Consider the following 144,179-nt stretch of genomic DNA (forward strand, 5'->3'; position numbering starts at 1 on the left):
ATCGAGTTATCAAACAATTAGTAAATGTTTTATAACTAACTTAACTAATCATGAATTACAGCAGGAATTTGTGTTAATAAACCATTTATTAACACATTGAGTAACTGTTACTATATGTCTGAATAATAAGATATATAAATGTGCATTCAAAGAGTTTATTAATCATTTACTAATACTTTCTAAATGATCTCATGAACCACTGACAACTCCCAACTAACTGGTTTGTAAGTAATGTAATCCTTAATTTAGAAGTGATGAATTTATCCTTAATAAAGCATGAAATTTGATTATTAAGCATATTATATACATGCTTATAAATCAAGAATAACGTATTTATAGCTGTATTTATAAACTGCTTACTAATGTCTATTAATATGGGGCAAATGCTTCATAAATGATCAATTAACTATTTACTGATGCTTAACTAATGATTCATAGCGTGCAGTTATTATAAAGTGTTACCTTATGGGCGCTACTTTATGTAAAGTGTTGCTAGATAAGATAACATGTGACTATTTAGGCATAGCCTACTGATGTTGGAAGGTATGAGAAAAAGACGGGCGCAAGAAGCGTACCTTTTTAATGGTTTTGCACTGCTTGAAGGCATTTTTGCCATCCTCACACCATGGCTTGTTTATTGTAAAAGCAGACAGAAACTTACCGGTGGATGACATAATTACAGCTAGAGCGCTTTGAAAGCACATGAATCCGCTATTTTCATGTCATACTCCAGCCGGTTTGCAGAGTGCCGCACAAAGACAAATAGACTTACTGTGCCGTGATGCTTATATTTATCAAGCGGTTAAAATGCTAGTTCGCGCTTCGAAAACAAGGCGTCTGTGGATGAGCGTCTGAAACAAGGACTGGTGGGAAATATTTGTGCAGCACCACTTCATAAACGATGAGCGACATCTCAACTGTGAGATTGGTAGTCGAATCAGGCTCCTCCTATCTAAGCATCGAATCTTCGACTATTCGGGGAAGAGAATGAGCAGTATGTGTTTCTCTAGTCTAACTGGTAAGACATGTATCTTGCAATGCCAACGTCATGGGTTTGATTCATAGGGAAATAGTTTTGCTTGTTAAACATTGTTATGGTTATTTACCAGCTAGTCCAGCACCAAACAAGCACACGGCCAGCAAACACATCCTCTGAATGTGCATCAAGAAATCCTCATGTATGACATCTGGATGAGTAACAGCAAAACAACAGCATCTGGTTCTCCAGCTTCCCCAGTATGACAAGTTCTGCATTAACTTCGCTATAGGATCCAAGGATGGCATGTGTGGAGTATGATTACAATGGACATCCTGGATTTTCCCACTCTTACACCTCATTACCATTCAAAAATCTGCAGCATGTCCTCCTCTGCCGTCAGAGGCAATGTCCTCCACAGGTGTCGGGAAGACATGGTGCGTATGCATTTATGTGGGCAACATTCGCAACTGGCAACTCAGAAATGAACACCTGCGTCAACCAAAGAAAGCAAGGAGGTGCCCGGCCATCAAGAGAAAGACAGACACGGCAGAAAGGAATGATGAAAATAAAGATGTTTCGTTCAAGTATGGCAGGTTGACGCTCCTGGCAAACAGGAGGCATAATTAAACTATCAGAAGTAATTAAGGATAGTTTCCCTGCCTAAAACGCATTTAAAATCTCCTGCATGTATCTGCTCCACAGCCCCACGCAAACACTCAATCAAATCAGCTCATTTTAAACTGATTATAATTTGGCTAGTTTTGACAGTTTTGCAATGTCTTACAAGGCCATGTTTAAAAAGCGTATAAATGTATTTCATTGTAATCCGACGCGGGGCCGCTTTATGAAACTCATCTAATTTTGTTCTTGTCTTTGAGTAGTTGAATATGTGAATACAGATTTTAAGTGCATCTTTTACTTGCCACTGAGGTGATAATGGGTGTATTGGGTAACAAACTCAGATATCCTTTAGCATATAAAAGTTGAGAATAGGCAAAGAATGAAAACAGCAGCACTCGCATTAATGATGCCCATTGGGTGCGTGAAGTTTTCATAGCTTTAAGTAACCTTCACCTTTTGTTTTTGGCTGATAGACCCTTCTTGTTCAGGAGACAAGACCTTTCCTTGTCTCCTTTCCACGTGCACACTCTTTCTGAATAAATGTTTCTCAGTCCTGCTCTCTAGTTGGAGACACATTTTAAAAGAGTGTTATCTTTCAAGGAGACACTCCTGTTTGTGGTTATTCAAGGGTAGGTAAGGTTTTGTCCAGGTCAGGGTGATATTATTCGGTTTGAAGAGCATTTCAATAGTGAATGGTTTTCTTGAAGGTGGATGCATACAGAGGTCTTCCATCTTAATCAATTAGTATAACATTCAGAAAGTTCTGCGTTTCCTACTCAACCCAAACCCCTATCTCTATGATCCCCTTTTGATAAAGAAAAATGTTTTTCTTTTTCAAGGGCCCTTGTTTGGAAATAGAACAGCTTTAAGACCAGGCAGAAGCTTTTGCCACCCGTTTGTTTGTCATTGATCGAACGCTAAATGGTAATTTGTCACAAAAACATATGGCGGTCCTAGTTGATGAAGTTGCGTCAACATCCATGTTAATGAACTTTACAAATATTTTCTATTTTTGAAAGAAGTAGGTCATTGCACTATAGTACCATGTGTATTCTCTATGTAAAGTCTAAACTTAGCCCGTTTATTTGTGGCTTGGGAATTTATCCGGCAAGTGCTATCAAAGTGCATGTCCTAAATCTGAAATTATAGGGAGCATAAAATGACCCAAACCATTCTTGCTTGCCAATGACTTATAGCACTTTACTCCACCCAAAAACGAATTACTTACCAAGTAGTTGTTCCAAACGTGTATACACTACCATAGTAGGAACATTTTAAATGGTAGTCAAAGATGCCCCAGAACTGTTTGTTTTCCTACATCTCTCAAAATATCTTCTTTTGTGTTCAACAGAACCAAAAAATTACCAAAAATGTTCTCCTGCTATGGCAGTCAGGGGTGCTTCAGAACTATTGGTTGCTAACATTATTCCAAAATATCTCTCTCTGTGTTCAACTGAACAAAGAAATATAAACATGTTTGGAACAACTAGAGGGTGAGTTATTCATGACGGAATTTAAATTTTTGGGTGGCGAATCCCTTTAACACGTATTCTCTGAAAATAGACAGACAAGCTGATATTGATCTGATGGTTCTTAAACTCATGTGTATAGAAAAACAGAACATTGGATTTACTGAACTTTTTTTTGTTGATTTGATATGATTAGGTTGACTAGACAGACTACGTTTGACTTTCAATGTTGTGCTGTTTTATCTAGCACCATTCAATTTCTTCATTTCGTTCTCTTTCTAATATAAGAAGAGTTACTGAGTTGGCACTCATTGTGGTTAGCAGGTGTAAGTGAGCTGTGTATTTCTGCTTTACCTCATTATCGTGGCAGCTGAGAGCTCCGTTCTTAATTTATTTTTCTGCGCTAAAGCAGACCCTCTACTGCACATCTGAGATTATTGTATTAAGTACTCTTCTCTATGCCATTTTTTCAAATCTGTTTACCATGCCGAGCACTGGCAATCGCAGAGAAAATGAGCTGATGTCAAAGTAGCTCTTCCATAAGAAATTGCATTGATAGTGAGTTTGGAACAAGGAACGCATATAAAAAAGTACTGTAATAGTACTCTACTAAAGTGGTGGTATCAGGTGATAATACTATATTACTGAATGATTATGGCTAATATTAAAGTTTCAGCATGCAATTTTCACTGCTAGCGATTGCATAACAAAGGTATGTAGCTTGATCATGTGAAGGGGCGTGGAATGATGGAAGTTGTCATCTTCACCTCCACAACAACAACAGAGTGGCATGCAAGACACCACAACTACTACAACTACGCATTTTTCTGTTTTGCCATCAATTGGGTATGACATCAATGTATATATACTTTAATACAGTCATCTAGAAAGTGTTGTGGTCATATACATTTAACCCAATTGGTTAAAATATTGGTTGAATTAAATGAAAAATTGTGGTCTTATAAATGTACACTTGTTATTTTTAACCCAGCATTGGGTAAAAAGGGACGGACCCAACCGTTGGGTTAAATTGACCCTGCATATGGTTTATATTTGCCCAACAAAGGTTAAAACTGCCCAGCATTTCGGGTTGAAACAATCCAGCATATGTTAATTTACAACCCAGCGGTTGGGTTCTTCCTTTTTTGTCCCAACACTGGTGTGTAATATACTTCCTTCATAACCTGATATAATAAAATGAAAAAAGATCAATATATATCCAAGGTTATTTATGATGGTAATTGTAAAATAGCTAAATACAGGTGTGACTGATCTGTCTGTTGCAACTTTATGGTATTACTATATTCAGTGGAAGACTACATTTCACCAGTTCTAAGGTACATTTATTCATTTATTATGCTCCAGCAGCCTCGATTGAAGTATTATATGAAGGCATTTGTTCAGTTTAAATTGTCACCGATGATACTGCAATCGGGAGCTTGACCACATCTAAAATGTTTGTTTTACAAAATAAATAGCATTTTCACACTATACTGAAATATAAGGGCCAGACTAAATAATGATTGGGATTAAAGATCATTACAGCCACAACATTGCTGAGTGTTTATTGTGTATACAGGCCATTGCTATGGGAACAGATGCACCCATGGGAACTGAGCCATTATGCCTTAAAAGTGAAGGGAGCCTCAATCAATCAATCAAGAACTATCTGACCTCAGATCACAGATTGGAAGGCTTTTTGTGAAACACCTTCCCATGTGACACCTTCTCATTGTTTAAGTCTGGTTCAAAGGTCATTCGTTCTGTTTATTTAGAACTGTTGTCCCCAAGAGGGCAGTATTATGCACTGTGTAAGCTGCCAACAGTGTGCAACAAATGATCAAACAAGGGATCCTGCCTGGTCCTTGCCAGCTAGTGATATGCAAGATTTGATGTTTCCCTTTTGTTTTAGCCTTTGAATGATCCATCATATTCAGCCCCGTGAGCTGAAGAGATATGGCAGATAAGCCCAGTGTGGCATGAGATAATGACGGCTTCAGTTGTGAAATATCCCCACCCTGGATCAATACGCTTACATTTATGTGGCACACTTGCACGTGGGTTGCCGTCATCCTCGCATCTTCTCCTTCGCCAGTTGGCTGAATCTCAATTTTTCCCATCAGGGAGCTGAGTGTAAACCGTCATCTTCCAACCCTACAAGACATGCAGTCATGTCACACCGTATGAGATTCAACACACGTCTGATTAAATAAAAAGAAAAAGACCCGTCTCCCTGTAAAGCTTTGTTGTTTAGAGACGGCGGCTTAACGCGGGTAATCATTAAGCTTTGACTCTGTTTGCACTGGGTTTGATTTCCTGCCTGGTTGCCTGTGTAAGCAGACACTTCCTGTTCCATCAATATTATCTTTTACACTTTATCTTACAAACTTACGGGCATTTAAAGATGGCTCTCTCAAGAGGGATGCTGTATTTGTGCTGTATTACAATAAACCTTGAAGAATATACAAAATTTCTCCATCGCTCTGCTTTGCCATGATTCAACACAGTTACAAGTCCTTCCGTGCTTCTTATGGTTTTATTTGCAGAGTTCTGAAACATCAGCAGCCTCAGACAGAATTTGCAGAATGTATGGATTTAATCGAAGGTCATCATACTACAGGCTTATTGACAGCAGAATGTATAATCAAATTAGACATAATATTTAATAAACAAGCACATAAGGGGCAGGGGATTGTGGGGAACATTAAATGCCAGGTGTTTGCATTCTGCCGAAATCTTTGGACCTTTCTATGGAACTGGGCACATGCAGATTCGGTGTTAGCCTGGTCATGGGATAGTATTTAAAGGAATATGAAACCCAAATATGAAAGGTCTCTCATAATTGATTAGCCCTTGTGTCATTTCAGTATATTACTTCCTTTCTTTAGTTGAACATGAATAATTTTATATGAAAATGCTTTGTGCAAGTTTCCTGATTTCAGACTCCTCAGTCCTTAATTGACACGTTTCCTCTAATTGCAAGGTTGTACTACAGGTCGTGTTCTAATATTGCTCGATTTTGTGAGTATGCACATGAAACGAGAAACCTGACCTGTATGTGTGTGTGTGTTCAGCAGCTGTCTGAGTGGATGTCATTAATGGCCAACAGCTTATTCTATTGCTGAGAGGCTTTTGCTAATGTAAACTGTCAGATTGAACATATTGCTGCCTGCAGCACGCACGCACTATGGAAAAATGAACCGTCACAGCGTGAGCGAGGTTTTAGACAGTGCGTGAACAAGAGACGGCAAGAAAATGAGGTCAGGAGGAAGAGAGAAACGAAGAGAGAGAGCTGGAGCCTTGATAGCTCACAAGGAGTGCGATCCCGATACTTTGCGCATCTAACCTTAGTGCTCTGAAGTGTGTAAGGTGAGCGAAGCAAGATCGCATTCGGACCGCATAACCCCGCCCCCTTTCTCTTATCCGCGTTTGCAGACGTGCAGTGCTGAGTGTTTCTTACCAAACAGCATGACCTTGTGGAGCATTCAAACCACGATCTTTCCAGTCTCCCCCACTCAGAGATGCCAAAAAGCACGATACCCATAATAGCACCCAAAAAGTATACAAATCAGCTGATTTAGAAAATGACTATGTTTAAAAACTCATTATTAGCATTAGTGCTGTACTAGATTGCTTTGTCAGGGAGCTGAGCTCAAGCTGTGTTTATTATTGTGGCTGTAGTCCCTTTAGGCCAATGGTCGGCCCCCCATGACCCACCATCCACCCCTCCTGTGCTGAGCATTTGCACCAGGGGAGGGGCCATGCTGCTGCTCCGGGCTCACGGTGCATTTGCATACACTTTCTTAGGGAATGCCCTTGACTGACTCTTGAAGGGGATGTGGGCTGCATCTACAGTATAGAGAGAAAGCGCAGGGAAATGTGGCAGCCAAAGGGCGCTGTTCATTCACAACGTGTTGTTGTAATTGCACGTTTTTAGGCATAAAAGCTCCCTTACACAATATTAGCTCTTCTATATAATTATATATAGTATTATAAGCTTCTCCTTATGTAATTATGCTTATCCCACCCCAGAATGTGAAAGAGCAAAGGGGTTCGGTAGTACAGTATATGTACATGTGCAAAGTGTGCAAAATTTCTGTATAGATGGAATATCCAGTTGAGGAATTACATTTGTTGAAATATACAGAATACAATGTAACACATGCTTTTGTTGAGAATTGAGATTGTGTTGAGGTAACGCGACGTGTTCAGCGTTAATTGTAAAGGGCTATTGCAGCATTACGGATGTGACATAAACTCTCACAATTTGTTACTAGTGTATTGAACCATCTGTTTATATTTGACTAAACACCTGTTTATAACGTGTAAGCATCAGAAAAATACCAGACTGGTATGTTTTAAGAGTGGGAAATAAACATGCGTTTTCGATGTGAGAAAAAAGATTACATGCATTGTAGGATTCCAGAATTGTTTTTAAATACACAAACCTTAAGCATACTTAACAAATGGAGACGGGATGGCACTTTATCAAAATAAAAAAGTTTGATGTGCCTATTCATGTAATATGGACCGTTACGGACGTGACAATTCTGAATTGCCACTTACCTGACTATAGAAAATCAGGCTTTAAGAAATCCTTTAAAATAAAAGTGAGCAATAATTCAATTCAATTTTATTTATATAGCGTTTTTTTACAATGCGCATTGTTCCAATTTAGCAATACTCATTTATTACAATGTGCAGTTTTTGATTAAGCGTAACCTGCTATTCCATTCTGGAATACTGTATTCCACAATGCACCATGCATGACTCCATCGTAAATTTAACTCAAAAGTTACAAGCATGCCTTATATTGTTATTTTTCAACGAGATTAAATGTTACATTTGTATACAATGAATGCTTCCCATTGTTCAATAAATTGTACGCTGGAATTCCGCTCTGGTCTTAACCTTAGATATGTCAAATATGGGTGTTTGTGCGTGCTCTTCCCTGTCTGTGAAATGCAGAAAGCAGAGGATATAGAGTAAATAGAGAGCATGGCTGAATGTATATACAAAAGAGTGCATGTGTCACAGGCATTGAGAACGAGTGAGAGAGAATCGGTGTGTGCGCATGTGTGACGGGAGAGAATGACAGAGTGTGTGCGTGTGTGAAAAAAGATGGGAAAGGGAGGGAGTTGGGGTAGGTGGGCGGGCGGGCAAAAGAGTAGAACAAGGCTGAGAGAGAGAGAGAGAGAGAGAGAGAGAGAGAGAGAGAGGGAGGGATTCAGTGCCGTGTGTCAGTCGTGGATGCTCGTGTGCGTAAGAGAGAGAGAGAGAGAGAGAGAGAGAGAGAGAGAGCGTGCGCATAAGGGCATCTGTATTTCGGCTGGATCAACTCAATTCTATTTCAGCTTCCACATCCTGATTTCCCTGTCCTGCTCTGAGCAAAAACCCAGGAGTGACTTCAGACCGCCAGGTAGGGACCCATGCTTACCTGTAACCCCTCCCTAGCCCACTATACTCAACTGTTTCAAGAGATTTTGTGTTGTTAATGAGGGTTTGCCGGTCTTACTGTAGGTTGTACGGATTTGTGTTGGATCTGTTGGTAATGTTGTCTAGATAACGGTATACAGTGTGCAAGTGGATTTTCTTCTATTTATGTTTTTGTGGGGGTGTATGCACAGCCATGTGTGCGCTTAGATAAAAGCTTTGTATTTTAATTGCTGAGTAAAAACAGTTCATAATAGCACTCACTCAGAAGAGCGTAAGATAGATACTGCTAACCACCACCACTGGCTCGTGACTGCCTTATTCCAAGAGGAATAACTTAAGTTGTGTACCTGCCATGTACATCCACTCTTACTCACACTGGCAAAAGAGAGGTCATTCTCTCTCTCTCACTTGCTTATTTTTACTCTACTCTTTTAGTTCCAGCTTATGGGGCAAATGGGGCGTGTTTTTTAAACTTTCTCTGTCTTTCTTTGACTGCTGTTTACGTGGTGCATTTGAGAGGACAGAGTATCGTCTGTCTCAAAATGTAAGAGTGGATGCTGTACACGCACAGAAATGTGGACTGTGTTTTGGGCTTTGTGATGAGAACCTACACCCCCTCCCCCACATGCCACCCCCTACACTCACAGCTCTCGTATATCATTCCTACTGATTATCTTACCAGCGGAGGACGCGAGTAGCATCCTTGCTCCATAGTTAATAACCCCTCAAACATCAAGGCACTATGAGAAGTCAGGTGTTTTATTTTTAGTCTCTCTGCATGTTGTCACATAATATATTACTTTCGCGCAATTATATTTCCTGCCTGTATCTCTTGTTTCCGTAATGTAAACCCACACCAAATTTATGGATCTCTTCCGATTTCACTATTTTCAGCCCCGCTGTTCACGTAAAAAACGTTCGTTCCATTAGCCTGTGATTTATAAAGGGAACAAAGGGGCTGCTAGATTGTGGTTAACATGTTGAGTTGTTCCATCATTTTGAAACATGAAAGAGGGAAAGAATGGCTTATTGCGGAGCTTCAAACAACTTCGCTCCATTTTATTCCATTGTCCTGTCTGCAGTAATTCTCAGAAAGCCAATGCGGGCCATCCACCATCCTCCTCTTTTAAAATAGATTTACTAATCAAACCAAACTTCAATGTGAGTTCAATTCCTTTTCTATTTCCCCAGATGGATGTCATATTCCCTGCTTTTAAATATGAATTTGTACTTTCAACGGAGGTCAGAGTGGTACAGAATGAACAATGAACAGAGATGTTGTTTGTTCGAAGTTTCCCATTAAGATTATTCAGAGACGCACATTTCTGTTTAGCTATTGGCTGTTAATAGCGCCGTAGGAGTTTAAACTGCTCGCCCTCTTGTGTGGTCCAGTACCATGGAGACTGTTTTGAATTGAGTCCATTGTCAATGAGCGTAGAAATAAACAATCTGCGTGCATGTGTGTGTGTGTGTGTGTATCCAGCTGTGGCGCCAGATCTCACACAACATCAATAACTAATGAGTGAAGCTAGCAAAGGTTGGATTGATACATCTGTTTTTGTTTTCCTAATGGTCACATAATTTATAAACATTCATACAGAATTCAAAGACAGCAAGAAAAGTGTCCATATTCAAATTAGGTTAATAAGGGAACATTGAATCAAATAAATGACGATATTTAGATTGTTGACCAGTGTTTTTTATAATTATTTTATTTGGTCCACCACCTGTTCGACCGACATGTGTGGTTGCATCCTTGTCTGAACAAATCAATGACATTGAGCTGTGACATTTGGCAAGGACAAAAGATTTTTGCACACTTAAAAAGCATCATGCTGAAACTAAATATGGCGTAAATCTAGTGTATAACATTGCTTTCAGATGCACATACACTTAATAATGATGGATGCATGTGTTTAGGAATGTTTTACCCTTTTCTTTCCATATTGCTGTTTCTCCTTGTCCTTGCGAGCTGAGCTTTGGGATTGGTCGTCTCTCTTACACTCCACAGGAAGAAATGACAGAGGAATTAAGGTCACATGATCAGTGATGTGGGATTCTGCGCTCGCAATCTCCTCTCTTTAATCTTCCTTAGAATGACTGTCTCTCTATCTACATCTCTTGCTGTTGTGGATTTGGATCATCTAACAGGTTTATCCTGCTGTCAAAAATTAGCTGTATGATTGTCTGCATTAGTGTATATACGCTTACCGAGCAGCTCTTTCGTGCATACATCCTAATATAAATAAATAAGTACAGAGAAAAATAATCTGCTTTGCAGATGGCCATATTGGAGCACAACACTGCTTGTTCAACGATACTTTTTACAGCACTGAATATGAAGGAAATTTACTATTTATTTACAGTCTAAAAGCTCTATCGACTAGTTGGACATTTTAAGGACTCACTATGGATATTGTAATGCCGAAAAACAGCAAGACGGAGCACAACGGAATTACACTCTAGTCAAAATCGTGTAAAGGATTCATACTGAAATATTTTACATAATTTGGAACAAATAAATCATAAAAATGATTCTAAAAGGAAGTCCTGTATAAATTATGGTCAAGATTCAAACCAGAACCACTTTTGGGAGTCTTACCAATATTAGAAGCATCTCTTAAGTTTCTTTTTACCTTGACATGTCATTTTTCAAGTACAGTGGTAATGGTGCAAAATAAACAGCGAGACATGGTGCAGCTGGCAAAGAGGTGCAGCTGGCAAAGAGGTCCATCTGACCGCGTGCACATAGATTCAGTCAATTTAAAATTGGAGCAGATGAAACGCAGGAACACTTCATGTGTGAACGGCCCATCAGGTGCCGAGGAGACCGTTGACAGCTCTCAACAAGCGAGCCTTGCAGCCGCCCACGGAGAGTCCACACTCTTCAACACAACATGCAAGCTTTCAGCACCTCTTGCATTTGGACAGCGTCACCTGCCTCGGTTGTTATGGGAGGCTTTGACTTTCAGCACCGGACAGCGACGTGCTTCAGCGCTTGGAATGAGCCGGCTGCTTTCAGCACAGTGTCAACAAGCTTTTTCTCATTATATACTCTTCCGCTCTTACCTTATTTATTTTTGTGCACTATTCTACGTTTTTCTGTCATGCCAAAGCAGGATTAAAATCTCTCTATGCCGTCCATGTACTGTAGTGCATATATTTAGCATGTTAGCTAAATCGTGTTAGTACTGCATATGTGTGATGCTAACATCATGCTTAATTATAAAATGCTCCCGTGTATGATAAGTTTGCTGTGCACATGGAGCTAAACCGCTTTCTGTCTCTTTTAAGCCAGCATGGTGTATTTCACGGGCAGAATCGATGGAATTAATCCGGCCTGGGTTGTACTGAATATGATATATTACTCACCAAGCCTCTGTCAATTCACCCTATTCATTTTAATTTCAAATTTTTTACATTACCAAATACGTGCTAAACATGAAAGCCAAGCAATTATCTAGAACGGTGATTCAGATTTATCACACAGTTTAGTTTCCACGAACGTGTACATGACGGCAACAATATTTTATTGCATGTTGAGTTCCAATTATTTTAAAATTTCATTGTGGAGTTTGATTCACATTGCCCAGAACTGCTCTGCTTGAGCCAAACACTGCTCATAAAGATCTTCGAAATGAATAATAGAGGAATTGGCACATGACAATGGCTTATTCATACAGTTTCTGACCTTTCACAATTAAATACCTTGAACCCCTCAAAAGCTGCACTTGCAGTAGGCGGTGTATTATTGTGGGAATAGCTGCAAAAAGCAGCAATGCTGGACTGATTTCAGCCACTGCTCTGAAACTGTAAACATAACATGTGAAGATGCACGTCCGCAGTCTCCCACATGTGGGACCAACGCATGCTACACACGCAAACTCTTCTGCTCCGTCTGCCTGTCAAACCGCCCCCGCTGATGTCTAGTGATGATAATCACAGGTCAAATTCCGTTCGGTTGTGCTGTTGTAATCTGGCCCCGTCTCCAAAACTAACCCGTCACCTAATTGAAACAGCATAGTGTTGCGGACCACGGTCATTTGCTTGTGTACATTAGCATAATTAAATGGGCATGAGTTAAGTGCGTTGCAGCAGGCTGTTAATAGCATGGCCCCCGCGCCATCAGATACGTTTGCTCTCACCCATACTACCTCAAAGAAAACACAACCATCCGTTTGTTCGACGAGTCATTTGCTCTCCGCTATCCACTGTTTGCGAGCTTGATAATACTGAGGTCAGTTTTCTCTCCCCTGAGGGAGTCTAATTCTTTATGTGTTATCCACAATCCAGCCGTCCATTTTGACCTCACTTATTGGAGGAGCTCTGCAGGGCTGGACCAACACCGTCCACAGTGAGGTGTCGAAGGCAAGTAACACTGGATTTTATCTAACAAAATCATTTGACTATTTTAGCGACTGCTCTCTGGCAAAGGGGAGAATGTCTGTCGTAAGGTCCAGGTGAGTGTTCAGTGGATATGTTGCACGGATGAGACCGAAAAGCAAGAGTGAAGAACAGAGATAAAGGGAGAAACGATGGGAGGAAATTAATTATTTATGTCTTTTGCTCCAGCTGTTGTTTTTTGCAATGAGGCATGCAAACAGGGCACTGACTGTGAGAACATGGAGACTGGCGTGTTTTTTTACTTTTTGTTTTCTACAAGTGTACCAAGTTCTGTTTAATAGGCTTTAAACAACTAATTATATTTATTGTCGTCTGTAAATTTTCAGATGTTTTTCTTTTAAGTAAAAACTGTTCCATAGTACATACTGAAGTATACTAGCCTACTAATGTAGTATAATATACAGTACTCATTTTTATGAGTAAGTGAAACAAAAGGCATTATTCTACATTGAAGTTGCGCACAGTAGTCTGCTGCGTTGGTGGCGTAGGTGGATGTTGCAGTTTTATTATTATAAATTCAAAGAATGCATAGTTTAGTATGTTTTTTGCAAACGGAGCCTGTTGCACATTGTTAATCTTAAAAACAAAATGTGTGCCTTATGCAGGACGTGTTATTTGGTGCTATGCATTTTTACCATCTGCATTGTTTAATTGGATTTTAAAACTAATGCCTTCAGTATGCAAGACATCTATTCCTATGTCGGCAGATTAATTTATGCATTGTTAGAAATGTAAGGCGTTGTTTTTCCCCATTTGTAATGCCGTAAATTATGCATTTACATCACATGTGGCAAAGGTTAATTATTGAGTATTGACTCGATTATGTATCAAACTCTCACCTAAATAAATGATAACATGTCATATATATGTCACTGAGCTGAGTCTCTCTCTCTGTTCTATGCTGTAGACGAGTCCTTCACATAAGTACCTCGCAGCCTCTAAATAACATTGATGACCTTCCAGTCGTAAGACCTCTAATCTCTGACCCCTTCGGTGTCCGATAGCTTTTATAGCTTGTGCATTTACAATGGGTCAGTTGTCGCATGTCAAATAAGTAAAGATCCTCCAGCCTCTGTGCCTTAATTAAAGGCAAGGAAGTGCTTTCTTAAGAGGATGGTGATGGATTGAAATCTTAAGAGTCATGACTGTATCGATGTTGGGAAAGGAGCCCTTCTTATCTCTAAATGTTCTCTTTTTCCTTCCTCTGCTCACAAGCATGCTTCTTCTTGCCGACAATGACATGTTCGCTGGGGAGAAAGATTATGCCAGAGTGGAGAGTAATTACGGCTGTAAGACAGCCATTTGCGTGGACTTATCCGTCAAATGATCGCCGGGGTCCGGTGTGGATGACATAAAAGGCATTTCCTAAATATATGTTTGCTGCGTAACCCATTTTCCGTCTTATCTTATGTTTATTGTACTGTCTGATCAATTTTCAAAAAGAAGACATTAGATGTATCATTAAAAAAGACAAGAGCTTTTAGGTTTGCTTTTGCATTGATGGACGGATCTTAACAATTGAAATAAAACATTGAGTGCATATTACGGGTTGGAGGAAAAGTAAGGGTTTTATCATTTTTCCTTAAACTGGATAGTCACAGAGGATTCATTCTTCGGTTTCCTTTTCCGCTGTTGGTCTCTAGTTAGATTCTTTTGGCCGTTGTATTGCCTTTTTTACCCGCATCCCACATGCCTGAAAGCATTTTTTCACACTGCTTTGTCCCTAACAGACTGACGAAGCCCAGAACCTAGGAGACATTAAAGGGGTTTCCTGCCTGATCTCATAGAAATATGTAAATAGGGATCAGGAATAAGCACCCTGAAAATACACCCCTTCAGATACAGTATAGCTTAACCTAATAGTGTTTGTGATTTTATTCCGTAAAACTAACAATTAGTTAATGTAAATTGGAGTTAGTATGCTTATAAACCAGCCATATGTCCAGTTTTCTTTGTTTTGACCAACTAGCTATTTTAATGCGAGAACGCATACATAATTACCCTAAAGCAGTCATTTAAGAAAGGCTTACACTGGATGTTTATGAATTGGATATGAAGCCGCTTGGCAGGTGTCAATATTAAATTCAAAAGCAATCAGATCCTTTTCACCTCTCTAAAGACCTTGGCATCTGCCGTCTCTTAAAAATGAGTAAAAAGAGAAGAGTAAATGAGGAAAAAAACACAACCGTACATCTCTCTCTCCTATCTTTTTCTCTCATCGCACCATAATTAACGGTTGTTGATAAATTCCATGCATTATTCATACACTCTGCCACCTTCACCTGCCGAGTGGGGCCTGATTTTCAGGTGCCGCTTTGTTCCTAAAAAACTTCAGCCACGACGTCAGTTTGATAAAATCAGCTCGCTCAGAGCGAGTGTTCTCACTCATTTTGCTCTTACCGGCAGGGTAAGCAAGCTCTGGATCTGCCCCTGAGCCCTTTTGCATCCGAAAAGATAACAAAATAGAAACTGCAGCTTTACGTGTATCGGTCATGGGCTTTTATTATTTAGATGCATTTCTGGACTCACGTTGTACAGTATATAAATGCCAGCACTATTAATTTTGTGTGATTTAATTTATATACTTGAGTAAACATATTTTCTGAAATCTGTTATTCTTGGTTATTAAGTACTTTTGTATGTCAAACAGTAAAACAGTTTTATTTTTAAACATGCCATGTTATCCACCGCTCGTAATGTTGAGTCTTTGTTTGGCGTGACTGTCAGTGTAAATCATTCACTAGTCCACTGAGATGATAAAGCCCTGGGAGAAATGAATTACCCAGAATGCACTGGGAGTGCCAGGCACAGACCGGATGAGATAGTGGCTAATGGTACCCACCTACCCATTCTGCAATCTCTGGTTTTGCCCAGCGTGAAAAGAGGCAGCAGCGCGGTCAATGATGATAAAATACGAGGGGCGTGTATAGCAGCACAATAATATATGCTGTGAAAAACCTTGGGCTGAACTGGCACAGATGAGTGCCCAGCCTTACCTTTTAATGGAGCCCTTGATAGAAATTTGCATTAGTGCTGCAGGCGTCCCGTTCTGTGTACTATGCATAATGCAGCCTTTTTGGAACACACATACGCACGCATGGTTGCGCTCATAACAGTCGCAAAAATCTGCCATTTAGCCAAGCACACTGCGGATGCATTATTAATAGGGTCCGTCTAGGCATTTCACCTTACAAATAGTAAAAAGCACTGATTATTGAAAGAAAATACAGTTTATATATATGAATCTCCATGAAAGAAAGTCCAGAGCTACTTTGTATTAGTGTCCCTTATTATTTTACATAATATGGTTTACTATTTCACCTTGTCAGTAATTGTGACACTTTTTTTGTCACGGGGGCCAATCATGGATCCCAAATTAATACGGTGGCCTTTTGCAACTCTAAGCCACGCCCCACATCCCCAGTCGCCCAAGGCTATGCACGCAGCTACATATCTGAGGTGATCTGGAGGTTGAGGACAATGGCTACTCAGGCTTAAATTTTATTGGATCGCTATAGAAAAGTGTTTCATACACCACACGTATGAAACACTTACATTGATTTGTGTTGTCCATTGAAAGAATCAGTATTGACTTACACATTTCAAAGGCATTGAGCATATGGTTGGAAATGATTATCGTTTATTCTATACTAGAAAATGAATAAGCAATGCAAGGCTGTATGGTCATTTTATCATTGTAAATGAGTGATTTTATTCAACAAACAAGATTTACGATATCTTGCTATAACAAAAAAAGTAAATGATGTGCTAAACATCTCTATATACAGATTCATAGATTAATATATAGAGAGAGTGAATAAGGAGAAAAGTTGAAGAAATGTTTTACATCGCAGTGTAATATAGAATTAATTTGGCATATAAGTTATGTGAAACTAATAAATAAAAAATCGAGTCCGTATTTACCTCTCTAGCCCAGTGAGATTTGTTTAGCCACATGTGTGTGTTCATGGTCACTGAAGCATGCTGGGAGACATGAGGCTGCAGGCTGCACAGTTGAGCAGGCAGGCGGATGGAAGGGGGAAGTGACCTCGTGTCACGTTTCACTGCACACGACACGGGGCGGACCGGGAGTATCGGAACGCCCAATCAGGAGAGAGTAACTAATAAACATGAGTCACCGCTAGAGCTTGTGCGCTCTTCAGCTGTCCAGACAGGTCAAACCTGGAGTTATAATGTGTGAGATGTTTAAGCAAAATTGAGAAAGTTCTATCTTTTTGCTTTTAAAATGTCAGATATTTTATTTTATATATCGTTGACTGTTAATGTAAACGCTTATATTATCAGCAATACTAATGTAAAAATAAGTCTGTGTTTGAAAAAAACTCACCTCAAGTGCTCAGTTATCGTAAAAAATCATAGGAAGGGAAGGAGGACATAAGTAGGGAAGTAACGAAGAAGAAGAGAACAGAAAATATAAGTATTTAATGTCGGTACACAGATGGTCATGTACTTCATTTATCTCTTTCAGGGACTTTTTCTATTCCTGTCTCTCTATTGCTGTCTGAAGTTTACATCCTTTCTCCGTTAGAGCTTCTCCTCTTCGTTTGGGGTGGGCATCCTGCTGCCAGCGCCGCTACTGGCTTATCTCATTTTGTTGTTTACAGATTTTGTTTTTCTGTGTGAATAATTCGACACTTCAGAATCACGACTTTTGCACTTCTTGTTTCTAACAACATGTCACTTTACTTGCATTTATCGTGCCTGGGGAGTCGCGCATATCAAACTTATTTATTACCTCATCACATTAAGAATTATGAATGTGCATGCGTTTTCCTATATTTGTGGTCTTTACAATGAAGATCTTGTGTTGCCATGGCAACAACAATATCTGCACAAGATTGTGGTAACTGGTTACTAGTTGATGCTTGGAATTGCGTATTGATTCACCTCAAGGAATTTCACTTGTAGACTACAGACAAACGCGCACACGCGGGAGAGAAAAGATGCACTTTGTAGTTGTGCTGACCTATAAAGGCAGTGCAGCCTCGGTTTATTTATAGGAGGAGGAAAATGTCATTGATGTAGCACTGATGTAGAAAATCTATAAATACACACTCATTCTTCTTGCAATTCTCCACCCTGATGCTGAGCAGACAAGCTCAATTTCCAGCGGAGAACATCCATGCCTTAATGGAAGAAGGACGTGCTTTCAAAACGAATTAGATCATGTTTTGTTTGAGGAAGCCCACAAGCTACCTAATCGAATCTAATGTTGCTACAGTTTCCTCAACAGAATGATTTGATGGCAGCGAACTTGCCCTCCAAAATACAACTCCATCTGAAACATTTGGCTTGCCATGTGTCATTACACGACAGGAGGGCAGCATCCTAGCAGCACCATGAGTGCTGAAGCAATCATTTATTCAGTTTGATCCTGTCTTTTCTCCATAGAAATGAGCCAGCCAGGGTGGAGCTGCAGCCTTCTGGCTATATTCATAGCATTTCTGCTGTTTCATTCCATCCCCTCTATGTGAAATATGACGTTATTGCTTTTTAGAAGCTCTTTTAGCCGCAAATGCATGCTGATTTTGTGCTGAAAGAAAGAACGCACTCGGTGCCAAGCAGGACATTTTCAGCCAAGTGTAGCTTGTATATGTCACATTCATCTTCAGGGCTATATGACACCTAACGGCCGCTACCTCCGGCACAAGACAAATGATCTTATTATTGGAAAGAGCCATTCAAAATGGGGTCAGGCAGAGCATAGCAGAGGACCTGTGACTTGAAGTGTGGAGAGGTCACTATATCGCAAATCACAAGCTGCCGGGTGCACTGAAATACTGTGGGTTTATTCTGTAAACCAATAAAAATCATGTTTATTTACACTATATTAAAGGGATACTTCACTCAAAAATTACAATTCTGTCATCATTTACTCACCTTCGATTTGTTCTAAATGTGTATAAATGTCTTTATTCTTATGAACGCAGAGAAAGATATTTTGAAGAATGATTATAATCAGACAGATTTTGCCCCCCTTTGACTCCCATAGTAGGAAAAAATACAATGGCAGTCAAAAGTGCCCCAGAACAGTTTGCTGTCCTACATTCTTCAAAATGAATAACAAAATATTTCCTATGGGAGTCAATGGGGGGAAAGATCTGTTTGGTTATAAGCATTCTACAAATATACAGTATTTCTCTGTGTTTATCAAAATAAATAAATATATACAGATCTGGACCAACACGAAGGTGAGTAAATGATGACAGAAATGTCATTTTAACTTTTTTAACACTTTAACACCGTAGAAACGATAAAGTTATGTGGACTTAGATCTATATTTCAGATTTGAGCTTAAATAAATAAGCAAAAGAATATATATACAGTATATATATTTCTTCAAAATATGTATTTAATGTTTCTGTAATGATTATTCCACCAGTATTTCTAATGCTAAAATGTAGTTATTGTTGAATTTATTGTTTATTATTGTTACTTTTTATTTTAATATTGTTGTTTACACGAGTAGTAAAGTACTTGATTTTTATTCAAGAAAGGTTGAATGCATTATTAGGTTTATGTAATATTAGGTTAATCTATTGGGTGAAATGTTCTGTATTTTGTGGGACTATTTCAATGCAATACATCTTATTGCATGAGAGATAATTTATAGTGAGCTTTTCTTAGAGTTTGAGTAGAAATATTATTTTGAAGCATACTGCATTAGGAGTACACGTGATATTTTGACATTTTGCAGCCATTTTAGTTCAGTATTTACTCCTATATATCCTTACCGTTTCATACAATAGAATTATTAGAAATCCCATTGCACAACCTCAAACATTCTCTGAATCACTACAGCTAGCATGCTTGTTAAACAAGCTAGGCCAATATTTCATAGTTTGTTTGCAGATGTCCTGTGATTGTCGAGTGTAGTAAATAAACAGTAAGACAACAGGAAAAGAGAGAGAGAGGGATGAGCCAGGCACACTGTGTTCTCCCCTGCTGGGAAATTAGTGTCCATGTGCATAATTATGGGATTAACTAGATGAGGAGTGATTACTTTCTGTTTTGTGTATGAGAGCCAAACAGCATTGTGTGCCCTCCCCTGCAATATCTCTGCATTGACCGTCCACAAACAGCCTCCGTTTCAAATTCGATTACACCAGTAAACACACTGGTCTGTGTCCCAAAAGCAAATAGAGGATGTTACGGAGTGGAATTTACGCAGGTTACACTTCGGGATGACCCAGGAGGGAGAAAGCGTAGTAAAAGATATGCATTCTGTTGGCGCTATTGGAATATATTCATGAGATTTGTAAAGTAAAATGTTTAATAAGTCCATAAAAGATCATTCTGTCATTATAAATTGTTCATTAAAACTCAAAACATGAGAGAAATATGACATAAATCGCTGTCTGTTTCTTTGTTCATTCATTTTGGAAAATAACTCGGTTATTAGTGCGCTTGTTGCCCATGAGCTATTTTAATAAAGAAAAAGAGGAGTTCCACTTGACCTCTTAAAGTGTTTCTTTCACTCAGGTCCAAAAATACACTGGCACGTGAGTCGTCCAGCCCTGGCAACAGCTGTGAAATATACAGCTCATTTCCGTTGCGCCGTTGTTTTCCTTTTACGCTGAGCTTGTCCATGGCCTTCAGGTCAGGGAGCTTTTCACAGTGTGTTTATGCAGACTGTCAGCACCTGAGTTCCGATGAGCTGACCACTACGGGCTCTTGCACCAAGCACCAGCTAGCCGGACTAGAATGTTGCGACAAGGTCAGTGCGGAGCTCTCATCGTGGACCTCCGAAGTCGGATTGATATTTACATAGACTGGTGTACCATGTGAACATGTCTAGAGAGATGGTGGTGGTGACATCTAGAGCAGGATTCATGATTTCATGATGTAACGAATACAAACAATACATATGAGGGGCGGGGTGCAAACGCTTTAGAGCTGCTGATTGCGGGATCGGCATGGCTGGTGGACTTTGGTGGCATGAGTAAAAGATGCGACATGTCACAGCGTGACACAGATGCACGCTGATGGAAGCAAGACTGACAAGCTTGCAGGCACATGGGGACTTGAAATGGCAGATTGCTCCTTGTTGAGAAAGGTCTATTTTTGGGGCTATGCAGACACCCACTCCACGGGTGACGAATGCAGCTGACTACATTCACACCTTACAGATGTCAGTGAATTATACATGAATTTGAACTCATTCTGTTAGTGTTCACAGAAACTATTCAAACATTTCGGTATTGAAATCAAATAAAATAGATCAAACAAAAGTAACGGAATTTTTAAAGGAAATTAAATAGGGGCACTTTTAGCTCTGTGAGTTTGAGGACTTTGTTTTGTAAAATTCTCAGTGTTCATTAGTTTTAGTTTGTCAGCTAACAGTGTCCAACATTGAAAAACTTTTGTATTTTGTCTAGAAATGATAACATTGTGTAGTTAAGATTTGGAAATTAAATTGTGATTTTTATTTAAATACGATGGCTGACTCCTTGCAGAAATGACAAAATACAGCCATGGAAATAAAGTATTTAGTGACTCCCCTTAATTGTTTCCTCAAATGTTAAAGCATCATATTTTATAGGAAGCATGCTCTTCATTGACACCGTTGCCTCCAAGGTAAACAACTACAGTACACCAGTACTTCCAAACAAGGATATGTAAATCTTTAATATGTCATAAGCTCAAAATATTTGTTTTGCATTCTACACACTTGCACAGCTTTTCACACCGTGTGTTTGATGCTCTCGTCCGCACAAACAGGAGTCAAAGTCCTTTCAAAGAAGGCTGCTCTGTTCTAACCTTCCATCCTCCCTTGACCGGAAACAATTCTGTGAATACTTTTTCCGCTCAGCAGTCTTCAAAGGGCCCCGGACAGTGCTAGGCTTTAAAAAAACCTGCGGTGAGTGTGTTGGGAGGAGTGATCATCTCTGGTCCCGTGTACCCTTCTCCCGAGGCGACTAGAGGCTATACCCTCCTGGAAATACTTGCTTATTAGTATGCAGATTTAGACCACCCTCTCCTGATAACACTTCTGGAGCTATCGAGTTGATTTTTCAATTTTGCGCTGCTTATCCCCTGTTTCCCTGCCCATAATAGAAATTTCCATCTTGACTATTATGGAGAGCATGCACGAGTAAGCCGTACGGCTAATAACTACCTTTCTCTGAGCGACACCCTCTCTAACAAAGGTATGCAATCATTTCTTTTTCTAGCGTTGATTGCGAGACGTCGGTAGAGCTTGGAGTTGTTCTGTTGTCATAGAGTAAATTGCAACAGAAGCAAAGCAAATTCAATTTACTTGAGCAGCTAAAATTTTCTATAAAGGACCATGGCCAATTGGTTTTGAGTGACAAAATGTTAGATTTGGCCTTTCCGTTCAAAGAGCCAATTAAACTATAACACGCGGTCCAGAGCGCTACGATTGGTCGCAGATATCACAATCAATCCGATGCAATACGACGGCACAATTGTGAGCGTGATACTGCACAAAAATCAGTTAATAGTTCTTTAAATGCAAGAAACCCGAATACAGGTCATCTAGAGCAAGATATTTTTTATTAATAATTTCAGCATGCATATTTGACATCATTACATGGTAGTGCATTTTCTTTTTGTTATTTGAAAGCAATCACTTGCAATAAGAGTGATCTTTAGAGGATGCATACACGAACTGAAGAAGCCATTTTAAAGCATGGCTGATTTCTCTCAACTCCCTCTTGGGCTGACTAACAGCTTGTTAAGTCAAGGGTTATCAGCTGCAGATGGTTTCAGACAATAAACATGATCAAATACGGGGGCGGTTTTGCCAAAGCGCCCTGGCTGAAGCACGGTTCCGACGCTTTCTGGTCGCTATACATTCGGCTTCGCCCTTCCATTCATATTCTATATTAACCTAATAACCTTCTGGAGTTTTCAAACTTCTGGATCAAATCGTGTCATTAGGTGATTTATCCTGACATCAAGAGATGCTCCGATAAAAGAACACAGCTAAACTAAATGGATAACGTCTCGGTTACGTATGTAACCTCTGTTCCCTGATGGAGGGAACAAGACGTTGTGTCGAAGCCGACAGATGGGGTTCGCCCTTGAGAACCAATCGTCTCTGACTATTTTGAAAAGGCCAATGAAAATTGGCGAATGAAATTTGCATGCCGGGCTCCGCCCCCGGAAATCCGGGTATAAAAGGGGAGCCGGCGTGCCCATTCATTCACCTCTTGTGCTGAGGAGCCTGAGAGCATCTCGTGACTGCTGCAGCGGACGGCTATTGTCGTGGCAAGGAGGACACAACGTCTTGTTCCCTCCATCAGGGAACAGAGGTTACATACGTAACCGAGACGTTCCCTTTCTGTCGGTCTCTCGACGTTGTGTCGAAGCCGACAGATGGGGTTCCTATGGAAAACGCCACGGCACTAGCCGCGTCACAATCTCTAGCGAAGCGACGTTGACCGGCCTGGGCGAGCCACACGTGAGCGCTATCGCGAAATTTGTAACCTTCCAGTGGGCAGGCAGGGGCTCCCAGAGCTTTTGGCAAAGATGAGTAGCCCCTGCCCTCTGCCAACTCAGACGGCCCCATTGGCAAGGGCCATCCAGTCGTAGGGCTACTGGGTAAGCGCTGTTCCTTCAATGAGGACGTGCGCTACGGAGACCACTTCCCACCCTAGGGGGGGAATACAGTGGAGACACCAACATGGTCTCACCAAATAGGGGAGAACTCATGGGAGGTATGTGCGGAATGCCGCAAGGTGGATGTCCACCTGGGGGAGGTCATGGGTTGCCACGTGGGGAACCATCTCATGACGACATCTCAGACGGAACCACCCTAGTGGGGGGTTACTACGTGTGGGGCACTAGGTCCGGTTAGAGCTATATGTAATAACTCAGCTTGATACCCGGCCATAGGCGGCAGGGCTGCTCCGCCGAGCCCGCCGCCCTGAGTGCTTATTGATGGAAGGACGGACTGCCTATTCTTCACCCTTGGGGAAAGAAGGGAGGCAGCCCATAGCGCACTGATCCACCTAAGAAGGGGAAAGGCGCTATGCGCAGGCGTACGCCCCACGACTGCTGGTCTCACCTGTTGGCAAGACTCGAGCTGCCGACTCCCCACGGAGGTTTGCAAGCCTCTGCGAGGTATAGCGTAGCCCAACCCGCAACTCTACAGATGTCTGCCAGAGAGGCGCACTTAGCCGATGCCCACGAGGAGGCCACACCCCGAGCGGAGTGTACCGTCACTTAAATGGGCATGGGGCTAGGATCGGCACACCGTAGTGACGGCGTGTGCGATCCGGCGCGACAACTCTCCTCGGAGACAGCACTCCCGTTGCTGACCTCCAAAACAGACAAGAGCTGCTCAGGGCCTTGAAGCCCTCTGTGTGGTTCAAGTAGAGGCGCAATGCGCTTACTGGACACCCCACGTACAGGTTGGGTCTTTCTCCCGGTGTGGGAGCGCCTGCAAGTTCACCACCTAGTTCCCAAAAGGGGGGCGGCGGAACTTTGGGCACGTAAGTTGGCCGGGGTCTCAGGATCACGTGAGAGTCACCGGGCCTGAATTTTGGCAGTCGGTGGACACGGAATGCTTGCAGGTGCCTCACCCTCTGGATGGACTCGAGCCCCAGCAGGAGAGCCAACCCCCCTCGCAGAACGAGGAAGGGGCTCTCGGCAGGGCCCGAAAAAAGGGGACCCACAGGTCCACCTTAAGGTCCCAAGAGGGTACGGGGCGCGGACGAGGCGTTAGCCCCTCGCGCCCTAGAGGAACCTAATAATCAGGTCATGCCGCCCCAGAGGCTCACCAGCAACTGGTACGTGATAGCCGCGACAGCGGGTACCCACGTTCCAATGTGGAAGGGGAGATTACTCCCCAGCCTCTCCTGCAATAGGACAGCACGTTCCTGAGCGAGCAATTCCGCGGGTCTTCTCCTCGAGAAGAGCACCAGGACGAGAAGGGGCGCCACTTAAAGGCATCCAGCCTTGTGGGCATGGCCCTTGCCTGAGTGACAGTCTCCACCACTGAGGGGGGTAGGTCATCCAGGAACTCCTCGTCCCATCCAGGAGCCAGACCCAGAGGTCCGGCTCGAACGCCACAACGTGTCCATCCCCTGCGAGTAGCCCTTCGTCAGGGGATTTGGCCAGGGGGAGTTGTCGTCAGGAGTATCAGCTCCGAGGACCAAGTGTAGTTGGGCCCGTAAGGCGCAACTAGCAGCACTTGATACTCCCTTCCCAGACCTTGCACAGGACCTGCGCAATGAAGCTCACTGGGGGGAAGCGTAGTTCCGCTTGTCCCGCGGCCAGCTGCGCGCTAGGGCCTCCGTGTCGAGGGGGGAGCCTCGACCAGGGAGTGCCCAGCGGCACTGGGGGGTGTTCAGGGAGGCAACAGGTCCACCTGTGCCCGCCCAAACCACACCCAAGCCGGCCGCAGTGGTGGAGTCGTCACTTCGCACGAGGTGTCAACTGATGAGAGAGCGCTTGGCTGTCTGGTTCAGGACACCCGGTGGTTATGTGACCTGCAGGGGCTTTGCCACCTGCTGTCTCCACTGGAGGCTGCGCGCTAGGGCCTCCGTGTCGAGGGGGTCCTCGTCCAAGGAATGCCCAGCGGTACTGGGTGGTGTTCAGGGAGGCGACAGGTCCCCCTGTGCCCGCCCAAACCACACCCAGGCCAGCCCGCAGGGGTGGAGTCATCACTTCCCACGGGGTGTCAACTGACGAGAGAGCGCTTGGCTGTCTGGTTCAGGACACCCGGTGGGCCTGTGACCTGCAGGGGCTTTGCCACCTGCTGTCTCCACGGGAGGAGGCGTTTTGGGCGAGTTGCGATGACTGCAGCGAGCGAGTGCCACCCTGAGGTTTAGTACGCTACGCCGGTCGTGCTGTCCGGGCCAGTATGCTGGCTCTGCACGAGAGGCCGGAGCCTCATCAGTGCAAGCAGGACAGCTAGCAACTTGAAGGCAGTGATCTGCCGACGCAGGCGGGGGCCCGTCCAGCGACCCGACACTGCGCGCCCATTGCACACCGCACCCGCACCCCGTAGGGAGGCGTCTGTCGTTCCACGACCGGCCTCAAGACCTGCTCGGGGTTAGGATGCGACGGCAGCAGGCGTAATGACGATACGCCTACTGCCAGTGCGCCACGCTCTCCAGGGAACTCATCTCTGTAGTCAGTGCTGTCGCGGTCCCATGTGCGTCAACCCGAGGGGGACAGGCCACCCCCGAGGACACCATGCCCAGGAGCCTCTGAAACTGATTTCAGGGGACCGCTGGCTGCTGCCTGAAAGTTCAAGCAGCTCAGCACTGACTGTGCGTGCTCGTGAGCGAGCACACCGTCATGGAGACAGTGTTGAGTTCTCTACCAGGAAAAGGGGGAGCTCCGCGCCAGGGAGAGCTGCTCTCTTTTTCCCGGCTGACCCGTTACTGACATGCCAGCCCCTCGACAGTGCCGAGGGAAACTGTACATGAGAGTATGTGGTCAGTTGTCATGAACCACTCCTGGCGTCTGACAGACACCAGGACGCGCTTCTGCGCCTCCCGAACGGCACCCTTGCAAGGTGCTGCTCAAGGTATGCAGCGACCCCTGGTTTTGGGGATGATGAAGTGCGGCTGTCGAAGCCACTGGACATCTCGGCCGAGGGGACGGTTCGATCGCCTTCGCCAGAGGGGTGGCAGCCCCGGCCTGGAGCACAGGAACATCCCTGCCTCTGCTGAGGTAAGAGGATGCCTGAAGTCCGGCGGAGGTCTGGCGAGCTGGATCGAATGCCGAGACGGACCACACTCCCAGCCACCGTGATGGTTTGAAATGCTAACCAAGCACCCAGAGACCTCACAGGGGGGGCTGCGATCTACTTCATCAACCCGCGGGGGTTGGTTCAATGACTAGCAGTGCTGTTCTCCCCGGGGGGAACGGCTCCGCTAAATCACCTGCCAGGCGATGGCGCAGCTCGACGCACCGAAGCGAGAGTGCTGAGGGCTGCTTTATACTCGTCATTGCGTGCCGCCACGACGCAACGTCGAGTTGCCGAACACCATCTTTCAGAGGGTGAGAGCGGCTGCAAGTGGGACCCAGAGAGAGACCTCTCCTTGTGAGAAGGCGGGCACTAGGCCCCCGAAGGGGCCCAGAAGGTGTTTGGGACGCGGCAGGGACCGCCCCAGTCCGACCATCCAGCAACCCAGGCTGGGTCGGGCCCGATGGTTCAATCTCTCTAGGTGGTCCTCCTCTCAATGTCTTCCTCCGGGGGGCCACCTGCGGGGGCACCAGAACCGGAGTCGACGCTGGAGAAGGCCAGGGCTGCTGGGGGCAGACCATGTGCGAGACCTCGACGGCCGAAAGGCGGCCGGGTCACAGCAGGCCGGTCTGTTTCTACACTGTCAAAAGGCTGCTGGAGCAGTCCTTGACAGCGCCACCAATCAGCCGACCTTGCGAGAGGGGAGTCGGGAAAGTGGCCTTTCTCGACATCGCCCCCCTGCGCAAGATTGGGTCCGAGGCATCTTTCCGGGCCACTGATGTGGACATCGTCCGACCCAGCCTGCGCTGCCACCGCGGTCCCCGGAGGGCCAGTCGGCGGCGGCACTACTTGGGTCGGTCTTACCCCGTGGGGCTCTCTTTAGCGCCCTGGCCTGCAGGAAGGCCATGCGTAAGAGTGGAGGCAGCTTGGTCCACGGCACTGCCAGCCTCAACACCAGAGATGTTGAGACCTTACATGCCCTGGACGGTGAGTCTAGGTCAAGCCCCCCAGGTGGCCGCCGTCTGCGGATACCCGCGACTGCATGCTCCACCCAGGGTGCATTGACATAGTCCCTAGCTGCCTCCCCGCCCCGAGGGAAGAGAGGGCGATAGAGTCAGCTAGACGGAAGCGCGCCGAAAGGGACGCTCCAGGTCTTACTGAACTCCTTATGCAGCTCGGTAAAACTTGGCACTTGAGCCGGGCCCAATGTGCGAGTACCCAGCCGCGAGCACCAGGGCTGCACCGCAACCCGACGCTCACGGCGGTCCGAGCGAGCATGGCTGACATCTTGACGTCTGCTCTCACCTGTGCTCGACCTCCCGAGGGAGGGAGCTTCAGGGAATCGCCAGAGTCTGATGCCAGCAGGTCGCGCTCCGATGTTGCAAGAGACACCTCATCTCCACGGCTCGTGTCCGAGCGCGTGGCTGAGGAATAAGATGGCTTAGGACCATCCTTGGGGACCTGCTAAACAAGCGAGACGGGGCGCGAGCGGTCCGCGAGCCGACCGGCTGACGGATTAACGCTCACGATAATCCCCACATCACCCTCGCTGCTCGCCGCCGCTGACGGCAGGGCCGTAGCCGCTGCGGTCACAGAACGGGAAGCAAACGAGGTGGTGGCTTGCTCTTGACAGAACGTAGCCAACATGACGCAACGTCTGAATAGCCGTCCGCCCGCAGTGACGCAACGTCTGACTAGCCATCCGCGCGCAGTGACGCAACGTCTGAATAGCCATCCGCGCGCCGTGCGGGCAGGACGAATCCACGAGGCTGCCACAGCGATCGGACCCCCGAACACTTGCGGCAACCACCGTGTCCGTCCCCGTCCTCGATGAGTGTACTGCACCCAAGAGATCAGCGGGCAATGCCACGCTGAGGAAATTGCTCTTTTAGAAAAATACCTCAGGAACTGCCAGGACGCCCAGGGGAATCTCCGCTGCACCGCGTCGTAGAAATCGGCAATTCGAAGAATGTCATCAGATGCGAAGGCTCCGAAGAACAAAAGGTGAATGAATGGGCACGCCGGCTCCCCTTTTATACCCGGATTTCCGGGGGCGGAGCCCGGCATGCAAATTTCATTCGCCAATTTTCATTGGCCTTTTCAAAATAGTCAGAGACGATTGGTTCTCAAGGGCGAACCCCATCTGTCGGCTTCGACACAACGTCGAGAGACCGACAGAAAGGGAACTATTGTTTGTTGAATTGTTTATCTTAAACTAAAAAGTGGTAAAGGACAGATAAAGAGATTTTAACTGCAAGGCCATTCATTCTTTATTAAGATGATTCGCTCATTTGGAAGAGGACATTGAGAAAATGGAACAATCTGTGCTATCTGTAAATAGCAACACAGTCGTATAGCCAGCAAGTTGTCACAGGTAAGTTAGGTCACATAAATCTCCAAAACAATTTTGCATATGAATATATTTAAATACAATACAGGCTGACAAGTCAATGCGAGATTTGGGTATTAATGAATCCAAAGCCAGTAGTCCTCACAATGTTTTTACAACATGACATGAAGTTTTTAGGTATTTTGAGATGGTTTGATATTTTATTGTCTATGCAATTAAATTCATGCATTTTTTGGTGTGGCTGAAGTTGCAAGTGCATGACTCATTCAGCTATAATATACTGTTGTGGCAATTTTAATAAGTCGTTTTGGAAGCTAGACAGCCTCCGCCCTCATTCACTTTATTGTATTGAAAAGAGCACCACTGTGCTGAATCTCCCCCGTTGTGTGCCATTGAAAAACTACTTAATACTAGTTTCATACAGGTTTGGCGTAACAGTAGGTGGAAAAAATACTTTTTCATTTTTTAATTGTTCTTTTAAGATTATGTAATGACATCCAGTATATCAGCTTCTCATTAATGGGGCATGGGGAGCACAACTTAAGGAGACGCTATAGTGGATATCCACTTATCACTCATTGTAAATATTAACAAGGATTAAATGTTGTTTAATTTGTGCATATAGACTGGTTCAGATAAATGTGGTGGACTTTGGCAGGGTTCTTCAAACCTCAATGGTCTCTCAACCGTTGAATCCCTTATCACTCTAATGTTCGAGTTTGCAGATTTTGAACAAAAACGCATCACCCAGTTAGTGCTAATCGTGGTATTCAAAATGCATGAATTCATGTAATTCAGTACAAAAACATCCTTTGTCAGCTCACCACAAAGTAGAGGAGGCCAATCTATCATTGTCTGACTATTGTAGTCACTGAGTAGTGTTCAGATTGGTTATTTTGTCTTGAAATTGGTTTGGGATTATCCAGCCGTGCTTATTCATGTTATAGCTTGTGCGCTAAAATCAGAGGCGGAATGCTTAAACATTGGTTGAAGATTTTGCGAAAGGGAAGAGAAATGTCTGGTTTCGTCCCATTTGGCTAATGATCATACGAAAGTAAGGGTCTACTTCAACCACAATACATTCTGATTGAAAGCCACTCAAGAACCGGGACGTATCTGATGAGGTCAATTGCAATCCTTTTCGATAGCATTGCGCACCTTGCAACCCCCACCCCCCCTTCCTAACTTTCGCTCCAACCCTCTATCTTCATTTCTCTCTTTGTTTCATTTCAACCTACCCCAAGGATTTCCTTCAGACAGTATCAAAACTCATTCACCCTGCCTAAGGAAGACTGATTTGCAGCCTTGTGAGGTGTTTTACTGATTTTTGCCATATTTCCCAGTTTTTCTGTTTGGAAAAGACACTTTACCATGTTCTCTTACTGATAGAGTAGCTGATGGAAAAACCGGAGCAGCATATACTCTAGATTCTATCAGATGAGAAGCTCTGTTAATAAATAATTATGATATACTATTTTGGATGTATGTCCAAAATGAAATAATGGAAATAAGTGACTGGGTTTTGATCTCAGAATTAAAGAAAGGCCTAATAGAAAAAGCTACAAAATGAGTGCTAGTGAAATGTATTTGATGATACAGGAATTGTAAAGGTTTGACCTGCAATTAAGTCCTTGTGGATATGAACAAAAACACATTGATGAATGTCACCATAAATGTTACTCAATCTCATATTGAACATGCTGAACACAGGTTTAATTTGTTACGATCTGCACTTTGAAACAGATCCCATTATAGGGGATTCACAATAAATGAAGTCTCAAGACAGGTGCAGCCTTAATCCCAAAAAACTGAGCCATCAAAAAGAGAAATCATATGAGACTGGACAAAGAATATAGCCTTGGCATAAAAGAAGCCCATATATCTCTTTCACCCGGCTCAGAGTTTCCTAATAGACCAATTTCAGCCATGCCTCAAGCAAACCCTCTCTCTTTTGGCCTATTTTTCTTGAATGGGGCAGGGAGGAGGACCCCTGGTGAGCAGGAAGCAGTGGAGCACTGCGGGGTGGTCTGATAGGAAGCGCCAGCCTTGTGGTACTACACATGCCTATGGACAGTTCGGAATGACTGATTCAGGAAAAAAAAATCATACTTCCCTGTTGTGGACTGCAGCCGTCAATTATCCACATTAAAGTCCTGCAGATATAGGGAATTGAAATTCTAGTCAATGAAGCTTATAGCGTTACATCAAAGAATTAATAGTAGAGCAAGTGCAAGGTTTGTTAAACACAATGTAAGTGCAATGTGTAACTGTAATGAGTCCCTCAAATCTGCATTAAAGTACAGCACTTAAATCTGACTTAAAGTCCCTGTGAAATCAAAATGGAAATTTTTATGTGTTAGCCTGTGCAGGGCTCCAGACTAAAACGCGACAAAAAATATTCATTTGTGAGGGATATTTTTGCAGAGATTTCCAATGGATGCGCCAAACTTTGATGCCTGTGTTTTTCATCTATAGGAGCCAATGGCTGTTTGTATAAGTTAACATGCTCTAAAATATTGACAAAATTGCATATAAAAAGACAACAAATGACAACTAGTTACTAAACAAATCTATACTATTTGTTATTTTAAAAGAGGAGTCGTAACTTTCAAGCCACTTTAATGGGTTTTTGATTATCTTATGGTAATTTCTTCATTGACAGAACAAATTTTACAACAAATATATGAAACCTAATGCAATTTACATTTAGATTAACTACACCTGAAATACCTTAAACTAAGATGTTTTATGTGATTTTCACATTCCAACCTTTTTGTTTTTTTAAGGTTGGCTAAATATAATTTAATAAGTTCTAGTGATCACTTTCTATGTGACAGGATTTCGGCATGGCTTTCAATTTAGCAACATTAATTGAATATGATTTAGTATATTGAAACCAAAATAATCATGTCCTCTGACCCGCAGCAAACTTCAGTATTAAAGGAATGCAGACATCCAATCTACTAAGAATACTAGAAAGGGAGAAAGAGGTGCTTCAGTGTTCTGGGAAATAAACTAATAGAGCCACTTTTGGAAATTGCTGAAAGTGCATTAATGTATTGAATGGCTAGTTTGATGCCAGACACAATACTGGTGTTTACGCAAATGGATGTGTGCCCAGGTTAAGAGGTACAATTAGGTTAAATAGTTTATAGTGCTTAATTGAATGATTATTAAGTAAATATTATCATTGTGCTAAAAATCTACAGCATAAAATCTCTTAACAGCAGAGCGCTACTGGCTGGACTTCCGGCTGATGATCCAGAATGCAGCGGCAAGAGTGGTCTTCAATGCGCCGAAGAGAGCACACGTCACTCCACTCTTTTTACTCACGTTACATTGGCTCCACATGGTTGCTTGCATCAAATTCAAAGTTCTACTCTTGGGCTACAAGACCGCCACTGGTTCGGCACCCCATATCTTCACTCGCTAATACAGATTTATGTACCAGCCTATGCTACGCTATGCAAACGAACGACATCTTGTTGTGTCATCCCAAAAAGGGGAAAAATTACTCTCAAGTACCTTGTCTGGATCTGTTCCACATTTGTGGAATGATCTGCCCGCCGCTACGAGATCAGCAGATTCTGTAGCCATCTTTAAGAATCGGCTGAAAACACATCCATTCCGTCAGCACCTGAACGATTATGACTTCTATCTGTTTTCTACTCTTTCTATCCTTAAAAAAATGAATGAAAATAAAGCTTTGTATACTGCGGTGGGAGACCAGTTTTACTAGGATTATGCGTTTCGTTGTCCTTATTTTGTTCCAATGAGTCCATTGTTTACCTCATTTGTAAGTCGCTTCGGATAGAAGCGTCCGCTAAATGACCAAATGTAAATGCGTCTGTCTGTCTTTAGCTGTCTCTCTGTCTGATTCAGTAACTCCTATTACCAAAGTACCACTCAGCCATGCTTAATTAATTAAGAGGCTCTTTAAATGTCCCACTGTCTGGATCCCGTACATGCAGACATCTAGAGAAATCAGTGCGGAAGAGAGACCACGGAGACAATGCTTATAACAGAGCCACTAAGCTTGCCTTCTCACGATTCATTTGTTGGAATTAGCAGATGGCTTTATTTGACAGACCAGCCATGTGAAACTCAACACTTGTTTTAAGTGACGACGGTGCTGTGGAGAACTATTTGAAGATTTCACACCTGAGTGTGACGCTGGACTTAAGCTATTTTGCACCCTTTAACAGGAAGGAGGTCTCCTCTTACAGACCTCAATTCAGTTGATGCAAATGAAAACACGGCTGTGCTGAGTAAGTGTGCATTTTGGTAAGTGGGTTGCGTTTGTAAAAATATTAGAAATAAAATTGTTTCACATTTTAAATGAAGTTTCATTTTGTTTTCATTTTATAGAGACGTTTAGCTATAAAAATCGCCTCTTGCCTTTCAAAGTGAAATAGGTTTCAAACTATAACTTGAACAGTATCGTTCAAACCACACAATGTCTCATTCAATGTCATTCTTTCACTTGTATCTTCTCAATCTGATACCTTTCATTTCACCCTATGTTTTCTGTACCCAGTGCATCTCACATCTCTTTCCAGGGGGGGCGGCTCTCACTTCCTTATTTACTTTTCTTCTGCCCCTCCCCACTGTGCCGATGTTCCAGTCATTGAGCTCTTAAATGAGATGGCGATCGATAGGAATTACATTTCTCTTGCCATTTTTGGCGTTGTAATTGGAGGCGAGCCAGACAAAGTTATTTTGGGGGAGTCGATTGACGGGGCTTTTTAGACAACATCAAGGCACCCCCCTGGCTTCGACAACCCAGTTGCTAGTTTTACCAGTAACATCTCAACAAATCTATTCGAAGAGAAAGAGGACTGTTTTTTAGATTTACAAAAAAAGCTTGAAAAAGATCAATAACCCCCTCTAGTATGAAGTCTACTGCCTTTGAGCAGATGCTACTGTAGATGTGAGCATAGGCAAATCAGCTTCCAGTAGGCCTATGCTAGAAAAACATCAGAACCTTAAGCTAGTATATTGTGTATACAAATATATTACCCCTAGCTAAATCTGTTGTAGCAGTCATTTTGCATTGAATATAAGTTAAGAATTTTAACTAACGAGAAAGTACTGTTACAGTATAATCAGAGTAACCCTGTAAATAGCACGGTATATCATACAGATCCATGTAACTTAAATGTCATCTATATTCATGTATCGGCAATCTGTGAAAACCTTACAGATAAACGCTTCCAGAGGGATGTCTTTGCAATGACCTAAATCTCTATAATAACAAAAAGAACATTTATAGTGAGATTCATGCTGACGGGTTTGTTAGTGTCAATCCTGGCTTTCTCTGGAGTTCTAAATGATTGTAATTACTCTTGACTTGAGCAATGAAAACAGTCTTTTCTTGACAAGCTTGACAGCTCTCTATTTCTCCAGATGTACGTATGATCGTGATATTAATAGCTTCAACACGTTTGTCCAGTACAGGTTGGTTTGCCTTTCTAAACCTTCGCAACCTGCATGCCCTCTGGATTAGCCCTTCACTTTGAGCAAAACAATGCTGCGTAACAAATTTATATTCCACAAATCAACGTTATTGTTGACACAAATTGCAATGCCTTCATGCTTAATAGCATTTATTGCTTCCTTTTAGCAATATTTTGTATTTGCTGTATATGAGTTTCCCCTTTGAGTCCTGAGTGGCAATGCTGCTAGACCAAATATGTTTTTCTTAAGGGCAGTGACACATGAGATGGTTGCACAAAATGTTATGATCCCTCTTATTTTAAGCAAATCAACAAATTGTCTGCATATTTAACCTTGAACTGTCGAGCAGAACTGCACAACAACTTCAGTGCAATTTATATCCATCATTATTTACTCTCCACTAGTACAGCTTGTCCTTCTCAGAGCGCGAGCGAGAAGGAAAGAGAGATGTTACAGCTTGTTGAGACATGCAGCGAGTGAGAAGTGGAAACATCAGTCAGACGGTCCTGTGACTGTCAGCTCACATCAGAGAGGATAGTACTAAACATAAGAACCACTGCTCTGTAGATTACCTGTCAGAATCGAACCATCACCAGAATTCTTCCCATCACACCTTCCTCTTCTTTCATCCTCACCTATCTCTATCTTCGTCTATCACATCCTCTTTCTGCCAGCCTGTAAAGAAACCTGCCAGAAATGGCTTTATTCCCAAATAGAAAGTTGTCGAAGTTTTGTTTCTGTACAGAAAAATCTGTTTTGTTCTCCTTAGCTTCCCCTTATTCATAACAATTCATCATTACAATAATGATTTATAAGTTGTGCTCTCTGGTATGATTTCACCGGAAATTTCAGTTTGTTGTCGTTTGACATCAACTCACAACATTTACGTCAAGTAATCTGCCAAAAAGAGATGGCGACAGAGGCGAAGGTTACGTGTTGCAGCTTTAAGTTAATAGGAGATATACTAGCATGACTAGACAATAACTTTCATTACGAAAATGGCTGCTAAGAAGGCCGTCTCGCTTAAAAAAGGGCTTAGAGAGGAACGTAAATCCAAAGTTCTGAACCATAACCCTCACCTTGGGGCTTTTCAATTTAGTACTGAATGAAAAGGTGCAGGGAAGCGGTCTGCATTGAATTGTTTAGCTATTCTTCAAAATGAATCAAGGGGGGAAACCAGAGGGGGCTTGGATTAGGCCAAAGCCTTTTGAGTTTAGAAAAACAGACGGCCTATGAAAATATCTAAATCACAAAGCCGGTGCATTTAGAATTTTGCCACCAGGGGCGGATTCATCATATTCACATGCAAAGGGAAATCAAATTCTTCGGAAATGTAGAGCGTTACGCAACATGGAAAATGGAATATTCAAATTCACATTCTTGGGACAAACAGTACTTTTGATGTAGGGAGACCACCACAGTGTGTGACTGTGCATGTGAAGTACCGGCTGTAGAATATACACTCTTAGCATTAAACAAGATGGAAAGATTTTGAAAATATAGTAGTAATAGAAAGCAGAATGAGTGCAACATATGTGGAACGGTGATGGAGAGGTGATGTAAGATAGATGGAACAGTAGCCTGGTCTGAGTGGGTCGGTTGTCTTGAGTTTAGGTGTACAAGAGTTTAGCAGAGCTCATTCTTCCCTTTTCAATTAAAGACACACACAGACTCTTTTAAGCACTGTAAACAATAGGCAAGAAGGGCAGAGGGTGAGAGAGAGAGAGAGAGAGCCCTTGATCTAGAAGCAATCTACTAGCTCATCACTTTTGACATCAACCTATAAAGAATGAAAAGCAAAAAGAGCAAAAATCACTTGTATACCAACCGCAAACACACACACACACACACACACTGACAACAGCAACCTGACCCAACATGTAATCATATTGTTGCTGTTGTTTAATCAGCCCTCTGCCCTTGTATGTCATTATGAGCTGTTTAACGCTTGTTCTAACACACACTCATGCACGTTGACACACGTCGTATTTGTCAAACCATAAGTGACGGTAAAGCCTAGCTAATGCTTTTTGTTGTGTACGTGCGCATTTCATCCAATTAATCTCAGACTAGATGCATCAGTGTTGCTACTAAAGCCTAAAATTGGACTAAAATGTTATTGTCACAGAAAAACACACAACATTGATTTTCGACAACATTGGTTGTGGGCGTCTCTTTTTTGGCAAAAACAATAAAAGATATGAATGATATGAGATAGATATGGCTATTTTTTTAGTTTTGCTCTTCTTGCGCATTTGAATCTCTCTCTCTACAAACATTAAAGTGATCACCGAAAAACAACAATTCTGTCATCATTTATTCACCCTCTTGTCGTTTCAAAAGTTCAAACCTGTGTGTCTTTCTTTCTCCGCAGCACACAAAAGAAGATATTTTGTAGAAAGCTGGTAACCGAACAGATGTCACACCCATTCACTTCTATTGTATGGACTATAGAATAGGTTATACATGCATACAGCCAGCGACGCTGCGAATAACGTGCTGTGCGTAGGGCACCAAGTACTGAGGGGGCACCAAAAATAGCCTAATGAAAAAAAACATTTTTTTAAATCTAATATTATTTCATTAGGCTATAGAAAAATGATTAGGCAGGCACATTTTAGCCATGTATATATGTAAAAAAAAAACGGCCGAACAATCCCATATCACCCACTACACCATCATAATGGAATTATGCTTAGGGCACCAAAATGGCTAGCGGCGGCACTGCATACAGTGAATGAACTATGACATAAGTTACTGCGTAACTAGGTGCAAAACTAAAAACATGTATGTACCAATACAACTGATGAGGAGGAAACAAGAAACTATGGTTTTGTAAATGTGCACCTTTTTTTGTTCATACTAAATAAATATTTTTTATATGAAAGCAGTAAATGTTACAACAAAAGGAATAATTGTTCATAATGTAAATTGTTAAAATTTTTCATGACACATGAAACGGATCATCACCTTATTTGGCTCAATTTGGGGTAGGCTATTGTGCAAATTGGGTTATTGTAGATTTAATTGTATCTCTGTCAGTATCCAGATAACTTGTATATGCGGGTTCTCCAAATAATTTTTTCCTATTGCTCAGTGGTTAGAGCATGGCGCTAGCAACGCAAAGGTCATGGGTTCAATTCCAGAGATTGCACATACTTTAAAAAAAGGAAACAGTACAATGCAAGTAAGTCGCTTTTGTCTGCCAAATGCGTAAATGTTAATGTAAACAACACCGGCCGAGTGGTATCCCATCATGCTTTGCTCTACCTTGTCACTTCTGATCTCTCTGAGTGAGCTTTTTTCTTTCTAGCCCACAGGGTCTGTCTTTGACCCTCACTTCCTGTTTTCTAAGAAATGTCTGTCTGTCTATTCACCTCAGCATGGTAAAATGGCACCAGCCATAGCACAATTTGAAGAGCGGTGAGTTACAAAGTGTTGGGATAAGACAGATCGTTCTGCAAGAGAAATTCTCTCTTGTTTTTCAGTCATATATTTATTATTTGGTCATCAACGACCTGCCAATTACAGCACATCATCTGCATTGTTTTGAAAAGCTAAAGTGTCTGGAAGTTGAGCTGTTAGACTCGTTGGAAATTACAGTTTTTTTGTAAGACAGTTGAGTAAATCATCTGGATTTTTAAAAATGTTATCACAGTTCAAAGATATCACAGTCTCAAAAGGCCTGATGCCAATGGCCATGATGCCAGCTGACTCCAAAGTCTCAATGGATCTCCACGGGAGGCATCGCTTTTGTCCTTTTATATCACTAAATGTGTGTACGTGTGGGTGTACATGAGAGGATCGGGGCTCCTGTGAGTCCAATTACTCCAAAAACAAGTAAAAAACATGATGAAATAACCAACAGACACCCCGGCTCGGGGCCATTGCTCATACTGTGTGACTCATAACATGCAATGACGGATTGTTTGACCAGTGCCATGTTTATGAATGAACTGATAGGTGATTTTTGGTCATAAACAAGACGGGGCGTTTAGATAAACACTGTCAGGCTGAACTAAGAGGCTGTGTGGGGACGAAAGTTGCGCGATGAGTCAACGGCTGGGTGGATGCTCTTAAAAATACACTCGTATGTCAAGAACCGACTCGCAGGAAAGAATTATTGCTCAGAGGTTGCTCTTTCACAGCTTAAGAGACTTGAATTCTCAGTTATGAATAAACTTTGTGTCATAATTTTTCTTTAATTTCTATCAGATATTGTTAGTTTCTTTTTAGCGCTACTGTGCGCTAAAAAGAATCCAACAATATCTGATAGAAATTAAAGTGCAGTAACAGAATTATTGAGGAAATAAAAAATCTTGATTTGCTCTCCATTTGATCCGAGCGCTGTCGAGAAAACAAATAATAACAGTCAAGAGATTTGTAATTTTTCTTATTTATGAGCTACCTCAAACACATTTTGCTTCCCAATTGCAGCAATGCTGCCCTATCTGAGCCAAACGTCCGTTATTTACACTTGTTCGGGGTTTAAATGAGAGCAGCTGTGAGGCGATGAGTGAGTGGTGCCCCGAGGGTTTCTTGCAGACGTCGGCTTCTCTGCCCAAGCTTATGCAATTCTGTCTCGAGTCGTTTTGCAGGCTAGTTTATAAGCAACAAAGTGGAATTTAGGATGTCTTTCGTCATCCCTCGCTGTGTCGAGGGGTAATTGAAAATGTAGGATTTTCGTGCATGGGCTAAACAGAGAGGCAGTGGCCTCGCGGCAAAGCAAGGTTAATGACTTTTCCACTTTCATTACCCTGGAGATGGACTTCAGGGGTCTTAAGCGCAGCCCCTGGACATCAGAGGACTTAACTTATCTCACGTTCAATTCTCTCTCTTTTTCCTTTGCTCTCTTTCACTTATTCACATACATGCTGACACGCAGCTTCTTATCAAGAAAAGCTTTGTATCTCGCTTGGATGGGCTTAGAGACGAGATTGTAGGACAATGACACCGGGCGTATCTTTGTTAAGAAGGTGATTTAATGCAAATTTATGTTTAAATTTATGCAATAGATGGCAGACTTATTCCCTCCATGTGACGGTTTTACCCAGTTTTCACAGCTTTTGGTTTTCCACAATGTCAACTTTGCCATGCCTCTCATGTTGTATATGATAGTTTGTACATCTGATATGAATTTTGTGTATTTGCTTTAAAAATTCCTGTATTCTCCACTTATTCCACCAACGGCCTGTTAATGCAAACTTTTCTCACGCAAGTCATCTAATACAAAGCACAGCCTGTACTGAAATACTTCATTTGCATATTCATATATTACCGGTATGCTTGCTTTATAGATAACGCTTGTTTTGATCATAAAACGAAGCAACATTTACTGTACTTCCAAGGCGTTAATTGGCATTTGTCTGATAAGCGTCATGGAATTCAATAAAGCGCTCTTAATTGTTTGATGCAACACCAGTGAACTATTTATTTCTTTTCATACAGCCTTTAAATTTTGCTCACTTCTTTTTTATTTCATTTTAATACGATTACGTTGTTAGTTCTTCCTTCACATCAAAACATTGTCCTTGGAATGATTATTGCTTTGTCCCAGCAGGAAAGCAATTTGGAGGTCTGCGTGAACATTACAGTTAAATGAGTCCCATCAATAAAACCAGATCAGAACTTACCTTTGTAAGCACAACAGTAGATCCATATCTGCAGTGTTTACTTTAATTGTAACAAACTACTGTGTTTTGCAATTTAAAGCTACAATACAACCAAGTATTTTGATGTTTCAATAGCTTGCTTTTTTCTCGCCCTATATGTTGTTGCTTTTGTTGTCACCCCATATGTTGTTGTTTTTGTTGTCACACCATATGTTGTTGTACAACTTTTATGACTTTCTCATTTGTCTTATACTGATTTAACATGGAAACCGAGTGAGAAGCTTCAAAAGCTAATTTATCAGATGGAACACACACACCACGTGTGTTGTCTTTGCGCACCCTCCCTTTTTCCTTTGTGTCTCTCATTTTATTGATTTGTACTATTGATCCGAAGCATAGCATTCACCCACAAGTTGTCTCTTTCCGTATCATTTTCTTTCTAAGACTCAAGCAAATGTGTGCGATTTCTTTGTTCTCCTTCACTTCCTCTGTCTCTGACCTGTTATTTGACAAAACGATTACACACCATTAGCCCCTTCCCACTCCAGCTCTTTCCAAAGTCATTACATCTGAGAGATGCACCCCACCGCTGGCTGAGAGAACGATTTGTGTTGAACTTTTTCTTTGTAGTCAGCCCACTTTGTACAGTCAATCTGAAAGTGCATGTTTTATTCATGTAAACAGCACCTAATGAAAGAGACAACGCTGTAAAGTTGGTAGTTTTAGCATATTCGTTGTTATAGGAGAAACGCTTATCTGAGTTTTTGGAAGGGTGTTGTACATAGTAGTTTTAAGTTATGATGTTTTTGGACTGTGTGGTTATTATAAAATATATAGAAAATATGAATAAATCAAGTCAAACGAAACAAAAATGAACTAACTAGGAAAAAAAGGTAAGGTACTGAGCACGCATTTACAGTATATGCAGACACATAAGTACCTGTAAGCTCAAGGAAACTGTAGATGTGAACATGACAGCTCCGAGAAAATCATCGCCATCCACACCATTTCACACCCAGTGCAGAAAGACTGATGCATCTGCAAGTATTTCACAGAAAGGACACACACACGCATAAGGAAACGTGTGAAGTCGCATTACACACATGCTGATTTGTCATTGAGATTCAGTGGATCAGTGTATGTGAAAATTTCATCTTTCGGTTGCAAGTCCACACCGCCGTTCCTTGATTGCATTATACATGCATTTGTTTTAAAAATGCAATAAGCATGTCACAGGCCTATATTGTTTGTGACAAATGGAAGTCAACTCTTGTTAAGTGGAAGTAATTGATAATTACATGCTTGATTAAGCTCGGGATTTAAACCGGGACATATAGCGACCAAGATCAAAGTCCAACTGAGTAGCGTTCATTGCCATTCAAAGCATGTGCTCATGCCACTGTTTTTAATTTCCGCATGATGAAAGAAAGTGAAATGGCATAGGGTGCGAATGTCCTCCCCTGCCCTCCCTCGTTCAATAACATGACTAGCGCTTTTCGCCTGGCTGGTTTTGGGCTGAGGCGTCACTTTGACGCACATTGAAGACCGTGTGAGGCGTCTCTCTGCCACAGTTGAGGAAACACAATGCTCTTGGCCACCCCAAAAGCGAGTCCAACCAAATCAAAGGCAACTCAAGCACCAAATGACTGCAGGGCAGGAGGTTTCCGAGCGGCAGGGTGTGAGGAGCCATAGCTTTTCTAGTGGCTGCAGTGTAGGTTTGGGCGGAGAAGTGTGACACAGTTGTAAATATCAGTGGACGAGGCAAGGGGCGGGAAGTGAGATTTGATGCGCAAAGCACCAGAGCGAGCGCAAAGAAAGCCACGCTGTGCCATCTGGTGGAGTGGTAATTGGGTAAGGATTTTTCACTTTAATGGTGCCATGGCCCACGCTGGGCTGGGTACAGGGAGCACGGTGCATCCTCAAGGCATAATGTGCATTCCAAGCCCCCACTCGTTTTAAGTTAGGCTAATATTAAAACAGGGGTATATAACTACCCTTTATTTAAGGTAAACTTTTATAAACTCACTCTATACACAACATTCTCCAGGCTTATTGAATCTCCAACATCAATATTTGAATAATTATTAAAAACGAATCCCCGTCTCGCCATTTGCGATATCATAATGGAGGTAAACGTCAGGATCGGGTGGTTTTGGTAGTTTTACAGCATGCTATGAGTGTATATTAGCATTGTTTGTTAATTGTCTATGGCATATGATGAAGCGTTTGGACCTGGAAGCAGGGTGCGGGATATACTTTGCAATTTTCTGAATTGCTTCAGTGACAGAAGTTGGCCAGGTTGGCAGCATAAAAGTTACACCGATTTTCAGTGTTGTTTAAGTTATTTATGCAAACTAATTCACACTTATTACACTAGGACAGATTCAGATTGTGCATGTATGTGTGTTTGTTATTTTGCTCAGTACGGCGGATAACTGGGCAAGTATTCACACTGTTAAAATGAAGGTATGATTGCTTTAATGGTAACAGCGTAAAACTTGTGTTTAAACTAAAAATCTAACAGACACCTGCAGAGAAGTCATAACTGTTTTATGTAGATTGTATTTTTTTATGACTAGATGAATAACCCTTGAATTTGCTGTGTTTCAACAAACATGAAGGGAAGTGCACCTGAAAATGGCAATTTGGATATTTAGAGCGAAGGGGGCTCCAATCCTTGCGAGGTCTTTTGAACTTGTACTTTTACTTGATTTACTCAAAGTTGCCCCCCAACGGGTAAGTCTTTTGTTTCGTGCTGTTTTCGCTCTTAAACGTACAAGTTTCCTTTGTCTGAGTGATACAAATAGTAACGGTCTAATGGACGTTCTTGCATTGCCTCAACTCTACGCAAGTAATTATGGCTTTTTGTGTAGGTCTATAATGGACTCCTCTGACTCACTGCGTGAAACGGTCTAGCTTCGCAGGTGTGCGCCAGCGCTATTCATATGTGCAGCATACAAACACAAAAGCAAACAAATTCCATCTTATTTCCCATCCTCCTCCACCTTCCCAAAGTTCAGCTCGGCTGCCAGCTCAACAGCCACCCACATCGTATCATGTGAGTGACACGTAGCTCCAGAATCTCACGCAACACATTTTAAGTGTCACCAGAAGCTGCTGTCAAACTTTTGATCCAGAAATGTTCCTCTGTTAGGAATGGATCCTCCCCTCCAATCCTCTACAAATTATTTTCTCACTTTTATCAGATACATGCAAAGCTTTACAATATCTTTGAGCGTTGATGATTGTATGTCCAAGGGCATATGTTGTCTGTTCATGAATATTTAGCTAAATCACCTTCTTACCAGACCTTTTAACTATCTTATCTAGCAAGATTATCTTGTCATTCAACTTCACTGTAAGGGCTATGCGAGTTCTTTCTCATCACCAGCTGTTTTGCAATTCATTTGACCATCCTCGAGCAGCATGAAAATGTGTTTTCCCTTTTTAGTATTCCGTATCATAAAGACAATTGCAACTAAGACTAGCCACAGGTCCATTGTCACTGCACAGCTGTCGAACCCTGTGCATTTCACACCCCAGTGTAGTTAGCAGACCACACAGATGCTGCTGTGTACATATGTAAACGCTCCTCTATAGAGTGTACAGCTCTCTTAAGAAAAGCGTCTGTTTGCACCCAGCAGTCTACAAACCAGATGTTGGTCAGCATCCCTTACAAGAAAATACTGTACTATAGAACAATGATGGTTTTGGTTCATTATATCATGACTTTTTGATACATATATTTTTATTATATTTGAGTTGTATTTTCTGGTAGACAACCTTTTTTTCAATTATTTCTCGAAACGATTCATTATTTTGGTAAGTATCATCATATTTTTTTACTTTAGAACATCACCCTACAGTATTATTCAGTATTTTCAAAAATTCTTCTAAGATTCCATGGCGATACCATTGAATTGCCAAGAATTCATGGTAATGTCAATATAGATTTTACTTTCGTAGTATATCAATGTGTACAGAAACAAATTGTCTTTTCAGAAAGTAATTTGTACAAGTAGTATATTGATTGTCTGTTTATACATTTTTTTATATTTATTTTAAATATTTAAATTAATTGATACACTTATTTATACGTTTGTTTGTTTGTTTTATTTAGTCTGCATTTGAAACCATTTTGTAAGATTACGTCACTTAGCCACAACCCCACAACACACTCTACATAACCTATAAGCCATCAAACCCAATGTCGCCATAGCAACAAGAACATAGCATTGACAACCTATATACTGCAACAGCTCCAGTGGTGTTTCTGACCAATCCCATGCAGAGAAGGGAGGAGAATCATCTCACCCCATACGAAGTCTAATATAACTTGCTACAAGTTCATTCTGACTCCTCTGAACTTTGAGGTCTTAAACCTACAGCATTCATTCAGTCTATTATTATTCCATCAGGGTGATTGACAATGGCAGTAATTATAGTGCAGGTACAATGGCAGCGACGCCGGCTGTGCGGTAGTGGGTGGCTCTTGCGTGTCCTGTGGCTAGAGAAGAACACGTCTCACACTCTCTGTTCATCAACACGTACTACAGCTCAGGGCATCTATTGGCGGTTTGACATCCGGGAATGTTTTTCTCGTGATTAAGATGCCCATCTCTACAATGCAGTCTACTCATTACGTCCAGCGAAAGCAGTGCTCACCCAGAAAAAGTATTACAAGCTCTGTAAATGCTCCTTCTACAACATTCCATACACTTCTGAGGCCAAGAAGTATTAAAGAGAGATATTGATACTGACTCCACACATACTAGTGTGACCGGCTGAGTGAGTGTGTAAGCAAACAAGTGAGTAAATGAACGGAGGGTTGAGTAAACGGAAGCAAGAGATTAGAAGGCATGGATGGATGAGAAGATGTTTAAACAGCTAGACATGCTTTACAAGTGCATCCGTTCGGAACACGCCGCAGCCGAAAGCTTTCCGTGAAGTCGCACCTCATTTTACACCTTCCTCGCACTCTAAATTAGACGCTCACACCCTACAGTTCGTGTGTTCCTTATTCTCACTCCAGCTCTCACTTTTGCTGACCTGTTATCTGCTTTCTATATACAGCATGTATTACATTAGTTGTGTTTTGGTTCGGAAGCGCTTGCGTTTTTGATTGAATCTTTCCTTCGCTTCTGTGCATTGATTTGCGATTCCCTTCATTGTAAAGTAGAATGCATTAGAAGCCAAAATAATTTTAATTTCGCCCACACTGGATGCGATGCGTGTAGACACAGTGTCCGTTTTTTGTTAGAAATGCTATTTTTGTACTGCTGCTTTTGACACATAACAGTACCTATACAAGGTGTTGTAAATACTACGAAAAAAATGGTGTGAAAACAACGCATGAAAAAGGATCTACTGACAGAATGAAAGGGTGCATTTTATTTTTGGTCAGTTTAAGAGATGGGTCAGTCCCATACCAGGAGTGAAAAGGGCTGAAAGCAACACAATAAAAATGTGTGACCAGCGGGTTAGGATTTAGCTGGTTCATTGCGATGGTAAGCTCCTGCTCTTCACTGTTGTAGCTACATCATTGTGTAAAAGCATGGATCTCCTTTCACAGCTGTTCAAAAGTAGCTTAGTATTTTATATTACATAAAATGGTGTTATGGGCTTTTATTTGCAAGTCCAAAACAGGGGTAAAGTTTCCATGTCATTTATGGAGCTTAAATATTTTGTTGAAGAATATGACTTGCTGTTATATTATATTATTAGCCACTACCCTGTTATCGGTAGCCAGACCAATAAACAAAACCGTCTATACTGAATCAAAAGGTTGCCCACTTGTACAATCTAGAAAACGTGCTAAATATTAGTATAATTAGAGTAACATCATGTTTTTCTTCTGTTAGCTTCTGCCTGGCTGCCACATCCAGCAATGAGTCGAAGGGAGGCTCTGGTGGGGAACCCTGCGCCCAGCGCGGCGCCTGAGGTTCCGGGCAACAGCACAGAGACATCAGGGCCTGGTCCACGTGAGACCAAAGATGAGATGTTCTCCAAAGTCAAAGACAAGTTCATGAATGAACTGCACAAAATTCCACGTAAGTAAAAATGTTTTCCAATGCTCAACTCATGAAGCACAATTTATCATAAAAGTGCTTAAAGTAAGCTTGTTTTTATTTCACCATGGGTGTGTTGTGTTTGTTTAGCATAATTGTGACGTTAAACGTACAATGCGTGGCATTGATTGAGCCCCAACGTTGGTAGAGAGTAACAAGCTGCGTCAGATCCATTTTTGATTATTTTTGGTTTCCATTTTTTAACTTCCACCGTTCACCCAGTGCTGAACAGTAATGAGCTTCGAAAACAAGCGGGAACGAAACGCGTTCCTTTTCATTCTAATTGTAAATAAGCAAGTGAATGAGTTTTGTGATTTGCATGCCTTCATGCTTGCTGCCTCTGTTCTCAACGCACCACAACCTTCAGTGAAGTGAAGAATCGTATCTATCCATCAATCCACGTGTTCACATATTTCTCTTTTTAGGACACTTGCTCAAACGGGGGATGTAGTTTGTATATACGTTACTGCAGAAGTCCTTGGTTTTTCACACAGGCACATAGCTTCTGACTAAATATAGACATTTATTGGCTTTTGTGGAAGAGATTTCAGTGACAGGAAGTGGCTGCTTTATAAAAAGATTGGATCAAATTGCACTTCAGGCCACCAATGACATTATATCATGTTATTGCACTACAGATACAGTATATGGCGCTAAAAAATCGTCATCGTCATTCAAAATGTTACTTTAGGATGGTTGGCTTCTGGGATTGGCTTATGTTTTGCTTTAACCACCAGACGTACATATAAACAATGGCTTTTGGTTTAGTTTTGTGTCTATGATGCTAAAAAATGACACATAGGTTACCCATCTAAGTAAATGAATGGATATCCATCTGGGCTACGGCTTTGGAATCACCTCCATTAAGTCTAGTTAGAAGATGACATACATGGCATGAAACCATTCAAAAGATCACAGCCCTGTCATATACCTACAGTTAATGTCTAAGTGTCTGGAAATTTCTGTCACATCTTTCTGCATTTGCTCTAGATTTCACACATGAACCCTATCTCTTTCATTCTCGCACTTGCGTGCACGTACGCTTTTACTTTCTCACACCCTTCCACCCTTCCTTTCGCACTCAGAGACAAACTCACCACATTAATTATCACTTTGCTTGCCTTCAGACAACTGTAAAATAAAGGGTTGCCGCATTTGACTCAGACAGATATGCCCCTTCTGAGAACCAGCCAGAAAAAGACGCTCCATTACAGTGGCTTAAATTACTGTTTTAGCCGCCGCCCTCCATCACGCACACGTCTCCGTGCCAACCGGTGCCTGGGTTGATGGATGCCTGAGAAGAGGGGTGTTGTATTGACCGGGGCATCCAGGAGCTTTGATGGACCTGCATAAGTGATGAATGGATGAGCTACATGCAGAATATTCGAGCCGATCGGCTCCAGTTTATTGAATATGTGCAGGTGCTGGTGGTAAAAGTAAGATGCATGAACCTGTCACGATCTGCCGTCTAGAGTGGCAAAAACAGAAGAGCGTAGACAGATGCCGCGTAATGCCGATAAATATTTACTTCACTACGTCGACAAAACAAGAAAACTAATGCCACATGCCACAGTCATACGTCAACAATTACTGTAAATGAACAACAGTTAAATGTTAATGGATTTATTTTTGTAGCACTTTAGCTTACTGTATCATGCAGTGACAGATTCAAAAGAGGCTTTTGCAAAACCTGCGAGAGAACCTGTTCTCTCAACCCTCACGGTCACACAACGTCACATCCTTTCCACGCCACCCATCATAAACGCTCCTGCATGTAGAATCGCTGAGACAGGTGGCTCTCAGTACGCCACACTCGTTTTGTCACGGTTCCACTTTGAGAACCGTCCCCATACGCTTTGGGCCTGGTTGACAGGGCCCACCTGTTCAAAACCGGCCATCAGGAGGTTTTCCACACTGCTGTGGTTACGCAAACGACTGCAACGCAACGATTTCTCCCGACACTCTGCTGCTCAAGCTCAAGGCGTCTGTTTGCAATGATAATTAACCTCTCTGCACGGAGACACTTTGAGACGTTATTCAGCTCCGCCACAATTACTTTGAATAATGAACACACTTTATACAGCTCTAGTACACGTTGTATCGCGGTCCCTGACACAATGTTTCCCTTGATCAGAGGAAGTTCTATCAAACGCCAGAATCAATGCTCATTTCACACTCATCAAAATGTAAATGTCAAAGGGAACTTGCACTTTGTAATGGCAACTACCAATTATGGGGGCGCCGGGGTTTATTATTTGAAATTATTTCATGAAATCGAAGTATATTTGCGTTTCAGTTAGATCACATTTACAATGCTATGATTATTTTAAAAGAACTCCTATTTAGTCTACTGTTGCATACAAATGTATGATCAACATGTATGCGTTTTTGTACTAAATACAATTAAATAGTTATTTTATTAGTTGTGTAGTGTTAAAGTGGTGTTTGTTTATAAAGCTCCGTCCGTGGTCAGCGACAGGAGGCGAACTGACGAAGGGTGCCAACCACAACCTCGGCCAACAGCCTGACAGATGGAGCATCCATCTCTGACATTCTGCTGACCTTTGACCTAATCCTATCTCCCTCCCTACCCTTTTCCCTGCTGCCCCTAAGGCATCCCATAGGACATCTGAAGGTTACCAGACTAGTCCACTGTGTTCCTTTGAAATTCGATTATGTAAACAAACACAAATGAAATCCCTGCTCTCGCCCTACTGCATGCTTCCCCTTATCAAGTCTTTTAGCTTTGTAAGAAAGAATCTAATTTAAAACACGTCAAAACTGCATTACGGGGAAGAAAAGGGACATTTTTCCAACTTAGTGCATTATCCTTAAGAACTGAAAGACAGATATTCGATTAGTTGTCGACAGAAAATTAGACTGAAAATATTTGTTTTTGTTCCTTATTGCTGTCATAGTGTCATGTTTGTGTCACATGGCATCCGTCACAGCACTGCCTGTAATAACAAGATATGATCTGATCTCAATGCTGTCGGTGGAGGATATGAGAGGGCGGATATCAATCTACTCGCAATATCATATGAACCGTTAGCACGCTTGTCTTTTTTCCCTTCAAATATTTAATTTTATCAGTTATGTGATTTGTTTGGTATGGATGGTTCAGTCATTGCAGCTGGAGCTCAGCTCTTTCATAAAAATTATTTGTTCGTTCATTCACTGCCATCTATCAGTTGGGACATATGAACTTATTGTAAAATAAATTCTGAATCCAATGGCTTTAAAAGACACTCACATGTTGCTGCTCACATGACCCCCAATGGATCATTGAATGAATCTGAGCGAATCTTTTATGTGCGCAAAAGGTCGAAATATTCAAGCCAACTGAGATCAATAAAAAAGTCTTTAAGATATTTTCTTTTTAAAGCGGTAGTTCAGGCAAAACTGACAATTCTGTTCTCATTTACTCACCCTCTTGTCATTTCGTACATGTATGACTTTCAAAAACAGAACACAAAAATATTTATTTTGAAGAATGTTCTGAACTGGCACCATTCCCTTGCATTGGATTTGTGTCCATACAAGAAGTGAATGGGTGCCGGTGCTTTTCGGTTACCAGCTTCCTTTAAAATATCTTATTTTATTTTCTGCTGACAAGTGGGGGAGCAAAATATGACAGAATTTTCATTTTTGGGGGAACTAACACTTATAATAAACATTCCCTCCATCACTGTTAAATGACCACCTCTCTACTGGCACCTATCTACGTTAATGAAACCACATGACATTTTAAATCACATTTCACGATAATTTTCCTTAACACAGACACTTTCTTTACAAAGCAGGGTTGTCTTTTATTCGTGCTGTATAACATGCTTTAGTACCCAGAGTTAATTGACCAACAGCGTGCTGTCACAACATATTAGTTTGGGTTGCCAGTGTGTGGTGCATTACACCAATAGATCATTTTACCCTTGCTTGGCCCGTACACCCAGTACAACTGACAATCAAAGCGCTCTTTCAATCAAATCACGTCCGTTGCGACATTAGGTTTTCATTTCGTTTGGGCGTGTGAACAAGTGTGTGCGTGAGTAACTCGGCCCCCGCTGCGTGCCCCCTGGGAATAGATCATGTTACTGTTAGCTTCACGTTAGCGAGGCTACAGAACCTCGCTGGCCGGAGACACCCACATTACATTCAGATCAGGCTAACTGCAGAATAATGAGCCTCGGGCTACCCAAAATGAATCTCAGCGTGGTGCCACTACTGCGGATGACCAGTTGACTCCTATTGTTGTGTTAGATGTAAATGAGAGAGAGACTTTTTTTATTAACTTACCGTTGGTGACGCTTATAGGATGAATACATAAGTGTAGGAATACTAAATGTCATATTTTACCTTAAAATCAAAAGGAAAAAGACAAAAAAAAATTTAAATGTGATATTTAAACACATTCTCCCCATTAGATGGGATGTCATTGCTTTATCACATTAATTAATTTTTTGAATCTGCATAAACTTATACTTTAAAATAATAAAAAACTTTATTTCTTACAGAAATCTGAATATAATGGGTAATTTTCCCTGCATTTCTTCAATGCATTTTCTGCATTGTCATAAAATGTTACAGTTGAAGAAAATAATAATGGCCTACATTTTGGACCATAGGCTTTATTTTGTAAATGCAAAATATACTTTTTTTATTTCTTTTTTTTGTGACGAAATATGTCCTGGCACTGCAGGCTCTCAATAAAGTTATCAGAGTGTAATTTTCCATTCCCTTTAAGAGCCTGTTTCGCTCGCGCCATGGCGGATTCGCTATTTACAAGCCGGAATTTGGAAGAGCAGACACTTCTCCAGAAAGGAAACATATCTGCTTGTGCGAGATCAAAGCGCGCAAGCAGACCATCTACAGGACAAGCCTGTTCTCTCAACCCTTTGTGTAATAAGCTGTACACCCACCTAAAGGCACATATTCCTAACGCGCTCTTTAAATAACAAAAAAATATTGCGACTTTAGACTTTAGACCAGGTATAATTTGGTCTATGGCGCAGTCTATTTTCAGTTCCTCAAAATAGCAACATGCCAATAATGCGGACAAATGAGCGCAAATGCATTTGCTATTTAAAAATAAAATGGGATCTGCGACAGGCTAAAACTAGAAAAAACGCTGCGCCTTGCACTGCATTGCGCCAGGTGTACGATAGGGCCCTATATGTGCATTCTTTTGTCAAGGAAAAGGTTGAAACAAACTCTCAAGATCTTACTGACAGATTCAAGGGGGTCAAGAAAGCAGCATTGTATCTGTATAAACCACCACTAGACGAATCACTGGAGATGGCAGATTTAGATTTTTTGGCATCCACCTGTAGTTGTTTCATTGTTCAAGCTGCATTAGGTTTGGAATTGTACACCGCAGCGGCACTGGATTTAGATTATGCTTCTCTCTGATTGGCTACGAAACCTCATTTCATGCTCCCAGCTGAGTGTTTGTGTGTGCATGGCGTAACAAGAGATAGCTGCTCGAAGTTGAAGAGCACATGCTTGCTCTGCACTCCCGAAGGACAATAGACGCACAATAGAGTTAATTAGAAAATGTTTCTAATGCTTTCTGGGTCTCGGGTTCTTTTAATTAAGAAACACAAAAGTGTCTTTCAAAATAGGACATTTGCTTGATGAAGTCGATAAGGACTTTACGTGGCAGTGTGCGGTAGTAGATTTATTTGCATGTGTTATGGCGCAAACAAGTAGGTTTGATATGAGTATGTTAAATTTTATGTAACTGCAAGGTAATCCAATTGAAGCTGCTAGGTGTATGATTAAAAAGACAGCTAATGAACTCATCATACAAGTCAATTTAATGAAGCGCAAGCTGTAACTTCGTATTTCTTTCCAGAGCTTTTATTAAAATGTGTCAGAATTGTTCAGCGTCTTCTGCGGTGCAAAATAGTTTCTTCCTTATTGAAAAAGTTAATATAGTCCTTTAGGGGCCTTAAAGACATAGTTGGGTTAAAAGTAATAACATTTTTTATCTTACTTTTGGAAGTACATTTTGTAACAAAACAAATGTTGAAGAGTGCTCAAATATTCACGTCTTTCATGTAACGGAAAGTGAATTGCGATTAGTGGCTGTCAAGTTCCCAAAAGGGCTAAAAAGCATCATAATAGTAGTCCGTATGATTTCTAAAACTGACAGATTGTAATTTAAAAGTCCAGTGTATAAAGTAGTGGTCGGGTTTGCAAATGACAACCAGTGGCTTATTACACCCCTCCCTTTCGAAGCAATACGGTGGCTGACACAGGACAAAGATGTTGTCACATTTTTGCTTCTTTCCTGAAGGAGGTAACATATTTAGGAACCCCGCTCTGTAGAGCACTTTGTCCGTTTAGGGCTACTGTAGAAAGAGCATTGTGAATTCAATGCAAGGGAATAGAAATGATGTTTAAATAACAAAGTTCGGGAGGAGCCGTAGCATATAATCAGCCGGCTGGTCCACAATCAGCAATCACCGCACATACACAATCAGCCATAGCGAGCTCGCTCATAAATAGAGAAACCATTTTACCTGCTCGATCTCCTAAGATTAAGCATCGACGATAGTTCGACGCTATGTCCGAGACCCCCGTCATCGGCGACTTGTCCGTCAACCACAATCTTTCAGCGCCGCCGAGCGCACCTGGAGCTCCGGTGCTTTACCACAGATTCCCCGCCCCTGGCTCTTGGCCCACGGCGCCTCCGTCGACCAGTAGCGCGAGGCTGCCTCAGCTAGCAGGCGCCGTTTCTTGGTCATTTCCCAACCACCTTAGTAGCCGCTGCTAGCGCGAGCATGGCTCCGCTTGCCACTCAGGCGGCCACCACTCCCCCCCTTTTCTCTCTTCCGCAGAACCGATCGAACTTCTCATTGGCTACGGCAACAGCAATGCCAGTGCCAATTAACGCACCAGCCTTGGAACCGCCTCCAGTTTCGGGGAACATCAGATCTCAGATCTTGACAGGTGCGGACACAGACCTATATTTTCTCCTTGCACCTTTATTACCCCCATCAACCGAGCGGCAGATCACTTAAGGCGATCTATCGCTCACGTTTGAAAATCAGTTACCCAACCACACCCGCACACTGTTTTTACCCCGAAATTAACGTCGCTTTTTCCCGTACACAGACGTGATCTGCACTGCGTTCCCTCATAGGAGACGCGAGCTGGGCGATTACCTCGCCATTGTGGCAGAGCTCGCTCTCTCCTACGGGGGCGCGCATTTCTACACGTACCACAAACTTTTCCCTGCACTATCATAACATCAACCAAGCCATTACTTTATAAAACATGCAGGTCGTGGCGCTCGGCTAGCCAAAGTCGATATTACATCCGTGTTAAAGTAATGCCCATCCACCCAGACTTCTGGCACCTTTTCGGCATTCGATGGCGCTATTAAATTTTACTTTTCTGTCCGCCTTACGTTCGGCTGCAGAAGCTGCCCAAAAAAAATTTTGACATGTTGTCAGAGGCAATTTGCTGGATTATCTCTAACAATTATGGAATTCCCTACCTCATCCACCTACTAGACGATTTTTAATCCTGTCGTCTCCGGACTCGTTTCCGGCTGCGCATCTAGCAAAAATCCAGCAGGTTTTCGAAAATCTCTGCGTTCCCCCTGCCCCAAACAAAACTTCCGGACCGAGCACGTCTATCCAAGTTCTCGGAATAAAATTAGACTCGCTTAAATTCCAGGCTTCTCTGCCAAAAGAGAAAATCGACATAACGATTGTAATCGCTTCCTCCCTATTAGCTAATCCCCGCTGCTCCAAACGCAGACTCCTGTCTGTTCTCGGCCATCTGAATTTCGCGATGAGAATAATCCTGCAAGGCCGCCCGTTCGTTTCACACCTCCTCTCTCGCGTCCTCCACGCACGCTTTAGAGGACACGTTATCAATATCCAGCCCCTGCCTTGTCGAGCTGAGCTTATGCTTAAAATTCCTCAGACAATGGAATGGCTTGTCATTTTTCTACAGTCACATGTCCTTCTCCCCCGTGGATATTCACCCGTTCACTGACGCCGCCCCTTCCGTAGGTTTCGGAGGCTTTTACCAAGGTCGTTGGTTTGCATCCACTTGGCCCCCCAGCTCTTAGAGATTCCGCTGGTTTAAGAATATTCAGCACTTTTCGAGCAGTATCCACTGGTGGTCGCACCATCCCTATGGGGAAAAGAGTGGTCAGCTTCCAGTAAAATCGTAAATTGTGATAACGAGGCAACCGTTCATTGCATTAACAAAGGCCGCTCCCACTCCCCCGCTTTAATGCCGTTCCTCAGACGCCTCATCTGGATCTCAGCCTGTGACCAGTTCACTCTAACTGCCGAACACATTCCCGGATCAAAAAATCAGATTGCTGATGCCCTTTCTCGTTTAGCTTTCCAGAAGTTCAGGCTGCTGGCGCCCGAAGCAGACCCCTTGCCAACACCAGTACCTCCCTTTTCGAGTTGATATTCCGGTAAACCACCCACAAAAAACCCTCCTCGATGCATCTCGAAACTCCATCATCCAAGCCGTCTCCCTTAGGACCCTCCAATCTTATCTCACTGCATGGAAAAGCTTCAAGTCGTTTCACCTCGCGTTCAACATTCCCTTTCCCACTTTTTCTGTCCTCTCCATCCTATATCTCCTTCCTAAACTCGTTGAAAAACCATCAAGCTGGCTCAATTAAAGGTTTCATGAGTGGAGTCCAGTCCTTCCACAAGCTCATATTCAACTCTCCATCCGCAGCCATAGCCAGCTCCCAAACATCTATGCTCATCAAGGGCATTCAAAGAACCCAGTCCGCTCGCCCAGAGGCCAGGCAACCTATAACCCTGGATATACTGACCAGATGCATTTCCACCCTCCGTAAAGGTTATCACTCCATGCACGTCGATTGCACACTCAACACCATGTTTATCCTAGCCTTTTTCGGCTTTCTAAGATGTTCGGAAATTTCCACCACATCCATCTTCAACAGCCAGCGTCGCAGCAGCGATCGCCTCCGCAGAGGCCAGTGCTTCCAACTAAGACGTCGAAGCCAGCGTTGCAGCAGCGATCGCCTCCGCAGAGGCCAGTGCTTCCAACTAGAGGTCTTCTCGGGTCCAAAGATCTTTACCCGACCTGAAATGACCCAAATCACTTTTTACCCGAACCCGAGACAGACCCGATAACGTTTTTATTTTAAAGCCCCGACCCGAGACAGACCCGATAACGTTAGACCCGAGTCCGACCCATCGTATATATTTTTTAAACCCGACTAGACCTGAATGTAAACCGACGTTTATTAATGAAATTGATATGGCAATGAACACGTTGATCCTCTTGTTTTGCTCTGGCAAATTGCGCAAACTGAGGCTAAATGGGTTGTGCCAGTTTTAGCTGAATCAAATCTAAATAAGTGACGACATGGTAACCACTCGCGCGAACATTCTGTCTCAACAATGTGTTCCAAACCGCGTAGTACTGAAATGTGCGAGTCTTTTAATATCTACTTCTGGTCGCCTGGTGGAAGTATGTTTTTCCTGAATATGATGGTAACTACATCGAGTGCAAACCCCTGCAGCGTTGGAAACTTCGGGATTTCAATTCTAAGGTGATTTCAGATCACCGCGACTTTTGGAAGATTTGCGTGGCTTTCAACCGATCGGCTGAGGGTTGGAGGAGAGTTGGTAACTACACGCACACACACAAGTGACACGCTGTTATTGTACAGGATAGTTCGGGTCTTTCCTTGGGTCAATTAAGCAAAACAATTTTTTACTTTATATTACCCGAGACCCGAAGACACTAATAATATACCCGACCCGTGTCCGAAGCTCCCGTGAATCTTTGAGACCCGAACCCGCTCGGGTCTCGGGCCGGACCTCGGGTTTTCGGATCTAAGTGGACCCGTGAAGACCTCTACTTCCAACTAAGGCGTCGAAGCCAGCGTCGCAGCCGCGATCGCCTCCGCAGAGGCAAGTGCTTCCATCTCGGGTTCTGCCATCCACGACTTTCTACGGATCAAGCACAACAGCAGCTTTCTCCCCAGCAGGAACCTCCATCAGATGCTCTACTTCAGCTGGATCCCTCCTTCAGTAGCCTCCTCCCAGTATCCCAGGGACACCCACGAAGATGTGTTCATTTTAGATAGTTTCCGAATTCCTATATTTACAACCTCCATGGGCACTTAGCCTACTTCCAGCCGCTCATGGGTTCCAACTTCTCATCACTCCAGCAGGCATCCTCACTCCATATCAGTCTCAACCATCCTTGGAGGAACCCCTGCCCCATTCTTGCCTCATCACAAACCACACCTCCTAAGAAGCCATCATCCTCTTGTCCTTATCCGAACGCAGTCCACACCTCCATACTGTTCAGCACCGCGTTTGGGGGAGTATGTGTACTCCGGCGGCTGTCCCACTTCTTGCTTTATGGGGGTGTGCTCTGGGCTCAAACCGGTTCCGAGCCTGGTGCACTCATCCTGACCAAGGTGTAGTGTTTCGGGTTCGGATAGATCTGGCGAGCTCGGAGCCCGCTTCCCGGACAGCACGCCAAATACGCATAACCTTCATAACCAAGCTCTTGCTTTATTATCCCTATCAACATCACTGTTATCTGCGCAGGTCAACTCGTGAAAAGCTCATTCTAAGGTAACAAGAACATAGCGCTGCATTATGTGCTGTCTTTATACACCTCTGAAGACATAGTTAGGTATATTTTAATCAATTTCTGCTAATAGATTCTCCCCAAAAAAATTGTTTTAGTCATCACTTGCTGAAAATCTCGCCTTGAGAATCTTTCAGCTGTGTTCACTTTTCATTGTCATTGTATGGAAACATAGCTTGGACATTCTGCTTTTAACAATTGTAAAGACACATCTGTTAAATGACAGTTCTCCAATCGTAGTGATGGAGCTCTGGCAGGTCAGAGCTGAGAATGGCTCAATACTTTGTGTGGTTTGAGTCCCGCGTGACTGGGTTTGCACCGGTGGAGCCACAGAGATGAAAGGGGCCCTTTATTCCCCCAGCGGCCTGATATGCAGGTCAGTGTTGGAGAAAAGGAGAGTGTAGGCTGGAGAGAAGGTTTTAACAGGCGTGAGTCAGAGGTCTGATGCTGGGCAAGCTTCAGGAGCAATTACGGTCTAAGCCGCAAGCTTTTAGAGAAGATGGGGCATCTGACCAACAAGAGTGGCCTTTAAGATAGCTGACAGATTCACCTCTTTTTGAAAAGGGCTGAAATGACAGTGCTTTGGAAATAGCTTTTTAAAAGCTTGGTGAGGGATCAGTGCATTTTTTTTCTGAATTTCATTTCTGATCACATTAATATGTTATGTAACATAAAAAATGCATGAAGCAATTCAATATTTTCAGCCACTTAATTAAAAGCATCAAATGCTTTTCATATTGTATTTTACTACTGTATTCTAGAGAACTACAGAAGAATGTTTATCAAATAAAGTGAGGCCGGTCTTGATTTTATTAATCGGAAATTGACTGGAATGTAAAAAGCGGCTCTAAAATTCGTAAAAAAAACGTTAAAAAGTGACTATTTTCATTTTATGTTGACCTTCACTAATAGTCCTGTAGCTTAACTAGTGCAGAATGGCACGTGAAATGGATTTTGATACTACTGATAGATACTGAAGTTACCGTGCCGCCATGTTGGTATCCCCGAACGTTCTCTTATATTAATAGGGAGTTATCAAATATTAATGATAAAACAGTAACTTACCAGTCCCAGTTTTTATATCTAAAGTGTCACAGTACATGCTTACAAAGCAAATGTCTTAAGCATGTAAATGGTTAATTATTTAAAGTCTGGAATTTTCCCGTCTTATTGGATATAGAGAGTTACGTTCATTTACGTTCATCTAAATACAGATAATGTTCTTTAAGTCATGAAGCTTTATTTCTAAATATTTACACTCGTGCCATTACAACCGTGTGCAATACACACTCTAGATACATAGAAGATACATTGATTTTTAATTTGTCCCTATTCTGTCCAAAATGAACAGAAACGTTGGAAAAAAACATCAGAAGTAACAATTAATATAAACACACTTGTGAACTAAAAACTTACTGCGTGCCTAATAAGCTGAAAAGAAGTTATTTTAGATCCTCATTTTGACTGTAAGTCAATGGCGCTCTCTGTCAGTTGGGCATACCAAGATGGCGGCATGATCGTTGGTATAGCTTTCTATTCGAAATCCAGTCATTTATACAGATCAGTGGTTTAAACCCTTTTGTTTGTTTTAAAATATGACCCTTTACATACAATATGACATTTACGAAGAGGATTTACGGAAACATTGGAGAGAAACGCACTAGGGATCCCAGTACATTGATCTTAATTGTGAAAACACCATCTGGATACAAAAGGTACCTTACCGTTGTCCAGTTAATCCATAAACCAAATATTTTTACGGAATGTATGTGATAAAACAGTAATGAAGAGTGTTAAGCTAGAAAAGAAAAACGAAAGACAAAAAAGACTTGATGATCATCACCTCGATTACCCCGCCCCCAGTCCAGGCCGTGGGCTGCCGACCCCAAACTTACTTTAGACTATCACTCACTGTTTTTCCTCGGGGGAAAGTGCTTATCGATTTTGTCAACAGCCCATTGATTTTTCTCTCTCTCGCTCACTCTTTTTCTTTCCTCGTGGCTCTCTGTTTGGACATTGCTGTGGGAAACATGTCCTGCACTAGCAAGTCTAACTCTCCTGGGAGGAGGGAGATGCTAACATGGACTAGTAATATTTCTCTCCTGCCAAATCAGGTATAAAATCTTCACAGTTTTTTAATAGAAACAAAAGATTTTTCAAATTGAGAAATAAAAGCTGTCAGGATATTGGACGTGTTCTAAATGCCAATTGTCGTGCTGGGGTTTGCTGTTGAAAATATGTATTGGCCGATTATCACAAAAACAAAAGTCTTCATCCAAAATTCAAATAAATATTACATACTATATGTTATATATTTATTGTTGTAATTTGCTTATTAAAGTAATGAGACAAAGATTTTACATTTTCCAAACAGATTCTGTTACCGTAATTATTTACTTTACTAAACTGATACAATACAGTTCAATATTATATTATTACAATATATATATATATATATATATATATATAACATTACTGTGTATTATATTTTATAACATTATATTATAATGCTATACAATATAACTGAACAGTATAAATATGTATACAGTATATAAAACCTAATAATGCATAATTGTATACTAGTTTTGCATTATTGTCATTTTTTTCCAGAGTAAGACTTTTTCTGACATTCTTGTGAAATGCCATGTGCAAGATGTTTTGTATGGATGGCACAGTGACATTGCATATAAGTTCTTGACTCTATTGTCCTTGTGCAAATCAAACACATTCAAATCTGGAGTAGAAAATTGTCTTCTCTTTGTAGAAAATCTGCTCATGCTCTTCCCTGGAAGTTGCTTCTCATTCACCAGGTGTTGGTTGCAATGAGTGCAAAAGCCATAATTACTGTACACGAGTGTCTGAATATCAGATTCTACCACATCTGTCTGCCAATTATTCCCAGCAAATGTTGGTTTGGAGAGGAGGGGAAAGTGAGGTTCAGCTCTGTGCTCACGCTCTGTTGACGCATGCAGTTGTAGTTGTGCTGTTTGAAAGCGTCACTCGTTCTTTTGGCAGGAGGCTGTTAATCTTGTCGAATAGCCAGGGAGCGCGGAACCTTGATTGTTTTCCCTTGACAACATTCACTGGAGTTTTCAGCTATATTTATAAGACCGTGAAAGGAAGAGAAATGTAGTTTTTCCCTTTAAAAGTCCATCTTTTCAAAGTTACTTTCACACAGTTTAATGATTGATTCATAGTACAGTAAATAGTCTCATTTACATTTACATTTATTCATTTGGCAGACGCTTTTATCCAAAGCGACTTACAAGTAGTTTATACAGTGGCACATTACTGCAATCAGGGGTAAGGTGCCTTGCTCAAGGGCCCTTCAGTCATGACCTGCTGGCACTGAGATTAGAACCAGCAACCTTCTGATCACAAGCCCAACGCTCTAACCACAGCTGACCCCACAGCTGTCTCAGACTACTGTTTTTACAGGTCAATGAAATTCTACAGTTCCTCATGAAGTGTACAGAGTTGCTTTAACAACAAGACCCAAACCATCTTCTAAGAGCATTTTGATATAGCTAGCAGGAAATAACAATTATTCAATGCCCTCATGTCTAGGCAACAAATCCGATCACTCTTACTAGAGCGTTGAAGCTGAGAGAGGATTATTAATCCTCTGTGACTGGGCAGCAGACATAAAGGTCTCCAGCAATTGATCAAACTGAAACTCGCTGTCATTTTTGCTTGTTGATTGTTCTGTGTCTTCATTGTTCTTAAAAAGACATCTAAGACAACCTGACATATTTAGGACAAGTTCGCTCTGTAGCCATTTGGGTACCATCCACTTAAAGGCATTTCAATCCGATCTTTCGGGAATTCATACCTATTTAACAAGGTGGCTAATTTGTATGAATTCATGGCATGTAAATCATACAAAAACGCAAGCCCCTCCTCTAAACCTAACATCACTGGGGTGAAATAAATTCGTATTTAAACATACAAATAGGTTCGTATGAATTAAAATAGAAAATAACAAACAATTATCAAAATAATTCCTGTGAGATCGTGTTGCCTATTTTCAGTCATTGTAATATGTCTAATCTATTTGATTGAAGAACATTTTTTTTATGCTATTTGTTTAATTTAGTTTTATGTACAATTACCAGTACTTGTATTTTACTCTTTAACACTTTGCCAATAGGTTGTCTTTCATCTTTGCTTTCATATGTTTTCCTCTACACAGTGCCATCATGGGCCATCGTCGCCATTGCGTTCGTTGCTATTGTACTAGTTGTTTCCTGCTGCTTCTGCGTCTGCAAAAAGTGGATCTTCAAGAAGAAGAACAAGAAAAAGGGAAAAGACAAAGGCAAGAACGCCATTAACATGATGGATGTCAAAGACGGTATCAAAACCGAGGTAAAAAGATTTTGTTAGTACTTTTGGATGGGCCTTGTTTAATCAACTGCATTTGCATGCAACAATTATCGGTTAAAGTATTATAATATTGCAGTACAATGCCAAAAGTTTATAACTAAAATAATCTAAAAACAGCTTAATCTAGATTGAGTCATCTGTTGATCGTGTTGTTTCACAGCTGACTTGAATTGCAGGGCTGAAAACCTGGGCTTGTTAACGGTTCATTAAAGTATTGAGTTTCTCTGTTTTTCTTGCATTTAGCTTAATTTACAGTCTTTGTAGCGCTGCATATGATTTATTGTGCTATGATGTGGTATCAACCCAGAGAAATGACAGTAGCTAATTTAAACAATGGGAGAAGGAACATTAATGCAGCTCACTTTCCCGCACACCCACAAATTATATGGAACACTGGCACTTTAACCCTAGTTAGCATGCTAATTGCATTAACAAGCTCGCAATAGTACACTTCTAACGGAATAATTGACAAAGTCATCTTAATTCGCGGTGTAAGGACGCCGGCTTTGAGACCATGCCAAGACCACTCAGATCCCAAATTAGAGACATTGATTTTCGAGGAAAAGCAAAACGAAGTAGAACAGACAGAGAAAATTAACAACTCTCTTTAAAACACAGTGCAGTGGTGCAGACTGTCACAGTTTATCAGTGTCATCTAGGATTCTGTGCAAAAACAGAATGCTAACACTTGTAACAGCTAGTGGCAGTAAAATCTATCTAATCAATATTTTGCCATGCTGGAAAAGCAAGCCTAAAGTGGTTAGTTGGGTTGTGGAAGACCAGCTGGCACACCAGCTTGGCCAGAATGGTAAACCAGCAAAATTATATTAGATTACTTAAATCCAACAATCCACCATAGGCTGTTAAAAGACGTACCCACATTTTGGCCTGGGTGGAGTAGATTCGTTGACAAATTGTATTTATCCAATTAGAACGACACAGAACAAACTATATTATTTTATAGTCGACAAAATGAGCTTTGAGCTTCTCATTAGTCATTTCTCCTGGTGTGCCCAGACTCATGTCACCTTTGTGTGTGGTTGTTTTAATTTGTGTCTCTTCCTTCCATGTCCTCCTTATCTATGTTTTGTCTGATGACTTTTCGGGATTGCCACTGGCGGTAGGTTCCCAATTGTTGTTGGATCTTCTTTAGCCTGCTGCAATGACCTTTAATAGCCTCTTGACAACAGGTTTACTCTATTAGAGTAAAATATATGTCATAATGCATACTGTACATGTTTCTGCAATATATATGTGTGTAACCCTAAATACACACATATGTATGAAAAGAGAAATTGCACTCGGGTACGCTTCAGCAAGGTTGAACCACTTTGATTTCTCTTTGTATGTACACTTCTCACTTGAGGTCCAAAATTGGAGGAAATTGCCGCCGTGACATTTTCAATTGAAAGGTCTTGTCTCGGAGGAGCCTGTCAAAGTATAGATTTTCACTGCAAAATGCTGGTGATGCATTTTGGGTTTTTTGGGCTGCCCTTGGCCACATTTTCGGTGCTCATCTGGTCGAGCTAAACTTGAAAAATGTCCGGCGGGAGAACGGCACCCTACTCATTAGCAGGAAAATTTTGTACAAGAAGCAAGACACAATGACCAGACTGATCTTTAATTGGCAGAGATGTTTTTAATGCTTTACTTTTGCCAGTCAGAAAGAAAGGGCAACCATAAAAGACAATTGCACTGAAAAAAAACCTTAATGGTGTATTTGCTCTGCTAAAATAATCAGCATTTGTTGTTTTCATCCTGGTCTCTATAACCTGGTATGTTAGTTTCTTACCTAATCACTTAAAGATCTAATTGGACAGAAAAACAATGCTGGCTGACTAGCTTCACCGGCTACATTTAGTTGGTGAACAGTACGGCTATGCTGGCAATCCATTAACCAAAGCCAATCACAAAAACATCACTATCCAACATGAATCGGTCTAAAAATGAATGCTGGTCTGTTTTTCAGCAGAGAAGACCTGACAAGCAGGTTCTAAAGTATCGAATGCAGACATACTAGCTAGTACAGTCTAGTCCTCAGAAAAGAAATCAATTTGGTTCAGCCTTTTGCTTTCACACTAGTAACCCAACAACTGATTAGATAGGTCCCGTACACATAAATCCTCCCCACCAACACCTTCTGCTGGCATGATGCTTACAGCTTTTATGAGCGTGGTGGTTATCACCAATAACTAAGGGTCATGACACTGTGGAAGATCACGTCACAGAGAATGAGGGTCGTGTTCAATGAGAACGTGAATGCCCTGCATGTTTTACCGATGAGTGGGACTGCCCTTTGGAAAGACAATTTTTTCACGGTGAATGAACTGCGAGAGCTGTTTGCCTCGATAATCGCATGCTTTCCAAGCAATGACAAACCTCCCTACAATCGCCACTGTTTTAGACTCAGGTTAGCTAGGACGCACCATTTAAAATGATGCCAGAGATTGTTCTGCCTGAAATAACATGAAAGTAATCGTACAATGTATTTCTCAAGAGCATCTCAGCTTGCCCCTTCCACCCACCTAGACTGCTTGCACTCATTTAGATCATCATATTCTAACGCATCTACTCTTTCAAAGATAGTAAATCGAAGGGCAGATGGGGGTTCACAGCCCAAGTCTAGTGCATCACCAAGCATGTCATGTTGTTAATCGCTGTGGTGTTTTAGTGCTTGCTCCCCCCCAGTAGAGGTGCGGTTGAAGAGCAGGCTGGTCCAGGGCGGGCCCGGCGCTCTGGCGAGGGCAATCGGGCGACGCCAGCGCTGGGCCAACGGGACTGACTGTTAGTGGGTGTTTCCTTCAGGCCTTAAAGGATGAGGATGATGCGGAAACAGGGCTAACGGATACGGAAAAAGACGAGGAGCCAAAGGAGCAAGAGAAACTCGGCAAATTACAGTACTCCATGGATTACAATTTCACAGAGAATACGGTAAGGGGCCGTCTCCACGTCACTGTCACTGTGTGTGGTGTTTAGTGAGGTCTTCTTCGTAAGTATAGTGATTGTGGAGTCTGTTTGTCCATCATCTTGACTGAAATGACCGTCATTCAGATAAAGCACATGTATATATGGTTGTTCTAGTGATGTCACTATAAACTGTGTATACTTAAAATACACTGAAAAACAGATAAAAAGAACCCTGGCAACGCTTCTACCCTGCCGGTCTTATTGCCTTGCTCTATTATTAAGTGCTATCTCTGGATGGCAGGAGCATTCAGACTTAGCACTTAAGAAATAATGCCCATCATCCTGTAAACTCACAGAATGCCTTGAATGTCAAGGACACATTCCAGAAGTTAGGTTTTCGTTTGAATCGGCACTGACTAAGGGTGCTCTTTTGTTTGCAAGTCAGAGGCTCAGCTGAAATTCAGTGGTTGTCTCTTAAAATCATATGGGCTTGAAAGCTGAGTGACTTCTAGAGTGGATGTACAGTACTTCCCTTTGACAGGGAGGACAGAAAACTAAAGCTGTGCATGGTCCCACAATGGGGCTAAGCTGAAAAAAAGACATTAAATGTGCAAGATCCAGATTGTCTGCTATCACACACACAAATTACAAATTTTATAAGCACAGTGATTTTGTTCCTTCGATGTGCATGTAGCGCTGAAATAACATAATGACGGCAAAGGGCTTGTAAGAGATTAAATTCATGGCAAAACAGAGTTTCAAGAATAAGATGTTCTAAAGGATGTTCAGGAGATTTGTTCCTTCCTTTTGGTATGCGACAAAATGTGATGTTTAAGATTTATAGCGTTACATGGAGGAGAGTGTAAATTTACAAAGAAAACATAGTAAAGGTGCATGTTTACAGCTAACCATTTGTGCGCAGTATTTTAAAGCTAACTTTTATTTAAAAATCACCCATAATAGTTTATCTAGGAGATAAATGCATTAAAAAGACTTAGAAATATTTTTTAATAAGTCATTGTTTTTTAGTGTCAACACACCGTTATATGTAAATGAGTCCCACTATTGCTTTGCCCTATTGTCACTTGTGGAATACTGGTGCCACTGAGAATCGAATTTAAAAGAGATGCTTGCTCACATTTTAAATTTTCATAGCAGTAGTTATTCATCAAATGATAATCTAATGCTGTCGAAAATCTGTGTTTATGTCCACACATCAGGTGTTTTTGGAATAGCAGGGATGGAAGTTTTACAGTCTCAGTAAAATATGCCAGGTTTTGAAAGGATGCTGCCTCCTCCACTACCTAGGATACAATACCAACCTGGAAAATTGAAAATTCCCTTCGACACACATTTTTGGAATGTTTGTGCTATCACAACAACATGAGCAAAACAAATTTATTTATTCTTAGCCTCCCCCCAAAGGTGCAAAGATATCAACAGCATATCAGCCTGACCTAGATACAGCCCAAATGACACGCGCTTCTACATTCATATAGCCTCATTCCCCATGCCAGGAGGAAATCTGTGTGCTTCTTTCTGTGCTTAAATTAAATTCACTTCAGAGAGGTCTTATACGTTTTTCCTCTGTTTTTGCCCTTTCCAAAGGTGAAAGGTTCCAGGGAGTGCAACTTAACACTGGGTTTGTTTAAAGACCATATGGATCTTTGCAACCCCACTGAGTAAGCCACCGGGTAAAAATAGAAAAAATACAAAACGTAGCGGAAAATCACAAAGCCGCATGACACAAGATCTTAGAATTCAAGGCGGCTCCTCTGGGAGACAGGGTGCTGATAAGGTGGATGTTATTAATGAAAGCAGAAAGAGGTGTCAATTGAACAGTGTTTTCTAATGCATCAAGCATCCCAGGTTTTTTAAGGACTGAAGCCTCTCGCTGGTTTGAGAAATAAAAAACCAAAGGTAAACAGCTCTTCTTAGAAAACTGCGGATACAGTAATTTCAGACGACGGCTCCCCGCCCTCAGACAAGAGCTTGCGAGCACTTCACCCACTGGGGTTAAGTCATACCGCAGAGTTTTCCTCAGACATGTTCCTCATCAGCCTGCTGGCTTTTTGAGTTGTGTGAGGGTTTTCGTAGCCTGCAGAGCGAGAGAAGGTTATTATGGCCAAAGTCTCATCAAGTCCAAAAAGACCTTCACCTCCCCCCGTCTATGTACAAAACTCCTAGAGACAAATCCACCTGGAGTCATTCTGTTTTAGTTGTCCACAGCTATTTAATCTAACTCGCAGCTAGACGGTACGTCTACAACACAATTTGTTTGTGTTGTATCTGGTGTTGTATCCCAAAGTAGAGAGATACATGAACTCCAGAGAACATTTACAGTCCCCACGAGACATCAAAATTAAATCTGTTTAGTTTTTATCAGTGCATGCAAGTAAGAAACTTATTTGTCAAATCTTATCCTGTAAAATGTTCAAGTCTGGCAGCACTCTGTTACGAAATCGAATTGTCTAGTCCTCACAATGTCAATGATGAAGTCTGATTGGTGACACTTGGAAGGTCTACAGTGAAATCCCATAGACATGCCGTCACCTCAAATTGTCGCAATTCGGCATGACTGAAGAGAGAGACCCGTCTATTAACAAAAGAGATAATAGGCAATTTTATTTTGTGATAATCGTATTTACTTGTGCTTTACGATAGCAGTGAGATGACAGAGAAGGGCATTATTATTACTGTTTTCTATAATTATATTGCGTTATATTACTATATTAATATGAATTATTAGATTTTTATTATTATGTTTGCAAAAACGGCTAACTCTTTTCAAAAATCATGTTTTTTTTATTGTGTTTTGTGTTAGTTAGCCTAGTGTTTATTTATTACTTTTTTCAAATTTTTACTTAAAAATACTGCAGTTGGGTAGTTTTGATTGTATTTGTTCATGTGTCTTTGTGAATGTGTCTGATGTATCGTCTTTAGAGATTAGAACATCTTTCTTCATCTGAGCTGACAGCATTATGTAGCCATTCAACTGTTCAGACCTGAAACCCACCACCATTTATTGATAAAAATCTAAGCCTCACGGGATAGAAAGATTCAGGACATATTCATTCATTTGGAAAAAACTTTCTGTGATGGCCACCATGGTTGTCACCCCACTATCTAAACAAGGAACCTGGCAAAAGCTTCCTTCTCTTTGGCTAAAGACCTTCCCGAGGCAACACAATCAGAGTGAGACAGCTGGTCAGGGTTAGAGAGAAGGTGAAAGGAGATATAAAGCTGCCCAAATGCCTGCTTAGACACGGAAACCAGGCGTTTTATGGGAGGCTGAGGGAAGCTTGATTGACTGACTCCTGGCCCCAAAGGCTGTTCAGGGGATGTGGTGACTGGCAGGTCAATCAGGGCCTCAGCCCATCCGGTCGGCCAATCAATTATCAGAGCTGATGGCAGATAGGAGCAGGAGCGCCACGCTTGACATGGCCTGATCCCATCACCTATATAATGCCTGGACTGTTTAAATAGTAATGCAACCCGAAAAGACGGACCTCAGCATATGGGAGAATCGAATCATAACACTCTTCTCTGTGGCTCTAGGGTAGAAATAAGCAGACAATCTCTTGAGAAATCATTACTCCTTTGAGGAATGGTGGTGGGATGATGGTTCAAAAGCTCACTCTCCTCTTTAAGATCTCTTTGATGGTTCCTTAAACTTTGCCCTTCGACCTCCAGCTCATAGTGGGGATCATCCAAGCAGCAGAGCTACCTGCCATGGATATGGGTGGCACTTCTGACCCATATGTGAAGGTCTACCTTCTTCCAGACAAGAAGAAGAAGTTTGAGACTAAGGTGCACCGGAAGACACTGAATCCCGTTTTCAATGAGCAGTTTAACTTTAAGGTAGGTCATGGACATTTACATGCAAACATTTGGCGGATACTTTTATCTGAAGTGGCTACAAGTGTAATTGAGTTTAAACACACAGAAAGGTGCATGAGTTTCTCCATCAACTGGAAACTTTGATTGTTTATCTGATTGTTCATAGACGTCATGTTGCCAAAAAGATCCAATTTGATAATCACCCCAGTTAGATCTCCTATTTCTATTAAATTGCTAAGTGAAGTGTTGAATTTGAAATAGATATCTGTGCCGGGGTTAGCCAGCGTGTTTATTTGTTGTTTAGCTAAGCTCAATTTGACTATGATGGACATGATTCACAAAGCAATACTCTTTGAGGTAGCCAAAGCTCTGACATGTAAACACAAGTGCCTCCGTTATTGAAATGAAGAGACTGGAGAGCTGGTGTGTGTGATAGCGTCAAGGACAAAATAGCAACCCTTGGATCTTATCTCTTTCCCCGGCCAATCAAGCAGTTTGTCGCCATGTTGGAACAAGTCCATCGGGATAATGAGTTTTGTCTGAAAAACGGCTCAATTTGAGACAATCACGAATCAAATCTTTCTCTCTCTCTCTAAAACACACACACATACATGCGGAGAATAGTTTAACAGTCTTATAGTTTCATTCGTCCTGGTAGGTAGACATTCAGTTATTTTTACCTCTAATTTGTACAGGTTCCATATACTGAGCTGGGAGGCAAAACTCTAATGATGACGGTGTATGACTTTGATCGCTTCTCCAAGCACGATGCTATCGGAGATGTGAAGGTGCCCATGAATAAGGTGGATTTCAGTCATGTGACCGAGGAATGGAGGGACCTGCAAAGCGCTGAGAAAGAAGAGGTAAGGACAATGATATGTCTATGTAGTAACATGACCAAAACTGATGATGTCATTCATTTCATGGTTATACTGTATATTGGACTTCTTACGCACAACTTGCTGGATTCATGATTGTGATGTGAAAAACTGATTGCAGTACAAAAAAGATTGTACACAACAGATAAATTAACAGGAGGGGGATAGAAATTACACTGTAAGGTGAAAGACTTGAGGGTTATCCGTCTTCACTGGAAATGTTAGTTAATCAGCTGGGCCATGCCAAGCTTTTATTAATAAAAAGTGTGGCTTTGCAAGCACTGGTTGGGGAGACTCAATTTTCATGGTAAATGTCATGGAATATAGCATTTAAGCTGGGGTTTCTATGGGAACCTTGTTTTTGTGCCACTGTTCCTTGGTGTAAAGGTTAATTATGATGCCGTCAGATGCCTGGGAGTTGAAGGCTATCTACATGCATATAAGGTTGCGCCCCGTTTTTTCCATCGTAACACATCACGTCCAATGAAATGGCACTTCCAAGTCAAGCAAGGCTTGAGAAAGCTGGAGCTTATTGACTTTTACCGAAGGACCTCTTAAGTGGTGTCCTGAGGGTGGCACTTAAAGTGCCTGTAAAAAGCTAAAGGAAAATCCACAGCAAAGAAATTGGATCTCCTCGCAGTTTCACTCAATTCAGTTTTTTTGTGTAATCTCAAAAAATTAAAGTTACACTTTTTCTGCACAACCAAAGACTGAAAGCGAGATTATTCTGTCTGGCTGTATTGTTGTTGTTATTTTGAATCTTGGTAGCTAATTGAACTTATTAACCTTGTGGGAATTAAGCTATGAAATTGTATTTCTTATGCTGATGACCTTTTAATTGACAGAAAATCGATTGTGGGGTAAATGGCTCGAGGGCTTTGAATATAAAGTGCTGTAACCTTTCCCCCGCCTGTTGTTTTCTATATGTTGTATGGGTTTGCGCATTATTTATAAGAGTGCTCACGAAATATTAAATGTATTTTACAAACAAAATGTTGTTTCGTATGAATCAGGGTGCCTTTATTGAGTTCAAGAACCTTGCTCTTTAATAAGAATAGACACCCTTAAGAATGAATTCGATTTTATTCCTATCCCTGCTTCCTATCTTTTTTGTTGAGTGAAAAAATAAAACCAAAAATATTTTTGTCATCTGTTTGCTTACCTGCTATATTTGCTTTACTCTGAGATGCTTCTTTCCTTCTTTCCTTAAGAAGCATTGATTTTTGTCAGAGAATGCACTCTGTGAATTAAATTCAGACTGGGTTTTAGTTTTTTTTAGGTGTTTTTACCAAGCTTTGACAAAGATGTCACTGACTGAACTTTACTATTCTTTACCACTCACAGCAAGAGAAGCTAGGTGACATCTGTTTCTCTCTGCGGTACGTGCCCACTGCTGGCAAACTGACTGTGGTCGTCCTGGAGGCCAAAAACCTGAAGAAGATGGATGTTGGTGGCCTGTCAGGTGAGTCCAGTTTCTAAGTGAGACTGTCAGCTGGTGTCTGGCACAAGGATAATGTTTTGCTTTTGTTCGACCGTATTGACGAGTCTTTTTTCACCAGCTCTTTTCACTTTTTAATGACAAAGTATACATTGTAATGGCCCTTTACTTTATTAATTAGCATTGTAAGTCGAATTCTACTTATATGCACATTGTTGTAAAGCTACAAAGTTTTTTTTCATAATCATCAGTAAAACGATAGGGCAAATAACGAATACATTTTTTTTGTCCTTGAAGAAGGGGGCCGGGGGGCTGATAGTTGTAAGGAAGCTACACACTTTCTTTTAAAATGAAATAAAGCATCTGAATGGTTTTGTGACCATTTACAAAGTCATGTGACACTGTAGGTTTCCCGTTTATAACCATACCATGATTCTGAATGGTGCATCCTCACAATTCATTTGAAACCTTTTTGTCAGTATGTTAGATACGTGTGTTTTAAAGGTTAATATTTGATTTGCGAGACAGTAAAATATAAGAAAAATAACAATGACGATAAATCTCGATAAATTATATTATATATTACGTTTTTTTTTGCTGTCACACCACAGGACACATGGTTTGGTTTATTTGTCAACTACCCATTTATATATTTTCATGTTTGCTAAAGGGATAAATGTCTGCACACTGAAGCAACACAAATGTGGGCTTTTAATCAGTCGGTTCTTCATAAGGCACAATCTTTTCTTTACTGTTTTCTTGTCCTGTTTCGGGTGGGATGTGTATATCTATTTCATATTTTCATCATTTGCAAGTTTGCGCAAACATAGTATATTACATGATATATTACGTTTCATGAAACTTTTAAATACTTTCAAATAATCTTTTTCTGCTGATATATCCAAGGCCATGTCGGCAGGGAAAAGTTTAACCAGTAATATTGTAGCGTTTCCTTTCCGTTCGAAACTTGTGGATACAGTTCAAACCTACATTATTCTTCACTGAATACACCCTGAAAAACATATTATGCAAATGAAAACACAACCCCTTAGCTTTACCAGGTTGTCTGTATGTTAATACAAACTCCCTTGACTATATCGTTCACATTTAAAGTCATGTTATGCACAAACAATCATTTACAGCCACCAATCCAAAAACACTGAAATGCAGCTTGAAATGTTCCTGCATTTCCTGAACCTGCGCTTGTGCGCTTTATCAGCTGAAGTAATACAGCTCTGGTGAATATATGAATACATTTTCACCATGTCAATTTACAGCTCAGCATTCAGAAATCAGTCCTCATCTGTCTCATAACTACTTGTGAAAGATCGCCTCAGCCTGCTCCATCCATCCACCCTCATCCCCACTGATTCTGTCGCACCTGGTCCATCTCACCCTGCTGTCAGGGAAGCAGACAGACCATCAGCATCAGTCCCACCTGCCGGGAACCAAGAGCCCCTCCTCATCATTCAGACAGAGGGCACACGCAATTTCCACCACAGGCTAGAACAAACTTTCTCTAGTCCATTAGTATTCCACTTATAGCTGGCTATAAACCGTCAGTCACGTTTCATGAGGTACTCCAACGCAGTACTGAAAATAATGTGTTATGTGTCTATTTAAAGCGTTGTGTTTGGAGGACTGTAGTTTTCGCGATGTGATAACGGCAGCCCCCAAACCTCCCACCGCGAGTCATTGTTGGGCCTGTTGCATTGGTTGTTTGCCAGATCGATCAAACCCTGTGCGAAAATTGTGCGGTTAAGGGTGCTTTCACTGTCAATTGCTGGGTTTTTGGGCTCAGGTTTATATTGTTAAATATTTTTGACAAAATCCTCAGTAAGTTCCCTACTGAAAAACTGTGTGTGCATTTGTGTAGTTTATTTATGTGGAAGTGGTTAATAATTTAGTTAATTGTTGGAATGGGGGAGTTATTCTCAAAGGAATGATTTCTGGGTATGTTCAGGATCAGAAACAATAGCTGCATGGATCATGCCAATAATTAGTGACTGTTTGCATTCTGATTCAGCTACAGGGAGGGCAATTCATCAGAACACTATAATTTATGCTTTTTTCTGTTTAAACACGGTTCTTTTAGTTTAAATAAATGTAATTTTCATAATTTCTAAAGAGCACTGCTTACTTTTATGTATTTTGGCTCATCATGTTTTAGGTTTATAACTATACATTTAGGCATTGATTATAAAATATTATTTATTTATAAATGTAGCTGCAACAAAATATCAAATTGAATGGGATTTATTAGTAACACTTTACAATAAGGTTTTGTTTGTTAACGTATTTCACGTGTTTCCTCAGCATTTTTAAGTCTTACACTTTTGTCTACACCGGATGCAGCACAATGCGACGCGACAAAAGACACGCATTGGAACCCATTTTTATTTTACATTTTGTCCACACTGGATGCACGTTTTGTCCACACTGGATGCCGGTCGCATCCGGTGTAGACAGTGCTAGTTAATGTTTACAGTACGAATATATTTTTTAATTAAACATTGTATTTGATAACATTGCTTAATTCACAATGAACTACCATGAATGAACAATAAACTGTAAATAAGTATAATGCTCATTGTTAGTTATTGCATTAGATAACAGGAACCAATGTTAATGAATGAGATCTTATTTTGCTTCCCATTTATTTAAAACAAGCAAAACTGTTTACAGGAGAAGGGACATTGTATCCAGACCAATTGCTTGCAAAAAATGGCTCTGAAAAATGTGTGTGTATATGGCACATAACATCGTATACATGTACATGCAGTTACATTTATACTGTCTATTTTTCAAAGTGGGATAAATATCATAATACTTGTAAATATCAGAAACCACTGTATGTCAGTTATGCTATTTATTGAACGTTATTTGTATACTGTATATTACACACAGTACTTGTATTTTATACCATAATGGTGAAGTCACATTATTTACCATTTCAAAAAGATCAACCTGGAATTTGGCACTAGAGTATGAGGTCTATTGGGATAAAATAGGATGTAAAATGAATAAGGTCAAAGAAGGAGGTTTTGATGTCCTTCAAAGCAGCTTTGGAGCAGTACATGCAGTCTACCACTAGGAGACACCTACGGGTCTGTAGACCGTACTTGACTGTGTGCCTACATGTGAGAGCCAATGAAAACACACCACATCACAGGCATGAGCCAGGATTTTTAGTATCCTTTTAGATGAGGTTCTCAAGTGACTGTATGAAACATAAACACAAGACATTACAAGATCTGCCAACTCCTTGAACCACAAAGATTTCCAAAATAACCTCAAAACCTCAGTCAAGTTGTTGCCAAGCAACCTCTTTAAAGCATCACCATTAATAGTGTTTGGCAAGGGGAAGTTCAAGTTCAACGTCACATGTGAATTAATTGATGGAGCAAAGCTTTTTTAAATTATGCAGTCTTTGTATTAGTTCAATAGGAGGTGCTGTTTTGCTCTTATTGCATCCTATATAATCTGAATTAGTTGGATTGGTGCTTTCCAGGTGTGGCCTCGATATCATGAATCACATTTGGTGAGGTCACAGGTCTTCCGTTGTGACTTTCATGAAATTATTTTGTTATACTGTAGTTGTGTAGGCTCAGATTAAACAAGGGAATGAGGGAGAACCATAAAAAACATAAAACAGCAATTGATCATTGAGCAAACATCACACCATGTTACTATAAGAATCAAGCATATATGAATTTATTTATATTTTGTATAAATCCTGTTATTTATTCTATCTTGCGGACTGTATGTAAACACCTGGTGTGTGAAATAGCTTATTTAGTTGTTGCACTATGTATGACCCCAACTAGTATGACCCCAACTGTATGTCATTGAAAGACTAAGCTTACATCCGCTTTACACACCTATCACTAGGTCTAAAGTTGATAGATCTACAGTACATTTGGTATCAACACACCAAAGAAACATTGTTTCTCTGTTCCTAATATGGTATGGGTGCGAAGAAATTTCTAAATGAAGCTGGCAGCTGCAGTTGCAGGGGAGGAGTTAAAGGATGCTCCGGCCAACTTGTTTAATTTAAGTCATTTGAGATGGATTGTCATTTCAGGGCGGCAGTGCACGTTCAGATTTTAACTGAAGATTTTGAGGGTACATGAAGTTTAAAAAGAAAATGACCAACATTGATAAGCTTTTTACTATAAACGCTGCAATATTTCATGAAAATTAAGAATTGTGACTTTAAGATCCAAAAACAAAGATTTTTGAAATGCCTCGTGGACACAGTACAGCAATGTGAGGTACAGAAAAGAGTGACTTTAATGACATATTGGACAAGGAAGGTTTTTAAAACGTTGTGAAATCCTTTATACTACTTCAAAAACTGCTTCTACATCCATTTTATTGTATGGCTCATGAAGGCAGATGAAATATCTTATCACCACTTCCTTACGGTTGCAGTGTAACATAATAAATACACAATCTCCTCCGTTTAGAAATAGAAGGGCGTATAGACGTGAAATCTGATATTTTGTGATATTTCATCCTTTATTTGTGTTGTGAGCTTTCAATCAAAAAGCTATTCTAAGAAAGATGCGTATGCGGCAGAAGTGGGTGAGGTAAACAGATGATAAGAGATGCATGATGGGAACAGACAATAGAAGGAGAGAATGGATAGAATCTTGAGGCAAAAGTTGATGTGTCTGTATGTGAGTAATGCAACAGGAACATTTTCTCTGGGATGCAGCAGGGCACACAATTGTCATGCACAGTTAAGGTGTAAATAAAAATCTTCACAAAGGAGATTTAAATGGTGCTGTGGGTGTCAAGCAGCAATGGGAACTATGCAGATAAGAGTTCTTGGTGGTTTTAGGGCTGCATAATAATGGATAAAATGATAATCACAATTATTTTGCGCAAAATTTTAATCACGATTAAAAATAAATTTCACTTCAGCATGCTAAGCCATTAAATACATTACAATCCACAACTGTTACACTGTATTTCAAAGTGAGCTATCATCCATAATCTTTTGATTAAAACTTGATTAATCACGATTAACACGATTAATCGCATTGAACTGGACTAACTTACACACAGCAGCTTAACAACTTTATATATCCAACTGTATTATACATGTTCTTACATGTTTTTAGATCCCTACGTGAAGATCCACCTGATGCAGAACGGCAAGCGTCTGAAGAAGAAGAAAACGACAATCAAAAAGAACACCCTCAACCCTTACTACAACGAGTCTTTTAGTTTCGAAGTGCCATTCGAACAAATCCAGGTAATGAACTTGCTTCTGTCTTTATTCGTTGAGTCTCAATGCTCCGGTACCAAGCCCTGACACGCCAGCAGCCAATCCAGAGCAAATTCCCATTTTCCATGTCTATTGTCGACAATTATTGTTTGAACGAACCCTGCACATCAAATTTATAGACTATAATAGGCCAGCTAAAGCCCAAAAAGTAACTCGGGAAGCGCGATGAAGCTCCGCGTGAGGCTTTCAAGAAGTTTGGTTGCTAATTAGTTGGAGAATAAATGGATGCAATGCTTGCTCGTGCAATAAGAGTAAAATTGCTTCAAATTGATTTAGCATTTCACGGATCAAAGGATACATTTTATGCTTCGAGCAAGCTACTTTGAATGCAAAGTGTGTCTGGTGGTCTGTTAACCAGAGAGCCCTTCCTCGTCGTTCAGACAGGCGCTTCTAAAAGCGTCTTTCCTCAACTAACAGTTCCTAGCTCATTGTATATACCTCAGTATTTCATTATATGCCAAATTAGCTTCGGCTCCTGAGAACAACGGCCCCAGGCTTGTTCTCATTGGTCAGTGGAATCCAAGGATAATCAAAGGGCTCTTCTGAAGACGTTCATATTGTCTGCTTGCTTTCAATGCTTAGACAAATCTGGCTCTGAGCAAACTCCGAGGAAGCCATTGACCCTGACCTTTTTCCTTAAGTTCTGTGTTTGCAAGACCATTTACCGTAGTTATCAGGACCTCTTTGATGGCACTCTGTGGCCTTTTTTTTGGTATCTGGCAACACGCTCTTCAAAGACCAACACTGTTACAGAGTAACAGACCCTATAACCGACTCTCACACTGAGATAATTGTGGTGGTATTTGTGAAAATGGTCCGTGACACGAACTGTTGCTTCACTGTGTATTTTAGATTTTCGAAGAATGTTGTGAAATGTTCACCATATTTATCACCGTGAAACTTACGTTAACATAATGCAACCACAACATGTGCAAATAAACAAAAGGCTAACTTGGTCATAAATGTATTCTTTGTGGAAATAAAACTCTACACAAGCTTTTGAACGATAAAGTCAGAAGTTCCTAATCGCTGTACGCCGTTGTATAATCGTGTCTCTTTAATTTCTGTTACAGAAAGTTCAAGTTGTTATAACTGTTCTGGACTATGACAAGATTGGGAAGAACGATGCCATCGGCAAAGTGTTTGTGGGCTTGAACAGCACAGGCACCGAGATCCGTCATTGGTCAGACATGCTGGCCAATCCAAGGAGACCCATCGCTCAGTGGCACGTGCTCAAGCCAGAAGAAGAAGTGGATTCCCAGCTGGCTGCTCAGAAAAAATAGAGCAGCCCAAACCCCCCAAACCTTTCCGTGTAGTGCTCTTTACCCAGTGCGTGTAAATACCTTCATTCAGATTCATGCACCCTCATTTTTTATTTATTGTCTTACAAAACTGCCATTCTCTGTATTTGGACGACCTATCTCCTCGAGATGTTGTGTTGTCACTTCAGTTTCGAATCCTTACTGTCAAAAAAACTTTTCCCTCTCCTTAATCGTTTCACCGCCATCCATGACCTTAAAATCCCCAACCAAATGCCCCCTTCTTTTAAGCAATATGATCTGTATAGATAGCGCATGACTGGAGGAATTTATTGTACCACAGGTGTATATATCGGTATGCAGACAAAAAAGATTTCTAGTTTATGTGTTTGTATGTTGTTACCCGTTTCCTAATCTGTGTATATCTCAATGTTTTTAATAAGATGTTCTATTTTAAATTATGTAAATGCAGACATAGAAGAGACAATATTATATATAACGGGATTTAAGAATTTTACCTTATTGCATTCCACTAAAATATACGATATACAGTTTGGTCCATAAATATTTGGACAGAAGCTAATTTTTTGTTCTTTTCGCTGTGTATCCAAGTGTATTCATTTTTGTAATGGATATTGTCTTAAAGTGCACACTCTGAGCTTTATTTAGAGTGTATTCTCATCCAGATTAGCGGAAGGCTTTAGCTCTTTAATATGAAGCTCCCCCCTTTTTCAAAGGACCAAAAGTAATTGGACAGTTGAATCAAAAGCTGTTTTCTTCACGGGTATGGGCTTCTCCTTAAATCATGAATGAAGCATGCTAAAGGTCTGGAGTTTATTCGACGTGCGGTGATTGCATTTGGAAGCTGATGCTGTGAACCCACATCATGGGGAGATCTCCATGCAAGGGATACAGACCATAGTTAGATTTCAAAAACACAAAAATCCACCAGAAAGATGCCAGGAACATTAAGACCGGCCAAATCAACAATTTGGTTCATTTATGTGAAAACAAAACACACCGCTAATCTCAGCAACAAAAAAATTCAAAGCAGTTGGTGGATGATGACATTATCCTATCCATGAAAAAGAAAATCACCTTCACAACATCCACAAGTGAAGAATTAAAGCTAAAATAAAATAAAAAGGTGCTTCTGTCCAAATATTTATGGACCTAACTGTAAATCTATATATATATATATATATATATATATAGATACATATTTACCAGTTAAAGAATTCCAATCTGCAAGATGCTAGTGGAGGTAAACTCACTTCGTAAAGGACGATATTTCGCTTCATGTTAACATGAAATACACACACAACACAAAGGCCATTAACTAATATGGTTTCATGATATAAATGTAATATGCTGCTGGAAATTATACAAGCACATGATTTCGTAATAACGTTTTTGTACTCATTTCTCAAACTGAGGACCTGTGCGCTTCGCTTCTTAAACTACTATATATACAGGAATTGTTACTTGACGAAAACCAATCAGCCTTTTCTTTTTTCATTTCTCATACCAACAGACCTTCAAATGGTGATGCTGTTAACTTTTAGTAAAACGGGTCCCCAGTTTGCAGCTTTTTTTATTTTAAGTTTTTTTTTATTTCTGAAAGCCTTTTATCTTCCCAAATCCAATCGGTCTCCTTTACAAAACTGGAACCGACAATTTATGGGACAGTCAAAAGCTGTAGCCATTGTGTCCTTGAAGCTTGATTAACAATGTGTTTGTGAACTGCTTCCTTTTAATAGTCTTGTTCTGTTGAAGATTTACGGTTCAGCCTCCAAAAATTGAAACCAAGAGTTTTGACTCTAGCTTTAGGACTACTATTTTTTAGATTAAGTCAAGTCGTCTGAATATTTTTGGTAACTGCATGATTTTTTTTACGATCTTTGCTAAAGGCTGGGTAATGGGGGGGGGAGTTCTATTTACACCGGGGCGTCTATTTCAAAAGACTCCCTTGCCTTCAATCAAAAGGTAATCAACCTTTGAGGGACCGGCACAATTGAAGTGGTCAGTCCAGATGAGTCAACATATTATACGACGTTGGCGGAGGAGAGGCGAGCTTTTAAACACTGCCATTCTTTTCAGGGAGGTACCAAGTGTACGTGAACCCTCCCTCCATGCACACTCCACTTAGAATAGTGGTTGTAACTTTGGTTCATTGAGGAACAATGTATTTTGGCCACAATGGTGCCCTAAACAGCAGTCTTTGCTTTTTGTTGCCTTCTGACAGTGAGAATAGAGTTAGCCATGCTTAACTGCCAATCCTTTCCCCCTGTGGCTACTGTTTTGCACTGTACCATCTATAAAAGTTTCATGTAGGACATCAGGTTGGAAAATGAGCTCCAACTCACGTCCAAGAGCTCAGCTTGCACAGTATATTCAATCAAAACCACACGAAAGCAACAACGGCCGGTTTTTAACGTCTCGGCCAAGTTTAACACCACAAGCATTAGCCAATCTTTAACAACAACCGTAAAAGTTAATGGTCTGCACAGGTGATTACGTTACATTCTATGTCCTTTACTACGGGTCTAACAAGTGGGTGAATAGGAGTTTAGTCCATTAAAACCATGAGTTATCTCGGAGGAACCTCTTGTGTACACTAGATGCTAGCTTCAGACGGAGTTACTAAGTGTTTTCAATGTTACTATGTAGGTGATGGCACTGTACCTTAAAACTAAAAAGAAGAAAAAAAGCTGTTTGTCATTCCATAGGAGTCTTTAGAGACGGCTTTGTGTATCACTGTGACTGCGGTGTGTGCTTAGCGTTGTAGTTCTCAGTAGGTAGCGACCACCTTGTACTATAGTGATGTTGTGCTACCATTCCTCTATTGCATAAACGGAGTGCAAATGAATTAACGAAAGCACATCAGTCAAGCATCGTCAGTTTCTAATAACCGTGTGCCGGCGCAGCGACAAGAAGGCAAGATGATTCCAAGCGCGCGCGGGTCGATTCACACAGCATTTTGTTGAGCACTGTGCAATATTTGTATGTTCATTCCCTAGTGTTCCAACGGGGGGACAAAAAACACAAAAAACAAAACCCTATACAGTTAAATGTACTCCATAGAGCGTAGTCTAGTAAGGTCACAGCACATGTACACTGTGTGTAGTGTGTAGCTCAAGATGTGTAAACCCGTTAGGGATTCCTCCATTTCTTTTCCCCATTTTTCCTGCACACAGATCCGACCATCCAAATATTTGGGTAAATGTTTAGGATGTAATCTAAACATGAGAATTTCTATATATAAATGAAGATATACATATATTAAAATCCATACCCATCCAAAATAGGTGTATATATTTTTATATTTGTCCTGATATAATTTCCTCATCACCATGGATATAAGAGAACTGTATCTTGTTATTGAAACTTATATGTTGTACTATTAATGATTGGCTGTACCATTTTGTTACCGCTGTTATAATGACATTCATGACTATTATCTGGTTATTGTTCCTTTAGTGCCCTATTGAACACCATTTTATATTTATTATGGAAATCAGAATGTACAGTATGGACTGTGTGTTTTGTTTTTACTTCTTCTTGTGGGACCAATTATAGTTGGCACTTTCATTTCAATGTTGCAATAAATATTGATTCGTGTGTTTCATTCATAGCTGAATATGATTTCTTACCTTGTCGGAGAGATTTAACCTGGACGAGAACTCCAGACATCTTTAACGTATACTCGCAACTATAGGTACAAATTATTACTCTACTAAAGCAACTCCTATGTTAACTTATCTAATCTCATTTATCTACAATATCTTAATATATATACAACTCTTGTTTAAAAAAACAAGGATAAAATGCCGTTTTCGAGAATTATAGCAGTAATCTACTTATCTCTTAAGGGGGATTTCAATATCAGGTGTCTACTCGTCAAAAAAATTCCAGAACTGGACATACAGAACAGTAAAAGACAGCATTGCTTATTGCACTTCAGAGGTTTGTAAAGTAGTATGAAAAGCCATTTCTAACCCTGCAAAGCAATGCTATCTTTTTCTCAAGCTTACCAGAGCACGCCAACCGCTCTGACAACTGCACCCAGTAAGCGCCACATAAGAAAATTCCCAAACAATACTCTGATACTCGACGTCGACAAAAAGCCACATGTAACCTTTCAAGAAAAAGCTGTGTAAAGAATTAGAATCCGATGCTGTAGGGAAATCCTAGTTGCCTTTGTGTATATCAACTGCCTGCTTGAGTATTTTTGTGTGTGGAAATTTTCTCTGTAATCTTGTAGAACTGTTCGGGGTGTTTTCCCTGCCATACTGCTGGCCCAAGCGGCCAGCTGACAGTTATATTGCTGTGTATACCTTCATTTTTGATGAGGTGTTTTACAATTTAGTTTCACTTTGTGTAGTGATTCACTCTGTGGAGTTTCTGACTGTTGTTATATAACTTCATATACACAAATGTTCAATAAAAATGTTTTATTTCCTGTTGATACAGAAATTTCTCAAGAGCTTTTTTGTCTTTGAAGGGTCATCCACTGGAAATTGCATCTGATTGAATGACATCCAAAGATTGCCATGTTCTTTACAAAAATGGACCTGTAGGTAACAATGTTATATATTTTTTATAACTGTATATGAGCATCATTTTTCCAGCAGACATACATTTCAGAAACATTTATAGGATGTATTTTGTTAAAAGAAGTGTGAATTATGGTTTTAGACTTGTAGGAGTGGTTTTAAAAGATCCATTCCAGTGTGCCTTGAGATGTAAAATAATCAATATTGGTTAGAATAAAATAGATGACAGCAGAGGGGTTGTCACGTCGGTAAATGACCGTGACATTTCAAGCAAGGTCAATTTTTGAGACCAGATGTCTCAGGGAGAAAGAACGAACTGAACACATCCAGGGGTGGGCAACCTTTGCGACCAAAAAAAACCATTTTGGGCCCCCTCCCACCAAATTAAATTTGCAGCAAAATATATGTAACCTTTAAATTACTATAACGCAGGTTGTTACGCATGTAAGGTAGTTAGCAATTTATACATTTTCGTCCCTGGCAATAAGTGGGAGTGTTGCAATCGGAGAGTAGCGTCGCAGGCTTCAGCTCTGTGAACTTTTGTTTTGGCTTCTGTTTTTGCCTCATACGGACATCATGCATAAACATTATGAGAAGCTCGCTAGCCAGACAGTATTTAAACTATGCCGGCTAAAGACCTAAAAGTTTGGTTTAAAGACAAAAAACTTCCCAAGCATAATGTTTTCTCACCATTCCATTTCTAACACACGCACGCATACAGTGTTCAGCGCTGTCTCACATCTGTCAAAGCAGAAATAAAACCGCTGCTCTGTTTTTTTCTGTCCTCTCCGGTCGTGCTCATATGTACATTGCATGCACTTATTTCGTTCTATTCGAATGAAATATCTGAAAAAGTAAATACATTTACCCAGCTGTATGGCTTGGTTAATGTGTATGCTGTTTCAGATATTTCTTGAAGAAATCATGACAAAAGTGGACAATATAGACGGATTACAGCAGCAAGTGTAAACGTGTGTTTCTTTCGTCCACTTATGATCCGATCGACCAAAACGCATCTTAAGACCAGGCATAAACAGGGCCTTATAAAGACTACAATGAGCCACGGGTTGCGACCCCTGCCCTAAATTTACCCCTCACAGTACCTTCGATTATTTAATAAACAAGTTTATTAAGCCATTTACAATACAAGGACAGTTGGGGTGTCCTGATAATGACGCAGGTATAGTGTTTTTTCAATGTTATGCTAATGTAAGATAAACCTATGGAGCCCCTTAGGGGACAGGAATGTAATGGATTTTTTGCTGGATTTTTTGCATTAACTCCTGCTGCAAACATTTTCAGAAATGTAATTCCCGAGATGTCCCCTAAAGGGCTCGGTTCAAAACAGCACAAGACATCTGGAGACATATCACACACACACACCGATTGCAGGAAATCTACTTGTTATATTGTGAAGTTACGATGTTCCACTGTATGGAGTACAATACTAGATTAATACTAGCAAATACTGCACATGTGCCATACTACTGTATGAAAAATAAAAATAGTATACTACCTGAAAAACATCTGCTGTGTAGACATATCTAATAGATGTCTTAGAAAGGGCAGTTTTACATACATTTTAAAACACTAACATATTCCAAACATCTTCTAGATGTCTATATCTAGGTGTCTCAGAGACGTATTGCAGATGAGTTAACAATAAAACAAATGTGTGCTATCAGGGATTGATGGTCATATAAACAGCTAGTGGTAAGTGTTTGTTTCTGTTCTCTTTCTGTCTTTGAAATGTAAATGTAATCTAATTGACTTATTGATTGGTTTGTTTTTTTCCGTTTAATTGCTGAAAAAGATTGAAATAGGACAATACAAAAATCAAATGCTTCTATTGAGCTTCAATTTTGAGGTTTCAGACTAAATATACATAAATCTACAACTAGTCACTTATGATATACTGGAAACTAAACATGAGGCTAACAAATTTTTATTTTGTGATGGTGTTGCTTAAAGCGTAAAGAATAAACACTAGGATAAACAGTAGAGTAATCCATACATAGCTTGTGTGTTTAACTATTACCTGCATGCATTTTGAGGCCAAGTCTAAAATATCAAAGGTGAAACATCACTTCCATAGGTTTTAATTCAAAATCCTCCGTTTCAGGTTTACTGAAGCCTGTAGAGTTATCCTCACAGTAGATTGGCTGTCAGGAGTAAGCACATGGGAGCGCTGATAATGAGATATGGGCTCCTTTAAGAACAAGATAAGAGAGGAAGCGTGTGTTTGTGGGGGTCCCCATGCTATCAGCTCCACAAGATCAAATGCATTTCGGTATACATAACTTTGACCACCTCGCACCATTACTTACAAATTCCTCAGCAGCCTGCTGCTTCATCTCGGAGTAGATCTCCAAGGTCTGCTAGACCGTGTAGTCAATGCGAGATGAGACCTGTGACCAAGTGTACGATCAAACTCGAGCATGAGTGCACATTTTTGAGAAGAGTTATAAATCCTTCAGAATACAGCGAGTAAAAAATCCTCATGTAATTTTTTGGTAGAAATTCTGTTTGTTAGGAGGAGATTCAATGATTATCGTGATAAAATGAACGAACATCATAATCCAATCATATTATGTCATTCTATACAGCAATAATAGATACTTTTGTGATAGGTCTATGGTTTTCTCATTAAAGCTAGCCAGACTCATGCCACTTTCCTGATGTTTTGTGACTCCAGACCACCAGAGGGCACATCTCTGTGAGACTAGCTTGTAACAACCTTAACAAACTCAACAAAATCTTTGGTTTGTTTTTAAATGTTTCCAATGAAATGCATGTTAATACCTGTTACAATTGTGGGTTCCAGTTGTTCTTTGCGGTCTTTCTACATCCTTAATGTTTATCAACGAAAAATATGTGAAAAATAAGCGCAAGAGCAATGTTAGCAAAGCCACAACTTTTTCTATTGTCACATGTTTTGTAACAAATACAGACTGAATACAGTAGGCTACTGGTTCTAGATGTCCTGTGAATGTTTAACAGTTGGTCAGATGAAGTTTGATAATACACATGATTCCAGTAAAGTTGTTGGACACACAAAGGCCGATGCTGACCTACTTGAGGTGGGATTTTATTTCTTATAACGGGCATAAAAAAGTGTCACTGAGCCATGAATTCATATTTAAACTGCATTGTCTCCATTTATTAATTCAGTCAGCGTTATTTATTTTTTACTTTGACAAAGATCTTTGTAAAATAATCATAACAGCTACAGACACAATTTATTTACACTGAATTGACAGTAAAATGTTATCTTAAAGTGTATAGATGACATGTTTATTGGTTGTGTTTCAGTACTCTAGTTAGAGGACATTCTGGTTGTTTATTTCCTTATTAATCCAGTCAGATCCACTTTATGTTAATAGCTGCCTGATATCAATTCCAGGAGGTGTGGTCAAATTGGCCAGTTTTCAAATTGTTTCTGGTTTGATCCTTGATTTAGCTTTCCATGCGAAATCTGAATCATATAAGAGGGTGAGAGTGCTTTGCTGAAAGTTCTGGAACTGCCTGTTTCAGTGATGCTGGTGTACATTAGCTATCAGTAAAACGTATATGTCTAAGTTGAACATTCACATTCATTTATGGACAGAGAATTACCTTTTCCACTTGAAGGAAAGCAGAAAATGTTAGCAAATATCAAAACTTCACCTAGCTGGGATTTTTAAACCAGAATATTCGATGGAAGGCAAATATATAAACGGAATCTATGGAAGGCAATTTTCATATTTGCTTGCATTAAATTCAAAGTCTAGAGCAAGCATAGGAGACATTACACACAGAATGGGTGTGATTTACAGGTAGACGGTGAGTATTGTGTCTTTGCAGTGTTGAAGGTCACTAATGTTTGTGTCTTGACTCTTTCAAGAAGAATTTGTTTGCTTCTCCATGAAAATGCGAATTTAAAGGAATGCCTGTCTTGCAACGCTAGAATGGGGGATGAAGCAATTACTGAAGCATTAGTGCCGTATCAAGCATTCCACTCACAGGGTGAGAGCTCTAATGTCCACAAAGGCAATGCTTTATTAATATGCAGCCTCACCTTACCGCATGCATCCTCCGGATAGCAGTGTGCCTCCTGCAATCTCTTGATTGGTTTAATGATATCCTGCAGTGGCAATATGTGCCTTTTCTATTCATAGAGGAGTCAAATCACAAATATGGTGCACTGGGTGAATCTTTAAAAAATGGTAAGTTGGTAAAGTCATAGTTAAAGCATTATGCCAAAGAAGCATTTTTTTATCCCGACTGCATCTGAATTCCTTTCCTTTCGTATCTCATTCTGAAATTGAGAAATGAAGATGCAATTAACTATTCATTTTACACAAAAAATCCCGCCTGCAATTAAATACAACAAATAATATATTTATATCTCTGCTCTACAGTGACATAGAGAAACAAAACCAACGTTCCTGTGCGCATCTTGACCTGCTCTTTCAGTGGTATGAATTTACAAGATTGTTTTTTGTTGTTACATGTTGTACTGCATTGCATTTTCTTAATACTCGTAGTCTAGTTTCAGTTAATACTTTATTAATGAATGCAAATCAATTCTCATATGCATTATACAATTAATTATTAAAAACTAAGAGACAAAAGCATGCTATCTATGGGTGACATCAAACATATATGAAGTCACAGGGCAGTGCTACAGAAGCTTAAAGTTTTGTAGTACAGGCCAAATGGCTATAGCACGAGTATGAAAAGTGTAGCTCATAACATGAATAGGCAGGTAAAATACAAAAGGACATTAATGTTACAGATGGATACATTACGTCCATATCATTTTTAGTTTTTCCCAAATTCCTTTTTACTTTACAATAGTAAAAACATTTCCCATGAAAAAATTCTAAATACAATAATTATGTCATTATAGTCAAATTGTTTTGTTTAACCTAACTATAGTACGTGTTAAAATACACGGTAGGGTTAACTTCAGTTTATAAATTTACTTGAAGAAGAAATGTTTCATTGAGCGAACTTTTATTTTGGCGGGTCGTCGCAAAAACCCTTGAGGTTCAGTGTGTTTGATGGTGGCTTCACCCAAACAGTGAAACGCTTGTAAAATAAACTCAGATCAGCTCTGTGGATGAAGTTCACGTGTTCGTATCCTCGTAAAGTGCGATACAGACGAATCCATCAGTGTCACGCTTGTAAAGTGTTAAAGTGTGCAACTGAAGCCGCGTTCTGACTTGACTTTGAGCATGAGAAGATGGTACGAAAATGGGCGCCATTCCTCCTTTTTTCAAATTTCTGTACCGAGAGGTCACGCTGTACGTTTTGATATGAATATAAATCAGTAGCAAAACTTGAGAGCATGTCGATTTTAATTTGTGACATTTTAAAGTAAGTGTTTGTACCTGTAAACTAACATGTTCACTCACAGCCCCAATGTGAAAACTGAAGTTGAATGTTGAGATTTGCAGTCGTGGACAAAACTCACAAATCTGTCTTTTGAAGTTGCAGAAAAAAATAGTCACATGTGCATATACAAAATACATTGTCAGATACAAGTGCTTAGCACATATTAACACGTTTTCCTATATTCAGATTTGAATTTCAACCACACGTAGGCGTCTAGAACCTCTCAAATTTATCACGGCAGTTTCAAATCTTCCCGCCTAGACTTCTGCTTCAGCGATAAACCGGTCGCAAAACTAACTTGAGCGCTTGATAGCTCAGAGGCGAGAGAAAGAGGCGCATTTGATGACGTCATGCGGCTGATGCACACCGCCCCCTAATGGCAGGAAAACCACATCTTTCACGGCATCATTCACTGGGACAAGCAGAGGACATATTTTAATAGTAGAATTGCGCTTACGCTGTTCCTTCCATGTTTTCCCACATCGTGCAGATCATAGGGCTCTAGATCAATGGACTCAATGCAGAGTTGTAGAGACAGAGAAGCCTTGGTTTAAGCCCCAGCTGATGAGTAGAAGGTAGGAGGAGCCTGCCTGACACCAAAGAGGTGGAGCAGCACCACCAGTAAGAGGTTCGAGCAGGATGCTGCATGAAAAGATGAGGTAAGTGTTGAAGCTGTGAAGGCGGTGGGGTTGTATGTAACTGTGGGCCCTGTATGTAGCCTGGTGTGTTTAAATGTTCTGACATTTCTTATGTGTTGCAGGGGTATGAAGAAAAATATACAATTATGTGGAGAACTGACCTCTAGAGTGTGCAGGTCGCAGTGAATAAAGAGGTATGAGCTCTAAAGGCACTAAACATCTTGGTCCTTTGTTCCAGCCGGGCTTGTTTGAATGTTCTGACATTTCTTATGTGTTGCAGCACGAAGAGGCGGAGCCTGACACCAGGGAGGCGGAGCCTGACACCGAGGAGGCGGAGCCTGATACCAAGGAGGCGGAGCTGCACCTGTTAGAGGAGGTAAGTGGAGTCAATCGGTGTGTTCAACTTCATGCGGTTCCGCAAAAACCGATTAGCGGATGACATCACATTACCAGGAAAGAGAGTGTCAAGTGTCGACCGCATACACTTGAATAATTCTCACGGTACTGTAATGCCATGCGATAGTCAGTTCGAGCGGCAGTGCAGGGGGGTGGTATGCTTAAAATTTTTTTGAGGCAATTTTTTATTTTTTTTAGGCCCAAATATTGGAATCTGGAGCATAACCCCCTCTTTACACACTCTGGAATCTCGGGGAGAGACACGCTCCGGTGCTTCCCCCCTTCTGCGGGTATACCCTTTATTGGACTGCGCATTTCACACATGGGTCAGCCACCCTGTGTGTTACGGATTACGGTCAACGTGTGCATGTCAGCCACCTGGCCTTGAACCTTGAATCTTCCGATTCAGTGTCAGTGCTCATACCCCCTGAGCCACTAGGTTCTGCACACTTCTGACGATGCTCCTGGCGTGTTCGTCTTTTGTTATACCCTTTAGATGCGTAGGAAAAGTGCACAAGCAAACAAAGGCTTACCTGGTCTTGAACCCTGAACCACCCGGTCCGCTCTCAGTGGTCTTACCACTGAGCCACTGGGTTCCGCAGGTTTTTGTCGATACTCCAGGCATGTTCTTCTTTCGGTATACCTTTCAGATGCGTAGGAAAAGAACAGGAACACCCAAACGCTTGAGAACTTGGTCTTGAACCCTGAACCACCCGATGACCTGTCAGTGCTCTTATCACTGAGCCACTTGATCCTGCACGCATCTAGGTGCTCTCCTGGCATATTCATTTTACATTTTAGATATGTGGGTAAAACACATACTCATGCACATTCTAAGAACCTGGTCTTGAACCCTAAACCACATTGTCCAATGTCAGTGCACTTACCACTGAGCCATTGTGTCCTGCACACTTGTGGAGGTTCCCATGGCTTGTTCGTCTTTTATTTTAGAAAAATGCAGCAGTATGCTAATTCTTACAACCTGGACCTCCTGATCAGTGTTAGTGCTGATATCCTCTGTGCCACCAGGTCCCACACACTCTTGGCACATTCATCTTTTGTTCATGCCACTTTGATCGCATCAGAAATGTACAATGCTACAAATTCTCTGTCGAGCTGGACATGAACCCAGAAGCTTCTGATCCCGTGTAAGTGCTCATGCGTCTGCACCAATGGGTCTTAAGCACGTTTGATTGTATACATCTAGATTGCAGAAGTGTCACTGAGCACACAAAGTAGGTCAACCTGGACTTAAACCCTAAACCAAATAGTCTAAGGTTATGTTGGCTGACGCCAGTGGACCACTGCTCCCAGCACGTTGTGGCTGGTTATTTTGGGGGCACAGATTTAAACTCTCATCATTCTATACTCCTTCACGGTGTTGTTAAGCCATGCCTTTGTAATTGTTTTGCGACCTCTAATGGCGTAATTCATACTGTTCCTTTAATGACCATTTGTTTTGGCTGATTTTTATTTTACCAATCTCATCAATTCTTAATCTACGTGAATTAAACGAGGCTCAGAGTCCTCTATCCAGAACTCCGGGTGGGTTGTGACGTTATGGATGGAGGTGTGGGGCTTTTCCAAGCCCTCTTGGGCGATACCTGTAGAACGCATATTCACCAATTTGATCTGCGGTGAAAATGTAATGTCCCACACAGAGACCTATTGCTCATTTACACACATGTATGAAGGCAAACAAAATCAAACTTCACATTTCAAACACAGGTTAAACTATGGCCAAATGGGCTGGTTTGTATTGATGAGCGGAAAGCAATGAGGTAAGAACACCAAAACCATCTAAGAGTGTGTGAACTGTCATATGTTGTGCAACTGGGATAAAGAGAGAGAGACGGTCTTGTCTGTTAATTGCGAAAGATTCATTAAGTTTTTGGTAGTATTTTGTTTGAGTTGATGGAATGAGTTTAGTTTTGATTATCTTTTAGGAAGTCCCACTCGGAAGATCTTGATTTGGTTACTGTATTATTTCTGACCAGAGGTAAGTGAGAGATTTGCGCTATAATTGCCAACAAGTATTAATGAGATTGGATGAGGAGTAGTTCAAAATGAAAATTCTGTCATCATTTAATCACACTCTTGTCATTTTTTAACCTGTATGTATGACTTTCTTTCACAAAAATATATTTTGAAGAATGTTGTAACCAGCCCCCCATTCACTTGCATTGGTTTCAATAAAAGTGAATGGGGGCTGTGCGGTTACCTAAATTCTAAATATCTTTTGTGTTTGGGATTAAAGCTATTGGCTTTCTTCTGTCGCGATGGCAATTTCAGCTGCATTGTTAAAGAAATTAATGAATGTTATAATACATGATGATAAAAGCCTTTGTTCGCTAGAAACCATGTCAGTTATCAAGCATTTTCTCCCCAAAAGCTCCAGAGTTCGCCTCTAGGTAGCTATACACTTTGGCTATATTAGGCTTGTTCGACTTGGCGCAAGATCCGACAGGTGAATGGAATCAAAGTACCGCGAGTAAAAAGTTTGCAGTACTTTGATTTCATCAGCCTGTCTGATCTTGCGGCATCAAGTCGAACAAGTCTATAGGGAGGCTCAGAGATGACGTATTTTTGTATGCAAAACCCTGAAACGAGTTCATATTTTAGGACTTCCGGTTCAATCGCTCCAATGTTTATGGGTTTTTGGCAAATCGCCTGAATTAAGGTCTCTGGTAAATATTTTCAAGTTTTATTCTATGACATAACACGCCAATTATAGCCCGCTTGTGATTGACAAAAGGTCTCCCATAAACTCTTTGTAACCATGAAGATAGACGTTTGGAGAACAGAGGTGGTATTGGTGGAATGCAATAGCTGCACATCTTTCATCTCACAAGTTTGTCTGAAAAACAAAATACAAGGAGGTCAAGGGCAATGACTCTGTTCATAATGTTCTCATGATGTGTTTTCTTTCGTTTTATAGATCTGGGATTCTCTGACTCTGTGCTTTAACAATGGAGACCAATCACAAAGCTGAATGTCAAATATACAGATATTGTCTGTTAGTTTACCTTAGCATCATGTTTAGTTCGGTCTGTTTTGTAATGCGATAGAACTGTTTAATGCCATCACAGCTCTATGTTGTTCTCACCTTACACCAATCATAGCTGGATGTAGGAAAGCCGTGAAGCAAAAGGAAACATCAGAGCTTCCCAAAACTCTTCCCGACTCTTAACACCACAGTTGTCCGTTATTTGGAAGCCACAATGTGAAGAGAAAACAAACTATTGTTATTTTTAAAAACCATTTCAATTTTTTTCAATTATTGGACTTTTTATATACAGCTCACACAAACCATCTTTAGTTCTCACAATGCAACGATCAATGCTTTAACAAAGAAAGTAAACGCACGGAATAAACCTATAAAATAGATAACGGTTTATATTATTATTGAAGTGAAATCTATAATATCACAAGATAAAATAATTAAATCCCCTTTATGCTGTTTATTTAAACTGTGCTGGCACGATAAACAATCCAGGCAGAGAAAATAACGTTAAAGAAGATGTCATCATAGCCTCTGATGTTAAAGATGTGTCCTCTGAGGACAGCAAGTGCAGGTGAGGATTGTGGAGGAGGAATGTGCAAATACACCGCCAGCTGAGGACCGCGCACCAGACCCACGTGTATGGGGTCAGATTTGTTTCATTATTCTGAATAAATAAACTACGATTCGCAAATAAATATAGAGTTTCACAAATTTTTTTTAAATCCACATATGCACAAAAAGCGAACCATAAATATATGTTAGACGTTCCACAAAAATAAATGCAATTCACAAATAAATACAATGAGATTTGCAAATAAAAATTATTAACAAATGTATTTTAATGATATTTATTTGTAGATCGCTTTCTTCACATTTGTGGATCGCTTTCTGCACATTTGTGGATTGCTTTCTGCGCATTTGTGGATCAGTGCACGCATTTGTGGATCAGTGCACGCATTTGTGGATCAGTGCACGCATTTGTGGATGGCTCTCTGTGCATTTGTGGATTTTGAAACATTCCTAACGTCAAGACGTGCGCACAATCCACAAATAGGTGGACTCCGCCCACTATCTACTCGAGGCAATCGGACAGCGGTCTCACGGTGCTGACCAATCGCGGCACGTTTCCCCTACGACCAATCACGTTTTGATTTACAATGCAGGGCGGGAACTCAAGCTGAAGCCGTCTCGCACTCACATAGATGCTCAAAATGGCGGAGCGGGAAGAATCACGACAGGTGAGTCTTGTTAGTCATTCAACACAAATCACTGGCTACAATTATGCTGCCTTCACACGTGCTCTCGGAAATTCGATTATACCTACTTCAACCCGGATTGCAACTAAATCCGTGAGAACGTGAAGGCGGTATTAAGTAGTGTTCTTGCCATGTTCGTATTTGTTACGTATAGCTAGCTAGGTAGGTAGAAATTATTTACCATGTTTCCAATAGGTTTTTTCGAAGGCCTGAGAACTAGTAGCCTACTAACTAATTGTTTCATCATTACATGTTAATGTAATGGCGACTCCGTATGATCCTATTAAGATTTTGTGACTGTTTGTGCAGGAACTTTCTGCACAAGTGGAAAGCGCAGCTCGGGCTTTAGTGCAGATAATTGCAAAGGATCTAACTCCGGGCCGCCCCACATCCAATCCCCCACAGGCACATATCCCCTCTCCCTCTGTTTCTTTTCCCTCATCCAACCTCTCCTCAGACGCTAGGGTGAATCATGCTCTGAAAAGGTTTGGCCCATAGAGGGAGAATATTCTTGTTTTTTGTTGTGCAGTCTCCCACCTAAACCGCTTTCATTAGCTTTTACTGTTTGACAGAAGCCACTAGTAATTGTTGTTTTGCATTTTTAGGCAATTTCCTGCCTTTTTCAATTCTAGTGGTGACCATTCAAGAGGCAAAGGCAAAAGACGGTTTGTTTCACAGCCAACACACATGGTTCCACGGATCAAAACAACCGAACTACAGATTTATGTCTTATCTGAACCCGCTGCTTCAAACACGCCCAAATTAACACCAACTAGTTCAGAGGAGCTTGTGCTCGCACATGCTGGACTTGGCAAGAGGCTTGTCACTTTTACAGAATCTGCTAAACATGATGAGGTAAGATGATTAAACAAACGTGCTGCACATGATCAATTAATAAAAAAACCTGAAGATTGTCCCCACAGATAATAAAGCATCACATAAAGTATCAGATGGTCCAATTATATACTTTGGCTTTTTGACATGAACACTTCAAGCAATAGTAATGTTTTTTTAGTAATGAAATGTTTTCTTGCTGAATTATTCAGTGTATTAAAAACATTGTTTGAGTAAATTATCATTTATTAAGAAAAATGACAATAGTCATTTATTATATGTTCATTAGATTTTTGATCAGTTGGAGGAAGAGTTTCCAAAGTTAAAATGTCTGAAGAGAAGCTGGATGTTTTACAAAGCCACAGGTACACATTTGAGAATTAGATGTGAACATATTACAATGTGATAAAATTATCTAAATAATAAAAACACGCCCCCCAAAAAAGTGATACTGATATTACTGTATTTACATTCTGTTCAAAAAGGTGGAAGTGGGGGCCGAAAACTGTCAATGATTCTAACTGATGCAGAGGGCTACACTTTGCGGGCACTAAAATCTGCCTCCAACAATGGGAAAAATGTGCTTTACTTGGTTCCAATCCAGGAAGCACTTTCCACAGATCCTCTACCCTATGATGCTCCTGAATTCTCTAAAATGCCCCATGCCGACTGTGTCTCTTGTGGCCAGAAAATGCCTCTTCAGATGTTGGCTTTACACGTACAGGAATGTTCAGTAAGTAATTTCATTCTTCATTTGACTGTTTTCATTAAATTATATGAATTTTTTTAATGAAAATTAGAGCATTAAACAATTAATTCATGCAACCTGTGAAATAGAAAGCAGACTCTGAGATTATAGAAGAGGATACTCCTCCTGATGATGTTCAGGTCACAGATGCTGAAGAGACATTTGGGGTAGTTATTATTTCAGATATTCCTAAAGAAAAAACCGTTACATCAGTGTTTTCATATTGAGTGCAATAACCTTTCCTAAATGTGTGTTTTTACAGACTTGCCCCATTTGCCAGACAACTATACTGACTGATTTTCTCCAGACCCATGTTAATTTATGCATTGACAGGTAGTAATACTTAAGATAGTTTTCAAAATTAATAAACTTGAAAAATGAACATCTGAGATTTACTTTTGTTTTTTAAATAAGAAATAGTCCAAGGGATGACACAAATGGCAGTCCCTATCAGACTGAAGATCTTCCTGGACCATCATCATCATCAGGAGTGGAATCATCTGGATCATTGGAGAGGTCCTTCATCTTTGAACAGGCAAAGAAAGGTACATTTGAAGGGTAACATTTATTGTACTATTCTTATCAATAAAAACAAAATAACCTAAGGGGTTATTTTATTATTGTTCATGCAAGAATGGCTGATCTGATTATTTTATTGATTATTTCACTTCCTGATAGAATGGATGAGGATTGTAGATCCACGCAAAGCATCTCTGCTGTTCTGCAGGACTGTGCTGAGAGAACAGAGCAAGGAAAAGCCACTGCGTTTTTATCTAGATTTGAAAGATAGCCCTGAAGACCAAGACAGAGCCATATTATCTTTCTATAAGGCAAAGGGAATCAACTGGGCTGCTCCACTAAAATGCATATTACAAGATATATTGTAATATGTACTTTTTTTAATATGGTAATTAGCAGATTTATAGATTTTGTAATCCAAACATTTCTCTGTTGTTTTACATTTGTTGCTATGTTCTTTCATGCCATCTTTAATAATGTATCCTCATTGAAATTAATTTAAAACATTTTACAGGAGATGCAGCCATTGGTGATGGGGTCAATAGACATCTCCTGAGTATGGCTGTTGAAAAGCTGAGGACTGGCTTTTCACTGAATTTTGGTATTCATGGTGTTATTGGAAATGTTTTAAACTTTACTGTCTTAATTTATGGAAAAAAGATAAAGAATTTATCTTTAACACATTTGAATTCCTTTTCAGGCATAGCAGATGTAACACTCCTGTTTGAGGGTGAACAGGATCACCTTGTTCCATGTTGCAGTCAAACTCTGATTGATAGTGACTTATTTGTGGTTGCTGGGCGCATGATAGGCCACTCCTTTCTTCATGGTGGGCCTTTGGTTCCTGGAATTAGTCCAGCCATAGTTCACGTGTTGATTGGTGGTCCCATCGAGACTGCAGAGATTAAACTAGAAGATTGTCCAGATTTGGAACAGAGGCATACCATCCAACTGGTAGGTGCTAAACATTTCTGTCTATTTACTTGTATTTAAGAAACATCTCAAATTACAGAGTACATATTATACAGTACATATATTTTTCAAACTATAAAAAAAGGCTTTATTACACTGCGCTCTGAAATACATGATTCTGATTGACCACTTCCGACATTCCAAGGGTTATTATCCTCAGATAGCAACCGCTTGAAACTAATAACACCCAGCAACCAGTATGCTGCAAATCACTTTGACAAAAATTTTATGTAAATATGTATTTTGACCAAATTAAATGTCCGTGACATTTAAATGTGGTTTCTTAACTTAAAACCAAAAGTAAACAGAATTATCTGAAGTTGAGGTTCTTGATGGTAATTAAAATAAAGCAGTGTAGTTGTATGCTTTTGGAATGTTGTTAAATTAAATGTTTTTATTAGTTGCAAGGTAACCAAAACCTCTCTGAAGAGGAAAAGGAGGAAGTTACCAGACTTGCAGGGTCATGGGACCTTCCTGGGTTTTCTGAACACCACCGGAAATGGCTGTTCAATAGGTTGCTGCAACAAGCTGTGAGTGTCTGAATCTTTTAATAAGCTACTTGATTTGTTTTGTTGTCATTTGGACTGTTCATTAATGTTATAAAACACTGCTGTTCCTCAGTCAGATTTAGTAAATCCCAGATATGTGTAATTTAAGCAAGTCCATTCACTATCTTTAAAGTATACTTTTCCTTAGGTTTTGTACAGGACTAAATGTCAAGTAAAGCAGCTGAGGCGTGGAATCAAAGAAACCAAGGTTTGGCCATTGATCACAGCACGAGAAGATGTAATTCAAGTCGTCTTCCCAAGGGCATGTGAAGTTCAGTATGGTCCAGAGGTATATCCTTTACCTGATTAGACACAAGTTCTATCTCTTAAAGTGTTTGAGTTTTACATTTTATTTGTAGGTCATTATTCAGCACATTGCTTGGCCTGTTCCCGATTCTGATGACGATGATGATGACATTTTGCACCCTGAAATTGTCACTCGTCAAATTACATTTCTTCGGGAATATATTCAGAAAGGTAAGTTACCTTTTCAGTGAAGTTGCTGCTATTAATACTATTCATAATTTTGTAATTTGATGTAATGTCTTGTAATAGTATTAGAGATGTGTTTATATAAACTTTGTAATTCTCTATACAGCCACCTCAGAATCTTATGTCATTTTGGACTAGATGGGAGGTTCCATCTAACAGTTTGCAGGTTAAAGTGTGCAAGGGAAAATTCTTCAAGGCTTCCACCTGCAGCAGGACCCTAATGCTTCCTGCTGACATAATAACAATGGATGAGTTTTCTTCTACTTTGCAAGCTTGTGCAAACACAGCATCTACTGGTTTTGGATTGGTATAACACTTTCACAATACGATTCTGATGATGTTCTTACTCAGTTAGTTTTGACTGAAGAAATCTTATTCAAGGTTCTTGATGTTCCAAAATCATTGAATTTAATTGCACATGTTAGAAATGTCGTACTGTCCTGTTTTTACATGCAGTAAATACTAAATAAGCACTTTGATTGCATTGTTCAAATTAAGTGAAATGTTATACATACAAGTGTTCAAGCTAACCTGCAACCAAATTCTGTACAAACGTGAGCGTCTGAAGGTATACGTCAACTCCAAATAAATCAGACTCCTGTAGTGGGTCTATCTGTGATACAAGATGCTCAATTTGCTCATTTGTGAGTTGCAACATTTGAATTGCAGGCACATTGACCCCAAAGTGATCAGCCTCAACATCTCCATGTTCAGCTGCAGCAGAGTTTGGAAAATATGTCTATAACAAAAAATATCGTTTTGGTTATTTTTAGACTCTACCTTTAACATACAGTATATATCTACCACAGTGAAAATTGGAAGGTGTACCTGTCTAGAGAAAGTGGAACAACAAGAAAATACACAGTAATGCATTTCAGGGTTAAGGAAATTACCTCAGGGTTACTTATTGGATTCTGATACTGCCCAACTTCCCACAGCTGATTTGGGGTCAGGTTGTTCTCGGTCCTCAAGGAATGGTTATCCCAAGCATCCCTGAAAGCATTGAGGCTTGCTTGTATGCGTGGTAAAAAAACATAATGACAGCAAAAAAGGTGGGTGAAGTTGTTTATATCAAGATATCCACAGTCCTCAAGCCGATGTAGAATGTCATAATACACTCCAGTGACACACATCTGAACGTCTCGCCAAAGGCGCTCAATCCTGGTAAAACGCAGTATAAAAATTATGATTCACATGGTCTGTAAAAATTTAATGACTAGTATCTCAGAACTATATGGTGAGAAGGGGAGTGGTACAATTACCGCTGATTTTGCACACTTTTGCCAGCAATGAAGCTTGCATTCTCTGTTCCTCGTGTTGAAAACATCAGCCGCGCCACACCTACATTTTCTCCACCGTGATCTCCACGCACTCTGAAAAATAAAATGTTGATTTCAAAATTCTAAATCAGATAGGTAACCAGATTAGATGTCTAATACCATAGTCAAATTATTGTAACTTGCAGGTATAAAAAAACACCAGTGACATTCCTCAGGCACTATTATTTGTGTATCAATTGTGTAAGTATCAAAAGCACTACTGGTTTTAAAAAGCAAATCTGTCGAGGAAACATTAAGTGTCTGTAAAACTTGATTAAACCTTACCTCAGGGGATAACCATACTCTTCAACTGCCTCATTGAAAAATCCAAGCATTGTTTCAGAGCGATTGTTGTCTGCAATGCGTAAGTACATGATCTGAAAAAAGGAAAAAAAAAAGCACAAAAGCCTTTAAGTACACCTTTGCGCCTAGAGGGTGCACATTAGTAGGTAAATATTTGTACCAAATGTATACATATCTGCATATTATATGTACCGTTAGGCCTTTTTAAAGGGTTCCAGGCCATTGTCATCTTTTGTTTAATTTTTCCTGACGGTGTACAGTGACTGGTTTCCAGCACAAATTATAGAATGCATATTTAGAATACAGTTCTAAGGTTGAGATGTCTTACCTTTCTTGAATATCCATCTACACCCCCAAAGATAACCATGTTGTATCTAAATCAAAGGTGAAAATATCAGGGCAAGTTAGAAAACAACTACAATATCATATGAAAATAAAATGCAGCCAAAGCATCACATTTTACACATAAATACATGTGTTCTACAGTTGAAGTTGGCATTACCTTATGAGCTTGTGGTTTGTGTCTATATGATATAGATACTTGGGATATGGAACCGAATAAGTTCGTCGGGCAACACAACCAAGCTGGGACATTCGTGAAAGAACACCAAGACCATCAACACGACGCATGGATGCATATATTCTGTCCCACTGCACTCGGAATCCTTTAGCAATGAGGGCTCCTCTGACAACCCTGTACCCTATGTTTGGCATAGTACTCTTGACTTCAGACACCAAGGAATCTAGCTCTTCATCCGTACAACTACTGTAGAGTGATGAAACTGACAAGTTACATTCACTCATCCGCCGATAGAGTGTTGTACGAGAGACACCTAAAATTTTACTGATGCTTTCCTGAGGTATTCCAAGCTTCAGAAAGTAAACTAATCTGTCCTCGGATATATGCATTCTTGGACGTCCACATCCATCTGGTCTCTCAATCTCCACTACAGTTGCCACCTGCTGGGCTTCTTTGTGCTGCTGAATAAGAGAATCCAAATTCATCAAACTTCTGACTAAGTCCTCTGAAATTCCAATGTTTGCTGACATGGCAGAAATTAAGGGCATTTCTTGATGACAAACAAATTGCAAATATTCAATGTCCAGCGGTGGGTGTTCCAGTGCATAAGTCACTCTTGAAAGTAGTCTTCGAAGAACTTGTTCTCTCACAGACTCCTACAATGCATTTACATAAACAGAACAGTTATTCAATATAACAAGGTATGATCAAAATAAGATATAAGCATAACTGGTTAACATAATCAAATAGACAAATACAAAAAAGGTTTGATTTATAATAACCTTTGTTATATGGACTATTATAGATCAGTGGTGGATTCACAGATTCTGGTATTCTAGAGCTTTGTACTTAAAATGTCCCAAGAATTAAAGGACACTTTGATATCAAAGGTTTCACAGACAAGGCTTAAGGCTAGTCCCAGACTAAAATGAATGTTTGACCTGTCTTTACAGAATATGACTTGCCCAGAAATATGTTAGAATACATTACAATGGCACTAATATATTTTAAGGCATTTTTATAAAAGCGACATAAATATCAATTTAACTAAGGTTTAGCCCTTGATTGAGACAAACCATAGTGTCGCCAATTTCAGCAAGGAAAATAATTTTGCTCTTTGTAGGAAAATAAGAGACAGTATCAAGGACAATCAAGTGCATGGTGTCGTTTTTTTAAACTTTAGTTACTTGACTGTCATGTAATGTGCTATAAAACGTACAGGCTTTGATTACCCCCATTTGAAACAAACTTGTAGAAATGTTTACTTAAGTTAATAGTTAATGCAAGTTTATTTAAATTTTCTAACGGTACATCAATATCAAACAAATTACCCAACTGCACATTTACAATTCAATTCAATTCAAATAGCTTTATTGACATGACTGTAAATATTACAATATTGCCAAATCACAAAATACATGCATAAACACAGGTAAAAACAAATTAAAACAATATTTTAACTTACATAACAGAAGAGTATTACCCATCGCTACTTCTATGTCTTACATCGATGCTAATATGGAACAGTCGCAGAGCAAATCTTTTCGCGAAATACTTACTTACTGTCACTAGATATAAAATCACAGCCAATACTGGTGCTTGTTAATTTTTGGATGTTACAAGTCTGTTGTTGAATGACTAACAAGACTCACCTGTCGTGATTCTTCCCGCTCCGCCATTTTGAGCATCTATGTGAGTGCGAGACGGCTTCAGCTTGAGTTCCCGCCCTGCATTGTAAATCAAAACGTGATTGGTCGTAGGGGAAACGTGCCGCGATTGGTCAGCACCGTGAGACCGCTGTCCGATTGCCTCGAGTAGATAGTGGGCGGAGTCCACCTATTTGTGGATTGTGCGCACGTCTTGACGTTAGGAATGTTTCAAAATCCACAAATGCACAGAGAGCCATCCACAAATGCGTGCACTGATCCACAAATGCGTGCACTGATCCACAAATGCGCAGAAAGCAATCCACAAATGTGCAGAAAGCGATCCACAAATGTGAAGAAAGCGATCTACAAATAAATATCATTAAAATACATTTGTTAATAATTTTTATTTGCAAATCTCATTGTATTTATTTGTGAATTGCATTTATTTTTGTGGAACGTCTAACATATATTTATGGTTCGCTTTTTGTGCATATGTGGATTTAAAAAAAATTTGTGAAACTCTCTATATTTATTTGCGAATCGTAGTTTATTTATTCAGAATAATGAAACAAATCTGACCCCATACACGTGAAGCCACCGCTCAATGCGCACGCGGCGGGCCGATCCAGGTTTCTGCTGCAGAGAGTGAGAGAGAAGCGTGCGGACAACACAGCAACATTACTTCAATGCTACAACAAAGGTACTAAATCCATAAAAGAGCTACTTACAGGACAGTCCCGTGTTATGCTAGATTCTTGCGCTGTATCGCGGGTCTCGGTCGTTTTACGACCGATGTTGAATGTTAAGTGTGCTGCTAAGCGTCACATGCGGAATCTGTACTTTAATGAGATTAACAGGTGACTGGCTAAAGGTTTAGCGGCGATTGTTATCAAGCGTCGTGTTTTGACAAGGATCCAAAGGTTTCGGGATGGTAGCCCGCTTATGCCACCTAGTGGAGTGGATGACGCAAATTTGAGGTCAAGTCAAAGAAAATCAGTATGTAAAGCGGAAAACAATAAAGAGTTTTATTTCTCTATATATACGAAGTCGTGGAATTTAGAAGAAGCGACGATCTCAACTATATGAATTAAAACAATTCTTCACGTTAGGTGGCGGTATTACACAGTTAACCTCACAAAACTGAAACTCATAAACGTGATCATGTGACGCTGGGACGCTGCAGTTTTCATAGAATTTACCATTACTGATTTTAACCCAATATACGATTTTGTTATGGTCCTGATATACACTGGAATATAAACCTCTTTTACTCAATGACCCAAATGATAAGGTAAGACGACATCTTGTATATTTGTCCACTTAATTGTCTAAGGGTGACGTTGATAGCTTACTGTTGTTTCACGATTAAACGATGCTTTCTCGTTGGTATTTGCAGACCAATGGCGTCTCGTGTAAATAGTTCCGACATATTTTGTGGTTCGGCTCTCAAATATCCATCTCTTCTCGCACATATGCGCTGTTTTGCCACACGCGTGTTTTAGACAAAGGCCCACATCGGTCGCTGAATTGTTTTTAACTACGCCGCCATGTTAGACAGGACGAGACAGGCAAGCATTTCTTTTGCTTTACTTTTCTCAAGCTGTACGTTCGGTTTTTTCCAGGGTCGTGTTTTTACACGTTAGATATTTGCGTCCACGCCATCGAACGCGAACAACTCGCTTGCTGGTTTTAAACCCTCACGCGCACAACAACCTCTTTCATCATCGCATTACGTGCTCTCTCGCGCGAGTAAATGCGCGTTTGTAATATTAATGTGCAACATTCATTGGCGAACAGGCTAAATATCGTCAAAGGAATCAGTTATCGTCTGAATAATGTCGATACAAGATTCTATCGTCTTCTTCAGTTAATACTTAATTTCTAAATCATCTGCATTATACAATTCATTATTTAAAAATGAGACACTTAAGCATACTAACTTATATATGCAGTCAGTAAATTCTAGGTGTAAGTAGCCTACACGGATTTTTAAATGGTTATTTCAAGCCTGGCGTGTTTGAATGTTCTGACATTTCTTATGTGTTTCAGGGGTATGAAGAAAAAATGCAATTACCAGAAGAACTGTCTTTGATGGGCAGGCCGCAGTGGATAAAGAGGTATGAGCTCTAAAGGCACCGAATCTCTTGGTCCTTTGTTCCAGCCGGGCTTGTTTGAATGTTCTGACATTTCTTATGTGTTGCAGCACGAAGAGGCGGAGCCTGACACCCGGGAGGCGGAGCCTGACACCGAGGAGGCGGAGCCTGATACCAAGGAGGCGGAGCTGCACCTGTTAGAGGAGGTAAGTGGAGTCAATCGGTGTGTTCAACTTCATGCAGTTCCGCAAAAACCGATTAGCGGATGACATCACATTACCAGGAGAGAGAGTGTCAAGTGTCGACCGCGTACACTTGAATAATTCTCACGGTACTGTGATGCCATGCGATAGTCGGTTCGAGCGGCACCGCATGAAGAGTGCAGGGGGGTGGTATGCTTAAATTTTTTTTTGAGGCAATTTTTTATTTTTTTTAGGCCCAAATATTGGAATCTGGAGCATAACCCCCTCTTTACACACTCTGGAATCTCGGGGAGAGACACGCTCCGGTGCTTCCCCCCTTCTGCGGGTATACCCTTTATTGGACTGCGCATTTCACACATGGGTCAGCCACCCTGTGTGTTACGGATTACGGTCAACGTGTGCATGTCAGCCACCTGGCCTTGAACCTTGAATCTTCCGATTCAGTGTCAGTGCTCATACCCCCTGAGCCACTAGGTTCTGCACACTTCTGACGATGCTCCTGGCGTGTTCGTCTTTTGTTATACCCTTTAGATGCGTAGGAAAAGTGCACAAGCAAACAAATACTTACCTGGTCTTGAACCCTGAACCACCCTGTCCGCTCTCAGTGCTCTTACCACTGAGCCACTGGGTTCCCCAGGGTTCAGGCGATTCTCCAGGCGTGTTCGTCTTTCGTAGGAAAAGTGCACAAGCAAACAAATGCTTACCTGGTCTTGAACCCTGAACCACCCGGTCCGCGCTCAGTGCTCTTACCACTGAGCCAATGTGTTCCGCAGGGTTTCGGCGATTCTCCAGGCGTGTTCATCTTTCGTAGGAAAAGTGCACAAGCAAACAAATGCTTACCTGGTCTTGAACCCTGAACCACCCGGTCCGCTCTCAGTGCTCTTACCACTGTGCTAATGGGTTCCGCAGGGTTTCGGCGATTCTCCAGGCGTGTTCGTCTTTCGTAGGAGAAGTGCAAAAGCAAGCGTGTTTGTTTGTCTTTCTTAGGAAGCAAGCAAATGCTAACCTGGTCTTGAACCTTGAACCACCTGATCAGTATCATTGCATTGAAATGTGAAACAGAACACAAACACTGTCAAAATGGACTTGAACCCTGGTCCTTTCGGTCCCATGTCAGTGCTCATGTGCACTGAACCACCGGGCCCTAAATGTTTGTAAAACCTCTGCTGGTGTGTTGATCTTTTTTTTAATTATCTGATTTTATAAAAAAATTGAAATATTACACAACTACAGGCAGCTGGACTTGAAGCTTGGACCTATTAACCAAGTATCAGTGTTACCTACCTCTGAACCCCTGGGACCTGCACGCAACGTGGGGCATTTATATTTTAGTTTGATTGCATAAGAAATGCAAATAAGTACACAGCTTCCAGCAAGCTTGAACCCTGGACCTCCTAACCAAGTGTAAGCACTAAAGCCCTGTACTATTTGGGTTGGTCTCCTGGCTAATTTTTATTTATTATGTTTCATCTACATAGGAGAAAATGTAGGTATGTGAACTCCAATTGGTGTGGAGTTCAAGTCCAAGTTTTTGGTCTAATGTTAGTGCCCACACTTCTTAGTAAACAAGATCCTGCATTCTTGTGATTGTTCTACTGGCACATTTATCTATGATTGTATACATCTAGATTGCAGAAGTGTCACTGAGCACATAAAGTAGGTCAACCTGGACTTGAACCCTAAACCACATAGTCTAAGGTTATGTTGGGTCACACCACTAGACCACTGCTACCAGCACGTTGTGGCTGGTTCAAGTGGTTTAGCTTTTTAATATACAAAATACAACCTAAATCTCAACGTTGTCTCACATGCTTATAAATAGATTTCCACTGGCAGGCGGGTGAATACTTCAACTTCAATCACTCTGGGCTCCTTTAGTGTCATCAGCTGCCTTTGTAATTGTTTAGCAATTTAGCTAGTGACGAAATGCATATTGTTCCTTTAATGATCATTTTCTAAATAAAGTTTTATTTCTAAACAATCTCATCGTTCTTGTGTGCTTTGTTTGGTGCTGATAGTTCTAACAATTTACAAACACTATCTTTATGAATGGACTGAAAATATAGAACATGTAATAATGGAATGTTAAAAGTAGATGTTAAAGAACAAATACTTATTCTACCGTATCTAAAACTGTGCATTGTCCTAGTGTACAAGACCCACTGGCCTACTCAATAACAATCTCTAATGTTAATGTTCCAGGATTTGAACTCTAGACCATCAAGTCTCGTGTCTGTGCTCATACTTCTGATACATGAGAGCCATGTATATTAAAATACTGTTTCTTACAGATTAATGTTTTTTCTTAAATACACAAGGATTAAGGCAGCAGCCCTCAGAATATGCTAAATATAATGTCTCTTTATTCTTAAAAACCATACACGTGATTCAACACAGTTGTTGATTATCAAGTTTAAAATGTAACTGTGTTGAATCACAATATCCATTAACAAGATAAACAGACATGTTGTTCTTTTATTTCCAAACGTTAAGATAAAGGAAACACGTCCTTAAACAGTTGGATTAACATTCATTCAAATTATAAATTGACAAAAAGTAGTAAATTATTTTTATTATATTTTACATGTTAAGGAACATAATGTCATTGTTGAAGTGACTGTGGACCATTTCAAATAGTACATATGTATTAATTTAACGGCCTTTTGTGGAAAAAGACCACCAACAAGTGTTCAATGAGATTTTTATTGAAACCTTTATTCAATTTTCTGTATTGTACATGCATTACGGCTTACAAACAGAAAAACCCCTCTAATTATTTTACAGAATACACGTCTTAAGCATTGTAGATCATTATCATTATAGATATGAACCCCAAAGTGGTGACGAAACAGAGCAATTGCAATTTAAAATAGATATCAGATTGTTGTCTTTATTGGCTGTAAGAGACCACATGAATGCATTTAATAATCTTTATTGAATTTGGCTAATTTAAATGTGCAGCCTAGGCTATTAATCTTGGTAACTGTACAAAATGAATAGCTACATCTTATTGATGTTTTAAAGATTATATTACAAATGATAACATTCCATCTTACCAGCTCCAAACTTGTTCTTTGTGTCATCCATTTTGTTTCTAGGCTAAAAAGAATTTGACAGAATGGCAGCACGTACCATCGACTGCTATAGTTTATCATTAGTTACCAGGGTTAAAATAAACTTAACTTAAGAGTTAACACTCTTTTCCTACTTGTTTCACAAGCCCTTAAATTGATTATCGTGATTGCAATTATTTGAGTGTGAGAAAAAGGGGCAGAATAACCAAGATCTAACTGGTATACCAATAGGTTGCCACAATTGTTATCGTGAAAACACTTGGAACTGGAAGGAAAAACATATTAAAAGCCTTATAAATGCTGCATCATGTACAGTCAGTTGTATTTCCTTATCCAATCAAGCCTTAAAACAACCCTTGACACAGACTATGTACATACACATTAACATTAAATAGAACATCACTTCCTTAACAGCCCTAAAGCAGGAGTCCTCAAGTAACTCTGTAATTGAGTGGCTTTGTTTCTATATCTGATGATCTTCTGGTTCTCAAGCTTCTTGTAGCCTCCACATTCTCTTCCAGAGAGCCAAAAAATGTTGGCAATATGAAGAATGAAGAGGAGAGGTTATGGTGTTCTTTAGGAAAACCCCTCCGGCTACCACAGTAAGCCATTGAGAGACTCCATTCGTGATCTTTAGGTTGCTCGGTTCTACCTTGTAAGTTGGCCAACGACTTTGAGCAAGGTTTTATTCTCCTGTTTCAGCTGCTCGTTCTCGTCTTCAATGTCATCCAGATCCTGTAAAAGAAAGGGAATGGATGTCAGTATTGAGCAAGTCATCTGATAATCACAGTTGGACAAAAGAATGACTGTTGCAGTTTCATATAAACATCTAGTTCAATCATGCATTCAAACAGGAAAAGATGGATGGTTATTGTTTTCAAGAATGACCCTAACTTCAATCGTGCAACGATTACATCCTTGTAACAGTGTTGCAATTAGATATTTGCTAGGGTTGTGTTCGTCTTGTGAAGTACAAACAGACGGCATCTCTATTCCTGGGTCTCCTCTTCAATGGAGCGAGATTAATAATAACAAATTCAACATTAGCAGCTTCAATTAGCTGTAAATGAGCCACCCTGCTGTCTCATCAAAAGCTCTCGCGCTAAAGTGACAACGTTCATTTTCGGTTTCCTCATACACTAATGATGACGGACAGTCTGTTGGATCACTTGTGCCACACTTTGAGGATGACAACAGCAAGGACTCGGCAGTACTTTAACTCAAGAGGTCATTGGAAATAACATACTGTCATTTGGCAACTTGGCTTTCAACTATGGAAACTACTTTTTATTTTTAATTATAATTTGCTAATGTAAATAGCAAATATTTTCTAAGTTATTGGCAATATGTCCTAATAAATAAGAGTCTTTGTTAACCAATACCTACAGGCCATCTGACGCTTTATACAGGTCAAGCAGATGTTCAAACATGGCAGCTGGTTTCAGTCTCAACAGTCACTGGCCTCCAATCCCAAAATGCACACTTTCTCGCAATATTATAAAATGGCACGAAACTACAAGGTAACAAATACCCCCTTCCAGAAAATCCATCCACTCCCACTGAGATGAGCCGAGAAGACCTTATGATCTGTCCCCACAAGAGACAACAAGTTCGTAATGTTGATTAAATCAACCAATCAAGCCCAATTCAGAGGAAGCACTCTCACGTAGAGAGCTCTAACAGGAAATGCACTTTGAGGCCGGTGAGCATTTGTTACCCTAAAGCAGAGGATAATTGTAATCTTCCACTAAGCCGCAGAGCGGCTTTACAATATGGAGCTGATTGCCAGGAGATACCGACGTGGTAATTTGGTAATCGTTTCTGTTTAGTTGCTGGGCTGCGTGAGACACAGCTGTTTGAGGACATGGGAGATGGGGGCGAAAAGGAAAATGGGCTCTGCAGAATACGAAACACCTACTAAATGGACAGAATGGAGATCTGCAGATGTCTGCGATATGCTTACGAAAAAGCGCGAGGGCTTAGCTGATGAGTAATGTCCATTAGCACAGAATAAACAAGGCTAAATATAACCCCGTTTAATTAGGACTTCGCTTAATGGGATGCATGTGAAAACACAAAATGACAAACACTTAAACCAGAAAGGTAAAACAAATCCTAAAAGACTAGCATGTAAACATTTTACAAAGATCGATGTTAGTTCCTCACCCTGTTTAGCAGGTCGATCTCCTCCTTGAGCTTAACAATCAGTTCATCTTTGTCTTGATGGGCTTTCAACAGGTGAGTGTTCTCCTGTCTCTCTAAGGTCAGCTCCTGAGGACACACAATTATGTCACATTAAAAGCCGTGTCAGCCACATCTCTGCATTGTCATCAAAATGAATGGCAGACGGATTATTGTTGCTTATTATTTCTGTTTTGTGACGTTATAAGTGATGAAATTACATTTACATTTATTCATTTAGCAGATGTTTTTATTCAAATGACACTGCATTTAAATTTAGTCAATTACACATTTATGCTTAATGGATCCTGGCACTACACCCCAGCAAAGGTCTTGGCATTATGTTTACATCTGAAACTGATCCGTGACAGATCTGAAGTCAATTAAGTTGGTGTCAGATATGAAGGTTATTACAGTTCTGTCAGAATCATGCTGATATATATATATGAAACCATATGAACCAAGCAAGATAAGAAGCACAATAAAAATAACTCTCGAGGTTTATAAAATCTGGACGTTGACCCCATGCTGAAATGAAAATTTAATATCAGTGTGATGTGGGTTTTTGCTTTGAAAATATGGTGACATTTGAAAGCGAGCAGCATAGGGCTTGGTCCCACGGTGTTTCATGAAAGCAGTGTGGACAGACATGTCTTCCAGAGAAAGGTCAGGGCTACACAGAGAAGTTACAGAGGTGAGAAACACGACCCCCGATTTAAGATCAGCCGAGGTAGCAGGAGGTCATTTTTTGAAGAACGACAAGATGTGGATGTTCATATCTCAATATGTAAAAGCATGTGGCCTCATCTTGGTGATGGACTTGGTAACATACCCTCTCAAGTTCCTCTATTCTCCTCTCCTGGGTGCTGCCATCCCTTCCGTGCCGATGACGATGTCTGTTCCCTCCACCGTCTTCATCACTGCACACACACAGAGAAAAAAATGACATTCACAGCCTAGCCTTCAGTGCCACAAGCACTTGTTCGTCATATTTCAACAAAACATCTAACTGAATAGATTTTCCTGGTAAAGCACACAACGAACTTTAAAGGGTCGTACCCATTAACATTTAAATAGTATTGTAGAAAAGCTTGCCCAGTTCATGACACACTCCCAAGAGCACAATACATCTCTAATGGAGCTGCTTCTTTAAAGCATTATTAAAAGACAGATGCACTTTTCCCTCAACGTTCCGCTCACAAAAGATGCCTTTTATAAACCATCTTTCTGAACAATTCTCACTTCAAAATCAGATTTCAACCCTTTTAACATATTGGCTTTGAAAGTATGCCATTTATTTCAAATGTAAAAATAAGGTATGAAAAGCCGTGCACACTGAGCTTTCATTAGGAAGAAAAATCTGCTTGGTAGAGGACTGTGCATTGGGACGCGGCTGTGCAGTTAGCCAAAGAGAAAACAAGACTATCTTTCTATTCCCATTTTCTCTTTTCTCTTCGCTGTCTTTTCCTCTTCACCTAAGCTCAGACACTCCGGGAATATTCATGTGGAACTTATTTTCAACCAGCTTTATTTCAGTAATTACAGATGTGCAAGCCTTGGAGAGGATTCCTTCATAATACTTCACTCTTTTAGAAGATAACCCCTCCTGAGAATCGAATTATTGGGCTGCCGCTTTGCTTTAGTGAGGCCTGTGTCTACATTCCACAACGGGAGGAATGAAATCAGAGAGAGAGGCTCACATGTGTGTGGTTTTATTTTAGGACATTATAAAAGGAAAACTGTAGAGAACTAATGCTAGGATTCACACCAAACGAGTTCCCTGTCTCGCGAGAAAAGTTTGTAATTTTCGTGAAATATTCTCAACCTTCGCGGAAGACGAGATTGATGCGCATTCGCAGCAATCGCGTTGCCTGATTCGCGTCTTTAGCAACGCCTGCCGCGAGTTTGTGTCTATATGTCAATCTGACAAATATTTGTCCGATTGACTTTGTATGTAATTTACTACCACAAAACACTTAATTCGCGTTTGGTGTGAACAGAGTGTAACAAACTAGTTAAGGAACTACGTACATTTTTGTCCATAGAAATACATTTCTAATTAAATATAAAAAATGTTCCCATCTAAATTAAACAGTTTTGGCCACTCTCAATGTAAAGCAGGACTGAGCAAACCATCTGACGTTTGACATTTCAAACACTTTTCAGTTAAAAAAAGAAGAATTTCAGACATGTTCTAGAATGAAATGACTGTGAAATCAGCTGTGAAAGTAACAAATGCAACACTGGCCCTACAGAAATACTTTATTCTTTGAGGAAGCAACTTTAATCTTCTCTCTCCTCTCTCATCTCACCAACTCACAGAGGCTGAAGGGACTTTGGTAGAACTCGCTGGTTAAACAATTATCACTTGGCATTAAAAAGCCATTTTCCAGCTCAAATATTTGGTACAGTTAATCCAAAAGCATCTCTCTTGACTGACAGGCGTTCTAATCCTCTTGCTAATAAGGTGGTGTGATGGAATGCTTGATCTAAGGAGGATATTCAGGTCACGTGTAAGGCGTTGAAATGACTTGCAACCAACCAGTCTAAAAATTATAGACCCAAAATCGTACACCTAGAAATAAACAAACCCAGAGTAAATTTTGCACACGGTATCTCATCCTGTATAATTTGCAGCGAAGATCCAAAAACTGTATGTCTTGTTACTGAAAAGTATTTTATTATAATTAATTTTGCACGGTGGATGCATATAAAATTCCATAGAAGTTCACTGAAGGTATTTCATTGATGTGGGTATAGCTTCTCTCTGCTTGTGCCAGAAACCACCTAGCATCTGCCCAGACCACCCTAGTAACCACCCTCAACACCCTAGCACTGTATACAAAAAAATACAGTAAAATATAAAAATACAAAACTTAGTTTCAAACATGGGTTCTGTCACGTTTCAAAGACACATATGTTGCATTCAATGCAAAAGATCCTTTAGGAAAAGCCGCTGTTGTGTGTCCATATATTTGCGTGATATATTCTGCCGTGTCTCCATCATTGTGGTGGGGTTTAAATCTGATTGGCTCTTAGAATGGAGCAGATGTCCAATCTAAATGTTCATGTCCTGGGAATGAAACAGGCACTCTCTAGCATTACTCCCCTGTGGAGAGGAAACGGGAGGAGGCAGATGTAATGATCCGCTCCTGGAAACTCGGCAGGGGTCGGTGAGAGAGACATTGTTGGAAGCCATCACTATAAATACGTTGACCGCACAGTCTGGATGCACATCTAGTTGGAAAACATATGAATAAACTTTCTTTTAACACTAAACGAATAAAAGGAACAAAACCTAAGAGATTAAAACAGTGGTCTGTATCTCTTAACTACGTCAATGCAACTGTAATTTAATTTAAGCGTGAATTCCTTTTGTTCTAGTGCCACAAACCGTGCACATTCAGAGCGATCTCACTGATGGCAGGTGCTGGACGTGCTGTCCACCTGTGGTGCCGGCTGCAGCGGAGCTCTGGGTGTTTGACAGAGTATCAGGGCAGGAAAATGGGCGACTAATCAAACGGACAGACGGAGATTCAGATGGGCTTTTGTCTGCATTAGCCTACACTCACAAAGCCTTGCTACTTGTTTTGTACAAATGTATGAGGTCATGAAAGTGTAAATTAGGAGTCTGATTCATTTTAGCAAACCACTTTATTTCAATGAACCGTTTCAAAGAAACTCATTTGTTGAGTCATCACTTTAAAGGGCTCCCAAATAGGCCTGTTCAGAATTTATCTTTTTGAAGTAAAATTAATAATGTTTAGTTGAATGCAAACCGTTTCAAGATTTCTGCTTGTGACTCACTTTACATACAGTCTTCCTCCCAAAGCACATTGTGCCACCATCTAAAACTGTCAAAGGGTGTTTAAATGGGTGACTGGGGTTGCTAGGGATGAACTAGTGAATAGTTTTAGTTTGCCCACCCCTACATCTCTGTGACGTTCCGAAACCTCAAAATAACTGAGCATAAGTGCTGGAACAAATATTAAATGTTAAAACTGAAAGTTAAGGCATTCATGTGTGATGACAAAATGACCATATTAGGTTAAAATAAATACAGGAACTCAGTGAATATTGCCCTTTGCCAAACACACCAAGTGTTTGTTTTGGGATAAGGAAAAGAAAATCTCTGGGTCTCTGAGTTCCAACTCCTTAGAACTTTTCTTCAAATTTGTCTGCTCAGCTTGATACAAACAGTCCAATTGTATCATTCAAGTGGGAACAAATTCAGGCCACCCTTCGCTGCCGACTGAGAGAATGAAAGCTCTTCTGGCTCTCGTACAATGGTTCTGAAAATGAGTCCAGTTAAGCCATGCTGTCGTTTCACAGGCTCTAAATCCCTTTCTTCTGACAAGATCAGCATTTTCGCTGAACCAAGTTTCCAAGACAGATTTCTTTTACGTTTGAGAGAGGCAACCATACGAGCACACGGGCTCAACAGTTTTTAATCTCCTCATTCTGACTCTGTGCAACATCAGCGCAAGGCCGAGACGTCATGTGTTACCCGCAGATATGAGATGTAGTCAGACTCACCTCTTATGACATCTGGATCTCGGAGTGTCCTGAAAGAAAACAGAATATAAATTGGTAGGCATCTCAGGGATTAATAGACAGAGAGACCAAATCAAACTCAAGCCCACACAGAACCGCTTCTTTTCTTCATAGGCCCCTTTCTAAAGTATGAAGGAAAACAAAAGAAAAAATACAACCATAGGGACTATAACTCATCACAGAGCCTTACGGTTGTGTTTCATCCAAAGAGACGCATTACACCTTTTCGTTATCATTCTCAAATGGTCACTAAAACTGATCTATTTCTCACGGTTTTCCCTCTTACGGTTTTCCATATCACTGTTTTTAATAGCACCGTTTCTGTTGAGGAATCGAGAATTATCTTGTCATTGAGCCAGACTTTAGATTATCAGAAAAATTTAAAGTGATCAGTTATTTATTTGACTTACAGCTTTAACAGATAAGACTATGAGTTGTCTCTTCAATATACAAAGCTCTAGAAAAATAGGGCAAATGTATCATTTTCAACAAATAACTAAACTAAATGTACCACTATTTTAATGCTGTGAAACTAGGTGCTGGATTGTCTGATGTTGTATCAATAACAATGCATTTTCCTCACAAAATGCTTTTGCACAGTGTTACACTGTAAATATAAACTATTATTTTAATAAAATAATACAATAATAAAATGTGTCAATTTTCTTTATTTCCCGAATGAAATACTAAGGTTTACATAGAAATATGTATAGAATCTAAATGGGTTGTAAAAACACCTTTGTTGATTTAATTCCAGTACCATGACCTAACAAGAGAAAATAAAAACAGAGAGACAAATAATGAAATCCAAATAAGAAACACAGAGATCCAAATAATGAAACCCAAATAAGAAACACAGAGATCCAAATAATGAAATCTAAATAAGAAACACAGACCCCATCACCTCTTAGACCTCATCACGACACACGATGTCTTGAGCAGAATTCAAATAGGATTTTTAACAAATTACCGCAAAACTGATCATATTTACACGCTTCATACTCTAATCGAAAAAACAAGATAAAGGTCAAATATATGCATGCTTATTGACTTTATTGAAAAAGCTTTTGACTCAATTTGGCACCAAGGAATGTTTTACAAACTTATTGAAAGCGGCATAGGTGGTAAAACCTATAACCTTACTAAATCAATGTACACCGAGAGTAAATGCGGCATACAAATCTGCACAAAACATACTAGATATCTTTATCAGGAGCGTGGAGTGAGAACTACAATAAAGAACATTTTACTAAATGGGAAAAACATCCAATTGAGTGCCTGCATGCAGAACTCAGTAAAAACATCATACGAAGATAAGAGCCATGTTGACTCGGTGGACACAAACTCACTATAGAGACGGGCAGAAACAGACAAACATGGCTGCCACAGGACCAGAGACTGTGTCCACACTGTGATTTCTACAAATCTGAGACAGAACTCCATTTCCTAACAGAATGCACAAAATACATGGATATACGGACAGTGTTCTATGGAAAAATCAAGTTCATACAACAGACGTTTGAAAGTCTGTCAAATGATGAGAAACTGCCGTGTCTGTTGGGAGAACACAAGGACTGCTGTGTGTTAGCTGCACAATATGTGTCTGCCTGTCACAACAAAAAAGAAAACAATCTATCTGCCCTGACCTGATGTTTTCAATATATGTTCACAAACATTATATTATTATATCCCTTTATTCTGCTACGTCAATTTATATTTTGATTTAGTAAATTCTGTCTGAACTACACTCTATTTCTCTTGTTATATATTTACATACACTCACCTAATGGATTATTAGGAACACCATACTAATACTGTGTTCGACCCCCTTTCGCCTTCAGAACTGCCTTAATTCTACGTGGCATTGTTTCAACAAGGTGCTGAAAGCATTCTTTAGAAATGTTGGCCCATATTGATAGGATAGCATCTTGCAGTTGATGGAGATTTGTGGGATGCACATCCAGGGCACGAAGCTCCCGTTCCACCACATCCCAAAGATGCTCTAAGGGTTGAGATCTGGTGACTGTGGGGGCCATTTTAGTACAGTGAACTCATTGTCATGTTCAAGAAAGCAATTTGAAATAATTCGAGCTTTGTGACATGGTGCATTATCCTGCTGGAAGTAGCCAACAGAGGATGGGTACATGGTGGTCATAAAGGGATGGACATGGTCAGAAACAATGCTCAGGTAGGCCGTGGCATTTAAACGATGCCCAATTGGCACTGAGGGGCCTAAAGTGTGCCAAGAAAACATCCCCCACACCATTACACCACGACCAGCCTGCTCAGTGGTAACAAGGCATGATGGATCCATGTTCTCATTCTGTATACAATTTTCTAGTCTTCAACTGTCCAATTTTGGTGAGCTCGTGCAAATTGTAGCCTCTTGTTCCTATTTGTAGTGGAGAAGAGTGGTACCCGGTGGGGTCTTCTGCTGTTGTAGCCCATCCGCCTCAAGGTTGTGCGTGTTGTGGCTTCCGAGGTATGCAGCAAAGCATTTGTGTTGTAACAAGTGGATATTTCAGTCAAAATTGCTCTTCTATCAGCTTGAATCAGCAAATGTGGTGTTAAGGTGCCTTGCTCAGGTGCTGAGTGATGATACAGCAGGTTTCTGCAGGTCTGGGTAAATCAACCTTTAATCTACAAGTTAACTGAAATCCTTAAACTTAAAATAAGACCATTTAATCCGCTTTCATATTACAGCTGAAAACATGAAAGCAAAGGACTAGAACAGAAAGTGGCCTAGAGATTAGAGAGTGTGTGAGAGAGAGAGAGAGAGAGAGAGAGACCAGAGATGGAAAACGCAAATATATTCATTGTATTCCGGCCAGGTTCTCTAGTCATAAATTGCACATTGCTTAAAAAGGAATTCATAACTGTTTGCAATTTGACAGGCTCTGTGATTTTTGACAGCCAATTTAAAGAAAGATCTCAGAAGGCCAGTCTAATAAAGTCCAGCCTGGGTCTGCTCTGGCATTCTGGAGCTGTGCTCATGTGCCTTAAATCTTTTCTGCTTTATGATAAATGCTATAACCCTAAAGGACCAGGCATACTTCGCTTGTCAGCTTTTCGCACCCTCTCACAAGCAGTTAAGCATGCAAGCCTTTCAAAATATACTTCATTGAGCTTCGATGCACAAGTAAACGAAACAGACATTCATCTCTTGCATATGTGCATTCCGCTACAGCATGTAAAGGGTCCATGTGACATAATTCAACACAGACTGAGCAATTGACATCCCAGAAGGCGATGTGGATGAAGAAACAATACGTTCGGCTTTAAAAAGGCAACCAGCCGGCCGTCTCCACTGGACTAAAACATGGATGCTGAAAGCCTTGAGCGTAAAGTGCATACAAATAAGCAAAAAGTGTGAAGTTAACTTGCATTTAATTGCACTGTGCAAATTCTTGTCTCATCCGTAGTGATTTTAACAGCCGCCTTTGTCAGATGAAAATTACACTGCCACTATCTTGTGGTTCTTATTGCTGGGGTCAGCTCGGTGACACATGGGAAATCCCTCCCAGCACATCCACTGTCTTCGCACAAGAAGTGCTAATTAAAAATGCAAATGAACATGAACAGTTTGAGGTGACGAATTAACGCTATCCTGTCAAGCAAAGGCTGTCTTCTCAAACCCTAGCGAGTTAGCTTTCTCTTTGTCCGTCGATAGACGCCCAATTTTAACATTGCATGCATGTTTGCATATTTGGTTGACTGTTTGAATGTGCCAAGGAAGGTATGTTTTGGGAAGCAAAGTTTCTTATTAAATGTTCGAACTGCCGATGATTGCTTTTTCACATGATGAATATTTAATCTTAACATTTGAACTTGCCTTCGTTATCTAGTAGCATTGTCACGATACAACACTATCTCACAGGAATTCGTAATTGTTTTACGAGGATTCTTTTTTCCCGTATGAATTGGTTTTAATTCGATTTGCATCGGGGGTGGGGTTAGGGGAGGAGCTTCAGTATTGTACAAACGCACGTTTTTATTCAATTCACATTGTACGAATTCATATGAATAAGTCTCGTAAAACAGTTACGAATTCCCGTGAGTTCAGGTTGCATGATAACAATATATCAGTAGTTGATGCCAATATGAATTACATTTCACAGTTAACCTAAACAACAAAAAGTAACTCATATTAAATACTGTAATTGAAAATGATAGCTAGTAGCTTTTATAGATGTCTTGTTTAAATACACCCAAACAGTCTGACCGTAGAAGTAGTTTATAAATATTAATAAATATTTAATAAATCTTTTATTTGTTTGCATTCACAAACTGGCTTTGTTGTGAGATGAACATTTTTGCCAACATTTGTTCTAACAGGTCTATGATGCCCAAAAAAGCTGTCTAGGTTGGCGGTTCACTAGGTTTCTGAGACAGCCAGATTATCCAAAAGAACAATTACACAGCAGAGATTGACCCAAATCTTCCAGAAGCATACTGCTGCCCTGGCGCCACACTGGAGAGAGATGATCCTGCGGTTCTCTGGTATCACAGTATGTTTTCCTTGTATGGCAGATGAGGAGGTAGGTAAAGCACAGCTTAAACAAAAGCAGATGGGTCCTCGAGATGATCAGGACTTCATTAAAGAGAAGCAACAAAACAGCACACACACGCACATGCAGCATCTGAAGGGAAACACCAGTCCCCGGAATTATAGCGACTAACTCGTAGCTTCAATCTTTTCATTTACTGCAAACTAATGGCCTGTAACTTTGTCCCTAAATTAAACTGGGTGCATTTAGTTTTTTGTGCATTACTTATTAGACAGTGTGATGTGAGTGCTGTGGTATGCATAAAAGTAAGGCAGACTGTACAGCGCTAATAACGTTTTCTATAACAATACAACACGCATTTATTCTAGATTGATATCGTCGACTAGCAGATGAAATGTTGAATACGCTTTTATTACACACAAACCCAAAGCAAACCCTTGAACTAATGTTCCCTGTTAAATTTGCCTGATTTAAGTCAGCCAGAGGCTAAGATGCATTACTACACCATCAACTGGCGATTTGTCCCTTCAATAAAATTAATCTTTTACAATATCCAACATTTGACTTTAATGGCAAAATTGTGGCTAAGCCGGTGCACTCGGTTTTACCAGCAGCTTTAACATGCTGTACAAGGGAATATCTGGTAACACATCATGTGCATCCAACCCTGTAATCCATGAACCTAAGAGACTCGTGTCAAAGAGCTGTAAGGCATTATATTCATATTGTGAAATCTCGTATATATATATTATGTCCGTGTCAGAGAGCAGCACAACTCCACTCAGCCATTGCAGGCATCCTATAAACGCACGTATCTGTAGAAATACATTAATCTACCAACTCTCTTACAACAAAGCAACACAATCTGAAACTTTTCTTAATGCCCCTCTGAAACCTGACCTACAGTATAACTGAATTCCACGTGGACAGTAAGTAATAGAACAGAGGCCAACATCTGGAGGACTGCTGGTTTACGCGTTGTTCTGAACATGACCATAATTACAAGAAACGCATGTAACTGCACATAATCTTGGCTCTGGAAGTAGTACTGTATGTGTTTTTAATAACTGAATGAAACTATCAAACATGCTGAAGTTCTTTCTAGTGGTTTGCAGATGCGCACTTAACCTCTGAACTGTTACAAACAAGCCCTTTAATATTTTGCGAAAGCGGGAATAATAATATTTTCCGATATGCGCAGACGCAAACACACAGTGTTAATGTGACAGTACTTCAGTTTGTTACTTACAAAAAGCTATGGTTACGATGAAGACCTATATTTTAATATATAATAATACAATTATGACCATATTGCTGCAGTCATCCTTTATACATCTCACCGGGTTTTGTAAATATCCAACCAATAAAAAGTATTAAAAAGTGCTTGTCAACTTAAAAAAAAACATTTCCCTTGTAAAAAAAGAGGTTTTGGAAGGACTGCGATGATATGTTATTAAATAAATAATGAATTAAATTAGAAAATAAATAAATGAATATAAATCTAACTGATAAATAAATGGAAGAAATATCTGCATATAAGATGTTTTTACAGTATTTTACCAAAAGTAGTAAGTCAGAGCCTAGGGGGAGCCTCTGAGGTCAGCTAAAAAATAAAAAAACAATGGGAAGCAATAGAAACAAATGATTGATGGAATGGAAGTCATGGGACTCATATAATGTATCAATGGAGCATATCTTAAAAATGAACTGTCTGCTAATATAAACATTTAACATTTTTGGGGTGAGCTGTATTGTGAATTTACTATGTACCATTTCTTTTTTGTTTTACACATTACTTTTAGTTTTTTTCTGCACAAATAATAACTGCTAACTTGGTGGGTTGGCAAATTCAGGGCTGTTATGAAAGCTTATGGTGTATGAAAGGCTAGTGATCCAAGCTGAGATGCATTCTTTAAAGTGTTTCTTTTCTAAGGTAGTTTTGTTTTCGATTAAGCTACTTTATGTTTGGGTTTATCGTGTTGCCCTTTGTTCACGCCAAAAACGTGAAAACATTATTGTTGCTGAAATCCTGTTTATGTTGCATCCTAAACCTTGACGGTGTCACAACAAAAGTGAAATACCAAACACCAAAATGTCTAGGGTCAAGAGTTATTATCCTACTTTGTAATGCAGCTTGAGGCATTGTGAGTGTCGGCTTTCTAGTTTTCTGTTCATCATGGGCTTGTGTTTGTTATTTTTGGTCAACACTGCATCTGTATGACAGAATAGTGACCCACTAGTGGCAGGATTATTACGGAGACAAACACACACGCTCTTTCGGTCCTACCTGTATTAAATGAGCCGCTCCGGGGTCAGGAGTCATTGCCTCATTTTGTACCGTGTTGTGCTGTGTAAGATTTTCATCCATCTTCCTCTCCTTCTCCACGCCATCATCGTCTTCAAGCTCATCCAGGCTCTGTGGAAACATTTCCGGCTCTGTCAGTACGTTTGTTCAAAACTTTTGGAATTTGTACATTATTTTCACATGAAGAGCCAATGTGATGTGTTCAAAACACACCAGACTAAACACACACACACCCATGTACACAAACGGACACAGGAAGTGCGCTTCTAAACAAACTCTATTAGTAACAGCCTTGAGGATTTGGGGGAGTTGAAATCTTAAAGTTCACACTGGAAACAAACAGTTAAGTTAACCACCCTTAACATATTCAACACAAAGGTTCATGATAAGCTAATAGCCAAGTACGTCAGAACATTGAACAAAATACACAAACACGTGTTAACTTTTCACGTGTCAAAATGATGTGATCAAAGTGGCACAGTGAGAAACCGGTTTACAGGCTGCATATAAACCCAGTCTTTCCTGAAACATGAAGACAAGACGAGAGAGTGTAGGAGGAGCTCAACACAAGGCTGGGACAGTAAAAATAACCTTACAAGGCTGAACTGGAATGTAATAATTTGCACAGGCTTTTCCGGACAGCCTGTTTTATCAACACTTCCTGGGGATGGGCCAAACTCCACATCTGAAGCCTTTCATAGGCACTCGCACCGTAAACACTTACACGTACACGCTATTCCTTTCCCTCTCCCGAGAGATCAGTAAACACAGTTTATCAGCCCCCGCTGCACACTAAAAGAGGTCACTTCTGCTCCTCGCTGCCTAGCAGCTAAAATGAGACAATCCCTTTCCTAATGACTGTCATTTATGTCTAAGACAGGGGCAAATTACTCATTAAACAGTTATTGACTATAAAATTCATATAACAAAAGACGACCATATTAAATGTGAAAGTTGCCTTTTTTTAAACATCAGAAAATACATTTTTAGTATTTAGTTTAGATGTATTTTTAGTATTTAGTTTAGATGTATTTTTAGTCTGGGCACAAGGCAAGCCCGATTTTCATAAGAGACACATGTTGAAAAAGAGGAGAACCAAAATTAAAGGGGCCATTGTCAAGAGGAAAAAAATATCCTTAAACAATATTCAGGAGTGAAAACTTTCTCCCCAGTCCAAAATGCCATTTAAGGCAACCAAACTAGAATAACGCCTCATTCGGAATTTCCTCAACTTTCAAGAAAATCTAAACAGAAACGAGGCTGATGGTGAGGGGCTGAATGGGGACACGGAGGGCCCATTACTTAAAGGGGGCATGCAACTGTGTTGACTTATTTACAATGTAAATAACGCGTTGTACGTTTCCACACAGCTGTATCTGTCTTTTAGACGGATGTGATCAAACCGAAGACGCTACGGATATTTGAAGGGTGCGATACTGTTCTGTAAGGACTCAAGATTAACATGAGATAAGCAGAAACTCTCTGAGTTATGGCCACTTTAGTATGAGGGTCTAAGTGGTAGCAAAAAAAAGAAAGAAAAGGACATTCTTTACCCTTTCGTTTAATAAAGCAAATAAGAATCTCATTAAGCTCATGTATAATTCGAAGCGCTCCATCTGGGCTCATCTACTTTAATAGGAATGCATGTGCGGGTGGAAATTTTGTCTCTCTCCGGTGAAAAAAAACGAGTCAGTCATCTATCATGTTAATACCGCTTTCCTGGAAACAGGAATGTTTGAAGTCTCGACATCCAAACGATGGTGCTTCACTGTCTTACATAACAGTTTCTTGGCAATAACAATGCAAAATATAAATGAATCTGACAAAGATGATGAAAAGTTTAAGGCAAAAATAACCTAATATTTAGTGCAAGCTATAAATGGTTTGTTTATATATTTTATTTAACTTTTGTAAATTTTCATTTTAATAATCACACTAAGCAGAGCTGCAATCCTTTTAGCTGTGACTAGATTCAGTGTACAATATGAGTTCATATGCCAAATGTCATTTCCTTCTGCAAGAAAACGTAGTCCCTTGCATGTAAATTAAGATAAATAATTAAGGATTTGTTAATATGAATAATACATTTACATTTGCACAAAACAATTAATTTTTTCGATTTAATTTTTAAATAATGAAAAGTGAGGAAACTTGCAGAAAGTGTACTTCGTGTACTGTGTTATGCATGTGTTGATTCAGGCCAGTTACGCAATGTATTAATCGAAAGAGGAGACGATGGGCTTTGAGCTCTTTTCTCTCCTGATGTCCACGGCAGAATGGATTTAATGAATGTGGATTAATCAAGTATTGCATGCCTCGGCTACACAGGTTCATTAGGATGATGTATTACACCCATGGAAGGTGAAAAGTACAACTGTGTGTGTGTGAGAGAGAGAGAATAGAGTCTGCTTTACTCTGGTGGCTACATATTTGATCCAGAATCCTGAAATTATTTATTTTGGGCACATCTTAAAGCCATATCATTTCATAACGGCACACATTAGAATCAAATCTGATGTTTGGTTAGAGTTTGACACAAAGTAAATAAGAAATGGATTCATATAAAAAACTGCCCAGGCAGATTTTTGGTCATTTTGAGATCCATGCTGTCAGCCAATAACAATAACTGTGTTCGCACAGCCAAATAATTAAAAAGACCTCATGGCAGTTCCAAACTCTCTAGCTCTGCCTAGCATTACATCTGCCTTCCCACATTGGTCGACCACTACTTTTATATTTAATAAATCATTCCCTGACAGTCATTGGCATCTATTGCCATCTAAGCTCTCCATATTTGATTTTACCCCCACAACAACAAAGTTTCATTCCAGATCAATGTATTGAACTGTCGTGTCTTTGGTTTTCACTTCCCAGCTGAAATACATTTAAAATGTAATATTTTAAAACGTCTGTAAAGACTACATTTTAAAGTTAATTCAAAGCTGACGTGTGAATGCAGTGTGTGTCATTTGATATGTCAGAAAGTACAGTATTTGTTTATTGACGTATTGAGCAACTTGTATTATAAAGGGTCCAAACACTTTTTGGGGGTAAACTTTTAGGGGGTAATGCCCTCAGATGGGTTTGTTAAAAGAGGTTAAAAGACATTTTAATACCTCCCAGAGACAAAGCTTAAATGGATTTTTAATGGATGAGAGACCTCGCTCTCGCCTCAAGACTTGCAAGAACCACACAATGTGATTTCAGAGAGTCAATCCGCACCTCCCAACAGCGATTTAAGCATGCATAACCCAGGACCACACTTGATAACAGACGCGGCAGGATCGACTCCATCAGTCAGACATAAAACTAATGTAAACAACAGGATGAAGACAAAGTCAGCATTAATCTACCGCTTGAACCTTGCTAGGTCTGAGAAGGTTTCAAAGGTTCCAGAAGAGTTGCTCTTAAAAGTAACCGCTACAGTCCGCAGGGTGTGTTATGAGGTTTTTGGGGGAATGTTTATGGGAGCAGGGGAAGAATTCACAGCTTTGCGCCATCTCTCCTAAAAAGGTAGCCTTCTTTCTAAAAACAACATGCTTCCAGAAACCAACGAGGTCTTTCCTGCTCCATACATTTTGTGTGAATATGCAGACTTCTGCAGAAATGACTTATTCAAAAGAATGAATCAAAAAGACACAACTGGACCAGCGAAAGTTACTTGGTTGTGCAGTCGTCGCTAACTTATTTAAATGATTTCCATTACTCTAGATAATTGAGCTGCTATCTCAAAATGTACATGCCTCTAAGGGTAGTGTGAGTCAAATAGTGAATACAAATTTGATTCAACAGCCATCCACAGACTGATGCAATTATTTGAAAGCCTGAATTGAATTTCAAGATATCCTAACCAGCAAAACTTTTGTCATGGCTGTGGTGTGCTAAATTCAGACAAGCAGTGATCAAAAGCAAACAAGATTTCTTTGTTGGGAAATAGTATTTGAGTTTGAAAAACATGTCCAACCCCATCACTTTTAATGTATTTAAAATCACTTCTAGGACATTACGATGCTGAGCACTGTATGACACAAAGATTTATTTTATATGGGTTTTAATGTATTTTTCTTTTGATCTTGACCTTCTTGAATACACACAGATGACTGGCAGACATAAAACTGCTGTGCAGCAACCAATAAAAATAGTACAAAATATTATGAATGCATGAAATTCACTGATCACAAGGCCCGACTCTGTAATTTTCCAGTCATACGGAGAATTGGCTAATTGCATGCCTCTAATTCCTCATGCATACTGCCTGCTTGATGTTTTATTAGATTTGTCATGTAGAAGATGTGCATTATACAGATGACGAAACAACCAGAGCTCTCACGTAAACTTGCGACTCTTGCACGTCTTAAAAACAAAGTACTTCCAATGATCTAACTACCGTTGCGAGTGGTGGTGGTGGATGTGAAACGGCTCCGACAGAAACTGTATACAGCTATACATCACACTTGTTTACGATCTGGGATAAACAGCTGCTTGAACAACCGCATCCTAAAGCCTGTTATTACGAAGAATTACACGCAGTCCCCGTGACTGCAGGAAGCTGTAAATATCATTGCATATTCCCAACAGCCTGCTTTCTCGGATTTAAACGCATTGATATGGTCAAGCCTAGTTCATTCGGAATCAATAACCTGTTCCCTGTTTTTCCTCAAGGACGAAAAGAGGGCATTAGGAGTTAAATAACCCTCAAAGTGACTACTCGCCAGATGTGGCTGGTTATCTCTTTGCGTTTATACAGGCACGCTGTGCAGAGATCTTTTGATGTACGAGTAAACAATATTACTGGGTTTCTGTAAGTGACTTCATAGTTTATTTTCGCCCGTGTTTGACTAGGGAGGTGAGTTTCCTGTCACTGAATAATGGCCACAACAGTATCTCAAATACGTGTCATAGACAATGCAATGCGGTATGAAATACTGCAGGGAGTTTTTATTTTATAGGTATATGCATAAAAATGATATCAAACAAATGCTCCTAGCCCTTGAACTTTAATATTCGTCCGGCTGCGCAGGGTTTATAGCTGCAGGATGTAGAAGTGTTGTCTAGTCAATCACTCTGAACACCCATCATATTTTAACTCCTTCCATGGTAAATACGATGTTATTTTGTTTTTGTTTGTTATAATCACAGTGTCAGGCGCTTCAGTTAAAGAACTTCTGCAGTTCTGAACGGCCTTGATCTTCTGGTTACAGTAGCTGGAAGTTGTTCTGCTTCACACTGAGCACAGCAGCTCTGTTCTTCCTCCATAATCACACGCTTCAATCATGTTCGGAGACCGCTGCGCTCGTTGGGTTTAGCCGCAGTTGCGTGGCGAGGGCAGAGTGCACGCAAACAGTGAGTCATCTACCCCCTCCTGTCCTTTTGCATTCTTTCGCTCACTTACCCTTCCCTCCCTTTTAGGAAATCATTCCTTTTTCTTCACTTTCTTTGTTCGCTCTCTCCTTGAGTCTAATGACTCTGACACTCAGCAGGTTTAGAGAATTGCTGACTCGTTGTTAAGACGTGACCCGATATGCGGGAGTGCATGTGTGACGGAAGGAACGAAGGCTGGAAGACTGAATAAAGCTAATTGCTATAACGGGAAGTCATTCCTTTTCAGTTCCTTTTTTTTACATGTGCGACTTACCAGTGGCGTCAGAGTGTGGGTGTGTCCTAAAGCTATAGTTGTTAACTAATTTTACTGAAAACATTTCATGTATTTTCATTATTGATCATAGGGGCCAACGACAGTGTTCCAATCGAAAGGTGACCATGACCGTGCACCATTTACGTAGCATGCTGAGCTTAGGTAGAATAACATGGTCTTGCAAAACTAGTTTGTAAGAATTCCAACCCATCAAGCTGAACAGTAGGTCATTGTGTCAGTAGCAGCTTCTCTTGACAAAAGGCAACAATGAGGCAGATATGTCTTGGCAGGGACACCCAAGCCAGTAAGACCCTTATGATGCTTAAGTACGAGAAAGCCATCTGTTCACGCTCTCTTTGCTTTGGTTTATCTAACTGAAAGAGCCATCCATTGCCAGAGCCAACCGCATTCAGGCCCGGCTCCTTTGTGAAGCTCTCACAGGTTTCTTGGCTGCCGGAGCTTGGTTTCTTGGCTGTGGAATGCAGCTGTATTCAGAAAAGCTCAGCACTGGGACTATTCGGGTTTCATAGAGCTATCAAAAGAGCCACAGAAACCTTGTGATGCAGCAGTCGGTGACTGCGTGAGGATGAATAGTTACGTCATACAGCGAGCAGTTGTAATGTCAGGTTACCCAGCATTCAACGTTTGGCTTTTCGGCAGCCAATATACCAACAACATAAATCACATATGACAACAAAATAAAGCAGAAATACACACTTTCATACGATTTTGTCAGTTTAGTTTTGTTTTAAATTCATCCCTTTTAAATCAGAGATATGAACAGCGTTCTATTATTATACATCATCTTACGTTTTTTAGGATCTGATGCATTCGTTTCCTCTGTGCATACTGAAGAAAGGTTTTGTTTATCTCAATGTAAACATTCACACTTCCAAAACTGGGGGAACTATAAAGACAAAATGTCTTAACCAAAGCCATATTGCTGATAAATTCAGTTTGGGCCTTTTAGGTCACACACGGTATAATCCATCACCCTTCTTTCCACATTCCTGACAGCACTATACAATCAGAAGGTATTTCAGAGAATAAACCACTTTCTATCTGGGCAGACAAGGTGTTAAAGCAACAAACACATACCTCTCGCAATAGACCGAGACCTCCTGCTCGGAAGTATGACATTAATCCATTCTGGTACAGAGCATTTCATTACTGCAGAACAACTGAAGGCTGCATTAAAGTTTTGTTATGGAATATGAAACCCCAGTATAAACTCACTTTTAAGTTTCCAATGTCCTCAGACTTTTCTCATTTTTCGATGCTCTAAGACATGAAATGAAACTAGCAATTCCACTTTGATTCAAACATAGGCCACCCTCGGGCTTGCAAATGGTTCTGATCAACACAAATTGCTTTTTTACGTTCATCTTCAGACTGGTTGGTACCAACATGCTATGCGTAAGTTGTTAATGTAAGAATGCAAGACTTTAACTTTAGGCTATCAAAACAACAGTTTTTGACAATAAAATCGACAATATTTAAATAGATAAATAATGTGATGAACAATGCTTATATTCTGCAACATTAAAATGAAATAAAAAAGTATTTCAATCGCTTCAACTTCATGGACAAACAAGACAATATCTGTTTTTGCTTATCCAGATTCTTCTGCAGGAGATGATTTGAGAGCTTGTTTCTGACCTCTCCCATTAATGCACCCATTTACTATCGTTTATATTCAAACTCTGTAGTGGTCTTACTGTTGTGTATGAGACATCACAATCCTGTATGTGAGCAACGAAAGCTTGGCCATTGTCTTGAGACCCCAATGCTTTGATTGACAATCCATACAAAAACAAAGCTCCACATCCAGCTCACATTTTCTCTTCTCATTTCCTTTCTGCTAAAAACAAAGAAAAGCAGCCGAAGAGAAGCGGAAAACCCAGGAACATTCAGAAGACAAAACAAAAAACTTTGAAACCAAAAGCTCATGTGCTTCTTGAGGCCTGGTTGGAAAACAGGAGCAGTAGACTCTGCTAAAATTATATTGGTCTACCTCCCCCCAGACACGATAGCCTGTTGGATAGATTACATCTATGTGGTTAAGAGTTATTTGTTTGTGTGGATGTTGGTGGGTTGGAGAGAGCAGCCAAACTGTGATGTCTAGGGCCGCTCTACTGATGAGAAGACAGTAGTGTCCCAGACATCAGGCCACGGTGGTGGGGCAGTGGAAACGGCAATGCGAACGTTTCTGCTTTTGTTTTTTTGGTTATTGTAGAACCTTTGGCAAGCCGCTGCAAAACCAACTATGCAGTAATAAAAAACGCATTGGACCTCTCAATTAGCTTGAACCTGAGATGCAGTAATAGGAAAGCCAGAAACAGCTGCCGTATTAGGAACAGTCTGATCTTTTGGTAAGCTAATCAGATGCTTTCAGCTTGTCAATCATATTACACGATCACATGGAAGCCGGTGTGTGGGAAGCAGAAACTCTAGAGCATCATTGGCTAGTCTGTCATGCGACAATACCATTGTGATATCATTGCTTTCACCAATTAACTGATCTAAAGATTATTAACTCAAAAGGAAATAATGGATGGAAAAATACGAACAATTTCTGCAAGTGAAATTTTTAAATGTGAATGACTCTTTCTCGGAGCATTGGAATTAGTTCTGCTGCTTGCTCTCTAAAAAATGCTGGGTTGAGCCTGTTGGTTCATTTTGTTTGGTTATTTTCTCAGTGTTGGGTAGTTTTTTATGTAACCCATTCGCTGGGATACTGGTTGGGTCAAGTTGAGTGACGGTTGAGAGAGTAAACCCTTCCTCCTCCTCGACGACTCAGACAAACTCTACCTTCGTGGGACGTGGGCATTTTGAATCACCTCAGGAACAAGCGTCTTTCAGTGAAGACAGCTGTTATTCTGAGGAAAGAAGGCATGTTTTAGAGTTTTTAATCTATGAAACTATTACTGTACATCAGAAATTCAGCGGTTCACATGAGGTTTGAAATGTAATATCTTGCTTCGTTAGCTATGGTTAGCTAGTCTATATGCCCACATTGTTATAATTTACAGCTTTTTCCTGCCTTTTAAATAATAAAAAGTCCTTTTTGGTCAACATTTCCCATTTTTTCGCATCTTTATATTAGTTTAAGGTCGATCAGAAAAGCAAGTCCGGTCACAGAACATAGTTTTAAGAGTCTTTTAGATGAAAATTTAGTTGTTTGGACCATAAAAACCTGATTTATATATAAATATAACACCTTTAAGAATTTTTTAAACGCTGTCGGAAATGTGAGCTTCAGGCTGTGGTCTCACAGCCCTCATGGCTCCGCTGAGAGCAGCTTTATCTTGGCCACTGCTTCGGGAATGCGGCTGGCTCTTATAGTGGTCAACCGTGAAATACAAGTTAATTTGGGAATATGAGCAATCATAGGTCTTATAATTCTTCTACGTTAGTCAAATTAGTTTTGTTTAACTTTAAGAATATACATTTTTTAGACTATATTTACCTTAAATTTAAATTTAGACCTAGAACTCACAGCCTCTGCCACTTTCCTTTTTTCCCACTGACAGGGTGCAGAATAACAGCTAATAATGGATAATTCTATTCAGGAGAAAGAAGAATGGAACTTGGATGCCATGATACCAAGCGTAAGGGTAAACATTATTTAGGTAAATGCTTTGCACTAGAACATTTAATTATTCTATTATTAATTATTCAATTTAAAAAGATTTGGGGAGAACATTCATAATGTTAAGTGGTAAACAAACACTAAAAGAAAAATACAGACCTATTGACCAATACTACTTATAAAATGCATTTTGCACTACTTGTAAGACGTGAAGCAGGAGTGCCTTTTTTCACCATTTAATATTCTGTTAATTTATATCTTCAACACAATTATCTCAATAATATCTAATACTCGATATATATTCCTCAACCCTACCCTCTAACTTATTCGTTTTTCACAAAAAATTGTGTCACTTCCTAAAAGATGTCATTTAGTGAATAACTTTGTAAAATGATTACCAATAAAAATAACATTCTCAGGAAAACATGGATTGCGTAAAACATTTTGGCGATTTCCATAATTAAAACCATATCTATATTATAAAATCTCAAAGAACTAACATGTCCCTTAATCCGTCGCTGGACTATTGCTCTTATTGGCCTGAAAGTGGACTTTTTTCCTTGCAAATGAAAAACTCGAGAGTAAATAAAAAGGCTGGTTCTAAGACATCCTTGGCGGCATAATGAGTCAAAAGAAAGTCTAGATTTATCACTGTGCTCTTTCAATCCACAGGAGAAATAAGTGGAAAATCAAGAGGCTAAGAGTGCTTTGATTCCCTGCATTGGACTCTCTTCATTACCCAAATAAATGTGTAAGATAGGATTCGACGTTGGCGGTACATACACAGCTGGCAGAGAAAGTGATTAGTGTTTAAAAGGGAAACCAGCGTAACAGCCTGCTCAAAACAGTTTTAATCTCTCCAGCTTGTTAGAGAATAATAGTGCCTAATTAAATTCATATTACTATGCAGATATTAAAAGCTATTTGATGGTTTTAAACCTATTTGCTTACAGTGAAAGAAATCAGAACGGTAAAATCCCCTCTGCGTGACACTTGAAAGCACATCAAATGCATTGCTCCCCGATCAAAGCTTTGAACGGATCTTTCCTTCACCCTGCAAGGTTCCTGCGTGTACACGCACAGGCAGATAAATAGTCACACGGCACATAAATATGCATGCGAAGTAATTAATAACTCAATCCAAATCTTTTGAGTGGCGAAGTAAATGCGAACTCGTAAACCGGATGCCTGCCTGTATTGAAATCATCAGTCACTGATAGGCCTAATGAGAGCCAGAGTGTCTCTCTTTCTTCATAACAGTCTGTAAATAACCAGACATCCAATTCCTGTTTCAACGTGTGCGCTCTCACCGAAGCATTACATTAAAGACTGCAGATCCTGTGTAGCGAGGCCAATAAAATTTCATAGGTATGCCCATAAGCAGATAAAAGTTAAAACTGCTGTACAAGATAAATGTTCTATTTAATCTGTCAGCAGGGAAAGAAACAAGTCTGTGAGTCACTACCCATTAAAGGGGGTTAGCAGACGAAGTGAAGCATGCTGGGTAAAAAGAGTATGGGGTGAAGTGAGGAGGCTGTGACCTTGCAGTGAGGCCATCACCGCAGTGAACGTTTCTGAATATTGCGTATGCCTTTTTCTCACGGTATTGGCATCTCATCTTCTGCCGGGAGAGCTGTGCGACTCTCTGAGCATATGTTTGGCCGCAAATCAAAAGAGACGATATTCTGACATCTGACAGGTACTCAGTGAGGCATGAAAAACTCTTGATGTGTACAATGGTGAATTTCTTTTAATTATGCCAATGGAGATTCTTAAAATCCTTTAATCTGGCACCCAGAGTGCAGAATAAACAAAGAGGCAACAACAAACAAGTTTCTCATTACAGCAAAGATTCAATGATCCATTTCCCCCATAAAGCCTCCAAAAAACTCATTTCTAAAGGAATCAACATTGTGTAGATTGAGAGATTGTATAAAGATGCAAAACAAACATCAATTTATTTCTCCCAATTATTAGATTCAGCTTGAATGCAATTCTGGTGTGCTCTGGAACACCACCACCATATGTCCCGTTCGGAATGAGAGTGGATAACTCTTACACGGCCGGCTGTAACCCTTGGTCAAACATGCTCCTAGTACCCAGACAAACTGAAACAATTAGTGCATTACTTCATCCTCTCTCGCTGTAGTTAACAAACAGAAAAAAATGGGGGATTTTTGGTTCACTGTGCCGTAGGTAATCGGCAAAAAAAATCAACGGCAAATGTAAGCTTACCATGAAAGAATTGTTTTTACTAAACTAACAGCACAGATGCTCAAATAGCTACGTGAGGTCAGGTCTCTCTTCAATTTTTTAAAGCATTATTTTTATTTTAGGGCATGATTTTCTATAGGGCGGATTATCTGGCAAGTGCCCTTTCTGGATTGTCACATCCATACCGGTACATATTCCTCATGAAAATTTAAAATGTTTTATGTTCGATAAAGAGAAATCCCTCCATTTTATCAGGTCATTTTCGCTTCTGGTTTGTACTAGGAATAAATAATTTCATATTCTGATATTTCATCTCAAAACAATTTCCTAATATTCGTTTTTTATATTTAAATTAAGTTTATAATGACGTAATTTGATACGTTTATATTAAGTCACGATTTCACATCAAGCTTATAATTATCATAAAAAATGTAATAACACATTAATATTATATCCTGTTTAAGTGTTTTAAATGTAAAATACACAAAAACTGAATTTAAACCTGCGCAGAATGGTATAATACAAAAGAAAAACAGACAAAACAAAACGCAATGTATATACTGACAGTCTGTGATATATGGTTATATTTTTAATTTAGTTCATGTTTTTTTATTTTTTATTTTACATGTTCTTGATAAGAAAAACAAGCATATAGGCCTATATTTTCATCTGGAGGAAGTTCCACAGTCGGTTAACAAGCCGACAGCGGAGAAAACACGCTGGTCTTCTAACTCCCGGTAACAAAACCAAGATCTGACAAGAATATCTGGCTTTATTATTTATAATAAATAAAGTTAACAGGCTTGTTACCTCCATGCCATGCCGATTGTTAAGATCCTAAAAAATACCCCGCCACAAAGAAAAATGAAGTGAAGAAGCAATAAATAAGACTCTAAGTGACAACTCTAAGGTCTTCTGTAGCGGTAACTTAACCCTATGGTTATTATTCTTATGAAAAATAAGAAAATTCAAACATCCCAGTTTGTACATTTGAACAGAAATTCTACAAAGTATGTAGCCTCTTAAAAACTGTTTCTTTTTTTGTCACGTCCATAACATGTTTATTTCCCTTTTTTAAAACAGAAAACTTGTGCATAATTAAAATTTCATGATAATTCACTCATCCACATATCATAAAAGCAGTCCGTGTTTATTTAATCTGACAAAAACAAATTTGCATCTGAGGGAAAGCTTTCCAGGGTTCTTCTGATGCACTTAAACGGAGGGCTGTTGGTTAAGGTTTACATTTATGATAAAAACTTCAAAAGGCTCTAAACGACACCAGCCGATCAATAAGGGTGTTGTCAAGCAAAACGATTGGACATTTTCCAAGAAAACAAAAAAACAATATACTTTTAAAAAATAAATATATGGCTCGTACCACATGTGGGTGAATGAATTATTATGACATTTTAATTTTATAGTGAACTACTCCTTTAACTCTGCCAAGCTGAGAAATGTTTTGCTTAGACAAACATTTCTATTTTTAATAGCTGCTCCTACTGTTTATATCTTTTTTCGCCCCAAGTATTAAACTATTGTCTATTTTCTGTAAATCATTTTAAAACGTCCAGCAAAGAAATGGTGTGCTGTAAAACCTTTTTACCTAGAGGACAACAATAAGAACAAAGCTACATCTTTTGGGCTACTAATCAAACGACAATGACCCAGAACATTCTAGCTCCCAGGTAGTAAGCACCCTAAATACCCTAGCAACTATATAATGACACCCTGATAACCACGCAGAACACCCAAGCACTGCGTTTTAAACAGCCAAGCAGTACTTGCATTTTCTTCCCATAATTTCACAAAATAAACTTAAGCTACATACTGTATTGTGTCTTAAACACAAATAATAGCTTAGCTCCAGAGTCCATTTGTCTAAGAAATGTAATCATTTTCCAATAAAATACGATACATTCTTCCAGCTCACTATCCGAACAAGTGCACAAAAAACATGTCAGCTCAAACAGCAAATCCGTGTCTACTTATACAGGAACACAAATAATTACAATTGCTTAGCTTGCGAACGCCTATCACCACCAACAGACGCTAAAGGAATTCTCTGACAACATTCACAGCTGGCAATTCCAAGTGTCAATCAAACAGGCTGTGTTAATAGCTATCACTGTTCATTAAACTCCAACAGAAGACGAAGAAAAGCACAAGACAAAATAAGAGACATTGAAGGGAGCTCATTTTGTTCAATTAGCAGACAGGACAGAAATCATACTTAACCAGGCACTTAATAAGGGTTGTAAAGACCAAAAACGTGTCTTTGAAAGTGGAAAACAGAGCTTCTCCTTTGTAGTCAGAATTGTATATATTGGTCCACAGATGCTTTTAATAAATCTTTTAAAACAAACAAGCCTCTCTTTAAACACAGTGCATTGTGTTTGTGTCGGCCTTCTAGTGCCCACTTGAGCATATTGAGACGTATCCATTATCGAGAGAGCCATACACTCTTGATAAGCGTGTAGTTAGATATGGATAACACACAGTGTTTGGTTGTTCGGATGAGGATCAACCAAGTTTAAAAATCACAACATTCCATTCCTCATCTGAGTGTTTTTTCCAACCCCAACTTTCCACACAATCCCTAACCTTTTGCAGTCAGTCAAAAAGCAAACAGACTGTGTCGAAGTGCATTGTTTTAGCGAGTGCGAGTGATGTGATTAATGCATTCCACAGAACTGTTCTACCGCAGCAGTTACAGAAACCAGGGAGATCTAAGACCTTATAATTACAACTGATGCCCATCTCCAAACCTGTATGACTTCTGCTGAACAGAGTGGAAGATATTTTGAAGATGCTGATAACCAAATAACGTCAGTCCCTATTGACCATCACTGTACATGTACAAAAAAAATATTTCTCAAAATATCTTCTTTTTGTTCCATAAAAGTTTAAAATGCCATAAAATCCCATTTTTTAAGAGAATTAAAAAATATTTAAGAGAATTTGAATATCAAATCTATCGCGGACATTTTAAAATGTCTGACATCACAGACCAGTAAAAGCAGTCAGAAGCACAGTTAGTTGTGACATCACAGTTTATTTGCATATTAATAAGGAAGTGGAGTGCTGAAATAATTAGAATAAAACTGAAGATTGATTTATAAACAAACACATCAAGACCTGCTGACGCAAATGAATAGCAGTAATTGAACAGCATTACAGAAACCATACAGGCCATGTTTTACTCAATCTGTACCATTTCCCAAGCAAAATAAATATTACTAGAAGTCTATCAGAGCAGAAAGAGTCGAGAGTAAAATCACTCTGAACTCTTTAGTTCACAATCCACATAAATCTATGAATTAGACGTAACCCACATTTTTTCACAGCTGCTAACTACCAATAGAAATGCAGAGAGTGAAGGTCATGTGATTCATCTCATGACGCAGTTAAATACTACAGGCAGCCAAATGGCCTCCAGCAATTTTGTCATTCTTATTGTGAACGCCCTAGAAATAATCTGGATTATGACATCACACCAAACTGGCAAACCTTGAAGGGATGCCATGCAGCTTTTCCAAACAGTCACTGAACTCAACTCTCTAGAAGCAAACACTGCATTAATGTGTAATAAAAATGCCAGGAAGAAACGGAAAGAAAAAGAGAAATACACAGAGTGTGCCTTTGGGACGAGTAATAATGTTAGTTTTTCATGAGAAAACCACATTGTGGCTGGCCAATTCCCTCTAAGGCCACGGGAAGCCAGCTTTCTGAAACATCAATCCTTGTGGAGCTACAGCAGAATGGCTTTCGGTATTCCCATGACTGCCCGACCTGCCACCAAAATACAGCGTTTTACAGCGAGAATAATGTCATCATTTCTGGTTAAGGGAAATATTCTGCCAGTTCTAAAGACGTTAGCCTCCATAGGACATGGACAAAATCTATAAAGTGTGTCGGTCTGGTTACCTTTTATTTTACTTTTTTATTATAGATGAAAACAACTGGATCCAAAAACATGGCAACAAAAAAAGTTATTGTCTTGTTTCAATAAAATAAACCAGTGCTTAAAAGGCTCCAATGGCAACTAAATCCATCACCCTTTATAAAAGAATATCTGCATCTCTTAAAACAAAACCGTGGTTCCGCTTGTCTGCCGACTCTAAAACGGCTGTAATTTTCAATTCTAAAACAATCACTTGAACATTTGTTTGAACACTGCAATTTAGCATGTCAGCATACGTAAACACAAGTCCAACAAAATACATCTTATCAAGTCACTCCACCACTCTACAAATTACGCTTGGACAATAGCAACATTCAAATATCAAGGGAAAGCAAACTGTCAAAGTTTTGTCAAAACTGTACGTGAGGGAAAGGAGCAATGACAAACAAAAGAGTAATAAAAAGGTAGATGAGGTCATATTTTAGTGAGAGGAGGTTTGTCAGTTATCTGTGCATACGCCTGGAAACATGTTTGTCAGATTAATGTGACTAAGGCTCTGTAAGCAGAGAACCGATTTAATTACCGGATAAGACAGCAAACCAAACAGTCGAAACACATCATCATATCTGCACCGTGCTTAAATTAAGTAACATCAATATTTATAGATATGACCTTATTTATGCCACCACCCACATATCAAACATGATTATGGAGGTCTAACTAAATCTAGATTTGGGATGTTTTACCCCCAGTAATTCTACCCTTGTATGTGCTGCTGGGGTGTTGCTAGAGATAAACTGTTGAGTGGTTACCTACTAGCTGATGAAAGGAAGAGATAGAGTTTCTATAAGTTAAAAAAGCAATGGCATACATCGTGTGAGTTTATTAGTAACTGTCAAGGATTTGAACAAACCTGGAACTCCAAACACGAACAATAATTATAGCAATTACTTGCCTCACCAAGCACCACTAATAAAAAAAACTTAATTGAATCAATATCTCCACACGGAGTGGTTGCATCTTGACCAGGACTGCAAACATCAAAAGATGTTTCAAATGTAATGTTTTCTCATGTCGAGACATTTCAATTTCCCCTTTCCGAGGCTGTGAGAACTAATGCCGAGTGCATGCACCGACACGCCACGGAAAGAAAATGAAAGGCAACTTTGAACATGCAGGTCACTGCCTACATAGTAATTATACAAGAGAGAAAGAGGAAAAAGAGTGGCCGTAAAAAGACGTTGGAAGATGTTGAGAAACACTGAGACTGAATTTTGCGGCAGACATGAAGCAATAGAAACTCATCATTATAAGTAAGATTTCATCACTAGTTTTCCTTACTTAGCATTAAGGCCTTCATTATTCTGAATAACAGTAAACAAAAGGCAAAGGCTGCTTTACATTATAGAGTAGATGTCATGTTTCATTTAAGACAAAAAACTAACAAATCTCAGATAAAATTCTCTCAACCCACATCTTCAAATACCCAATTATTTTGTTATGATGGATTTTGAATGCCATGTTAACACAACATATGCCACTGATTTATCTCCTAAATACACAACAGTTGATCAATGTTTTGTCAACTAAACAAAAAGATGATTCATTTTTAAAGGTTGGTCACCTAAACGATCAACAGTATGACAAATTAAATTATTAACATTTCATAAAAGCGAACGCTTCACCCTAAACAAGTACATATCATTGTGACATAACATTGTGGAGTCCTTTTCCATAATGGACCTGTGGTTCCTTGAGGTATAGGCTTATTTCCTCAAAGAAAATTTACAGTATGGATCAAAGGGAACAGCATCACTATAAACACACTCATACTCACTCTTAAGCTTTCTAATATTAACACAGAAAGAGGTTAAAGTCTTCTTGTCTGCATGTTAAATCTATTCATGCGGGACAAGAAAAGCATAGCACTCTGCAAATACGTGTTGTGCCCATAGTTCACATTTTGCAAATTGGCTAACCAGAATGGCAAAACGTTATCCAAACAGGCAATAACGCAGCACAAAAGCTTTTCCCACTTTTGCTGGGAAATAACAATAAACTTCCACAATGTACTGAAAGAAATTGTGGACAATACACCTGCACACCGAGCAAGCCGCAAAGCATTCGGTGTGCTTTTTCAGATTTAGGCCAACCGTTAATCGGCGGTTTGTGCTGAGACAGTTAGAGCATGTTTCGCCCTTCCAACTGGGGGCCTCTGTGTATAGAGCCCATTGTGTTCCAACATTAGCAGACAGAGAGGCATGAGTCACCTTAAAAATCGTGTCTGGGTATTACCGGCCCCATCCAATCAGATCGCTGGGAGAGGTGGAGACCGAGCAGAATGTGCGCAACAAAACTCCTCATCGACATGGTAACAGGGGCATACCTGAGGTGAAGCCTAACTGCGGATATCAGACATTTAAACAAAGCACTTTAGGTGTATCTGCAGCTGGTCTTCCTGTGGTGCTGTGGGAAATTTGGTAATGCTGCGCTAGACACATGACAGTTAGTGTCTATTGCCAATAAAAAATTAGAAACACTCAAAACATTAAGTTAATTATCATCTCAAATTATTAGGTTGCCGTCACATTGTTAGCCTTTTCCAAAAGATTGCAAAAGCACTATGGTCACTGTTATGACATTAGCCAACTATACTATAACAAACATAGAAGAACCGGCGAGTTGGTGAACTCAAGTCTGATTGCAGAAAGTAAATGTGAGAAGAACGATTATAAGTAAATTTCACTTTGAAACATATGTGGACACTGCGTGATCCGGGGGTGGAGGGGTCCATTGGCTCATATCTTCCACATGTCTTGTCTTACAGTCACGTGAATTGAAGTATGCGTGTGGAAATGATATGCAGATCCCTTTATGCATAGTTAAACTAGCCGTTGTAAGCTCCATGGTTTTATCGGGAAGGAGATAGGTGGACATACACATACGCACAGTCTTTCCCTGACTGGAATTTATAAAGGGAATTATGCGCAAGTCTTCCTTTTGTGCATGTGCACATGATGAAATCTACGAAAAGTTTCATAAATGAGACCCCTGGTAAGTTCCTTTTTGTCACTGGGTCAGTTCAGTGAAAACAATTGTCTCTCTTGTTCTCTAATAGACACATAATACAAACACACAGCCTATTTTTACTGTTGTCGATGAGCCTAGGCCACGTCAAGAAACTTCTTGATCTGAAGATAACCAGAACTAGTTATAATGGTTTCTAACAACAAAAACAATTAAACATCTAGACTGCACAGTTAAGAAAATTAAAGGCTAAAATGTCTATTTAAGATAAACACGAAAGGCAGACATGAAGGTTAATCAAGTCCAAGGTCCAATGACAAAGTCAACAGACAGAGGTTATGAGATATTGTGCGGGGGGGGGGGGGATTTGGGTTGTAGTAATGAAAAGCTGGAATAGAAGGATCAATACCAACATGATGAAAATCCAAGATGAAAATCTGTCGCGTAAAAACAGGGCATTGCGTTATGCATAATTTAGATGGCTTGCTTGTCATTCCAGAAAGAACGGCTAGAGTCAGTTCATGGAATCCTTCAATCAAACAAGACCGGCTTGGAAAACCAATAAATTGAGAATTAAAATTGTAAACTCTAAATCGAATTCTGGGATTAATGACTGAACATTTTTACAGGGACTATGCAGGATTCTTAACAACAAGAAAGCAGAAACAACGCCCAGTCTGGAATGTCAACCCTGTCAATCACTATGGAAGCAGCTTGCCGATCCCAGGTGCACTACTCATCACATGTCTGGCTCTGTGATCCCAATCACATTTGACACTATTCAGAACATTCGGTAGAAACAGAACAGCACCAATGAACTACCGTAGGGACACAATGATAATATAGCATGCCGTTCTACAATATACACGTCAGATATCATAACCAAGTGATCATTCAGTACAAGTGTTTTTTTATCATAACAGGTTAGAAATAAACGATCCGCTCCGAAGCCCATGTATTACTCTACACTAGAGATTCTCAGATGAATCTAATCCTGGAACACATTGGAACCTAGGCATCTTTGGGGTGTCAAAGTAAAAAAAAGCATCATTAGATCTTCATCCATACTGCTACTACTTCTGAATGCAAAAAAAAGTGCAAGAGAGCTCATGACTGTCAAAATTCTCCAACTCAAGTGAGAGACGTTTGGAGAGCATGCCTACAACAAATTTATTTCAAAATTATTTGTTTTGATGATGCTTTGTCAAATTCAGAATTGAATTGCACTGTCAACACAACCCTGCAGGCAAGGTCGTACCAGTCACTTATGTGCATAAACAGTGTTCACCCCGGGGTGTAAACTTTATAAAAATACCTTTTCCAGATGACAAAGTTGTTTTGTTTTGCTAACATGCTGTTCCCTTTATGTCTGCCTCTCGACGTTGTGTCGAGACTGACAGAATGGGGTTTGACTTGAGAACCTATCAACCCTGATTATACTTTGAAAAGGCCAATGATCTTTGCAAATGGGACGGCGCGCCAGTCTCTGCAGGCGCTCCCCCTGGGAGGAAATCCCAACATTTTCCCTGTCGTGTCCAGTATGCACCCTGCGCCTCGACTCGAACTGAACACAGAGCACTCGCTCTGAGCAGCTCTTTGTCTGTGTCAGGGGACAGCAGGGAGGCGGTCTCCGCGCTGGACGCCATCCCTTAGCTTACCGATCTCAGGTCCCTGCCCACTGTAGTGAAACTCACTCCGCCGGGGTGCCACCTCCACGTGGGCACTGGCACAGAGTACAGACATCTGCAGAGCTGCAGGTTGGGCTGCGTCCAGCTTTTTTCGCACGAGCGTCGAACCTGTGTCGGACCGGATCTTGAGTGAGACGGACATCAGTTGGGCATACGCCTACGAAGCACCCTCTTCAGGCAAGTAAGCGCGGTTTTCCAGCCTCCCTATTTCCTCCACTGGACAAAGTAGAGGCATTCCATCCATGACCAAGTACTTGGGGGGTCGGAGCCTGGCGGAGCATGTTGTATTCAAGCCCAGTATATGTGAGTTTCGTTCACGAGGTGAACCCTTGAACCTGGGCTAGTGCTCCACACGTGGTGACTCCCCTCCTTGGGTAGTCCCGTCTGAAGCTTTCTCACTCTTGGTTCCCCTGTCAGCTAACTTGTGACCTCCCCTCGGTGGACTGGTTTGGGCCCCGCACTACTACTCCCATAAGTTCTCCCCACTGGTGAGACCGTGTAGGTATTTCACTATTATCTCCCTTCGGCAGTTGTGGTCTCCGTAGCCTCCCCCCCTCAGGCGAGCTCCTTTCGTGCTGCCTACTCGCCTCTAGAGTTCCAAGGCCACTGCCTGTACGGCCGGTAGTAAGAACTTCTCGTTGTGGTCACACGAATTGATGTCTTACTACACCACTGGATGGTTCCTATGGGCATCTTTGGGCTTGTTCCAGATGTTGTAGGTTCCAGCTACATTCCAAAGTTGTCGTTGCTCTTCTGTTTTAGGTTTGTCTTTTGATGTTTCCACAGATATTCTACAGATGAACCACCGGTGATCCCTAAGGAATGAATTCGGCTACCTCAAACACTGAGGTACGAGACGGGGGAAGATTTGGAACCCAGAAATAATTCACATTCTGTGCCCATTGCACAAACATATCATAACAGTTCTAGGCTTACACAGTACAGCTGAGACGCAAATTGTGTTATTAATGTAATAAATTCTTATAGCGCAGGAATGTATACAGTGTTCAGTTTCTGGTTTGCTCTGCACATTACATTCTTTAAAGCTGCTAGACAGTAACATTACTCACGAAAGAAAAACAATAGGTTTTACCCAAGTGCCCCACTTGCATTTTGGTGCATTTGGTGTCATATGCTGGCAACAATGCAAACATTATTTGAGTTCAAAGTCTGAGCTGTAACTATGGAGATGTGACATCAGGAAGCAATGAGGAACTCAAAACCAAAATGACAAACCATTAGGTGTTCTGACAAGCAGATGAACCACCCTTTAGCCTCCTGTGATTTTTTACATCATTAGATGAAACTGTTTTGCTACTCTAAAATACAAACCTTTCAGCACACTTTACTTCACAAGATGTGTTGAGAGACTGAAAGACAAATCAGACACAGGGATGATGACAAAAAAGGGAAAGAGATCAGAAGATGACAGTAACAAAAGAAACCGTTCGAATGCATAAGAGTGTGAGAGCACTTTTCCTGTTGTGCAATGGTGAACGTAAGCAAACAGGCTAATGCCTAATCACGCAGAGTGGCCTGGTTTTACTGTTGACTCATACTGAGTGGCCTACTGAAAGGAATGTTCACAAACAACTTTCGGACAAATACATTGCATTTTATAATCATCGTTTCTGATAACACGCAAACAAGCTAAAAGGCAAGCATGAGAGCATATAATCATTGTGTGACAAAGTGTTGAAAGAATATCTTCCTCCTTTTGGTGAAATGGCAAAAAAATTGAAGTTGCCTTTAAAGAAAATGGAATAAAATAATACTGTTTGCATCCATTTTCATACAAATTCAAACTATAAAATCAAATTCAACCCCTGGGTAATTCACTGCTCAAAACAGGTTTGGAGACCAACCTAACCTAGCAAGGACACCAAGCTGAATCGTTGTTTTTATTTTTCTACATAAATGATGTAGTTAAAAAGTTTGACTGTAGCGTCACTCCTTTGAATTATAAGTAGGTTGTAAAATTTTTAGTTTCCTACAACTTCCCAAACCCAAGCATTATACTCTCTGCATCTTGTCTTGGCTATAAAATGGTGATGTGTCCCTATAGCGGTTATAAAATGTGTTCTGTTCCAACTGGAAGAGCCAAATGCCCGCTGTTACCCCAGTCATCAGTATTGAACCAAGCATCTGCTCTTCAACACACAAATCGGTAGATAAGAACAGGGTTGTACAGCTGGAGCAACAGGTCACACAGTTTATCGTCTATGTGGAGGCTGTATAACGTTAATCAGTGACGACTCAGTCTGGAGCGCACGTCACTGCGCCGCTGACGAAGATATTTCTCAAGCAAACAAAAGTGCAAATCCAAACACGCGAGGCTGGGAAGGGCTATTAATAGAGTTCCTGCCCATACAACGTCTGACACCGCTGATGGAAAACGGATATTTTTTATATATGCAAACAGATCCTTGGAACACCAAAGTTTTATTTTAAACAAATGTTTTTGAAATGTAAGACTAAATAAAGCCTCACATCAAAAAGAAGGTTAACAAAACAGTGACTATTTAAGATGCTACAATACACAATTATTTCATATTTTGTTTGCTACAAGAAATTCTGTATTTCTTTACATGTATGTTTTCAATAGTTTTGTTACGTATACTATTATTAAAAAGCAAAAGAATATAATATAAAACGAATAAGTGACTGTAAACTCAATCAGTAGTGTAACTAAACTGTCTGTGGCTCCCAAGAAAATCAAGTATGCATCACAAAGAACAGCGTAAATAATGAATTAAGTCTGTCTTTCTTCGCTTGAAGAGACTGAACGGCTAAACAAGGTGAAGTGTAATCTGAGGAGATCGGCCACTCATAGGGACAGTGCTAGAGCATTGCGGCTCTTCGATTAATACTCTGATTTGGTCAGACAGTTAAATGGATGGTAGAACATCATGCTTCAACTATTGCGCAGCACATTAACAAGACCTGACATCTGCGGGGCATTCCCAGGTCAAGAAAGAAACTAAGGGACCATAGTTTAGAGCAGAACTCCAAATGTAAGGTGCCTGTTTTAAAAAGTCACAATCTCAGTTTTCAAAGTTCCCCTTCAACCTTCTTGTAATTCCTAATGAATAGCATTACTATCAGGCAAAGAATGCAAAAATGTTACTGATACAAACATCACCGGCCACACATGGTAACAAAAATAAATGCAGGAATGTCCCTCTTGAACGGATTACCAAAAATACTCCACTATGGGTGGTATACGGTCTGGAATGTACGGAAAACAAAAGAAGAGAAAGCAGAGGGCCGAGGCAATAACTGGTTGCTTTCCTTACTTGACCATGACTGAAGACCAAAGGTATTTGTAGTGTTGATGTGAATGTGTTTAGAAAAATTTGTGGCTGTAAAGCATGTTTAAATGACGCTTGTTAACATGACAAAGTTTCATGTCAGGCAGTACAGCATGGCCAACCATGGCGAATGTAAACTAGGGCTGAATGATGAATTGGATTTGCTATTAAATCGCAATGTGATAAATGTGGATGTACATTTTAATCCGACCCTGCTCGGAGCTCACAGTATCACCTCAAAAGGGTTGGAAAATGCACAGCATGCAGCTTTCTCCAAAAGTGCTCATTTAGCAGACGCTTTTATCCAAAGCAACTTACAGTATACAAAGCTAAGAATAGTGAGATTAGTATATGTATATATATTTTTTTTCATAAGTTTGCTCTCTCGTAGTGATGAGAGAAGACCATTCGCATTGGCGAACTGCGTCGCTCTCTATTTCAGTGTGCTTGCCAGGCATCTGTATTTGAACCATAGACTGAAGAATGGCTGAAGAATGCATTGCACCACATGTGCGCCGCGACTGCCTGTCTCTATTTAAGCATTATGCATTTAAAATAATGCATATTTACATTGACCTGTTGTACAATGGCCTCAGGCTCGACAGAACGTAGCACTGTGGAAACTTTACATTTTACATTTTAATCATTGTCAGACGCTTTATTCAAAGCGACTTACATTGCATTATCCTATACATTTTGTTTCGAAGTATGTGCAATTCCCTTGGATCGCACCATGCTGTTACCACTGAGCTACAGGAAAGCTTTAGTGTAAAAGAGTGCACTTTAGTTTCTGTGATTAATGACTTTCATCTTACAACAAGCTAACTTGTTGTAAATTGCTGTATGTCATGACAATTATTACACGTGTACATGGCTAGAAATTTGACAAATCACTCAATATACTAATATAGTTTGGAACAGTCTTCCCCGCACTGTACGGGAGGCAGACACATTGTCAGTTTAAATCTTGACAAAAGATGCATCTTTTTAATCTTGCATACACTACACTATCATAATATAGGTTTAGGCTGGACTAGTTCAATCAATAGGAACACTTCTAATAACAACTGATGTATTTGTTGCATCAAAGAGTGTAGAACAGTACTCTACTCTCAGCCAGTCTTGTCTCATTGTTTCAAGGTTACCAGAGTGGGCAGGACGCAGACAATGCCCAGACCTGTCAAAAGCTGAGATGATAGAGCTGGCTAAAGAAGGACGTGGTGACTTGACACGTCTTCACGACAAAATTTCAGTTGCTGTTAGTTTATAAATGATAATATTGAATAAATAAAAATGTATTTAGCCTTGTTGTGCAAGCACTGTCGAGCTTCTGCAGAGGCTGAAGCTTTTGCCAGAGGGAAACTGGAATCCCCTTAAATGGAGTTTTGGGTTCCTCGCCACCGTTTGCATACTGTTTTGCACTCTTTGCCTGGCCGGGGAATTGTCTAGAAAGTTTTATTTAATTAACACTGAAATTTATAGTCTGTTTAATATTTGACCTGTATTTCTCTCTCCTTATCTTGGGTGTGTGGTTCTAGGTGATGGACCCTGTGCATGTGTCTGTCTTGGTGTGTGTTTGTATGTGTGTCTGTGTGTTGGTGCGTGTTGTGTCGATTTATTTTGAGTGGGTGTGTCTTATTTTGCATTGGTTACCATGTATTAAGTAATACAGACGATAAGGCGCTTAAAAAAAATTATCGCATATTAAATCGGAATCAAAATGTTCGTTAAAGAAATCGCAATTAGACTTTTTCTAAATCGTTCATCCCTCATTGGACTGCAATAACAAAATGTTATGCTTGACAAATATGCCGGTTTTTTACTCATACTATCCACCAACATTAAGTTGATCTTCGACTTTGTGTAAAACCAAAGAGTTCAAAAGCAGGAACAATTGGTTTAACGGAGTGCAAACAAAAGTATTCCAACTGCCTCTAGTCCTGGTTTGCTTGTACGAGGGCCATGTTTGGTTAACCAGACCCCGCAGGTCACCCGAGGGAAAAGATAAGAGACGACTGTTTCCCGTCTAAATGAATTCCCAATGCTAAAAGGT

General features: G+C 40.2%; 4 protein-coding genes and 2 long non-coding RNA genes across 18 annotated transcripts in view; 4 read left to right on the forward strand and 2 right to left on the reverse strand.

The window, feature by feature from the left end:
- The first annotated feature begins 8,298 nt into the window (after positions 1 to 8,298).
- Positions 8,299 to 77,785, forward strand: syt1a (synaptotagmin Ia). Of its 2 annotated transcripts, none has more exons than XM_079454134.1 (9): positions 8,299 to 8,488; positions 45,877 to 46,065; positions 60,896 to 61,068; positions 63,892 to 64,017; positions 67,687 to 67,854; positions 68,529 to 68,696; positions 70,056 to 70,173; positions 75,279 to 75,412; positions 76,519 to 77,785. In XM_079454134.1, exons 1-9 carry the CDS (start codon positions 8,320 to 8,322, stop codon positions 76,726 to 76,728), a joined length of 1,455 nt encoding a protein of 484 aa, XP_079310260.1. In that variant the 5' UTR covers positions 8,299 to 8,319; the 3' UTR covers positions 76,729 to 77,785. The 2 variants fall into 2 exon arrangements, with proteins under 2 accessions (XP_079310260.1, XP_079310261.1); XM_079454135.1 differs by having other exon boundaries at positions 8,308 to 8,488; positions 63,901 to 64,017.
- A 9,394-nt stretch (positions 77,786 to 87,179) lies between these two features.
- On the forward strand, positions 87,180 to 87,654 carry LOC306893174. The gene is made up of 3 exons (XR_013786549.1): positions 87,180 to 87,298; positions 87,400 to 87,471; positions 87,558 to 87,654. It is a non-coding gene; the product is annotated as an uncharacterized lncRNA (long non-coding RNA).
- A 4,221-nt stretch (positions 87,655 to 91,875) lies between these two features.
- LOC306893172 (uncharacterized protein) lies at positions 91,876 to 96,668 on the forward strand. The gene is made up of 14 exons (XM_079454851.1): positions 91,876 to 91,915; positions 92,539 to 92,788; positions 93,057 to 93,132; positions 93,253 to 93,500; positions 93,605 to 93,682; positions 93,778 to 93,848; positions 93,930 to 94,060; positions 94,194 to 94,422; positions 94,549 to 94,635; positions 94,735 to 94,988; positions 95,408 to 95,536; positions 95,703 to 95,843; positions 95,914 to 96,031; positions 96,153 to 96,668. Exons 2-8 carry the CDS (start codon positions 92,621 to 92,623, stop codon positions 94,400 to 94,402), a joined length of 981 nt encoding a protein of 326 aa, XP_079310977.1. The 5' UTR covers positions 91,876 to 91,915; positions 92,539 to 92,620; the 3' UTR covers positions 94,403 to 94,422; positions 94,549 to 94,635; positions 94,735 to 94,988; positions 95,408 to 95,536; positions 95,703 to 95,843; positions 95,914 to 96,031; positions 96,153 to 96,668.
- LOC306893170 (uncharacterized protein) lies at positions 96,434 to 103,429 on the reverse strand (the record flags this gene model as incomplete). 11 transcript variants are annotated; one of them, XM_079454848.1, is made up of 10 exons in its annotated part: positions 96,434 to 96,785; positions 96,940 to 97,207; positions 97,309 to 97,419; positions 97,651 to 97,742; positions 97,997 to 98,042; positions 98,171 to 98,844; positions 99,841 to 99,915; positions 100,417 to 100,473; positions 101,912 to 102,124; positions 103,020 to 103,141. In XM_079454848.1, the coding sequence occupies 7 exons, from the start codon at positions 99,874 to 99,876 to the stop codon at positions 96,573 to 96,575; spliced, it is 1,440 nt and encodes a 479-aa protein (XP_079310974.1). In that variant the 3' UTR covers positions 96,434 to 96,572. The 11 variants fall into 11 exon arrangements, with proteins under 11 accessions (XP_079310974.1, XP_079310971.1, XP_079310972.1 ...); XM_079454845.1 differs by having other exon boundaries at positions 99,841 to 100,200; positions 103,020 to 103,112; XM_079454846.1 differs by having other exon boundaries at positions 101,912 to 103,429.
- LOC306893173 lies at positions 100,980 to 104,108 on the forward strand. Its single transcript, XR_013786548.1, has 4 exons — positions 100,980 to 101,128; positions 101,887 to 101,954; positions 102,041 to 102,136; positions 102,367 to 104,108. It is a non-coding gene; the product is annotated as an uncharacterized lncRNA (long non-coding RNA).
- A 582-nt stretch (positions 104,109 to 104,690) lies between these two features.
- Positions 104,691 to 144,179, reverse strand: part of pawr (PRKC, apoptosis, WT1, regulator) — a 43,223-nt gene continuing 3,734 nt past the window's right edge. For both annotated transcript variants that reach the window (XM_079454740.1, XM_079454739.1), the window contains exons 3-7: positions 118,738 to 118,866; positions 111,925 to 111,953; positions 108,221 to 108,308; positions 107,374 to 107,478; positions 104,691 to 105,942 (exon numbers count right to left, since the gene is read on the reverse strand). In XM_079454740.1, the coding sequence (XP_079310866.1) occupies positions 105,856 to 105,942; positions 107,374 to 107,478; positions 108,221 to 108,308; positions 111,925 to 111,953; positions 118,738 to 118,866 (438 nt within the window). In that variant the 3' untranslated portion in view covers positions 104,691 to 105,855. The remainder of the gene's footprint in view (positions 105,943 to 107,373; positions 107,479 to 108,220; positions 108,309 to 111,924; positions 111,954 to 118,737; positions 118,867 to 144,179) is intronic.

Source organism: Barbatula barbatula, assembly GCF_947034865.1.
Source record: "Barbatula barbatula genome assembly, chromosome: 4".
NCBI lineage: Eukaryota > Metazoa > Chordata > Actinopteri > Cypriniformes > Nemacheilidae > Barbatula > Barbatula barbatula.

Bases quoted from the DNA above. Each gene is read 5' to 3' on its own strand.
- syt1a (XM_079454134.1), top strand. From the start codon at position 8,320: ATGCTCGTGTGCGTAAGAGAGAGAGAGAGAGAGAGAGAGAGAGAGAGA. The intron at 61,069-63,891 runs GTAAAAAGATTT...TGTTTCCTTCAG, and splicing joins AAGACGGTATCAAAACCGAG to GCCTTAAAGGATGAGGATGA. The intron at 64,018-67,686 runs GTAAGGGGCCGT...TTCGACCTCCAG, and splicing joins ACAATTTCACAGAGAATACG to CTCATAGTGGGGATCATCCA.
- LOC306893172 (XM_079454851.1), top strand. From the start codon at position 92,621: ATGGTTCCACGGATCAAAACAACCGAACTACAGATTTATGTCTTATCT. The intron at 92,789-93,056 runs GTAAGATGATTA...TATGTTCATTAG, and splicing joins AATCTGCTAAACATGATGAG to ATTTTTGATCAGTTGGAGGA. The intron at 94,061-94,193 runs GTACATTTGAAG...ACTTCCTGATAG, and splicing joins CTTTGAACAGGCAAAGAAAG to AATGGATGAGGATTGTAGAT.